The sequence below is a fragment of the Raphanus sativus genome, chromosome 6 (genome assembly GCF_000801105.2).
Source record: "Raphanus sativus cultivar WK10039 chromosome 6, ASM80110v3, whole genome shotgun sequence".
In the NCBI taxonomy this organism is placed as follows: domain Eukaryota; kingdom Viridiplantae; phylum Streptophyta; class Magnoliopsida; order Brassicales; family Brassicaceae; genus Raphanus; species Raphanus sativus.
This window is the reverse complement of record NC_079516.1, coordinates 5,816,987-5,940,504: the sequence shown is the minus strand read 5'-3', so window position 1 is coordinate 5,940,504 and position 123,518 is coordinate 5,816,987. Positions and strand designations below refer to the sequence as shown.

Below are 123,518 nucleotides of genomic sequence, written 5' to 3'. Positions count from 1 at the left end.
TGGAAGGGTGGGGATAATGTTCTCATTTCTTGTTGAATTAGATATCATGAATAAAAATTTACTGAGCGGAAATTTTCTACGTTAGTGTAGAAAATGTAATGGATTGTTAAGAGACTATTTCCGTTGAACAAATTGAAAATTTTGGAATGAATTAGCTGAGTCACGTTTTGGATAAGCGCTTTTGTTGTTGTTGTTGTTGGTTATCTTTGTTCGTTGTTTGAATGAATGTTAAATTGATTCAAAATAAAAATAAACTCTTTTGTACAAACATAGTTTGCAATCTTGGATTCTTGATGCTGTCATATTTGTACGGTTTTGAGAATCAAAGTGTCACTCACGTATTCAATATTTTGATTGTGATTTCTGAAACCTTTTTCATTAGATACCACGATCTTGTCATTGTTTTAAGTTTTTACTCATGCATGCTGCAAATTTTGATCTCTATAAGTTTATTTAAAAGGTGTAACCAATACCTTCAGTAAATTTTTTGAAAATATGAAACGGAAATTTTTCTAATGTTAATTAGAGAGTTTTCCGTCAACTTTTACTACTTTCACGTACAAATGTTTTGACATAATAACTATATGCTCCATATATGTGTTCATTTACGTATGTTTGAAAATGTTATATCTAGATATCAGTTGTTTGATTAGAGTTTGTACCTTTGTGCATCCATATGCATATCTGAGCGGAATAAGCATTTGTTGTTGTTTGTTTAATACCGACCAATGAATTTGGATTTTGAATTTTTGTGCAAATTGAAAAGCATTTATCTGTATACATGCATTCATATATTCTGATGCGAAATACTGGAGACCAAAAGTTTCAAAAAACAAATATTGGATATTAAGGCTATATATTGAATTAGATGTGTTTGTATGTTTAAAATGTGTGAAAGGCTAAACTTGAGTATCCAGTTTTGATTTGTGGCTTGATCATCGTATGCATGCATATCTGAATCCAAATTGACTTGTGACATCTAAACCGAGATTACATGTACTTGCAATTGTACTGAGAGTGAACCATATCACTTAAGTATCTGAAAGCTAATAGTCTTGCAGCCTAATCACGGAATCGATGATGATATATATCGTAATTACGATTTGTTGTTGTGGTAGGCACTAATATAAGTTATGTATTGTCATCGATGAATCAAGATTGTAAGTTTAAGTAATAGGATTACCAAGACAAAGTTTAGATTATCTGAAAAGAAAAATGATATAACAACAAGAAACCACGGATAGGATAACAATAAACAAAATCAAACAACCCCCCCCCCCCCCCCCCCAAATAATGAATAGTGAAGTTTACTAAGAATAGTGTTTCTAAAATTTGAAAACCGATTCCCCCGATCCAGTTGACTTGACTCAATCGTTATGTTTCTTTCTCTCAATTAACTCGAAACAATGTTTTTTACTTTGTGTTTATATAAGTAAGAACAATGGTTTTGGTTAGACTGACAAAACGTTTTCTCCAAGTCATAATCTTTATCAATTTTTTGAATCATGAAGGGTACTACTTTGGTTATGGTTTCTTGTGTTTTCATATGTTTCGTTCTGAGTCATGGTAAAGGTAATTACATTATTCATTTTAATTCATTGTTAACATCAACAAAAATGATGTTTGAAAGAAAAACGAAGCAAAGACGATCGAGTTCAACAATATATATGAGTTAATTGAAGATCTTTGAAATACTAATTTATTTTATATAAACTAACAATGTATTTTGGTTGATAAAATAGACGGGGACTGTTATGATCAAATCCCGTTCCCTGAAAAATGCAGCAAACATGGAGACAAGAAATGCTTCAAAGACATGCTTTCTGCGAACATAACACGGCGTTTTCTTAGTTGCAACTGTATAAACCAGGAACCATTCAAATCACGTAAGGAATGACATAATTTTAAAAAAAAGTTTTTCATATTAATTTTTTATTTACAAAAACACAGCTGAAAACCTACAAACCGATTTACACAAGAAGGAACACCCCGGACATATCTGCAATTGTCTCAGAGCTGTTCCCGGTAATTGTGTGCCAGATGCGTAACAGAGTTTATGGTGGTGACACATAGATAAGCAATGGTGGTAATCTAATGGTATTCTTCTTCTTAGTAAAGGCAATAATATTTGTTTCTAGTGTTCATGGTCAACACAGAGTGTGATGGTCACCAATTAGACCCTAGGCGTTATTAATTAAGGGAGAATTGGAAAAAAAAGACATATTATTTTTTTGTTTGTCACTTTAAGACTTTTCATACTTTTGGCAATTTTGGACTTATTTTACCCTTGGTTGATGAGAAAAATAGTAAACTTAAATAAAAAAATATACAAAAATATGAAAACTATTGGAAACATAAGTATGACAATTTATATATTTAAAGTTTTTTTAAAAAAAAATTGGAATCATATTTTATTTTACTTTCTAACCCAGGTTAGAATACACATTCTGGTGATCTATTTTACCTAGAAATCGAAATATAAGTTTTATACATCGATATATCCTTGGTATAAAACGTTATTTAGGTTTCCTTGTCATATATATCTTAGGTACATTTTGTGACGTTTCAATCTAGCAAGATCTCTTCACTATACCTAAGGTTATATAACGATAAATAACCACAACTCTATGATATACCTTACGTACTTTTTGTGAAATTAAGGTCATGTACCTTTTAACTTATGTGACGTCTTAGATAGAATAGGTCTCCCACATACTGTACAGTGTTAAGGCTTAGGTATGATATGTTTTCTAGGCAAATCCGAAAAATATGGAAACTTCCATATTCGGTTATAGATGTTTTCTAAATCTATCCCCAAATATCTTGGAGAATATTTTCTCCACGATATTCTCCTCCTCCCACGATCTCTTCATCGACTATCCCATATTCTATTCTTCTTCCTCCCTATTCCATTCTCTTCTCTCTTCTCTCTATCATTACAACATGGTTCTAATCTATGTTAAATCTGGTGAATGGATGTGTAGTTGCAGCGACCAGTGGAGTCGTTCTCCATATTTGTCGCCGCTGTATATTACTCTGTCGAATAAGAATGAGGAAGAAAATAGAGTAGGTCAAAAAATTAGACAAAATGGCGCCGTTTCATACACCTATAACGTGTACTATACCTAAGGTATATCAGAAAAAAAAACAAAATTTTCGAGTATATCACACTTCCAGATCGTTTGTAGTTTAACTTTGAATCCTCTAAACAAGTGTTAAAACATAGATCAAAGAAGGAGATAATTTTTGAAAATTATTGATAATTTTATATAATTAATTATTTAAGTGATCAATCTACATAATAAGTGAATAGATCAGGGTATGTTTAGGTTTTATTTTGGCTTTTGTTTGGTGTTTAGGGGTAATGTTTTCAAAACACTTAAGGGTCTGTTTAGGGATAATGGTTTCCAAATAACTTTAGGGTATGTTTAGGGTATTATAAGGGTTACTAAATTTAGGGTATGTTTAGGGATAATGGTTTCCAAATAACTTTAGGGTATGTTTAGGGTATTATAAGGGTTACTAAATTTAGGGTATGTTTAGGGATAATGGTTCCAAATAACTTTAGGGTATGTTTAGGGTATTATAAGGGTTACTAAATTTAGGGTATGTTTAGGGTAATGGTTTCCAAATAACTTTAGGATATGTTTAGGGTATGTTTAGGGTAATGGTTTCCAAATAACTTTAGGATATGTTTAGGGTATTATAAGGGTTACTAAATTTAGGGTATGTTTAGGGTAATGGTTTCCAAATAACTTTAGGGGTTTGTTTAGGGTATTTTAAGGGCTACCATATTTTTCCAAAAAAAAATACTTCATAGAAAAGCAAAGTTAGAGTTATCAAATGTTTCATAAAAGCATAAAAACCTAGAGTTTTGCCTCATAATTCAAAAAAAAAACAAAGCACTAGTTAGACACTATTAATCTTCTTCCAGATCGAAGACCTGAGACCTCTCCCATGGTGAAGGCACATAGGTTTTCATAACCTCAGCATAAACAGGATCGTGTGTAGCCTCCCATAATTCCACGCCAATCTTCTGTCTGCAACCTTGAATTATTTCGTCTTTCACTAAGTTGATGTCGAGACCAAGCAGATGGCATTCCAAGTATTTGAGTGCGTACGCACCGCAATCACAACAAGACTTGTTCAATCTCTTTTGCACAGGCACATCGACGATAGTGTATGGTGACAGGTGTACTTCTTAATTGTACACACCAGATCTTTCTTCACAACATCCAGCTCCTTTGGCATCCACGCTTTGAACTTCTTAATTATGTAGTCGATCCCTGCAGTTGTTATTGATTTGAGACACCTGAGGCTCCTCGCCCTCCTTAAAAAGCCTCTTTGGTAACTCCCCCGACATATATACAAGCCATGAGATCATCTTTAGTTCAATTTGTTAAATATCAATACCATTCACAAAATAATGACACAAACTAAAGCTATTTTTACTTTCATATTGTCCTGATCCTAGAATATGTATTCCAATAGTTTAAAATTTTAAAAGAACCAACAATTTAATAAGAGAAAAATCGATCTTGAATATTAACAACAAGCATGTCTAGATTGAAAGAGAAAATTGTGGGCTATGAGAGCATAAACAAAGGAAGAACATATTCTACAACCATTGTTTCAATCAGACAAGAACTAACTAAGAATGCAAACACAATAGAAGGAACAACTACTCTACATTTGAAGACCAATTTTTTCAACTACTCTACATCCAATCGGACACCATTGTTTCAATTGGACCAAATGTTCTCCCTTTCTATAACCTTAAACGATAACAAAAAAAGAAAATCAAAATTATCTACATGATGTGTACTTAATCGTGGTTTGTAAGATGATTAACCAACCCACAAAACAAATTTGCCTTAAGAAACATTATAAATCGGTTTACACAAAAACTAGGTTAAATGGAACAGCACATCGATTTCATGTTAGATGAGAGAATATAGAAGAAATTGATTACCTTGTGTGAAGAGATGTGACTGTCTCGTCGGCATTAATGAAAGAAGTCTTCGATTTCACCCATCCGACGGAGAGGAAGAACAGAGAGAAAGCTCAACGACGACGAGAAGGCTATGAGATCGTAAGAGGAAGATGACGAAACGAGAGTAGAGACTTCTAGATGAATCTCCGACGACGAACAAGGCTTCTCTCTGTCGATTTCTAGATCGCCATGGAAAGGGGAGAAAAGCTTACGGCGGAGAAGGAGAAGGAGAAAGAAGATCGTGAAAAGAGAGATTAGGGATTTCCCAATTTTATTTTACCTTTTAACTTTTTTATTCTTTTTTTTACTTTTCCAATTTTACTTTTTAGTTTATTAAATTAATTACGAAAATCTTAATAATATATTATAAATCTACTTAATCAATAATTAAAGGGCATTAGGGTATTTACAAGGTTTCAAAATCCTATTTTCCTAAACAATCTAACTAAAATCCTAATGTGACAAATGGGAGAAAAAAATGGATCTATTTTCCAATTTTCTCATTAATTAATTATGGACAATATATACGTATTTCACTCAATTTTTTCGCTTATTTTTGTTTACTTTCGATATTTCCAAATCTGTATTAATAAAAAATATCACACTCTATTTAATTCTATTTAGTGTTACCACATCATCTTTCCCCTTTTAAAGCTCTCGCATCAGTATTTTTCCCCAATTTTTTTATTTTTTTTGTATAAATAGTTACCAAATGGACATTTACATTATCGACTGGGCTATCCCTTATATATTAAAGTAAAAACATTTATAAGAAATAATCTTAGACTAGATGATAATTCGCGCCTTGCGCGGAGTAATTGTTTTTTTAAAATATGTTGTATCAATAAATTTTTTACATTTGATTAGAGATGGCATGCGGATACCATTTGGTTCAGTTAGGTTCGGTTCGGATCTTTGCAGATTTGGTTCGAATCTTTACATGTTAATATCAAAATTTGACCGTCTTGGCTATAGACAAAATTGGTAAATAATCCTTATCATACGCTCAATGAATATCTCCGTTTTAGTATATATAAAAATTGTATCTTGATATATTAATTTAGTTATATACAATGACTATTTAAAAATGCAACACACTTGGAACATAGAGTTAGCTTCAATATCTTTTGGAGATCACATAACTGTCATAGATATTATGGAGAAGTTAAAAATAAAGAGTTTATGATAAATATCCTACATATTAAAGTAATTATTAAATATTTTCATAAAATTCCTGCAAAAGCATGAATCATAATGTTACTTTTTATAAGAAAATAATATTATTGACCAATACAAAAGTGGAAAATGAAATATTTATCATAAAACTCAATATTTGACAGTTATGTTTCCAATAATTAATTAGAAGCCCTACACCATTTTCTTATAAATTTCATCATATTTCGTTACTTAATTTCATCGAGCAAGAATCAACTTACAACAAATCATATCTAGGATATCTAATCCGTTTCTTTGTCATATTTGAAAAAACACAAGTATATTCATCATGTCCATTAAGAATGTGTACTTTATTCTAGTGAGTATATGCATTGCATCCTCCGTTAATGCTCAGTTACCGCAGTTTCCATTTCCGCTTCCATTTCAACCAAGTCCTGACACACCAGGATTTCCGTTTCCGCTTCCATTTCAACCAACTCCCGGTGGTATGCCAGGAATTCCTGATATGAGCAAATGTTGGTCAACATTTATGGATATGCCTGGATGCTTTGCAGAGATCAGACAATCTATTACCACCGGAAAATTTGGTAGTATAGGTCCCGCTTGTTGTAAAGCTTTTTTAGATGCTGAAGCCAACTGCACACACCATCTTCCATTCAACCCGTTTTTCCCTCCTATGGTAAAGGAGCAATGCTCTCGAACTGCTGGTCCTCCAATAACATTGTAGGATTAAGGATTAGCTATGTGCTAATTCTTAAGTATTTCATATATTCTAATAATATATATTATTATATTTATAGAATCATACAAGTTAAGTAACATATATTGAAAAATTTGCTAATCTTAAAACATGTCACAATATTTGGTTGATGAATAAATCACTGGTCCTTTTATGATCTTATTTATCACACATTATACATTTCCTAAAGTTGGTTCTTTTTTATATCAGCTATCAATACTTGTTTTTTTATGTCAAATGAGTTTCAAATAGTGATGAATACAAAATTAATAATATTTATGCATATAAACATACACATCTATACTATTAAAACATAATCTATATTAGGATTCTTCCTTCAGTTTTTTTCAATTATTTACGATGAAATACCATTGCTATATTAATTAGTATTAATAAATAAATATTCTAAAATCTAGCTCAAAAAAGATTTAAACAACATATTTAAATGTCACCAACCTTAAATAAATCATTGATCATATATTTGGCCCTTACTGACCTGATTCGAACAAATCTATAGTTGCTACAATAAGCGAGGATTCCATAACAATATACTAGGTGATTTTCCTGTGTTCATGCACGGATATGAATATTTATAAAGTAAATTTACTGTAATAACTAATTGCTATTTAATTTTAATTTAAAATTAATTTATAATTTGCATGCATAATTTTTATTAATAATACTATATTACTTTAATTAGACATATTATTTTAGATATATTATATCTTGTCGGTTTTGTTATTTTTATAGTCAATTTAGTTATCATTTAAGTATATTGGGTTACATCTTTCAATCTGAATTCAACTATAATATTTTTTATTTTAAATATATTAACATTATGATTAATTTTTTATTTTCATTTATGTTGGTTGTTGTCTTAGATATGTAAATATATCCGAGGAAGATTATGTATAATTAAGATTTATATTGCTTAGAATGAAATAAAAACAAACTAAAGTACCTGATTCAAAATTAAATAAATTAATATAATGATAATACTCTACAATATCATGCATAAATAATTTATTTTACAAAAGCACTAAATTGTAGCAGTTGGTTAATATTTATTTTCATCTGTAAATATGTTTTGAGCATCATATAATTTACATTTACAAAAATAAATTATTATTATTATAAAATTATATATTCTTATTGTAGTTAATAATATGATTTTAGACATAAATTGGATTAGTCGAGTCACTCGTGTTGTGAGTATATTTAATTACATATATTCTTTCAAATTCATACCGAACTATAACTATTTTTATTATAATTAAGTGAAATCAAATTAATTTTATTTATCGTTTAAATGTGCATGTATTTTCATAATATTTATCACTGATTTAAAAAAAAAACTTTTAGAAGAAGAAGTGAAGAGCAGTAAAAAGTTACATATATAAGTAACTAATACATTTTGGAAGCTTATCAACACATATTAATCTTTCAAATAATTAAAATATTTTATAAATTATAAATAATTTTATGCTTTAGATTTATTAAATGATAAACTGAAATTTAATTTAAATAATCTTAAAAATGAAAATTTAGATTCTCTTTGGTATTTTGATTATGGTTATATTAAGTTCCACAAACATAAAAACATAAAATTTAAAAGCAAATTTAATATTAAAAAAAATTAATAATGATTAAATATAATATATCTACCTAGTTAAAATAAATAGTGTTATGTTATTTTAAAATGTTTTGTAATTATTTGGTCAATAGATGTTTATTCTTAATTTTTTTTTAATATCTCTTAACAATATGCAGTTTAAAAAAATTGTGTGACTATATTTTAGAAATCATATTATATAAACAAATATGATTTATAAAAACAATTTTTCTGTAATTTAAAGATATTATAGTCAAATAAATATATTAAAAATAAATAAAACATTTAAATAATACTAATTAATTATAAACTATTCTTAGTCAATCAAACATATATCCGTTTATGTTAGTTAATTATTTTATGTAATCATGTAAGAAAATAGTTAGATATATAAAAAATATTTCAATTACTTTGAAAATTATAAATTCTGTATTGTTTAAAATTATGTTTTAAAAGAATATATATTTTTCATCTAAGAAAATATAGATATAAAGAAATATTTTATTACTTCAAAAGTGTATTTTATGTTATTTAAAAATATTTCTAAATGGAAATTTTCTGTTTTGTGAACTTTCCTTTTCAATGAAATCATATTATATACATATATTTTCGTTTTAAAATTTGTTTCTTAAACTTTATAAATTTTTCCTTTTTATAATATATGTTATTTGGAAAATTTTAAAAAGAAAACTAAATAAAAATTCAATAACAGTATTTAAATATAATATTTTAATTTATTAAGGGTATCAGTGTAATCAACCATCGTGAGAAGTAACGTGAGCGTGACACATAGGAAACTGACTTCTCAAATAATATTATAGAGATAGCAATATCTTTAATGTTCATTATTAATCAATGAATATATTTGGACACGAACATCTAAATTATTTTATATTCTCATATTTTAATTTAAAAAAAAAATATTATAACACTACAAAACTTCAAATTATTTTAAACATGATTAAAACAAGATTGTATTATATAGTCCGTAAGCAAACCTGGTATATATAGATGTATATATATATATATATATGGTATTCATTTTTGTAAAAAACAGTTCACATATAAGCATAAATAAACATTTAATTATACTAGGAGAAAAGCTAAATACATAATCTTGTATTATTAAATAAATTAAACATATAATCTTATATATTTTAATTTGGATCTATTTGAATTTCAGATTTTTAGGCTTGGAGATTTAAACCATATTTCAGAAAGTTTTTTTTACAAAAAGTAGAATTTATTTTTCTTTCAGAATTAGCATTATATTTCCAATTTCATTTATTTTCATATTATTTTTTCAATTTAAAAAAAAAACTTAACCATAATAATAATAACTAATTTTATGTTTCCGTAATCTAAATTTTAATTTTCAGTTATTTAGTATTATATATAGATCCAGTTTTTATTTAAAAATAATTTAAATACAACAATTGAAAGTTTTAGTTTTCTATATAATTAGAAATTTAAAAAATAATTAGATAAATTTTTCTTTATTTATTGTTCTAACCAGATGATTTCCCATATTCATAACACATGTATAAATATTTACAAAATAAATACTTTATAGTAATATATATATATATTCAATAGTTGATATATGAGTTATTTATATATTTTAATAGTTTTGCTAAAAATAAATATTTATATAGAAAATTTTAGATAAATGATGATATAGGAGTTAAAAAGCCATACTTTCATGAATTTACACAAATTGGATTCAAGCAAAAACAAATGTAATAGTGGATGATGGAACTGTGATTGGAGGATATCAATCATCAATAGGGGTTGTTCCTGTGAGGAGTTTGAGGAGCAGAGCGAGGAGGATTGAGCAGAGGCTGAAGAGCCTTCACCACTATGCTCATGTTTGGCCTGAAGTCTGCCTCGAATTGCACACATAGCGCAGCTACTGCAGCCAGCTGAGATCCATAACGAGTCACAAGATAGACAAAACCATAATCAGACTCGTAAAAAAAAAACCACACATCAGTACTTAAGGTTCTATTGTCAGAAGAAGGGACTTGTATTACCATGATAGAGAAGCAGTTTCTAAGTCATGTCCTAACGTCAACCTTGTCTATTAAAAGGTTATGGGGGGAGAACTTACCTTGGCAACAGCTTTGGGAGGATATTCTCCGTTTAGTCTTGCATCAACGCACTGCTCCACCTTGTCTTCACTCAGTTTAGGGGTTGCCTGAGACCACACAAACACGTTTTTCATATAATAATGATTGGCTGTAGACACATTCCTCTTTTTTTTTTTTGGTCTTACTACAACATTCTCTAACCAATATGAGTAAAACAAAAAAGGAATTAAGCATTACCCATGTGACGAGACTCTGCTGTCCTCGTGGTAAGGTATGATCAACTGGTTTACGACCTGTGAGGAGCTCTAGCAGAACAACACCAAAACTATAGACATCACTCTTTGTGCTCAATGTTCCTGTCATTGCATACCTGTAATGCATAATTCAATAAGGAAGACTCAAGTTTGGTCAATTAGAAGATAAGAGGAAGCAAGAGCAAAGTGCTTACTCTGGAGCATGATAGCCAAAGGTTCCCAGGACACGAGTCGAGTGAAGGCGAGCAGCCATGTCAGGGGCTTGGTTAGACAGATCAAAATCAGCAATCTTAGCAACATCATCCTCAAACAGAAGCACATTGCTGGATTTGATGTCTCTGTGGATAACATGAGGGTTTGCCTTCTCGTGCAAGTACTCCAGCCCTCTAGCCGCACCAACAGCGATTTTAACTCTCTGGTTCCACGACAGAACAGGACCTGGCTGTGCTCCTTTCACACCTTTTCTACCTGTCACACCAACCAACAAAAGTCACTTCATAACCTTTAAACTCAAATTGTTTTTTTTTTTACATTAGTAACTTTTACCGTGAAGAATATCATGAAGAGATCCATTAGAGGCAAATTCATAAGCAAGAACATGATAGAACCATATTTTATAAACTACGGATTACTGAATATTGTAAATAATAAAAATGATAATACTATACCAAAGAGTAAGAAAATGATGATACAACTGCAGAGGCGAGATATTATCTCTTTCCTTAACTCAAAATACGTCCCGTAGTGCGACGGTTCGATAACGTAATGAGTCCCAGGATACAACTGCAAACAATCTTCTGAATTTGCGTCACTCTATCAGAAGCCTGGCGAAACTGGTTTTGTGTTGTACTCTCAGACACAAGAAATAAAAAATACTAACATGACTATTCAATATAGGAGATTGTGGTTTTTCTTTTGGTATTTGATGTGTCTTACTTTCTATCATGCTAACAAGCCATTTATATAGAAAAATAATGAGAAGCACAAGTTTCATTTTCAACATAAAAATGAAACATCCATGGTGCACTAATGGAGACTTTATTTCTTGTCATTATTATGTGAATTCATTTCACATTTTGACCAAGAAAATAAAGAGTATAATTATTATTATTTGACTCATTCAAACAAAATAATATACTTTAAATGGATTTCTTTTTTATATTTTATCAATATAAAAGATCACATATATTTGGTTTATAAGATTAAGTTAATGAACATGAAGTCCAACTAACAAATCAAAACCCAAATCCAAATATCTAATGTATATATTTGTAACTTTATACAAGTTTCTCAAATCACACACATTAGACCTCCATTTCTCATTCACACTAACTCTATTTTTAGCATATGAATACATTGCTAAAAAAATAGTTCCAACAATCCCCCACATGAATAGAAATGCTTCTAAACACTAGACGATTTGACAGACTTGACTTCCTAGACAAGACTCGACAAGACTCAACTAAGGACTTTTGAGAGTACAAACGAGAAATTCACTGCATGATGAGTTGGTAGCAATTTTTCAGCCTTGAACCAGTCATTGTTAATAGCTATCGGATTTACTCGGCCAGGAGGTGGCCATGATGTCTTGAACCTCCCGGGCTTTGGTGTAAACCTAGACAATAGCCAAAACACAGTTTCATTCTCTCACAAAACCAATTTCTCTATTGTGTTCATTTTGGCCGTGAACATTCCTGGTAATCATGAGTGAACTTTAGAGAATATAGCCATTTTATTCTCCTAGAAACGGCCCCATTTCACACCCACAAGGTGATTTGCCATTAGTTTTGTTTAGAGGAGTATCATGTACTACTCCATTCATATCTCAAAACAATTGGCACAAATCATTAAAAGCAAATGCTTATCCTCTATTCCTTACATGTAGCACTGTTTAATCATCCTAGGAACTGGGTATAGACCGAAGTCTTACAGTGCTTTGGGCAGATTTAGTTTGACTTAGTTGTCTCCTTGAACCTATTTCTTGGGATCTCCAATCTGATAAGTAGAGTTACCGCCAAACCTCATCTTAGTTCATAGGCTAAACCCATTCCTCTTGATGATATTACAATTTAATCTCATGACACACCTTTAATAACAGGATCCTAGGTTGTCATCACAGTGAACATAATCTCTTGAGATTAGTCGAGATCAATTGTGTAATGATTTTTGTCATCTTTTTTTTTCCAAGATACAATCAACCATTATACATAAAACTCAGTGCATAACACTAGTTTTTTTTAATCATATTTTGATAACTATCACAAAGTTCATTTGGCCTCTTGCCAACGACTTTATATGGTAAGCAAAGCTTCCCCCACATTTCTTGAGATAGCTCAAAATCATGCATATTTACATTTAACATCTCTTAAGAGCTTAGAAGGTTAATCTACAACTCCTTTAGATTTAAATGAATAATAAAAACAATTTTGAAAATGTATTTCATTCTTAGAAATTCACATTTTAGATACAACTATTTTCATAGTTTTCTCAAGTTGATTTATAAATCTAACTTGTATATGCTTTGAATTTTTCCAAAACATATTTTGCTTTTAGCAAATATACATATCATTATATGATATTGTTTCTACCATCAAGACCACCATTTCCTATGGTTATTCTCAAACATATTGACTTTAGAAACTACAATACAAATGTCAGTTTCAGTCATATTGGTTTGAAAATTCACATTGGTTTTGCATGGTCAACCTTTTTAAAATGTGCATTAAAGCATTCACGAAAAACAAATGTTTTGATCAATATAAACAAACATTTTATTTCTTATGGCAAATGATTTATATGTGGCAGACCTCTCCCAAATTTTATTTGGGGCATCGACTCACAAAATCTATTTCCATCTATACAATTTGATCTCAAAAGATCAAAAATGTTGTTCATAAATATGTTTTCACCATATTTTTTTAAACTTGACTCTTTTTTGTTTTCTCATGGTCATCCATGTGCTTAATAATTAAATTAAGTTACACCATAAAGAGAAAATCTGTCACAATGAAACAGAAAACGTTAGGCATTCTTGATAATTAAATCAAATAAATTTGTCTTTAACCAAGTCAAAGCATTAACATGCACTATGACTAAAAACGTTTTATTCTAGTCACATTTTTGACTAATATTAAAAAAATGATTGTAACCACTGGATCCATCAATTAATGATTTTAATCTCCATAGAAATCATCAACAAAAAATAATCTGATGGAATGAACAGATTCTTTATCACCATGAAATCTCCAATTCCTGTTTTCATGACAAAACACTTCACAAAATAATCAGTTTTGTTAGTATAATAATACAAACAAAAAATTTACTAGAAAGATTATTTTGAAATAGTCTTATTCCCAAAGATCAATCAACTTGTTCTTACAAAAAAAAAACACTTTTTACAATAATCAGTCCGGTTAGTGCAAAGCAATAAACGGATATTTTGAGTTAAGACTGATAGAACCGTATTTTATAAACTACGGATTACTGAATATTGTAAATAATAAAAATGATAATACTATACCAAAGAGTAAGAAAATGATGATACAACTGCAGAGGCGAGATATTATCTCTTTCCTTAACTCAAAATACGTCCCGTAGTGCGACGGTTCGATAACGTAATGAGTCCCAGGATACAACTGCAAACAATCTTCTGAATTTGCGTCACTCTATCAGAAGCCTGGCGAAACTGGTTTTGTGTTGTACTCTCAGACACAAGAAATAAAAAATACTAACATGACTATTCAATATAGGAGATTGTGGTTTTTCTTTTGGTATTTGATGTGTCTTACTTTCTATCATGCTAACAAGCCATTTATATAGAAAAATAATGAGAAGCACAAGTTTCATTTTCAACATAAAAATGAAACATCCATGGTGCACTAATGGAGACTTTATTTCTTGTCATTATTATGTGAATTCATTTCACATTTTGACCAAGAAAATAAAGAGTATAATTATTATTATTTGACTCATTCAAACAAAATAATATACTTTAAATGGATTTCTTTTTTATATTTTATCAATATAAAAGATCACATATATTTGGTTTATAAGATTAAGTTAATGAACATGAAGTCCAACTAACAAATCAAAACCCAAATCCAAATATCTAATGTATATATTTGTAACTTTATACAAGTTTCTCAAATCACACACATTAGACCTCCATTTCTCATTCACACTAACTCTATTTTTAGCATATGAATACATTGCTAAAAAAATAGTTCCAACAGAACACGGAGCGGGCCATCAACACAATATCCCAGAAGCGCAACAACATTGTCTTGTCTCAATCTCGAAACCATTGATACCTGTTTAAAGACCGTTTTAATGTCAGTAACAAAGTGATACTCCCTCCATTTTTACATATCCTAGATTTTTCACACATATTAATAAAACATATTAAATCTCATTTATATATGCATAATTTTTTTTGATTATTTTTTTCCTATAATTTTAAGCCAATAAAAATCCAATAAATGTAATTAAGTTTTTGAAAGTTTGAAATTAGTAAATAAAACATACATTGAAAATGTAAAAAATGAAAAAATAGATTGTTTTGAAACAAAAAAAAATCTCTAGAATATGTAACTATGAAACGGAGGGAGTAATACTGCAATGTTTCATCACTTAATAGCATATATACCTGGGCGAGAAACTCTTGATCAGGTTGTTTACTGGAATCAAGTTTCTTAATAGCAGCTGCCTTTCCGTTTTTAAGAACACCGTAAAACACTCTTCCATAAGAGCCTTCACCAATCAAGGACTTTGAACCATAGTTATCGGTTAGATCTTTCAGTTCATCAGCTGGAATGGCAGGCACAGAGATAGGCTGCATCTGAACGACTGGTGAGTTCTTGGGTGGATCTGTCTTTTGATGGTGACCATTGAGACCTTAGAAACAAACAGTTTAAAAAAAGGTTCATAAACTTAGCCGGTAGCTAAAAGGATGGACACTAAGAGAACTAAATGGGTAAAAGCTAAGATACCATCTCTGTTAAACACTGGCTTTGGTCCGGTTTCAGAAACTCTACGAAAATCCTCACCACCACCAAAACAGCCAAAGCAGCTCATTACGCTTTTCTCTTACCCAAACTTACAAGAACTGTTATAACACAACACGTCAGTAATGGTTTTACAGACAAAACAAGATCTGAGGTAGAATCGGTAAACGAAAAACAAAAAAAAAAGTTCGTCTTTTTTTTTTTACATACTAAAAATATTTCAAAGGAATATATAAATGTTCAGACACAGTCTCAGAGAAAAGATTTTCAGACAGTTTAGTATGGTTTAAACAGCAACATAAGACAGACTTATCGGAAAATCAAACGGAAACAGATTTTTCACAAAAACAGATAATAAAAAAAAAAAAAAAAAAGCACAATCATTTCTTCTCCATGAACAGAGTTTCATCATAAAACCCCCCAGACATTTGGTGAACCTAAGGTCAACGATCTGTAACCCGTGAAATGGATTTCAAACTGAAAAATAAACCCCTGTTTACAAATTTAACCTTAGGGAGAAATAATACGATCACGACCATAAAAGTAAATAAATACCCAGAAAGGGAAATTCACTAGAGTTGCTCAGAAGAAAGAAAGCATTTACCTTTTTTTCAAAAACAATATCACAGAAGACAAAAGAGACGAGAGGAGAAGAAGAAGAAGCTCTTGGAGGATGTTTGCTATCTTCTTGTTTGTAAAGCCTTACGCTTAAGAGGACAAAGACTTTTCTTCCCGGCGGAATTTTTTTTACAGTTGATGGATTTGTAATATGGTGCGCACGATAGCTTCTTCCCTCGCCTGCAAACTTCCATTATTTTACTTTTTCGTGTTTACAGGTGGTCTAAAGTCTTCTTCTTCTACTAATTAATTAGCCAATTTGGTTTTGTAATTTAATTGTTTCCACAGTTTCATATTATTACAAAACTTTCGATTTTTTCGGTTAAATGTATATATTTTACATAATTGTATAAAATTGTTTGTTTGAACTTTGTAATAAAAGCATAGAGAAATTCATTTTCTAATGTTTAAATAGTGGATCATATCATATAACATAATCACATAATTTTTAAGTTCGTTTTGGTACAATAGTAATTGTTTGTTTACCTACTAGGCTAAATTTGTGAGCGAAAACCCAAAAAGACGGCTTATATATACTATTATGGATAGTAGTACTATTATATTGTTATGGTGGAATATAATAAAGTTATAGGTTATACATAGGTCAAGATGTAAAGCAAATGGAGGGAAGAAGAAAAAGAGAGAGAAAGTGAGAAAGAGAGAGAAAGTGAATCTCAGATTGGGTCCGGCGAGCGGCCGGTGCGTGAGCGTCCGTGCCGTCGTCGGAGCCCCTTGTGTAACCATAAAAAAGTAGGGTCTCAGCTTCTTTCACGTCTCCTCCTCCTTCCGCCTTGCCTGAGCTCTGGAACAAGTCTCCGCTGGCGGTTCTAACCCTGGAGTCAAGGCGCGGTTGTGTTGAAGACTGGCGTGGTGAAGCTTCTCGTTAGCTAGTTTGCTTTTTTTTGTCTCCGAGAGGCGGAGGTTCCTAAAACTTCGTCGCCATCGGCTTTTATTTCCGGGAGATGGTGGATTCGTCAACCCCATCGTCGTCGGTCTTGTCACCGGAAGGTAGAGACTTCTTCAGTCTTGCGTTGCCGGTTGTAGTGGATCCGGTTCCTTGGATTGTGGTGGAGGTCTTCTTTGGCTCGTAGGTGGTTTCATTGGTTCTCGATTTCTTACGCTCTAGGGTTTGGATAGGTTCAGTCGGACAAGCTCTCGTTTGGATCGATGTAGCTCTTCGGGTAAGAAGATGAAGCGTTGAAGAAAAAGATTGGTTTCGTCGGAGGCTTGCCGGTCCTCTGAATTCCGACGGAACGAGATGTGCGATGGAGAAGCTCCGGTGACGGCTCCGGTTGGTGTCGGTTGAGTTGAGACGGAAGAGACGCGTGGTGCACCGACGATGAAGATCAATACACGTGTCCGATCTCCTCAACGTCTCGACATGCTGAAGTCGGCCTGGTTTCTTCGGGTTTGGGTAAACCGGGATTGGTTTAGTTGTGGTTTGTTGTTGGGTTCATGTTGCTTAGACCTGGATGTATGGGCTTGGAACATGTAACTGGGCTTGGTCCGTTTGATAATTAATATTAAAAACTTTGACGGAAAAAAAAAAGATGTAAAGCAAATGTCTTTTGACAATCAAAGCCAAAGGTGATTGTGTTCTTGTGTTATTTGGTCGTCGGTCTCCAAGTCAACAACCAATCTCTAAGCTTTCGCGTCTGTCTCACCTCAATTCACAGTTTCACACCATTTTTTCTTCTTTTTAGTTCAAAATCTTATGCACACGGCTTGTATATATTTATTTGTGATTTTCAGCATTTGTTTAATATTATTTCTACATGTAAATAAATGTGTGTAACAAAATACAAGCATAGTATTCTTTTGCGTAATGTTAAATTAAATCTAATAAAAGAGTGTGTGAGGAATTTTGGAATTCTTTCACCATTCAAACCAACGTCATTACACAAACTTAAAACTAAAACAGTATAGTTGATCAAAAAAAAAAAACTAAAACAGTATAGTAAACAACACAAAACCAAATCCAACAAGAATTGACGATAATCCGGCTAACCCGAGTTGTGTTTGTTTATAAGTTAATACCCATAGGGGCCGTAGGCCATGCAGTAGTAAAATTTTGGGTCCATTCAATAAACCCATTATTTCTGATTTTCTTTTTCCGTGAGTAAGCCCAGAGGTCAGGCTAGCAACTGTCAGCTAAATAGGCCCCTTATTAACTGATTTAGGGCCTTAATTGTTGGTCCGTTATGTCGATATTTGGGGACCAATCAATGCAATTGTTTTGAAAGATACAATACTACTTTCATAACAATTATCATTTTGATATTTTTCATACAAATAAAAAACAACTAAAATATATTTCTGTTCTTAATAATTTTATTTATTTAATCAATAATGTTTGAGATAAGTTAATATTTATACAATACACATTTTACAATTTTAATACTAAATTTAAAATAAATACAAATTGTATTAAAAATTTAAAGTGATTAGGAGTATGTTTTAGTAGTTAATTTTATATATATCGAAAGTATGGATCATGTAATCTCATTTTTAGACTATATATCTAACATGTACTCCCTCTATTACATAATAAGTGTTATTCTAGTTTTTTTTTTGTTACATAAAAATATTATTTTACAGTTTCAATGCAAATTATATTTACTTTTAGATGAAAATTAATTGTAAACTACATTGATTTTACAAATAATTTTATTTGTCTCAAATACTATTTGCCAGAAAGCTTTCATTAATAACAATTTACATATATTTCCGTCAATTTTTTTTAATTTGTGTGAAAAAAAAAATCAGAAACAGAAGGAGTACATGTTTGTGATTAAGTGTATCTATTTCCGAGCTCAACTAAAACAACTCACAAACGAAAAGCTAAAAATGTTCACAAATGAATACCAGTGTGCGATCTCACAGAACTGGAAAATAGACAAAGATTATTAGCAGGCGTAACTGTTCAATTTTTTTCCTTTTCGGAACGGAAAAGAACGACCAGTGGGTCTTATTCGACACCTTAGGCTTAGCCGAACACTAACAAAGAGATAAATGAAAAAAATGAAGAATTCTATGTTGTCTTTTGCCGGTGGCGAGTGGACCCATCACTAAAGAAACAGCCTGTGTGTGTAATGAAATGTATCTTTCACTCCCAACATGTCCCCTCCGGTTTCCCGGTGATTAATTACTTTCCCGTTCTCACTCACCGACACAACCCCCTTCTCTTAACTCCATGATTTACGATAGCATTTATTTCTAACTCATTTCATAATTTTCATCAAAATTCACATGCTTCAAAAGTATTATACCATAAGAGATATTTGTTTTATTTAAATACATTATATTTTTGTATTAGTATTATTCTATCCTTTCTTGTAAGATTAATGTTTAAGATTTTTTATTTATGTTTTCTGAAAAAATATTAGTTAATATAACAAATTGTAAATTTCAAAGTTTAATTTAAACTAATTGTATAGTTATTGATTTAATCACTCGAAATTATAGTCAAAAAAACAATATTTTAAATATATGTGAAAATATGAAAAGTTATTAATATCAAACCAACATAGATTTCGACTTTAACCATGATTCTAGATCTTCACTAGATGCTGTCTAACTGTACAAGTTGTACTTGGACGCGGTGGTCCAGTTAAGCAGATCCAACGGTTCTGATTAGCTTCTTTTCATGGATCTAACTTAAACCGTCAGATATCTAGATCTCATCTTCTCTGTGTGAATGAACGTAGCTGAAATTACGATCTTACACCACCTCACTCCTTGCTCTGCTCTCGTATATATAAACCTTCGACGCTCTTCCTTCACCTTCGTACTACTACCACCTCTCTCATTCTCCCTTCATTAGGTACGTTCTCACGTTCCTACTTCACTCTATCTCTCTCGAGTTCTTGATTTAGATTCCAAATAGTGATAATTTTTTTTGTATACTCTGTTTTTTTTTAATCAGACGTATAAAAAAAATGGAATCGTTTTTGTTCACCTCCGAGTCAGTCAACGAGGGACATCCCGACAAGCTCTGCGACCAGATCTCCGACGCTATCCTCGACGCATGTCTCGAGCAAGACCCAGAGAGTAAAGTCGCTTGCGAGACGTGCACAAAGACCAACATGGTCATGGTCTTCGGCGAGATCACCACCAAGGCTAACGTCGACTACGAAGCGATCGTCCGCAAAACATGCCGAGAGATCGGTTTCGTCTCCGACGACGTCGGCCTGGACGCCGACAACTGCAAGGTCCTCGTCAACATCGAGCAGCAGAGCCCCGACATCGCGCAAGGCGTCCACGGACACCTCACCAAGAAACCCGAGGAGGTCGGAGCTGGTGACCAAGGTCACATGTTCGGTTACGCGACCGACGAGACGCCCGAGCTTATGCCTCTCAGCCACGTCCTCGCGACCAAGCTCGGAGCGAAGCTTACCGAGGTTCGTAAGAACGGGACTTGCTCGTGGCTGAGACCTGACGGTAAGACTCAAGTCACGGTTGAGTACTTGAACGAGAACGGAGCTATGGTCCCCGTCCGCGTCCACACAGTTCTGATCTCGACGCAGCATGATGAGACCGTGACGAACGAGGAGATCGCGGCTGATCTCAAGGAGCATGTGATCAACCCGGTGATCCCGGAGAAGTACCTTGACGATAACACTATCTTCCATCTCAACCCTTCTGGTCGTTTCGTGATCGGTGGTCCTCACGGTGACGCTGGTCTCACGGGACGTAAGATCATCATCGATACTTACGGTGGTTGGGGTGCTCACGGAGGTGGTGCTTTCTCTGGGAAGGACCCGACCAAGGTTGACAGGAGTGGGGCCTACATCGTGAGGCAGGCTGCTAAGAGTATTGTGGCGAGTGGGCTCGCGAGGAGGTGCATTGTTCAGGTGTCTTACGCCATTGGTGTCCCTGAGCCTTTGTCTGTGTTTGTGGACAGCTATGGAACCGGGAAGATTCCAGACAAGGAGATTCTGGAGATTGTGAAGGAGAGTTTTGATTTCAGGCCGGGGATGATATCTATTAACTTGGATTTGAAGAGAGGTGGTAATGGTAGGTTCTTGAAGACTGCTGCTTATGGTCATTTTGGAAGGGATGATGCTGATTTCACCTGGGAGGTTGTGAAGCCACTCAAGTCTGATAAGGTCCAAGCTTGAAAACCTGAACCAGTCTCAGGTTTAGCTTCTGCTTCACGTCTCTCCGGATTCTGAGTTCTTCTTTGTACTTTAGTTTTCCATAATTTAAGTTGGGTTTACTATTCTTCTTTGAAGAAAAAAAAATCTGAGCTATTGGGAATTTATATTATTTATTATTATATTTTATTGTTGTGATAAGAAAAGTTATAAATTTATATTTTACTAGGAAAACCCCGCCCTACGGGCGGGCGAATAAATAAAAACTAATAAATCAAACTTTTTTCAACTCAGATTATATTATAGTGGATATATTGTATTTTCATCAAGTAATACATGGAAATTATTTGTTGGTTAGAATTGTGTTTCGATCTCATTATGCATGCATTAATTTTCTGAGTATTTTGTGTGTTTACCGACCTTTATTTCAAAGAAAATTAAAATACATATAAATTAGAAAAAAATATTATACTCAATTGTAACCTTTTTAGAACTTTTATTTTTGGCCAAAACAACTTTTAGAACTTAAATTGATTTTTATATCAAAAAGAATACTTGTTATGATAAGCAGTTAATTAAGGTTCAATTATTGGATTCAAAAGTTACATATTTTAGAGGTCATTCTATGCTGAACCTATTTGTTTTCTTTATTATTTCATTATGAAAGAAAACCAAGTTGAGAAGAAACAAAGAAAGTTAGAGTGAGAGTTGCAATCAAGACATGCTGAACCTATGTGCTTGACGACGGGTTTAATTGGAGATTGTATAGGAAGAATAGGTAGTGAAGAACAGTCCAAATGCCAGGTAAGCAACTAAAATTTCTCAACTTTGAATTACATCTATATTTTTTTTCATCTTCTAAAGTTCAACGTTGAAATTGAAATGCACCATACCACTGGCTAATTCGTTTTAAATAATTATATAGTTCGTGTATGACATTGTATTCAAGTCAGTTTGTTGTTCGAACAAAGAATGGTATGATCAGTATTGTTTAAGTGAACTTGAAAAAGCCTATTAACAATATGTTATGACTGATGCATGTGCTCTTTTAGGTTAGGATGTTTCACTTTGGTTACACTTTTAAAAGGGAAAATGATTGGAAACCACACAAATTCTTTATAGAGAAGAACAGAACCAAACATGTAGGTAGTTTAGGGATATCAATATGATTTCGAGCTGTACAAATCTTTAGTTTAAGCTGCCAAATACAATAAATTGCAGTGGTGTGCTAAAAAGTTAATTACTCAAATAAAAAAAATTTACTCCATATTTGACCCAAATAAAAAAAAACTTAATCCATGATAGAATCCTCATGCCTTTTCTTGCAGGGCCAAGTTCCTCTAGCCTTTTCTCCTAAATTTCTTTACACATTTTGAATCTAATACTCTCCTCAAGCTCTGCGGACTGTACGTACATATTTTAAAATGAAATCAATGAGAACAATAATCACGCAATCCATTGAGAGAATATAGCGTATAAAGTTGCAAGTTAGAGTGGAGTCTGATTTTAAGAAATCAAGTTTTGTGATCCCAGAAAAGAGTATGCTCGCACAACAGCTTAAACAATGAACTCAATTTTCAACATCATATCACATAATATCTCAATATACATTCAAGAAAAAAATCTCAATCATTGCATAACCTGAGATCAAAAGTGAAAACGGCAAAGCACCGCGTGAACGGTATTACTTTCCTAACCTCACACCAATCAGGAAACCCTGAAAAATGAGACTAATCGCAGAGTGCTTACTCGTATTAATCCATTTTATGGAGTTGACAACAGAACCGAGCGTGGGAGGTTGTAATCTCGATGAAACAAAGGTTCCCGTAACGTATCAGATCGGAGATGAATCTCAGACGAAACGATACTGACCGAGACTAACGGAGAGATTAATCATGAAGAGTCGTCTCACACACCTTTCAGAACCTTCATTGTTGGCTGACTTAATCAGAGATTGCAGTGGACATGAACCCTAGAAACCAAGGTCGACAAAAGTCTAAAGAACAATCAAAAAAAAAAGAACAAATTGTGAGGATGATGTTCAAGGGATGGAGGCTTACCTTTATATAGGTGGAGAGACACCGTCTATAAGAGGGATAATTAAGAAGCATTGAATGTGAAATCGCAAGAGTCAAAAAGTTGTATCTCTTCTTCTTATGTCGCCACAACTCAAACCGTTTCAGAGATTTCGAAGAAGCTCAGGCATCACAGAGTCGCCGTAGAAGGAAGAAGAGAGGAGAACCCACTTCTCTTTGTGTCTCCAGATTAGGATTAGGGATAATGGGTTATTGGACTGAACACCCCATCCGAAATTTAAGCCCACTAACATAAAATACACACATAACCATCAAAAGCCCATCCGATTTCCAAATAAATAAGGTGATGCGTTTTGGTTAACGGGACAGTTGTCGAATGCGCAGAAACCGACTTTATGACGTGGCGGGTGACGTGGCGCAACCTGGAGAGAGAGAACTGTACTTTATATAAATAGATATTTCTTGTTTCTTTTGAACAGATGATAATATAAAAAGAATATATTCAGTGTTATCTTCATTTGTTTGCATTATCAATTGTCAAAGATTTTGCCTTTACAATATTCTTTGAGGAGTCTTAACTAACACTTGTAGAATGCAATTTGGCTAAAAATGTGGAGATGAGAATAGCTATTTTTGTTTTGATCCAGCATATATAGACGGATAACAGTGAAAAATGTGAGTGATGCTTAGCAAGATAAGTTGACCCTCATAAGAGCTTTATTGAAAAAGAAAAATGGCACATAAAGCTTCATTTAAATGCAAAAAAAAAAGATTGAGATTGTCTGCAAGAACCAAAGATTTGATATTTCATAAAGAGAAAGATGTAATTACATTGATATCACAAAATTTATGAGAGAAATAATCTTGCTGAAAACCTTAGCATACATGGGTCTTGTGCTCCACGGTCCCACCCTGGTTGGCCCAATTGAGCTAGAGTGGGCCAGAGCCAAGTAAACAGAAACATGATCTTTCATATTCTTGTTCTTGTTTCCATTTACATACAGAACCAGTTTCCTGCAAGCAAAACCTTCTTTTTACACAGACATGCTAAAAGCAATACACAATGAATTGCTAAATTCAAGGTATATGAACCAGAAAATAGAAACATATATGGTCCCTTCGACCAAACAAAAAAAAATAAACATATATGGTCCCTAATTCACATGAAAAATCGAAAAAACATGAGTAGAGAGACTTTAGTCAGGTTCATTACGCAGATACGATGAAGAGTGGGATGTAAAGTTGTTCTTTGAATAAAGTTGTCCAAAACATAAATAATGACCACACCCTACCTCTATATAATAATAATATGTTGAATTGGATCCCAACAACCAAAAAGATGGGGAAAAATGAGGCATTTTAACAATAATCAAGGTTTTTAGTACCAGTCACATGTTATGTTGATAATCCTTAATGAAAAGGGTTCGTTAATAATTAAAGAGAATAAATAAAGCGGTGTAACAATGATGTCATTACCATTCCCATTTCCAATTGTAGCCTTCAGCCTCAAAGCTCTATGTTGGTCAGGCATCAGTATTTCTATTTCGGTTTATCCGTTTCTTTCGGTTTTATACGGTTTAGATATTAAATGACGGGGTTTAAATCAAACCGGGAAATCGGTATTGTAATTGTTTTACAATCCGACACTCATGGCCACGTGGCTCGACAAGGAATATCTCTCCGACCACCATGGTCCTCGTGTATCCGATTCTTACACTCCACTTTTTTTCTCTTTCCTCTTTTGGTTTGTTCAGAAAAAAAAACAAAAAGGAAAGAAGAGCAACGAGAAAGCAGTTAGTTATAGGCATAGCTAACGACGATGGCGAGAGAGACGTCGTCGACGCAATCATACAGCGAGAAATGGTACTGGGACGACCGTTACACGAACGAATCAGATCCCTTCGATTGGTACCAAAACTATTCTTCATTGTCCCCTCTCATCAATCTCTACCTCCCTCCTCACCCTACTCACCGTTCCCTCGTCATCGGCTGCGGCAACTCAGGTACACAATTTATAAAAAAAACAAAAAAAATGCTCTCTGTATTATTACACTTTTCGTTCTTGATCTGTTTTTTTTATTCTGAACTCCCTCCGCTGCAGCGTTCAGCGAGGGGATGGTGGATGCTGGGTACGAAGATGTAGTTAATATCGATATCTCCTCTGTTGTGATCGATGCCATGAACAAGAAACACTCCCACCGTCCTCAGCTCAAGTGTACGTCTCCTCTCTGTTACTAATGCAATTCGAGGAGAAAGTTGTCGTCTTTATGTGTGTTGACTGTTTGATCATGTGAAAGAAAATAAAAGACAGATTTGAAGATGGATGTGCGTGATATGAAGGCTTTTGTAGATGCTTCCTTTGATTCTGTGATTGATAAAGGTATCATCTTTTAGTAGATGTTTTGATTTAATGTTTTGATACAGTAATAACATGTTGGATGTTTTGTCTCTGTGTGTTTTCAGGAACCTTAGACTCCATTTTGGTGAGTGGTGCCTACTTATGCTATCTCTAGACTCTACATAGTGATTTTCTCAATGAAAGTCTGATCCTTTTTTCACGTTTAGTGTGGGAGCAACTCGAGGCAACACTCAACGCAAATGCTTGAGGAGGTTTGGAGGTAACTAACTATATATATATCCACAAATCTATGGCATTGAATCGTGTAATGAAACAGTTGATGAATAATTAAACTATAGGGTACTCAAGGATAAAGGAGTCTACATCCTGGTAAACATCTTCGTTATGATAATGTTTTGTTCTATTTGTTTATAATGCATCATATTTGATTTTATTAGAGATTTAAGTTATCTGCCAGATTACATATGGAGCTCCGAATTATCGGCTTCGGCTGCTTAAAGAATCATCACGCTATTGGACTACGAAACTCCATGTGATAGGTCAGCTTACTAATACATAAACCATCAGTTAATTCGTGTCTTGTGGATAAAAGTTCCATCTTCTTTTGCTGTTCTTGCAGACAAAAGTTTGACAGGTCAACAACCATTAGAAACGCCAAGATGGGAACTGACTAAACCAATTCCTCTAGATGATGAGGGAAGTTCAGTGGAATCTGCAATTGGCAAAAGCCCTGATGTTCACTACATCTATGTCTGTATCAAGGTGTGTGTGTGTCAAGATGATGTTTCTATGCTTTTTGGATAAAACCAAATTGCATCTGGTTTTATCTCATGATGAGTAACCCAACACTCTTTTCTTTCAAACTCGGTATGTCTGTTCATTTGAAAACTGTCTTAATCTTCAGGATGAGGCGTTGAAGACGGAGACAGAGGCAGTTTTGAAGTCATGAGAATCTTTTTTTTTGTTCTCTTTGCTTCGGAACATATAGGTCCTACATGGAACTTAGATTTTGTCTTTGTTGTACTTATGTGCAAGAGCAAGGAGACGATGATATCTTGGGCTCATGTTTACTCCATAATTAGAGGAGGAACAAAAGTTATATACTCCATATGTTTCATAATACTTGATGTTTTGCTTTAGTGCACAAAGATTAAGAAAACTAGATTTTTCTAAAAATATTATTTGAAAAAAATATTTTAGAATCAATTAACCAATAATAAAAAAGCTAGTAAAATCTAATTGGTTGAACAGTTTCCAATAAAGTTAAAGTTAACCTTAAAATCTCAAAATTTCATCTAATTTGAAACAAAATTATCCTTATAAAACATCTCAAAATTTCATCTAATTTGAAACAAAATTATCCTTATAAAACATCAACTATATTGAAACGGAGGGAGTATTATTTTAGCAATGAGAAATATGGTGGTTAAGTAAAAGATAGTTTTACTCAAATTGTTAATCATTTTCAAAGTGTCTAATAATACAGCGTATCTAAACAAGAGACAAAAAACAGTATGATTCAATTTGAAGTACATTGAACTGGAAACCAAGATCATCAATCTTATGAATGCATGGAAGCTACTCCCATTACAAAAGTTCTTTTATTAAAGCTAACCAAGCTTGCATTGTTTAGCATACAATGAACGAGAGAGCGTATAACGATGAAAGTCAGCAACAAGTCTCTGCATCAGGATCTCTGGCTAACCTTGCGTCCTGTTAGCTTCTCTGACTCGAACAACATGTGATTGATGAGTCCACGAGCAGCACTACCAAAAATACAAAACATAAAACTTTTCTTGAGTCGATGCAAACTTTCCAGATAGATAGACGTATATGTACATATGTGTGAGAAACATCAAACTTATGCCTCAATGAACAAAGACCAAACAAGTTATATAGCATTCACTAGAGGCTTAAAGAGAAAACGAAAAAACTCACTCATCCTTTAACTTCTGAATCTTCTCGGGGTCTGTCTCATTCATGTGTTTCTTAAATTGTTGCCTCACCATACCAACCACCAGCTCAGTGTTGTGTTGCTGTAAGACACAGGAACATCAATGGCACCACTAAACACAATCCTAATGAATGCAACACAGCAGTGTCTAAATCTGACAATAAGCAAAAGTTCAAAATTCAAAGAGGTAAGAGAATCTCATCTCTCACCTGCTTACCAATGAATGTAGCTCTACGAAGACATTCACGGTACAACTAGCCCCATAAGAAAGAGAACGAATACATTAGTAAAAAACAAAAAAGAAACAAGACACTGAGAGAGTAAATAGAATAAAGATGATACAGACCCTAACCACATTGTTAGCGAGCTCAGGAGGCAGAGAGCCTTGTAGAGTCGGCATTTCCACAAGGAGATTCAAACTACGGTTTTCTTTTCCTGTTACAGAAACATAAACCCATTTTCAAGAACTAACAATTCGTGTATTAAAAAAAAGAAAAATTCGAAACTTTGAACAGCAAAAAAGTTGGAAACTTTGAATCGCCGATTGAATCTCTGAATCGTTGTGTGAATGAAAAAAAAGGCAGCGAATGAAACATTCGAAAACGAGGAGTTGTTAGACGGAGAGGGAGAGAGACATACAGATAGATCGAGTTCTTTGCCGGCGAGATGACACGGAGCTTGAGATAGACGGAATGAGAAGAGCGGTGAGAGCTTCGGATTTTAAGATTTCCAATCTGGTCATAACGGGCCGCAAATATAGGCCCATTAAGCATTGTTTGACTGTGTTACCAACTGTTGTAGATAGATCCAGTACAATTCAGTTTCACTCCCGCCTAAATCATAATCTCAACCACCTTACGTATCTCTCTCTCCTCCGGTTTATGATATATTTTATATTTATTTTTAAAAATTTAATTTTTGATTTATGTTTTTAATCATATTTATATTTTTTATAATCATATTTGAGCTGAAATTTTAAGCTGGACACAACTTTTCTCAACTGGTGATCTTTTTTTAATAGTATTGGTAATTTAAAAGAAACAAATAAATTGATGAGAAGAAACAAATTTCTTTTTGGTCAATAAATCTTTAGTAAAATTTATTTCTTTCATTGTCTTGATAAATTGACGAGAAGAATTTAACTGTTTCACAAATAAATTATTCCTTACTTTATTCAGCATATTCATCTTGAAAATAGTCACATAAATCTACATTTCAAGAAAGATATCTTTTCTCAAAAAGAAAAATATAATTTAGATTTGAAATTTCCACAAAATATGCATTTCCCTGAAATACCTTTGACAATATTATCATACGATCAATAAAAATCCGATGAAAAACATTTTTGAGTTTTACCCCAGTGTTCAAATAAAATAAAAAAACAAAAGAGGTTTTCCATAGTTCATATCGATCGTTAGTCCTATATTCTTTCTACCTGGAGAGATATTGGGTCAGAAATCACTACTAGAAGATGGTGATGATGACCGACCTTCCATTTGATCTGGAAAACAAGATCCTCGCCCGTGTTCCGAAAAAGTCTCCATCACAATGGCAAACTGCGTGTAAACGATGGTACACTCTACGCCAAGATCTACTCGCCAAGAAGCACTTGGCTCAAGCAGGAAGAGAGTTCATCTTATTGTTGAATACTAGTGTTTATTCAACAATCATCAACCTCCAAGACATTCGTAACAACCTTGATGATCTGTCCATGGAGTTTGGAGGTAAACTTGGATCCTTACAAGATTCAGATGATTTAAAAATACATGATATTTTTTATTGCAAGGGTTTGATCTTGTGCACTATGGTGGGAAACCAAACGCTCGTGGTTTGCAACCCTTGTAACGGTGAAACTAGGTATGTAGAACCTAGGACATCTTATCACAAATCTGATTTTTATGCTCTTGGATACAAAGGCAGCAAGTCTTCTTGTGTTAATAGCTACAAGATCTTGAGGTATTGTCGTTATGACAACATGCAACTGGGGCGTAAGGTTTCCGAGTTTGAAATGTATGACTTTGTGTCTGACTCGTGGAGGGCGTTAGATGTTGATAAGGATGATTGGGACATAACCGCTCGTGGCGTGTCTGTGAAAGGAAACACTTACTGGGTTGCTACAAAAAAGGACGACCAGTTCATTCTCAGCTTCGATTTCACGAGAGAGAGATTTGGGTTTCTCCCTCTTCCGTACGAGAGTGCTGGTCCTGGTAATTTCTCGAGTTTTGAGAAGCATGAAGATACCGCTGTTCTGTCAGTTGTTAGAGACGAACAGCTCTCGGTGTTACATCAATATCTTCATATGGATTCATCTGAGATGAAGATATGGGTGAGCAATAAGATTGACACCAAAAAGGTGGCGTGGGCCGAGTTCTTGGTAGTGGACGTCGTGTTGTTAAATATTGTCTCCTTCTTGTTGGATGAGGAGCATAAAGTGGCAGTGTGTTGTAGTACAGAAAAGGATGATGAGGATGATGAGGATGAAGAGGATGATGAGGATGATGAGGATGATGAGGATGATGATAACGAAGAAGAGTATACCAGGATTTTCATTGTTGGAAAGAATATAGAAAGACATGTTTATAGTGAAGGGATTATAGATGGATCATGGCCACATATCATGAATTACGTCCCAAGCCAAATTCACATTGTGAAGAAGAGTACGCGCAAAAGCAAAAGGATACGAATTACAAGGAGGTTAGTCAAAAATATTAACTAATGTTTATTTTTTGCTTTTCTTTGTTCGAAAATGATCTTTTACTCAAATACTTTATAGTTGCATTGGATGCATATAGAAAAAGAGTAATTATCAAGAAACTAAATATCAGCATCTTAGCTTCATAGATTCATATACTTTGTTCTTAAAACGGAATGCTTAACTAATCTCACACAAAGATTGTTCTCTTTTAAGAAAATTGCATGTTTAAAAGACTGCTTAAGGTATATATATATTATTATGTTTGGAGTTAGGGTTCTATTTAACTGTGTGTGAGCTTTAATTAACAGGCATGAACCGGAGGAAGGCATTTCTGCAAGAAGCGTTGAGGAAACAAAAGTGACACCCAAAGCAAAACCTAAAGCATATCGACGTTTCTAGGGTTGCTTTCAATGTCCCAAAATGGTTTCGGAAATGAAAGTGACACCAGACCTAAAGCATATCGAAGTTCTCTTTGCTATTGCTTTGAATGTCCCAAAGATTTCTTTCTTTTCCTTTTTTTTTTTAATTATTGGAGAACCCCAAAGGTTGTAATACATTGAACTCATATTTAATTTTATAATCTTATTTTGACTCTCAAAATCAGAAAAAAATACACTGCTTTTGTAGTTTATTTTATTTAATGATGATCCTATTTATATCTATCAGATTAATGCGAAGGAGAACACAGACTCCCTTGAACTTGCTTCTTTGCTCCGTTGAGAGCTTAGTGGAATGGAGAAGTGTGGTCCAAGTCAAGGACCAAATGAACTTCATCTCATTGACATAATAGAATTGCTTCGTCAACACTGTAGCTGTCCAAAAAACAAGTCGAGAACCAACAAAAAGCTAGCGCGAATAGTAACCCTAATTTGATCATAGAGAAACAGAACCGGGTTAAACATTTCATTAAACCACAACATGATCCAACCAAATAGGAATCACATTTTTGCCATAAGCACTCCCCACATCTTAGAATACGCAAAACTATTCTTCCACATCCAAGAAATGGACTTTGCTTGCGTCAGAAGAAACATGTTTTCGATTTTACCTATCCCCGTTCTTCCCTCAGTAACACTCCTTTCATATTCATCTTTTTTCTCCCACTGACAAAGTCACAAAGGCGCTAGTCTACCAGCTCTGCTAAACTCTGACCCGATAACGTTCATCCTCGACTTAGACGGTCTTGTCCGTATGGTCATCCAAAATACGGTGTTGTTGGGGGTACAAGAACCTAGAGATCACGAAAGGCTGATCCAAACCTCAAGATTACGTGACAGGTTATAAATCCATTAATGCCCTCTAGAAACCTAAAGGGTTTGTGAGCTCTAAGGACTACCTGTTAGCAAGTAAGGTGGCTTTTGAAGCCTTTGATAGTATAACTGTGTGTGAAGATGAGCTTGAAGGACAGCCAATGCCAGGTGATGTGTATCCACGCAGTTTGATGTTTGAAAGAATGTAACATTGATAAGATTTTCTCCGACCTTCTGACGTTTTGATTCTATACATTTTATTGCAAAAACTATTAAATGTCATTGACTCTGGTGTTATAACCTAAAAAAGCCAATAGATGCATACGCTCATTGTCAAATTACAACGTCTTATATTAGAACTTGTGATCAGATATTTAATATTAATAGTCAAAATAATCATAGATAGCTTATCTCTGCACTATTTCTAAGAATAGCAAAGTTTTTGTCTATCTTATGTTAGAATTTGTGGTCTAACTAAGGGCATCATTATCGGTGATACGTTTGTTAGGTTTTTAATTTTCTTTTTCTTTTTTCTTTTTTTGTGTTTTTCTGATTAAAAAAAAAAAAATTTAATTGAACCAGTCGCGGGCCACCACGTATCAGTGGGACCCGCAAACAGGTTAACAAACACAGCACAAACGTCTCTTAATTAACCAACGTCTGTCATGGGTTTTGCAAAAAGTAAGTGGTCCCCCCCCTTAAGATACGTGATTTCGCTGCCGATAACGTTGCTCTAAGTATCAGAAACAGCAATAATCCTGTCCAAGAACATGTATTGATAGTTCTAGTGGAAGCAAACAATCGCAAGCATCTTACCGGGGAGATGACCAGAGCTTGAGATAGACGGAGAGAAGCTACTAAGTTCACTCAACGGTGAGAGCTTCGGATTTTCAAATCTCAAACTACGTACATTCAGGTCAGAAATAAACTGGCCGAAAATATAGGCCCATTAAGTCATTCAGTCCCATTCCCGCCTCAACCTTAATCTCAGCCGTTCACTATCTTGCCTCTAGTTCTCGTCTTTTTGTTCAAGTATATAAATAGATATCTGGACAATTGTTCGTTTATCCGGCTGCTTCCATCGGGAAGACGACAAAGCTATGTCAACTCCGTCATCAACCACTGATGATGACAAATCGCAGTCGTTGTGGCAATCCTCCGGTTTCTATTCCTCACTTTCGCCACAAAAGAAGAAGGCCAAGGTCCAATGGTGCTACTCGCCGGCCGACTAATAATCTCCTACTCTCTACCGTGTTACGAGCTTATTTTGGGGGGTGATTGGTATGAGCTGTAATTTATGTTTTGGACTGTAGAATTTAAGTGATAGGTCTTTTTGCTGTATTTTTTTTTTTGTAATTCCAAGCCCAGTTCACATTTTAAAGAAGAGTATGCCCAAAAGCAAACGGAAACGAATTACAAGGAGGTTTGTCAAATATATTAACTAAGTTTCTTTCTTGCTTTTCTTTGTTCTAATGATCGTAATCAAATACTTTATATTTTGATTGGATGCATATAGAAAAAAGTAGTTATTAAGAAAGTAAACATCAGCAATATCTTTGCAGTTTGCTTCATAGATTTATATATACTTTAGTCTTAAAACGGAATGCTTAAATCTCACACAAGGATTGTTCTCTTGTAAGAAAACTTTCATGTCTAAAAGACTGCTTAAGGTATATATATTATTATGTTTCGGGTAAGGGTTCTCTTTAACTGTGTGTGAGCTTTTAATTAACAGGTATGAACCGGAGGGCAGTTCTGCAAGAAGCGTTAAGGAAACGAAAGTGACACCAATAGCCAAAGCTAAACGAGTTCCTTGGGTTGCTTTGGATGTCCCAGAAGCGTTTAGGAAACGAAAGTGACAACCATACCTAAAGCATAACGAAGTACTCCTGCTGTTGCTTTAAATGACCCAAAGATTTAAGCTTTAAATTAAAGACAACGCATTTTAGTTCATTTTAACTTTTGAGAATCTTCAAAGAATTTTATTTATTGGTGAATTTACTATCAATCTAATCATATTAATGCGAAAGAAACACACACACACGATCTGTTGTTGAAGTACTTGCTTCTTCGATTAGATACTTATCTTAGCAGCTTCGTAGAGATGTGGAATGGGTAAGCTATATAGTTCAAGTCAAGGAACAATTGGAGTTTCTTCTTGTTGAGACAATATAATTGCTTTGTAAAGCGCATCGTCAACACCGAAGCTTTGTGGCTAATGCTTTGGTCTTCGCAATTGTTCATGAACTCTAAACCTCACTCTAATCTCGTATATTATACGTAGTTTAACGCACTATCGTAATATTCCCGTAATTAACCATTATGCACGCAATACTTATTTGTTTGTCCATGACTCTATGCCGATGGGAACATGTTTGATATATAATCTGCTAATTAACTATCAACTATTTGAGATGCATTAATTTTTAAAAAGGCTTTTTTTTTGTTCGAATAAATTTAACATTCTTCAAAAAAAAAAAAATTATTAAACCCTCTATATTTAGTACCAATTGCGAGTGTGTTAAATAATCAAAAACCCAATTTGCTCTTTTTGCAGTCCTGAGAACGCGTACCACACTTTTACCACAGCCCCTATGCATATAATACTAAGGAATAAGTAATTAAGTACTCCCCATATCTTAAAATACGCACAACTATTCTTTCTTTTTTTTTTTGTCACGGAAATTCTATTAAGAAATAGAAGCTAAAACCCAATGGGCCTTAGCCCAAGTTTGTTACATCCTGATGCAGAGTCGTTTTCGCTAATCGATCACAACGAGAGTTTTTTGATCTAGAAACATGAAAGAAGAGGATAGAGGCGAAAGCAGAGGAGATTGATCTGATGTCAGAGACAACACCAATAATTTCCTTTCGCTGCGATTTGCCGTTGATAGCTCCAAGGAGCGTTGTGCAATCGGTGTAGACTTTGAGATTGGAGATCCCTAGTTCTACTGCCCTTGCTACTGCTGTTCGAACCGCGAGGGCTTCAGCCAGTAGCGGTGATCCGACGAAGCCTGCGGTGGTTGTTTCTTCCACTGCGATAGACGAAGAGGGATCCGAGATAGTCCATGCCAGTCCCGCTTTCTTTTGCTCCTTATCCCAAGCCGCGTCTGTGTTGCATGTGGCTGCGATGATTGTTGTTGTCGACGTTGTTGGCTCTCTATCGGTGTGCGAATGGACGGTAGGCGCTTGGGTTTTGTATTGAGCCAAGTTCCATTCTTTAGCTGCTATTAACCCTTTTGTTGCTGTCTCTGCAGGATTGAAGGTTCTATTCTCAAAAACCAGGGTGTTTCTCGAGGTCCAAATCGCCCAACAGATCCAGGGTAGTATATTGCCACTGATTCCTGATGGGGGGAGACAAATCGCTTTGCGGAATTTGATGATAGCGTTTTCGAAGCTTTCATTATCAGCTATGTGAACTGCTCGAAACAGAGGAATGGATTCCCACACTTCCTTGGCGTAGGGGCAGGTAAAAAAAATGTGGGTTTTTGTTTCCTTTTCTTGGCATCTGATACATTTGACATCCGGTCCCATTCCTCGCTTTTGTAGGTTTTCCCCTAACGGCAGGGCGTCTCGTAGTATAGACCACACAAACATCTTCATCTTGGGTGAGAAAGAGCCGCTCCATACGTCCTTCACCCAGTCAAAGCCCCCTTGGGTTGCTTGTACTGCAGTAGATGTAGCTGGTGTTGCAACAGAGTTATATCCTGAGCGTGTGGAGTAAACCCCCGATGGCAGTGGGAGCCAGATGACTGAGTCTTCCGCTCTGCTCTTACTTGGGTGGATGCATTGGATTTGGGAAGCGAAGTCAGGTAAAAGCTCCTCCAATCTTGCTTTATTCCACTCTAGTTCTGAGGTTAATAGGTCTGCCACCATTAAGTCTTGCACTGTTTCTTGGATCGGTCCATAGGGTTTTAGGGATGTGTCGGTAGATATCCACGAGTCTCTCCAAACGTGTGTAGTATTTCCGTTCCCTATGGCCTTTCCTAAGTTGCCTTGTAGTAGATCTCTTCCTGCTAGTATCCCCCTCCAGCCGTGAGAGCAGGACCCAGTTGGTGATACCTTTAGGAAACTTTGCTTATGGCAGTATTTCCCCAGTAGAACTCGTGCGAGTAAACAATTAGGGGCCGTTAGGATTCTCCATGAGATTTTTGCAAGGAGTGCTAGATTGAAGAGTTGTATATCTCTGAACCCTAAACCTCCATTACCTTTAGGTTGAGTTAGCTTATCCCAAGACACCCAACACATCTTTCTTTGCCCTTGCGGTCCATCCCACCAGAATCTAGTTAGTACTGACTGTATTCTCTTGCACAGGCTGACGGGAAGCAAGAAGCAAGACATAGGATAAGTTGGTATTGCAGTGAGGACGGATTTTAGCATTGTCAGTTTCCCAGCCTTCGACAGAAACCTTGTTGAGAGGCTTAGGGCTCTCTGGCGGATTCTATCCACTATAGACGTGAAGAGGTCTCGCTTTCTTCTCCCAAAATGTTCAGGTAAGCCTAAGTACTTCCCCACTCCTCCTTCTTTACTTATTCCCAGAATTGATTTTGCTTCCTCTTTGATTATCGCAGGTGTTTTGGATGAGAAGGTGATGGATGATTTAGCTCTATTAATTTGTTGCCCTGACGCTTCCCCGTATCTGGAGAGAATCTTCACTAATGTATTGCAGCTCGTTGCAGATGCTTGGGTGAAGAACATAGTATCATCTGCAAAGAGCAGATGATTGATGCGTGGACATCCTCTTGCTACTCTTATGCCTTGGAGAGAGCCATCAGCTGCCGCTTTCTTGCAGAGTCCCGACAGCACCTCTCCGCAGAGGATAAAAAGGTAAGGGGACAGTGGGTCTCCCTGCCTAATCCCTCTCTCTGGTTGAACTTCTCCATAGCTTTCCTCGTTTACTAGGTAGGCATAGGTTACAGTAGTAACACACTGCATTATCCAATTCGTCCAAATATCATGGAAACCGAGTCTTTTTAGGACATTAGCTAGGAAACTCCACTCCACTCTATCGTAGGCCTTTGACATGTCAGTTTTGACTGCCATTGTGCACCTCTTCTCTGCCTTAGATGCTTTTAGGAAATGTAGTACCTCGTGGGTGATCAAAACGTTGTCTGAGATTGCCCTATCTGGGATAAACGCTGATTGATGTTCAGAGATGATCGAGCTTAGGACTGGTTTAAGTCGTAGAGACAGCAGCTTTGATATGATCTTGAAATAGACGTTGCACAGAGCTATAGGTCGATATTCCTCTATCTTTGCAGCTGTAGTTGTCTTCGGGATCAGTCTAACAAAAGTTTTGTTCATTGATGGATTTAGGTACCCGGTGATGAAGAACAGTTGGATTTCCTTTGCCACTGCATCTCCCACTATCTCCCAATTGGATTGAAAGAAAGAAGCAGAGAAGCCATCCGGGCCTGGGGCCTTGTCAGGATGGATAGCAAAGGTAGCCTCTCTTATCTCATTAAAGGAGGGGATTTCTATAAGCTTCTCATTTTGGTCTTGTGTGATGCAGGGTTGGAGAGCATCATCTACCGTGTCTTTGCCATCCAAATTGTTTGATTTGAAGAGATCAGTATAGAAGTGGCAGATCACTTTCGCTATCTGTGTTTCTTCGTAAACAGGTAATCCATTCCCATCTTCCACTACTGTCATTCTGTTTCGTGCTTTTCTCCCTTTAGTGACAGAGTGAAAATACCCAGTGTTTGAATCTCCCAAAGTTAACCACATTTGTCTGCTTCTTTGTTTCCAAAAATCTTCTTCAGACTTGTAAGCGAGGAGGAGTTTCTTGTTGATTTCATGGATTAGTACCTCATCTGCTATTGGGTTTGCCATAGCGTTCTCCAGTTGTGCCTTAAGAAGATCCATTGCCTTTCTGCTACTCTCCTGGTGGGCTTTACTCCATTTCACAATTGCTCTTCGACACAAGATAAGTCTTTCTTCAACTTGGAGTGACTGTGACTGCAACCAAACTTCATTGATTATTTGTTTCACCTCCATGTTTTCTCTGAGTCTCCTATCGTATCTGAAAAGTTTGCTGCCTTTTTTCTTTGTCGCATCCAGGTAGGAGATTAGAGGACGATGGTCTGACCCCTCGTACTTCAGATAGTTGCTTCTGCAGGAAGGGAAGAGTTCTATCCACTCACTGTTGCTGATTGCCCTGTCGAGTCTACACTGAACCAGGTGTGTATGTCTTTGACCTCTCCACGATAGGAAGCTGCCTGAGTGTTTTAGGTCAAATAGGTCATTGTGAGATAGAAATGATCGAAATGCACAGAACGTGCCTTCGGCTCTTTCTGGTCCGCCACATTTTTCGCTATTATCTATGATTTCGTTGAAATCGCCTGTCAGTAGCCATGGCTCTCCTTGAGTAACTTGTAGATTAGTTATCTCATTCCATACTGCGTGACGTTTTGTCTGATCAGGCTCACCATACACGAAAGTAGCATGGAAACTGACTCCCTTATAGATGATTTTTGTATCTATGAAGTTCTTTGTTGCGTTTAACACTGTGAGCTTGATGTCAGGTTTCCATGTCAAGAAGAGACCTCCACTTCCTGGCGTCTCTGGTGGGACCACGTAGTGTTGGTCAGGGTGTAGCCAATCCATTTTTTCCAAGACTACATCAGTGGGATTTTTGGTTTCCATGAGGAAGAAGATATCAGGAGCATTACGCCGGTTAATCTCCTTCAAGCGCTGGATTGTAATGGGATTCCCCAACCCATTACAATTCCAGCTAGCTACGACTAAGGAGCCGGGTGTGGAGAGGCCCGAAAATCCGAGCTTCTCTTAGTCCTTGCTGGAATGAGATTAATTGGTGGGTTTGAATCCTGATTTCTTTGGCTTCTCGATGCTCCTGCTGTTGTCTTACTTTTGGTTGCTCTTGCTTGTGTTGTAGGTGATGTACCTTTAGAGGAGTCTACTCTTCTAGCTGGTGAGTTTTGGATCTGTGAGATCTTCCTTTTCTTTGAGCTAGCTCCCCTTAAGATGTTAGGACTGTTCCCCGGTACTCTCGTTTGTATTGGTCTTCTTCCTTTCTTTTTTATTTTGCTTTGGACTTCTTTAAGAGTTTCCTCTTCCATTGGCTGTTCAGAGAGCTCATAGGGACTCCCTGGTGCAATCTCTGGTTCGAAGACAGGGCTAATGACAATCGATTTCAACTTCGCGGGTCCTCCCGAAGCTCTCTTTGGTGTCACGTCCATTTCTCTGGTGACAGGATGCACACCATGGTCTCTTTCTTCCACGTTGATTACTACAGTGTCCTGTAGGTCGTTAGCACTTGAGAATCCTGGGAGAGGAAGACCGTTAATAGAGGGTGCTTGAATTGGTGGTGGAGTATTAGGATTGCTTGCAGATCCTCCCCCTTGGGAGAAGAAGTAGTGCCTACGAGTCTCTGCAGCAATGATAGAAGCTGCCACTTCTTCCGTCTGTCCCAAGGCATCTCCTTGTAGGACCCTTTGTCTCCTTGCTGCTGCTTCGACTGGGTCAGGGCAATTCAGGTATTGTCTCGTTGTTTCATGTAGCTCCTCTAGTACTTCATCCATTGTTCTAATGCCTGGTTCAGCTACGATTGTCTGGGGGTTTGCAGGTAGGAGGCTTTCTCTAGGTGGAGGGTTAGCTGGTTCTGTATCTCTTGTGTGCTCCTCTTCTGGGCCTGTCAGCTGTTTAGCCCTCCACTGCCCTTGGCTTCGTTGGGGGAAGAGGTTGCGTCCTCTCGACGTCTCTCTGTAGCTGCTCTGTCTATGATGAGTGAAGGGTGGGGAGAGTAGGTGTTGAGATCTTTCTTGCATAGATTTCTGGTTCCCCAAAGGCTGAGAGGGATTGTCAGATCTCTTGCTGGGTGGTGGTGGGGGTGCTCGAGTCTGCTTCGTGCTCACTCTCTCCCCATATGGGTTCCCGTGTCTGTCTACCCTTGCTCTGAAAGCGTGGAGGACAGGTTCTGTCCTTTCCTTGCTCTGTTCTCTTTCCTTTTCAACTACTTGTAGAGGCCTTACTCTTGAGGTGTTTGGGTTTTCGATAAAGCCTTCTGAAGTTGTCTTATGGATTTGGTTCCAGGCTGAGTCTTCTTCTAGTCTCTGTGGGCAGTCTCTCCTCGCGTGTGATAGCGAGTAGCAGTGAGTGCAGTGATATTCCAGCCTCTCATACTCTAGGGTAATGGAGGTCTCTTCCCCCGAGTCAAATTCGATTATTAGCTCTTTTATCAAAGGCTTTAGACCATCCACTGACACTTGTACTCTTGCTGTTGTCTTTGTTAACTCGTGGTTCATCAGGATGCCCACTTCTTTCCCCACTCTGCATACCATGTCGTCTTGCCAGTAGTGAAGAGGAATCCCTTTGATTCTGATCCAGAAGGGAATCATTGAAGGAAATGAGTTAGATATCACTGGTTCCCACCTCTGAAGGATGACCATCCAGTATGCGAAGTGATACGGTCTGTTGTCGAGGACCCTCCTCAAGTCTTCTTCTCTTTCAAAGCGAAATTGGAAACAGTTATTCCCCAAGTCTGAACCAACTGCTTTTCCTTGAAGGTCCCATTTGCGTGGTAGACCTGGGATTAGGGCCCAGATCTTCTGTTCTTGCGGGTTAGTGATCCTCCCTATGAGTGTGAGAGCATTGTCTTTTATTAGAGCAGAGGTATCGATGCTCGGAGCCTTGATTCTGGGGACCTTGTTTTTGTTTCCATCTCTCAGTTGTTGCTTGCCTTTCTCTTTCTCAGTGTATCTGAACGCCATGGAGTTGTAGTAGTAATCGCTGCTGGAGGAGTTTTTGTCGACTCCTAACACACGCTTACTATGGTAAGACACTCTGGCTTGTTGGATTGAAAGTAGGTGGGACCTGAGATCTTTGTAGTGTGGGAGAGATTGATGGTTGAGGGCCGTTTCTGTTGCAGATCTTGAGAAAACAGATTGCAGACGAAGGAGTTGCTTTGGAATCGAGATTTTGCGAATGTTGTGGAGTTAGATCGAGTTCTTGGAGGATGCTAGTTCGGGTTAAAAACTAGGGTTTTCTTGCGAGAGGTTTGGAAGTATCCAGTGAATTCTTGCCTTCTGAGGAAAGAAAGTGAGTAGTCACTTTCAAGCTAATATCCGTTGGTCTTCAAAGAGCTCCTCGCCTTGGAAGTAGTGCCTGGGAGAGAAATCTCGACCAGCGTCCCTTTTCATCTATGTATCCAAACCCCTAATTGCACAACTATTCTTTCTACATCCAAGAAAGTGGACTTTTCTTCCACCACAAGAAATATGTTTTCGATTTTACCTCCCCTATCTGTCACTCCTTTTCATATTTTTTTCTCCGACCAACGAAGTCACAAAGGCACTAGTTTACCAACTCTGCTCAACACGTGAATTTACAACACCATCGACTCTGTATCCTTGAGACTAAAGGTAGGGTAAAGAAGGTTGTTAAATTTCAATCAGCATCCAGATTTATTTTCAAAGTGTTGAAATGATATTCTTTTATCTGAACATTATCATATTATAAACACCAATATACCAAATCTGACAAGGCAAGCTCATATTCAGCACAGAGAATCTCTCACCTGCTCCAAAAAAAAAACAAAAAAATATCTCACCTGCTTACCAATGAATGTAGCTCAAAAAACATAGCATCGACTAAACAAAGAAGAAACAAAAGTTAATAATCTAGACACTGTGAGTAAATAGAATAGATGATGCAGACCCTAACGACATTGTTAGCGAGCTCAGGAGGCAAAGAACCTTGTAGAGAGTCGGCATTCCCACAAGAGATTCAACTATGTTTTCTTTTCCTGTTACAGAAACACACAAAACTCGCGTTATCAATCAAAAACATAAACTCTATAACTGTACTCAATGATCGAGTCTTACGGGCATAGTGACCGGAGATTGAGATAGACGGAGCCATGGAGAGAAGAAGCAGAGTGGCGGATGAAGAATCGAATTTAGTGGGGGGCACAAATAAAGTTTTCATTATATTTTGTTTTCAGGTTGGGGGCACTTCTATATTCTTATAGTAATTGTTAAAGAAAATTAAAAATTAGTTGGGGGCACGTGCCCCCGTACGTTATACTGTGCGTCCGCCAGGGTGGTGAGAACTTCGGATTTTCAGATTTCAAACTCAGTTCCATTAAGAAAAGGGGCGAAAATATAGGCCCACTAAATGATTGTTTATGTTACCAACATTTGGCCCAGTATATTTAGTCTCGTTCCCGCCTACATCATAAATCTTAACCGTTAACTTATCTCACCACCAGTTCTCATCTTTTTGTAGAATAAAAATATTTTAAAAGAACAAATAAATTTAAAAAAGATCTTTTTCTCGACAGATCATTTGTAAAAAAAAATTATTTCTTTCCTTTCCTAAATATGCAAATTGATGAGAAGAATTCAGTGTTCCACAAATAATTATTCCTTACTTTATTCAGTATATTTTGTTTTGAAAAATAGTCACCCATAAATCTACATTTCAAGAAAGATATCTTACCTCCAAAGGGAGAAATTCTCGGAAGATAATTTCCCTATAATATACTTTTAACAATTATAACACAACTATGATACAACAAAAGCCTAATGAAAAAACAGTTCTAGTTTACTCTAGTTTTGGTGTTCAAAGAAAAAAACAAAAGAGGTTTTCCATAGTTCATATCGATCGTTAGTCCTATATTCTTGCTGCCTGGAGAGATATTGGGCCAGAAATCACTACTAGAAGATGGTGATGACGACCGACCTTCCATTTGATCTGGAAAACAAGATCCTCGCCCGTGTTCCGAAGAAGTCTCCATCACAATGGCAAACTGTGTGTAAACGATGGTATACTCTACGCCAAGATCTCCTCGCCCAGAAGCACTTGGCTCAAGCAGGAAGAGAGTTCATCTTATTGTTGAATACTAGTGTTTTTTCAACAGTCATCAACCTCCAAGAGATTCATCACAGCCTTGATGATCCGTCCATGGAGTTTGGAGGTAAACTTGGATCTTTACAAGATTCAGATGATTTAAAAATACATGATATTTTTTATTGCAAGGGTTTGATCTTGTGCACTATGGTGGGAAACCAAACGCTCGTGGTTTGCAACCCTTGTAACGGTGAAACTAGGTATGTAGAACCTAGGACATCTTATCACCAAAATGATTTATATGCTCTTGGATACAAAGGCGGCAAGTCTTCTTGTATTAATAGCTACAAGATCCTGAGGTATTGTCGTTATTGCAACATGCAACTGAGGCGTACGGTTTCCGAGTTTGAACTGTATGATTTTATTTCTGACTCGTGGAGGGTTTTAGATGTTGATAAGCATGATTCGGACATATCTGCTCGTGGGGTGTCTGTGAAAGGAAACACTTACTGGGTTGCTAAAAAAAAGGACGACCAGTTCATTCTCAGTTTCGATTTCACAAGAGAGAGGTTTGGGTTTCTCCCTCTCCCATATGAGAGTGCTGATCCTGGTGATTTCGTGAATTATGAGCATGAAGATACCGCTGTTCTGTCAGTTGTTAGAGACGAACAACTCTCGGTGTTACATCAATATCTTCATATAGATTCATTCGAGATGAAGATATGGGTGAGCAATCAGATTAACACCAAAAAGGTGTCCTGGAGCGAGTTCTTGGTAGTGGACGTTGTGTTGCTAAATGTTGTCAGCTTCGTCTTGGACGAGGAGCATAAAGTGGCAGTGTGTTGTAGTACAGACAAGGATGATAGTGAAGAAGAGTGTACCAACATTTCCATCATTGGAGAGAATATACAAAGACATGTCTATGGTGAAGGGATTATAGATGGATCATATTCATGGCCACATCTCATGAATTACGTTCCGAGCGCTGTTCACGTTGTGAAGAAGAGTACGCGCAAAAGCAAAAGGAAACGAATTACAAGGAGGTTAGTCAAATATATAAACTAATCTTTCTTTTTTGCTATTCTTTGTTCTAATGATCTTACTCAAATACATTATAGTTGCATTGGATGCATATGGTGAAGAGTAGTTATTAAGAAACTAAATATCAGCATTTTAGCTTCATAGATTCATATACTTTGTTCTTAAAACGGAATGCTTAAATCTCACATAAAGATTGTTCGCATGTAAGAAAAACTGCATGTTCAAAACACTGCTTAGGTATACATATATTATGTTTCGTGTTAGGGTTCTCTTTAACTGTGTGTGAAAATTAACAGGGATGAACCGAAGGAGGGCATTTCTGGAAGAAGCGTTGAGGAAACAAAAGTCACACCCAGAGAAAAACCTATAGCATATCGAAGTTTCTATCCCAAAAAGGTTTAGGAGATGAAAGTGACACCAGACCTTAAGAATATTGAAGTTCTCTTGCTGTTGCTTTCAATGTCCCAAAGATTTCTTTCTTTTCCTTTTTTTTTTTTAATTATTGGAGAACCCCAAAGGTTGTAATACATTGAACGCATTTTAAGTTTATATCTTATTTTGACTCTCAAAATCAGAAAAAAAAATAGACTGCTTTTGTAGTTTATTTTATTTACTGGTGCTACATTGATACCATCTAATATATCTATCAGATTAATGCGAAGGAGAACACAGACTCCCTTGAACTTGTTTCTTTGCTCCGTTGAGAGCGTAGTGGAATGTAGAATTGTGGTTCAAGTCAAGGATGAAGGACCAAATGAACTTCATCTCGTTGACACAATCGAATTGCTTTGCTGTAAGCCTTGGACAAGATACTTTCTAATGCTTGGTCTTTACGATTATCCACAGTAGATATGCAGCCGATTCAGACTTTGTAGCGAATAACCAGTGACAAAAGCAAAACTACGAGAGAGGAAAAGGGTACTTTGATCACTATACTTGAGCTGATCAGGGATTTTCAGAGAAAATGGGCTTTTCTTGCATTACAAGAAAACTTATCTTAACATTATTTCTAAAAATAGCAAAAAAAAAATCTCTATCATTTATTAGAACTAGTGGTATAACTAAGAAACAGAAACAGCAACAATCCTGTCCAGTAACTTCTATTGATAGTTCTAGTGGAAGCAATCAATCGCAACCATCTATAAATATATAACCTCATGGACAATAACTCTACCAAAAAAGAACAAAAGATGGCGACAGCATACATGATGAACAACCTTCTTGTGTCTTGTCTGATGTTTTTTGTAATGATTGGTTCCTTAAACGCAAAACCTCCAGACATAAAAGCAATTTGCGGTAAAGCAAAAAACACATTCTTCTGCACAAACTACACGAAATCAATCACAAAGACTTCAGCTGCTGATATTAAAACGTTTGCAACGACCATTCTCGGCTCTGCACAAATAACCGCGATAACAGGTGTTACGAGGTATGAGAATCTTGCCAAGAGACCATACCCTGCTTTGGAGAAAGAAGCCACCGCGTGCGCGAGGCTGTACAAGAATACCATCACAAGTCTCGGTGAAGCTACGAAGAGCTCTAGATCAGGAGATGGTCCAGGTTTGAAAAACAAGGTTTCAGCAGCTATGCTAGGTCCTACAAGATGTCAAGATCGCGTGGCGAAGTTCAAAGCTGATCCGTCAATTCCCAAGCTTTTTAAACCTACTATCTATTACAAAGATGATTTTGAGGATTTTTGTGACATTGTTCTTGTCATCTCCGACATGATGTGATTAAAGAAAGGGCTTGCGATTCAGACAACTACATCAAACAGTTATACATGTATGTTTACATAGACACAATAGAGAACCTAGTTTCTAATTCCCTATTTTTTGTTCTATTACTTTTTTTTTTGTGCACCTTTGTTCTATTACCATTATTGATAAAAAAAAAATACAAGAGATTAAGAGACGACAAAGTACTCAAACCATAAAAGAAAACAAGCAAAACACTAATGATCTTTTACACACATTGTCTGATACAAAGAAAAATAAAGAGATTGACAGAAACATTGTAAGAAGGCAGACAAATTAACCAATGTCAAATACATCAAAAGGAACATACTTTATTACAAACAAAGATCACACAAAGAAGACGAATTTAAACAGAGGTAGGCTTGTAGTCTATGACCAACACTTTATCCAAGCTGCCAAGGAACATGGTGGCGAACTCAACGTGAATAGGATGAGCAACGTACTCAGCTACAGCTTCTTTGCTCTCAAACGTGGATTCAAAGATGTGTGTGAAACCTTGATGCAGATTCTCTATGCTCACATCTTTTCCCCTACAAAATTATTTATATCTTTTTTTTCTATTACATGAATTTTATTTTTTAGGACAGAACCAATGAGAATCAGTAAAACACATGAGAAAGCATATTCTAACAAAGATTCAATCAAGTTTGGTTTTAGCATTTATCCAAAATCATATTTGGTAGATGGTAAGATTAAGCCCTAACGATTTTAATTAAGATCTTACGTTTTGGGGATAAATCGTTTGCTCATAACAACAGTAATTCAATAACAAATCAGATCAAAGGAAAAAAAAAGCAGAGAAGTTACCAGTGGAAAGCTTTCATAGGTTCGATGAGATTGACGAGATTAGCGTAACCTTTGATAAGTTCATCGATCTTCTCTGGAGTGACGTCATCTTTGAACTTAGCAAGCAGAACGTGCTTCACAGGTCCCTTTGCTTCCTCCATTTTCTCCCTGCGATTGCTCACTGCTCTCTCTCTCATCTATCTACATATGTTGCAGTTTATATAAATGGACGGTCTGGATCTGATCTACGTAAGACTTTATAAATAAAACATGTTAAGCACTAAGCGTCGCATTATTACTTTCCGTATCAAAAAGATATTAAAGCAACAAATTATACATATGCACAGCTGTTGACAAAAAAAAAAAATACATATGCACAGCACAGCTATTTCAGTTTCGCTAACCAATTTCGATTTGGTTTAGATAATAATGTTTAGAACCGACAAATACCTGAGAAAATTTCAAGTTCAATTCGGTTTCAATTTGATTACGATTGTTTTGGATAATTTTCTGTTAATTTGAATATTTTCGGATAAGTTCATAGTCAAATTATGGTGTCTTCCAAATGTCATTGGTACGAGATTTCAACAGTATGTTTTGAGTCCGGTTATCTGAGTTCGGTTTGCTTTCAAAATTTGATGACTTGGTTCGCTTATTCTCCAGCCAAAATGTTAACTTTTTTTGTATTATTATGCAGTCGAGATATATTTACCAAACATCCCTACCATATTACAAAAAAGAAAGAAGACAAACACGGTTTCGATTCTTCTCTTCTAGTTGTCTTCAATCTTTTTCTCCGAGTGATAAAACTCACAAAAGCTATTCAGCTCAGATCAAAGCCTGCTTCTGCGCTTATGGCGTACATCAATTTGGTCTCCAGTTGCTCTTTGCTGCATCATTCGACAAAAAAAAAATAAAAAGGAAGTTTAATCTCTTTCTCCAATGTGATTTTATTTGAGACATGATGCAGTTTTCTTGAGATGATGTGTTATGAGCGAGGACAAACCAACCTTTGATAGGGTGGAAGCTTAAGAAGGTTCATACAAGTGGCTGATGTCGGTAGTCTATCAACTGCTTCATTACTCACGCTACCACCAGCCCTGAACCGCACAATGTTGGGGATCTTTTCATACACACTCTGTTACTAGCCCAAAAGCACGATTTTGAGAGTCTGTGTAAGGTTTGGTTACCTCTGTATACAGAATGCAGGTTCCAAGTACTTGAAACCTAGCAGTGGTCCTCTTGAACAGCCCGTCACAAATCTGAAATTAAAGATGATAGATGTTAGTTTTACCTCTCATTAAAAAAGACACTCCTATGGTATATAATTGGGTGAACTTGGCTTTACTTCAAGAATTTCTTCTGGTTTTCGGTTGAGAAGCTTTTCATTACTTCCCAGAACATATCAATCACATAATGTCCCTGTCAAGAACACAACAACGATGTAATCATATATTATAACAATAACGTTCCAAATGTCATCTTGGCTGACAAGGAAAAAGAACAACTCACAGCGTTGTACCCTCCAGAATAATTGGCGTTCTCTCGCAAGTCGTCAATATCCAAACTATCAGCTGAACCAGATATGAGAACCTGCAAACCAAACCCCACAAACGGTAAAAATCCATCTCTTCATATCCTCTTTGAGGAAACAATTAACAAAGCTGGCATAATAACAATTTTTATTTTTAACCATGTAAAGCATAGTTATCGATGGCCACCTGGAGCTCATGTTCATTGAACATGTCTATCCATTCTCTCGGAATGAGTCGCTGAAACCCCCTCAAGAAATGAGAACTCTGCTGGCGTATCTACAGTACAAAAAAAAAATGGAATGTATAAAAAGCTATTATTTTTACAGGATACCCTTGAAGTATGCGTAAGATAGACGAGGGGAAAGTGGTTCCCGGGTACCTGAAAGTTTAACCTATGATTGGAAACCAGATGAATGAAAGTTATAACATTTTTATTTATGACTCGCATGTCTTTTCCTCCTGGAAGTAGCTCTTCCTCTGTTCTCTCTCCATATTCATTGTTCAGAATAACAAAGTAAAGCTCCAAGTCTGATATGTCACCCTTATAACGCTGCAAGTATCATATTATAACTGTAATTCATAAACATGGTGGACGGAGAGCTCAAAAGAACATTTTAGAAAAACAACCAGGAACATGAATATGCAAATAGCTATTTCTCGGTTCCACAAAGAAACAGGAAAATAGAATGGTGAGTAAAACCAACCTTCAGAAATATAAGATGCCTATACAACTCAGGATCCAGAGAGGGCAAATCGTTCAAATAGTTGTACCTAGCCACAGAAAAATAGAAGGTTTACGACATATTCACAAGGTCTACACGGGATAACAAACAAATGAATTGACAGGAAGTTGAAGGTAGAAATCAAATTTATAGTACTTTTGCTTCAATTTACTGAGGAAAAACGTTGCAAATGGTATATCAACTAGAATCCCTTCAAACATAGCCTGCAACAAGATAGAGGTAAAAACATTTCATGAGTCCTATAGAACAGTTGCAATTCAACTTCAATAGAGAGAAAAGAAAAGGCCAAACTGTTAAGATACCAAACCAATTCCTCCTTGTATTACTCGTAAACGTATCTGAAGGTTACAGCCTCTCACGAGCTAACCGTAAACCTCCGAGTCTCTCTCTCTCACTTTTACAATGATCAATTACGTGATACTTCTCCCCTATCCCAATACAATGTATTTATACTCTTTATTAAACGTAACTGCTAAACTTCTTTTTCACTCAGAGTCTTTCCTTCCTTCTTTCTTGTTTCTCCTATAATAAGCTCTCCAGGGCATATCAATACCCCCTTTCCCAAGATTCAGCTTGCCCTCAAGCTGGAAAGAGGGAAACTGATGCTTCACTTCTCGTACCAGCAACCACGAACTCTCATGTGTCGGTAAACCCTTCCACGTGATCAACACCTCCAAATGGCCATCTTCAGTATAGCGAGTATCCACAATCTCGTCTGGTTCCACAACAAACTCATCATCTCTCGATAGAGCCGAAGGAAGTTCTTGAACCTCCACCGAGCTGCCTCGCACCTGCTTCAACTGAGAAATGTGGAATACCGGATGAATACGAGAACCCTCTGGAAGCTTAAGGCGATAAGCCACCGCGCCTATCCGCTCCAGAACTTCAAACGGACCATAGAAACGAGCTGATAACTTCTGACAAAGGCGCTTCGACACTGATGATTGACGATAAGGCCTGAGCTTGAGAAAAACCATCTGACCCACTTCAAACGACAGATCACGACGACTCTTATCAGCAACAATCTTCATACTATCCTTCGCCCTCAACAAATGATACTTAGCAGATAATAACATCGAATCCCTTTCCTTCAACAGCGCTTCAAGATCAGCATTCACTGTTGTTCCCTTTTCAAACTTCAACAGTGAAGGAGGAGAACGCCCATACACTAACTCAAACGGTGTTGTCTTGATAGCAGTGTGATAAGAGGTGTTGTAGGACAGCTCTGCCCAACTCAAGAAGCTGAACCAGCGACGCGGATGAGTAGAGGTGAAGCAGCGAAGGTAGGTTTCCAAACATCGGTTGAGCACTTCAGTCTGCCCATCTGTTTGAGGGTGATAGGCAGTGCTGAACTTAAGCTTAGTACCCGAAAGTTTGAACAACTCCTTCCAAAAAGAACTCTGAAAAACTTTATCTCGGTCTGAAACGATGCTTCTCGGAAAGCCATGCAATTTGACTACTTCTGCCATGAATTTCGAAGCTACATCAACTGCAGAAAAAGGGTGTTTCAGTGCCAGAAAATGCCCATACTTCGATAAACGGTCCACCACTACCAAAATAACGTTCACACCATGAGAAGTAGGGAGTCCTTCGATGAAATCCATGGAGATATCATCCCACACATTCTCTGGTATAGGTAAGGGTTGGAGTAAGCCAGCAGGAGATAGAGTCGAATATTTGCAGGTCTGACATGTCTGACATTCCGCAACATACTGTTGAATGACCTGTTTCATCCCTGGCCAATAAAAGTAAGCTTGAATGCGCTTGATCGTCTTTAACATGCCTGTGTGACCTCCCCATTTACTGCCATGGAACTCCTCCAGTATTAATGATATGTGCTTCGAATCTGCCGGTATCACCAAACGCTGCTTGTACAACAGCCGACCATCAACCACAGAATAGCCCACTTTCACAGGCTTCTCCTCATGCAAGTTCTGCAACAATCGCTGAATAAACTCACAGTTGTCCACTTCCTTCAAGATATCTTCCATCTGTAGTGGTTTAGGAACTGTAAGACGCATCAAAGAATCAAAAGTCGCATGAGAAATCCGAGACAACCCATCAGCCGCCTTGTTTTCAACTCCTGGTTTATAGACAATGTCGAATTCGTAACCAAGAAGCTTATGTAGCCATTTCTGATACTCCAAGTTAACTTCTCTCTGCTCCAACAGAAATTTCAAGCTCTTTTGATCAGTTCGAACAATGAATTTCTTCCCCAAAAGATAATGTCTCCAACGTCGTATAGCTAGCACGATAGCCATTAACTCTCGCTCATAGATTGGTTTGAGCTGCTCTTTCTCTGTTAGCCCGTGACTGAAGTAGGCTATGGGGTTCTTCTTCTGCATCAATACTGCCCCCAAGCCTGTTCCAGAAGCATCTGACTCAATGATGAACGTCTCATTAAAGTCTGGCAAAGAAAGAACCGGTGCATGAACCATAGCTTGAACCAATTTATCAAATGCAAGCTGAGCTGAATGAGACCAAGCGAATTGATCCTTCTTCAAGAGGGACGTCAACGGACGAGCAATGGTACCATAGTCTTTAACAAAGTTACGGTAATAGCCCGTGAGTCCCAGAAATCCTCGCAACCCCTTAACGTTCTTCGGTACTGGCCAACTAGTCATCGCAGCTGTCTTTGCCGTATCAGTTGCGACGCCTTCCTGAGAAATGACATGGCCGAGATACTCAATCCTCTTTAGTCCAAAAGAACACTTCTTCTCATTTGCATAGAGTACATGTTGCCTGAAAATCTCCAAGACAATCTTCAAATGCTGCGCATGTAACTCCACCGTAGGACTGTAAATCAACAGATCATCAAAGAAGATGAGTACAAATTTCCGAAGATATGGTCTGAAAAGCTCGTTCATCAACGCCTGAAATGTGGCAGGAGCATTGGAGAGACCAAATGGCATTACAAGGAACTCATAATGCCCATCATGCGTCCTAAAGGCGGTCTTCTCAATATCTTTGTCAACCATTCGAATCTGATGATAACCCGAACGGAGATCCAGCTTTGAAAATACCACAGCGCCATGGAGCTCATCCAGTAGCTGGTCAATGACAGGTATCGGAAAACGATCAGCAACTGTTGCTCTGTTTACGGCTCTGTAATCTACGCAAAATCTCCATGCGCCATCTTTCTTTTTAACCAATAGAACCGGGCTCGAGTAAGGACTTTTACTTGGCCTAATGATCCCATCGGTTAACATCTTCTGCACTTGTCTCTCCATCTCTTCTTTCTGCGCATGAGGATACCGGTAAGGTCGAACATTGATAGGACCAGTACCCGGCATGAGCGTGATTGAGTGTTCTCTGTTCCTAATCGGAGGTAGTTGCGTTGGTATAGCAAAAACATCCTGAAACTGATCCAAAACTGAAGTAATGATCTCAGGAACAGGCTGTTTAGCTTCTTCGATAACTGGAGAGGACACTGGCGTTGGAGTTAGAGTTTCCAGAGACAACTTCGTGGATTGCAACGAAGAATCTCCACAGAACGTAATTCGGCGTCCTTGATAGTTGAATGACAGTTCATGAGTCTCCCAGTTCATTGCACATGTACCCAAAGTGCGCAACCAGTGCACTCCTAGGATCACATCTGCATTTCCCAACTCCAACTCTATGAAGTCTGTCGTGAACTCCACACCAGCCACAGCGAAAGAGACTTGAGGACACACACCAAGACCAGCAACTCTTACTCCGGTGCCCAAACGAATCTCCAAATTCTGATGTTCTATCCTCCTCAAGCGAGCACGTTTCACCACATCAGGAGAAATAAAGTTATGAGTAGCTCCACTATCCAACATCACTATCACTGTTGTTCTTCCCAATTCACCTCGCAGCTTAGTGGTAGTGAGTGAAGGCATACCCAAAAACGCATTAAGAGATAATGCCATCAGCTCCGTCACACGACCATTCTCATCTTGAAACGTATCAACCAGCTCCTCTTCTACTAACTCCACATCACAACCATCCACTACTGTTAAGACTTGTAAATGTTTATTGGGACACGTCTGTCCAAATGTATGGCGCTCATCACATTTATAACAAAGTCTATTCTTCCTCCTATACTCATACTCTGCTGGTGATAATTGGCGTCTCAAGGTTCCCACAGTAGACGTGTTGGTTACCGATTGTGTCTTCTCAGTGGAACTCGGTGTCTTCTCCGAAGGCAAAGAGACCGGTCTAGTTCGCCAAGTACTGTTACCTGTCGAGTGTGTAACAGAACGAGACGAATTATACGGCGTAGACTTTTGATTTTTCTGCTCTGCACCCCGAATTGGCACCATCGCTTGACACAACAGTCCATCTTCCATCTCAAGAACTGTCGCGATCATGTGAGAAAGATCACGAGGTTCTTTCATTCGAAGGATCTCCTGAAGCTCTGGTTTAAGACCTCCCTTAAAGATTGCTTCCAACATCTCATCATCAACTCCCGTCACTTGAGAAGCCAGTTCTTCAAATTGTTGAACATACTCGATCACCGGACCAGTCTGAGTCAGTGCTGCTAGGTTCTCTTTTGGAGAACGCATGCGTGGATTACCGAATCGCGTCAATATACGTTTCTTGAAATTAGTCCAGTTGAGCATCGGCGTATGCTGCTCCTCCCACAAGAACCAACTCAGAACCACTCCATCAAGACTCATCGATATCAACTGCATCTTTTGCGTCTCTGTATACTGACCATGACGGAAGAAACGTTCGACTCGTGCGATCCACCCGTGCGGATTCTTCCCATCAAAGATCGGCATCTCCAACTTTTTGAATTGACTGTTCTCTGTTGGCATCAACGCATCCAAACCAGACGAATCGCGCAACGGAATAGTAAGGCCAGGTTCCGAGGTCGAAGCGTTTACCTGAACCGGTTGTTTCTCCGGATTTCGGATCGGCGTCATGATATCGTCGAACGACGGAAGACGATCGCGAACAATGGACATCAACGCTGTTATCGTTGATTGAAGCGTTTGCATCGTCCGATCATTCGTTTGAAGCTGCATCTCTGATTTCGATTGTCGTTCCACCATCATCTCCACCGCCCTCGTTAGCTTGTCAACGCGTTCCGACGAATCGGCGACGGCGTCGTTGAGCTCGTCGACTCGCTGTAACTTCTCCTCCAAGCTTGATGACATCGCGATGAAACTCCGATCCCAACGTCAACACGCACCAATTTGTTAAGATACCAAACCAATTCCTCCTTGTATTACTCGTAAACGTATCTGAAGGTTACAGCCTCTCACGAGCTAACCGTAAACCTCCGAGTCTCTCTCTCTCACTTTTACAATGATCAATTACGTGATACTTCTCCCCTATCCCAATACAATGTATTTATACTCTTTATTAAACGTAACTGCTAAACTTCTTTTTCACTCAGAGTCTTTCCTTCCTTCTTTCTTGTTTCTCCTATAATAAGCTCTCCAGGGCATATCACAAACTAAATAAAATCTATATGAAAGCATCAAAACAGTTATACCCCAACTATTCTATTTACATGATGAATACTTAGGCGAGAAGAACTAGTAAAAGAAAGATTGGTGACTTATACGACTTTCACATTAAGGCCAGCAATCAAATACCATACTTTTGCGAGAAGACTGCCGAGAAAATGAAAGAACTGGAGATGCTGCTTATGTATCATTCCTGATCCAGGATTAGGATAAAGCATGTGATCAGCGGTTTCCTGAAAGAAAGTATGTTGGAGATTTTTATAAAGAATTACAGATAGATTACATGCAAACATGATGAAGTGTGGTAAATTATGAAATCCACAAAAACTTGAGTGAGCAGAGCTAGAAATACGACCTTAAACAACCCATATTGCACATCAAAGGCTGCTCGGGTAATTTTCTCCATAAAGTCTTTGAAAATGCCACCACCATCAATACCGGCTTCCTCAACTCCGAGTTCATTGACAAATGTCACACGAATCTAAAGCGACACAGGAAAGAAAATGTGCATTTTGCATTGTGAATAGGCAATTGCTTGAAGACAAATATCTGGCAAGAGAGAGAACTTACTGGTCCTCGGAGCTCATCCTCTGACAATGCACTCATTTGATTGTAAGCATCATCCAAGATGTGATCTCTTCGTATTCTGAACCGATTTCGAGTAAAAATTTCTTCAGGTCCATGAGTCTGCCTCGCCGTTGCTAATTGTGTCTACAAATAATATTCAGCAAATAAATGCAGCCGCAGCAAAGCAATCAGCGACAAGTAAAAAATATTTTCTCCCATTAAACGAGATTACGCACGCAAGTATACGTTAATTAGCACACCTAGGTTCCTCAATCCAACAAATGACAATCCATCACCAGATATACACGCCCTAACAACCACTCACTGTGAATATTTTGACTCTGCTTGTAAACGGAATCAGGAAAGGAGCTTGCATCAGTATGTAGTTGGCTCTTGAACCTTCCGTTATGGCCTGGAGAAAGGAAAACAATATCAGAATGGTAGGGAAAAATTAAGACCAAACCATTCAAGATAAGTAAGACCACACAATTAACAAAGTCGAAGTGAAGTAGTCGTCACCTGAGTGATAAAATATTCATTCACAGTATCAGCTTGAAAGTCGCTCGAGGAAGTGAATTGTTGCCGGTTGTTCCAATCTTGAAACTGCGGAAAGATTTCATCAACAAAGAGATGAGCAATTACCTTCCCCAAGTTATACTGACTGAGAAAAATATCTATAAAGTGAACACTGACCTGTGAAAGTAACTCAGCAACTACAACCCCAACCCTGTTCTGAATCAAGCCAACAGAGTTCTTCTTTAAGAGGTCGTTGGAGACAGATTTCCCAGAGTTATGTTGCGTAAGTGGATTCACCCATAGTAACTGCCATAAAGCCTGGAATAAACGAGCATACACAAAAACAATTGGAAAAATTAAATGCATAGCATATCAGATGCTATTTTTCTGGTGAGATCAGTAGAAACTATTATTAAAAGATTGGCAGAAAAAACGAACAACCACCGCCACCTAAGGCCATATGTAATTGCGTCTTAAACTTTTATAGCGTGTTTAAATTTTATGCAAGTGTCTTCGTATCTCCTAAAACTCATAGCATCAAAGTTACACGACTACTTAATGGATCCGTCTAAGGAAAACTTACTTGCTTGAGAATGATGATGAGCAACCTGATATCTTGTAGCGATAGTGGCTTTCCTCGTTCGTAAAACTCCTCATTGTCGACTATCGTAAGCATATGCCTGATCAGTGACAACAATGTTAAAACAAATTTAAGTATTTAACCACCCTCATTTATTTAATATTCGTACGAGCGAGTGACCTTCAAGTAAATACTACAGAAAATTTGATATTAAATCAAGCAAACCTTACTTATAAACAGGACAAAAGACGACCAGAGGTAATAGCCAACCCGGAGAATCCGTTGGAAGATAAGCTAAGACACTAGGCATGGATGACCACTTCTGGTTTTCATGGCATCGTTTCATATAATTCCACAACACAGCTACAAGCTCGGTTCTATAAGCCAAAACTGTCATTATTCGCTCAAGAGGGAGAGTGTTGAATGCTGCATACAGAAAAGAACTGCCTGTGCCAATAGCTAGTGCTTCTTTATCTTCGTCATATGACTGCGTACCAACCGAACCCTGATGGAACAAAACATTTGTCTGCATAGTTGGCAAAAAAATAAATTAGGTTATAATTAAAGCTATCACTTGATCCAAAGGAAGAATAACATTCTATTTGGTTTCATATGACAGGGAATGGGTACATACTAACTGAAGAAGAAAACGTGAGTCTAGAGCATTGGTGGTTATCTGCTGCTCCAGAGTCCTATTCAAGACTAATTCTTGTACATCGTCAATCAACATATCATCCACTTCAGAAGAGCCTGAACCAAGAAAAAGTGCATGTCCATTTCAGAATAAGATCAAATTCATGAAGAAATACTACGAGCAGATTGGAAAAGGAACTTAAGAATAAGAAAACACTGCCATGCAAAAGAATAAAAATGCCATACTCTGTCTGCTTTCTCTTTCTGATGACTTAACAGCAGGAAGTGTCTCCAATAAGAAAGTTGCAACTGATGCAATGTCAATTGCCTGATCAAAATAAAGAACGAAGACAAAGCTTGCGTTAGACTCAAACAGACGTGGGAGTACAATGTTTTTATAAAGAAATAAACTGCATTTATACCTACCATGTCCAATGAACATTCAGGCTTTGACAAGACCACGTTTGCAATTTCCAATGTATTACCAAGAAGACAAGCATAACCAGGGAATTCTGTGTTTGTATCTATTGGGAGAACATGGGTATCCTTTTGGATACAGAAAGCCATCTGGTGAATGTAGTATTGACTTAGACTTGGGTTGGCAAAGACCTGGACCATGAAACTATGAGTTTACCAAAGTTTGAATAATAGATGCTGACAGGCAAGATGATATTTAGCTCAGTGTTAAACATAAACTAGGTAAAAAAAGACAAGCTATCATTTTAGCCTAAGATGATAGTGAATATGTTACGTTTAGTGTTTATCCCTGACTAAAAACATGAGTTCAGGAACTAACCACTTTCAAGTTTGGGAAGAGCTTCCATATAAAGGGTATGGTAAGGATCATAGATGAGAAACTCCAACGTGGATCAACAACAGGGCAGCAACATGGCTCACGGCCAACATGTGGTACTACCAGAACCAATACTCTTTCTAGTGAAAGGATGCTGCCGTTAATAGTCAGACCTCTTCCGCCTTCCTGCAACAAACAATTATTGCTTCAAAAGGAGAGGTTGCAAACTAAGTAACACCAATCCGAAAATGTGCGGTAAATAAGAAGAACAAGGTGGTGGTGGATAATCGTGGGGAGCCATTGGAGATTACCTTAGCCGTAGTCACAATTTCTCGGACCAGTTTGAATATGTTTCTTTTCTGTAGATGACTAACTATTTTGCAGACCCAAGGCAGCTTAGGATCTAGCAACAACGACATTGCATCCATCAAGATAGCTGTTGAAATGTTAGCTTCTTCGGGAGTAACTAAGAGCTGATCCCTTAAAAGGTCCCTGCCCAAATCATAAGGATGCAAAACTAAAAATTCAATAACAGAACTGAAATGCCATGAGATAACAACAGATGATCATAGTTTGACACCAGAAGGGCCCTTGCGTGGATATGCTGTAAAAATGAGAGATGGCCAAAATAAATTATTACCTATTTTGATGTATAGCATCGATGCAGGTAAATGCAAGTTTCTTTACTCTAAAATCCACCATATTATGCTCAGTAGAGTAGTCCAAGCCAGAGAAAAGGCTTAGAATGTCACCTGTAATACGATGAGAAGTTCTTATACCATTAAGCAAGAACCAGACATTATTAGGAAGAAACTAGAGGAAAGATTGTTCTTAAGGGAACAGCAAACGGGATAATTTAAGTTAAGGTAAAGGGGACATTCATCACACAAGGTTCTAATTTTACAGCTCATAAAACATATTCAACAAGAGTACAAAAGCCATTAATAACTAATTAGGGAAAATGAAGACTCAGGCCATGCTTCCTCTTACATAAAGAGTTGCCTAGAGCGTTAAAGCACACTGATCAACGAACTGACCGAACATGTATGAACAAAAGAAACATGCATATTGCATAGATACTGAAAAATACCAGTGCTGTGTGCAAAACTCCGCAGTAGACGACACGTCTCCACAAGTATCACAAAATCCCCCGAGTTTTGTGCCTTGAAGAAAAACAGAAACTGACGGAGGAAACTTGAACCCGGCTCAAAGCAATGCCTGAATGCCGAGAAAGAAAAAAAAAAAGTAGTAGAAAGAGTCAAAAGACAATAAGTAAACAATTTTAAGACCAAAAAAAAAAAGATAAAAAAAGTATCAAAAATACCTATCAACAACATTCGGGCAAATATCCCCATAGGTCTCACAGAAGTCACGCCTCACCTTGGACCGCTCAATGGCCATTGTTCTTCTACCTCTAAAGAATCTCTATAGCCCCAAAAAAAAGCTTTGATCTTTAGCATGAAACGTTGAAAAAGCTTTAATCTTTAGACACACACACATGTCTCTATGTGTGTGTGTGTCTACATAAAAGAACAAGTCACTTCAAAGCTAATTAAAAAGTAGTTAAAATTTAAGCTCAGACATTCATCCTAAAGGCATATGCTTGGTTTGGTTCTACATTGCTCATACAGAGGCTCAATTGAAGAATTTTGGACCTGAATTTTGAGGGCGGCGGAGTTGTGCTGCTTCTGTAGGAGACGACGGCTGCGCTCAACCTTGGTCTGCTCAAGAACCTTGCGAGCATCTCCCTCCTTGGTGCTACGGCCACCTAAATCGACTCGCTTTCGAGTCGAATGATCGCCCGAGAAGAACATGGTATGTTTTGGAGCTAAACCCTAGGATTAACTAACAGTTACGGGATTCAAGCTCCGATAACCTAAATTTTTCAAGTGTAAGCTTTGATTGAGCCGAGGGATGTGATCGGTGGAGTTACAACAGAGAGAGATAGATGAGATGAGATGAGATGGATTCTTTGCAGGTAATCTCGAATTTGGATGATTGCGTGCAAATAGGAATCTAGCAGAGAAATTGACTGGACGAAGCAATCCGCTTTTGCTGAACAAAAAAAGAAAAAAAAAAACTCTGTGAAGAAGACGGAAGCTTCTTGATTGATACGACGGCGTTCTTATCTCTTGAGAGGATGTATAAAATTTGGGCTGGGCTGGGTTGGGTTGGGTTGGGTTGGGTTGGGTTGGGAAAAGCCTTTTTGATAGAAAAATTTAGATTGCTTTCTATTGAAATTGAATTGAAAGATTTAAATGGCTATGAATTTAAGGACCAGAGAGTTCACAGAAGTAGTTTTTTTTTTTTCTCAACATCAACTTTGATTATACCATAAAAGGTGTCATACACAAGGTTTTTCAGTCTCCACAGTAGTTTTAGATAGAGAGATGTGCGTGCATTCAGATATTGGCTTTTGAGGATATATGTTACGGAGCCTGTAATAGTTGATTCAATTTCATTCTGTATACATTACATATTTTAACTTGTTTATGATCTTCAGTTTTTCCGTAATAAGACTTATAACAACTAAAAGCAGTAGAAGGTAACTCGGGTTGTCACTGGTCATGCTTGGGCTATACCAAATTTGGGTCGTTGAAACTTTTGATAAAACGAGCCGAGATGCATGCTTCATCAGAAAGATGGAAGTACAAACAAATAACACAGAAAATGATTTCATTTATACCTTTCTGCCTCTGGTGGTTAAGCATAGACACTCTCCCAAACAAATATTTAGTGTAAATATATATACGAGATGAGTAGTAACTAAATGTTAGTAGGCATCATTATTGCTAGTTTCAATTAGTTAGCGTATTAACAAACAAAAGTGGGAATATCAGTACATCACATGCAAAGGATTTGGAGAAAAAACACTAAAGCAAAAAAAAGTGGAGAAAATAAATAATGACAAGAAAGAATGGATGAGTGAGCCATGTTAAGATGGTAGGTAATCCATTCTTGTATAAAAGTTTGACCATCTTGCCCCATCCTTCCTCTTCGTGTCCGTTCCATTTATATACACGTTTATGTATATGTATGTTTGTGCATATCTATAATGGTGGTACAATGATCATCATGATTCATGAGAACAAATAAACCCAAAAAAGAAACACATGCAGTATAGTATATGAAATCATTATGATTATTGGATTATTAGGTATCGTGTGGATTCACATTAAACTCGAAGAGATGATTAGTTGGGTCATAGTTAACTAGTTAACTTACTAATGAAGAGTTTGCATTTTGGCAAAAAAAAAAAAATCGATCACCTAATAGGGATATAATAAGGCATATACTTGATTTTGGTTAAGAAAGAGTCTATCATCTAAAGAAAATTAATTTAATATGGTACATATTTCGTTTTAGGGACATGTACAAATTTCGGCTCAAAAATTTTCTAGTCGTTCAAAAAATAATTAATTAAGTTACAAATTTTCGGCTCCAAATGTTTTTAGTCGTTCAAAAATAATTTATTAGTTAAATCAACGATAATGGATTGTATATATGTAAGATTAGGGTATGGTTAACTAGTTGAGAGTGGGAAGTATGGAAATCAATAACATGCTACTATTTTTCTACAAATTTATTACAATTTTACGTTTAATGATTTCTACTTCAACTGATGTTTGTAGGAAAACTATATAAGTTTATTTATTAAAAAAAAATCATTCTAATAGGAAACATATAGTATTTTGTTATTTGGAAATTCGGCCAAAAAAAACCTGAACTTTTTACGAATTGCCAAAAAAAATTTGGACATATTAGCTGGTCAATAAAATACTGAATATTCATTGACTTTTTTAGTTTATTAAAAAACTTAGCATTGATTAACCAAAATAATACACCGTTAACAGAGTTAACAGATAATTAAAACGGCATTAAGTCGACGTTAAAATATACGACGTCGTTTCACGATGCTTTTGTCGTAAAAAATTTGTGATCTCCGCGATTTGAACACGTGGCACTTGTGATTAAATGTAGGGGTTTTGCCACTGAGCTAGTGAGCTTTTCAATGAATTGACTAACATAACTACATTTAATGTCTTCAAATCCAAGTTAAATGAAAAAAAAATGATCACGGGGTTGGGAAATCTGTTGCTTGAATTGTTTCTTGGAGGAGGAGGAGTGGGATTGTTCTCCGTCGTGGTCATAGTGGTTGACCCCAGATTCCTCCCTCCCTCTAAATGGGTGCCGTCGCCACCAATCGAAAGCGCACAGAAGATTCCTTGAACTTCAACCAACAATCTCCATCCCAATCTTCGAAGAAGAAACGACGATTCTCCTTCGGAATCGTCTCTCCAGATTCAAACAAGCCGTCTTCATCCACAGTCTCGAGGATCTCGAGGTATCCCGACGCCAATCGTCTTCCTCTGAACGGCCTATCTAATGGTCCCCAACGAAAAAATGAAAATCCCAAAACCTAAACCAAACCAAAACTAAGATCTGAGGGAAAACATGATTGAAAAGGGAATAAGAACAATCTGGGAGAGAGTTTTTGATTGTTGACATTACGGAGAGGAAGAAGAGGAAGAGGAGAGAGAGAGAGACGAAGAAGAGGGAAAAGGACGGTCGTGGTTTGTCTTTACCATCTCCTCACACAACATCTTTTTGATCAATAAAAATAAATATATATGGTAATCTTCTGAAAAGTCCACTAGCTCAGTGGCATGATGTCCCTATAGATCTCGAGTTTGAGTCCAACTAAAAACAATTTTAATTCCAAAACGACTAGCTCAGTGGCATGATGTCCCTATAGACCTCGAGTTTGAGTCCAACTAAAAACAATTTTAATTCAACAAAACGACGTCGTTTTGGAATTTTGTCTTAACAAACAACTAAATGAAACGACGTCGTTTCAATAAACGGCAGAATTTAACGGTGATTTAACATTGTTTTAACTGTCGATTAACGGTGTGTTAATCCGATCAATCAATGGTAAGTTTTTTATTTTTCTAAAAAAGTCAATAAAAGATGAGGGTTATATTAGCTAAGCTCGAATACAAGTTTTTTTTGGCAATTCCTACAAAGTTCAATGTTTTTTTTGGCCGATTTCCCTTTGTTATTTTGTGAAAAGTCAATCTTGAAACATAGAGGGCACATAACAAGCTTGCACCCAAATAAAAATTCTAAGAAAAATATCATCTAAACTTTTTTTCCAAAACTTTCAATGCTATGTTTGTACCGTTGCGAATAAAGGAGGTAAACATGATGCAAACCCTTATTTACATTTCATTGTCCACTTGCAGACACAATCATTTCGTGATAGAACGTACCTCCACCATAACATTCAATTATTTGAATATTATCAACCTTTTATAAAATCAAAATAAAAACTCCCCAAATTCTGTTCTGTAAAGTCTCTTTAGGGTATCTAACCTATTAAAATAGAGTCCTATTTAAAACTTACCATGGCATCATTTAAATTTGGACCTATTAAAACATGTTGTGGCTAAATAAATGCCCTTGATATACAAATCTAATAATATAAGTTAATCCATCATTTACGTTTTCTTTCTTATCTTTTATTCTCATCATCGTTGTGTTCTCACCTTCCCCATCTTCTTCCTCTCTTTCTCATTTTTGGTGTTGTTCTCATGATTTGTTGTTAAAATAAGATTTTTTTTTTGTATAGATTGATCTAAAGATTGTTAACGATTCAAATAGAGATGAATATGCACGTGATTTGTGTTTTTGTGATTCTAAGTTAGGTTTACCAATTATTTTTATTGAGATTATGGGTGCTGGTTTGCAATGAGTGCATGTCGATCTAAATATGAAAACTGGTGATAATGGTTGTTCTTAGAAGTGTTTTAGGTTGATGCTCTACTGTCGATTAACCAAAGCTATTTCTGGGTATATGATAAGTTTGACCCCACAACTAACAAAAAGTAAGCTCTTTTGGGTTTTGGTTTATTGTACATTTTTGTACATGTTTGTTTTCATTTTGTTTAGCTAGATCGATGTATTTTTACTTTCCTCTGTTTGTATTTATAATTGATTGACTAATGGTAAAACAAAGTTTAATCGACAGTGATGGAAACAAAACTATATTTGAAAGATACTAAAATAAATCTGGAATAATAAAATCTATTCCTAATCATATATCACATTTAAATTTGAAAGATTCTATAACATCTGCAAAATAACTAATAAGCTAGGTTTGTGGAACTAATACTAAAGTAAGATATTCTTCTTAGTTAAATTTCCTAAATATTAAATCATAGATATTCCTATATAGGAGTAAAACTCTCCCAAAAAAATTATTTATATTTCCGATCATATATTTTAAGAAATAAAATTGTAGCAATTAAAACCAATGTTAACTTTAAGAAATATAAGTACTTACAAACATAGTTCAAATAATGTTATGTTAATTAATTATAAATAGTCAAGTATTTACAACATAATTCAAAAATATTATAAACTATCTAATAATTAAAGTTAAAAATGTTTTATAAATAAACAAATAAAAACACTAACGTTAAATTCCATAAGTCAAATTTGTTTTCAACAAAGCATATAATATTACAGCATAAATTCGAATAACCTAACATTTTATTTAGTAGATTCGATGAATCATATATTTTTATTTTGTTTATTTTAAAATAAAACAAAATAAATGAAACATATATCTTTGTTTCAGCTGGTCATATCATACTATTAAAGCAAATAGATGACTGTTTATGAATATGTCTTTGAAATTTTTTTAAGTAATTATAGAAATTGTCTGTATTTTTTTCCCAACATTATTTGCAACAAATCAAAAGTCATTATTTTGTAATTATATTAAAGAATATTTAATATAATTCAGTTTTTAGTCTTTTTGAAAATTTTGTTTCCTAAATGTTTACTCCATATCTTTCCAAAAAATCTTTCACATTATTAATTACATTTTTAAATAAAACCTCAAAATAAAATCAAGTTGAAATAACAAATGATTAAATCAACAAAATCATAATATGGTTCTCAATTATCTCAACTCCTTAAAATAATTTCATTTAAAATAAAAACTAAATCACATAAATTAATTTAATAAAATATATAGAAAATGTTTTGAAATGCACAAATGAATTTTTCAATACAAGAGTGTTGAAAATATAAATATTTTATTTAAATTAAAAAATCAGTGTAAAATAAGTTTAAATTCGGTTTAAATAAATAAATCATATTACGGGTTAGAATTATTTAGAGTCTTCTAAAATTTAGTCATATTCAAAATAACAAAATAAGTCATATAAGTAATTTAAGATAAATCATAAAAAAGTTAAATATATATTTATCAAAAATCATATTTTTATTACGTAAAATAATTTTTCCAACAAAAATATTTTCCGCCCTTTTAAGGGCGGGTCAAAAATCTAGTGAATGTTTAACCGCGAGAAGGCGGGTGGCATTGCGGTGCGGGATAGTGTTACCATTCACGCATAATTCTTTATCTGTTTTATCTAGTAATTAAATATTATATTAATTACATAACCATAAATGGTAAAGAATATATTGGAACGCACATGCATAATTATACTATTGTTTTTTTATTTCAAATAATTGCTACCTACAATATTTTATGTTACACTACTAATTTTTTGTTCACTTAATTTTTTTAAAATTAATGTATTTTCTGTTTTTTTGTACTTTACAATTGCATCCTACACCATATATTCAAGGCCATTATAAAAAAATGCATTTTATTTTTATTTCATTTTTTGGTGTAAAAAGATAAAAAAAACCTATATTCAACCATTAGTATTTGTATATATAATATGCAAAAATATATTTTAGATCTGTATTGTCTAGTTAACAAAATAAAAATGTAGTTAAGGTACATTATTATATAAATTTGTTCTTTATTATTTTTAATTGCTATGAGTTAAAACACATATTCAACCATTAATATTTATATAATATTCAAAAATATTATTTCAAACATGTATTATTTAGCTAATTAGCTTCTCAGTTTGGTTTCTGTTTGGTTCGCTTCGATTATTTATGTTTCAATTCAGTTCATGTAATAAAGAGGAAACCGGCTTATATCCAAGCATACAAATTCCTTTTGTTCCCATTCAATTCTAGTTTTTTGGTTAATTTATATTAAAGAGTAAACGGACAGTTTTTTGGGGTTGATAATAATTCAAATATTTTTAATATTTTGGATAAAAAGTATTCTACTAATTCAAAATTTTAGTATTTCGACTTATAAAAATTTTTAATTTTTTATTATTTTAAAACTAAATATAGTTATATTTATAAATATATAAACTATATTATTAATCTTAGTAACAGCATATGAAGTTTTATATTTGAAACTTTATAAAATATTTTTAAAGTAAAATTTATATTTTAAAAATTATATTAGTATCACTGATTTTTTAGTTTGTAAAATATAATATATATATTATATTATATGTATCCCGCAGTTATACTATTTATCCTTGGGCTATTATTATAGATGTTATCATTCATACTTGTCTTGAACCGCTTTTTAACATGAACCACGGTTGTTTTCGCACCATGCATCTTTCTTATACAAACTGCCAGTTAAACTGTACCATGCTATCTAATCTGTTTGTCCCGTACCGCTCAATCCGATATTACCATTCGGAACCTTAATTATTGAACATAATAATAAAGAAAGTTGTATCGAAATTTTCTTAAAGTCGAATATGGCAATGTTAAAAACAAAAATTGGCATTGATGTGTGGAAACTGATTTTGACCAGACTTTTGGTATAATTAATCTCTCCACCGTCCCACTACCATAATAACTAAAGGGGCCGCTGACAAAGTGAAACCAATTTATTTAGATGAAGAATAATTGGTTTACTGTCTACGTACAGTTACTCAATAATCAAATAGTAGAGCATTAATGATTTGTAAGCTTTCGATTTCCTTAATACATATTCAATCAAGCTTATCAAATTTCCGTAAAAATTACATGTTAACTGACCTGTTTTAGTTATATCAATATCATGCATGTGCTACTACCATTTTCCTTTTGTGCTACCAACATTACACACTAATTATATTCGCTGATGTCATTATAGTGTTTATTGAATAAAAACAATGATGATTTTGACATTTTTCTAATGTGATGTCTGCTCATGCCCAACTTCCAGCAAATTTAGATAACCCTAACCGTAAAATTCTAATGATCGTGGTAAATAAAAACACGGTGAATAGGTTGGGCAAATGCAGCCATCATGTGACCCTTACCTAATGTCCTTGTTGTTATACCTCTCTATCATTAAACCCCCAATTTTTTTAAAGAAATCTACAAGAAGAATATTATGTTGTTGTTGTCCTACATAGCTTAATAAGTTATATATATATATATATATATATATAATATATGTGTGTGTGTGTGTGATAATGATAATAGTCAAATATCAATTGTTTATAATTCATCTTAGATACATTCTTTGAAAGTTATGTTATAAGTATTACATCGGAGTTTTTATAATTCATATACAAAATCTAAGACTAGTATCTCAAATTGTCTCAAAATCGATTATAAGTACATATATATGGATAGTTGATTTGAAATGAAAGCTATCAACAAACCAACTCTATATTTTGTATCTTGTTTCTTGAAAACGAGATATAAATATGTACAATTATGATATGAGACTGATCATAAGTCTTCACATGATATGTATTTATGAGGAATGGCAAAAAGATAAGAGAAAAAAGCAACATTTATACTCTTATACAACGCACAAAGGTGATTCAGCTTTTCCTCTATTCTCAGTTAAACCTGCCCCTTTCTATCTATTTGACTCTTCTAAAGATCATCAAACTAATCATTATGGGTGGTTTTTTTTGCCAATTAAAGTGTAGTCTTTTTCATACAGAATCAGATCTTTACATATCAAAAAGGTTTTATGGATTTTTGTGGCCGTTCTATTGGTTAAAAGAAGTATTAACTTGGCGTTATTTATATTCATATGATGACTACTTAATTGGAGAGGAAGTAATAGCATAATCTAACAACTAGGTAAACCGGTAAATGGAGCAATGGAGCATAGCATTAAACATCTGTCAAACCTTAAATTTAAGGTGTACTCATATTTAGCAACGCGTACTCGTTGCTACAAACATTTGTTATCATATCTTGATCATCTCCATGGATTATGAAAAAACTTATTAACCTATACATACCCATCCGTCAACCGGTTTAACCACCACTAGGAAAGATTATTTGTCAAAACACAAGTAGATACTAAGTTTAGCTAGGTAGGATTTTTCTAAAAGAGATATTAGTACAGAAAGTGAGAGCCCAACATAGTCACGAGTGAGAGAGAAACAGGCAATAAATGATTCTGATGAATTATTTAATAAGAGGGATCTTTGGTTCGGCTTTGGCCTTTGGGGTCAGTCAGACCCAAACAAACACAACATATAAAACAAAAGTAAATTCCTGTCCAAAGCCTTAAAGATAGAGAGTAAAGGCATAATTCCTTTTGCCAGTTTCCTTATTCATTACTTTTTGCCAGTATCCATGATAGCGAGACATTTTTCACCTCCTGTAATTTTATTACAACAATGTAACCAACACCAACAAAAGTTAAATAAGAAAAGGTTAAGTTGTTCATTTGGAATTTATATCAACCTTACATCAATGACCAACAAGAATATGTAAACTTTAGCTCAGAAGGGATAGACAAGGTAGAAAAACTGACTCAAATGAACTAGGAGTAGAGATACATACACATTCTACACCAAAAAGAGATAGTAGAGAGACTTTAAAAGGATAGAAGGTTGAGATACTTAAAAGGGGGTGGGGTCTTACAAGGTCAAGAAAAGGTCTTACAAGGTCAAGAAAATAGAATAATTCAATAGAACAAAAGAGTTGAAAAAAAAAAAAAAGAAAAAAAAAGCTCAGGTAGGGATAACACCGGGGTATATCAATAAAGGAGTTTTGAAGAGAAACTGGTAGTCTCCTCACAATAGATGGTAATGTTAATGTTTTTGATGTTGCCTGCAGACACACACACAAAAACAGAACTTATTACGTTTTACAATATTAGCTGTAAAAGTCCAAACCATGTATATCTGTTTATCCAATTACATACACACATATATATAAGAAAGCGAGTATGTATAGCATGTCTTTTACCTCTGAAACATATGTGCAATCAAATAACTAAGAACTTATCTTCACAAACCGAAGGTAGCACTTAGCAAAAAGAAAAAAAAAACGAAGGTAGCGAAAGTGTGTATGGATAAATACATATGTCTGATATACATCTATACATAGATAATGTCTATGTATATAATACACTACATATATATACATCTATGTATTATATAATTTAGTTCGTACAAGATCTTTAAGATGTAAACAATGGCCAAACAGGACATCGAACTGACGAAACCCTAATTCCTTTTTTTTGCTAAAAAAAAAACCTAATTCTTCACATGATGACATATATCACACATATATACATATATAGTTATATGATATGCATATCACCTTGAAGAAACTCCTGCCTCATTTTTTCATCCATAATAGATATTCTCTCTGTTCTTTTCAGAGAGAGAAGTAGAAACAGAGAGATATAGAGACTTGAGAAACGGTGAGGTATTTGGAGGAGAAGGTAGGGAAGGAGTTTAGCAAAAGAGAGGAAGATAAATAAATAAATAGTAACGTTCGTGGGCCGGGCCCAACTGGACCTTTGTGAGGGATCGTGGCGTTGTCATTGCCCGGAATGAGCTATTTTAGTGAACTTGATAACGTCATTTGTTGCAGTATTCGGGAGATAAGCATGCCCGAATACCTGACCGTTATGCCCGGAGCTGGTCCTCTTCTCTTTGACTCTGAGCTACCAGTTTCTTTGGTTTTAAAACCATCAATATCGATTAAATTAGTAACATATTTTTGTTTCAAAACAATTAATCCTTTTTAATAGGAAAAATGATACTAATTTAGGGAATCTTATATATTAAAAAGAAAAATCATGACTTTTTATTTATGTGTGATTCTTTTAAAAGATGACCTATCTACTAAAATTGGTCACATTACATTTGATATTAAATAAAACACATTATTAAATATATAAATCAAACTCACATATTTATTGTTGCTTTAACCTTCTCAAATGGTTTTTTATATTTTCGAAATTGATATCGCCTTAAATACTATTATTTTCCATAATATCATAAATAATATCATCTAATTAATATACTTGATAGCAGATTTGGATTGAATATATATCAATAATTTAATGTTGTAATAGTATATCTCCATATGTTAGTTAGTTACATATTTTCGATGTTAACTTTTTAATTTAAAAAAAAATCAACACTATCTAACAATGATTAATCTATACTACTTTTAACCAATGAAAACAAATTTACAACTATATAGTTTGTTTTAAAAATTAAACAAAAACTAAATGTTTAATTATTTTCTCGATATTAGCTAAAAGTTTATTTTTTAAAAAACTTTCTAATTTTGTGAAATGTTACAATATCTTCAACAATATTTTACCAATCTTTATATATATTTATGATTTCAAAAATAAAATAATAAACCAAAATATATATAGAAAATATACAAATACATGTGAAAGGTAGAATATACAATGAAAAACAAATATACCGTAAAATTATTATGTTTTAAAATTGATAGACACACCTCATATATATAATAATATATACCAGTATAAAATTGAAAACAAAATGGTTATATAAAAATAAATGAAAACAAATATGTGTGCGGTTGAACGGATCGAGATCTAGTTTATATTTAAAATTAAATCTTCAAAAGTTGATTTTGATTTTCTATAGCATCTCTTTTCTTTTCTTCCCTTTTCTAGTATTTTTTAATCATGGAAAACTTATGAAGATATTACTAATGTTAATACCAAAAAAAAAAGCAAAACTCAATAGATCAAATAAAAACTCCAAACTCTATTCATTTTACATGTCATTTATTTTTTAACAGTTTCTACTTTTTCTTTTAATCGGCGTTATCAGTTTTTCATAGATTAAATTAGATCTAGATATTTTATCCTAAACCCGAAGTACCTACCTAAATCCGAACATAAAAAAATAATCTAGATCCGAACAGTTATACAAAAATATCCGGACGAGACTTAAGAGCTTACTACTTTAGAGTTTAGTTATAACCGAACCGAATCCGAACTATGATCCAAAGATATCAGAAATTAGTTAAATGTGTTAATGTTTTTATATATGTTAAAGTGACTTAGATATTTTAGAGTATTCAAATTATTTTTGTAGTTTGTTTTATTTGTTGTTTTGAATACTTTTAGTTAATTTAGATAGTTTTACTAAATATTTTATTTAGATTTGTAAATAATTTATATAATTTGAAAAATTGTCAATTTTGTGCCTTAAAATATATTTTGGACGATTTCAAAGATTGGTTATAATTCGATCCGAACCAAAACACAGAATGAACCAAACTGAATCTGACTCGATAATTAGTAAAATACATGAACATAACATCAAAAATCCGAAAATGCGAATCAATTGAACCGAAATCGACGGGACCCAAACACGCGGACATAAACAAAATTACATAATTGATTAATTTTGTAATTTAGCACAGCTGAACTAGGCTTCCTAGCTAAACATTTGAGCAAATTAAGAGAATCTTGGTAAATGGAATTCCTCAATTCTATGGGAAAACACATTAGTTCAAATTCCAAAATGAATCATGCTTACACACAAAAGTACTACAACACTAGTTGCAAGTTGTAAAATGTGACGTACCCATGTGCTTTGATTTTTCTTCTCAAGTTAACATGCTACTAAACAAATTATTTTATAAAAATTCGTATATGTTGTGTTTTGAATATATTTATTATTGCAAAAGATTTTCCATCTGGATTTCGTTTTGAAATAATTATTTCAAAATGGGTAAAATGGTTAATGAAACAAACAGAAAAAATCAAAAAGTTCTTTCAGAGTTAAGGAATCAAAAGTCTGATTGTGGGGAATTGAAACTTTGTGGGCGTGCGGAAGAATCACAGTCTTCTCAGCCATAAAATGGTCAAAATATTGCAATAAATTAGTAACATCAATACGTTTATTAATATGCGAGTCAGCGAGTGTTTATTTATACCAGTATCCTATTCGTATCTTTATATATAAAAGAAGCTTTTCATCTCTCTTGGGTGTCTACGTCGACGTCCACGTCAGAAATTCAGTCTTTTAGAGCGTGACACGTCAGAAACACTCCGTTTCACTAAATGAAGTCTTTTTGGCGCGACATCTGTCCCTTCTTCTTTAAACTCTGCGTTTCATTAAAGAAAATTCTAAATCGTTTTCTTCGATGAGCTTTTCATCTTCTCTCATAAACGAGTTTCTCCGTTGAAGTCTCAGGGGTTTCTCCATCTTGAGTTATGCTTCTCACGCTGTCTGACCTCTTTCGATGCCACTGCGTCTCTGACTCCGCCACTGCGCCGGCGTCTCCGCCACTGCATCTCCGCTACTCTGCGTTGTAACCTCACGAGATCTCCGCCCCACTGCCGTCTCTATCAATTGTAACGAATCCCCTCCTGCTTTTTAGATCTACAAATTATTTACTTTCTTATCATCTGTGTACTGTGTGGCTTTGATTTGGGTGCAGTTTGAATAATCAAAGGGTGAAGACGAACCAGAAAAACGATGCGGTGTGGAGGAGCAGAGAGGAGTGCGGAGGAAGAGAGAAGAGGCTGTACAGAGGATTACCACCGCTGAGCCAGACTAATTAATCTGGGTTTTGTTTGAGTTTTACTAGATTTTGCTCTTATTTGAAATTACCATTTTTGCAGGTTTGTGATTTGAGGATGATGGGTTATATATAGTTTATGCTGGAAAAAGACGATGGTAAGGATTTGCCTTGAATTCTGATTCTGATTTTGTCTCTGTTTTTGTTACAGGAAGTTGATGGAAAGGATTTGCCATGAAAGTTGAATCTTATTCTGTTTACTTAATAGTTTTCTTTCGGAGACAAACTTCACTTTAGATTGTAAAGTTTCCTGTTTTATCTAATGTTTCTGACTTAGGCTGTGTAGAGAAGCAGTGATCTTTCGATGTGTTTTAAAATTTCAGCTTTTTAATGTTTTTCAGGTTGAGTGACATTTTTTGTGGTTCATGGCAAGAGACAGTGATATACAGAAAAAGGAAAATGGAAAGTGTAGCCATACCAGAGCATTCGATCAAACTCCTCCCTGTTGCACAGCCTGGAGTATTTGATCTGGTGGGTTATGTCATCTCCGCCGGGGAAGGGAAACCATACCAGAGCGTCTTCTACAACGGAATCATTGAGGTAGTTAAGCAAGGCAAAATTGTGGAGAGGCATGGACGTCTTGATTTTCAACTGTTGGCATTAGTGGACCCATATCGATCACATCCAGACGTACATTTTCTTTGGCTTTTTGTTTTCTTTGTTTTTAAGTTTTGACTCATTTGATGACGTCTACATGTGTTTGTGTGGCCCAGATACATGGAAGATGGGACAGATTGTACAAAGACATGAACAGACTGGTCGCTTATTACAAAGGGATGACCACTTGGCTCGATGGGTTAATGCATTTGTCAATCCATCTAAGACCAAGGTTTTTTTCAATGGCGTTTCTCCTGTTCACCGAGTAAGTAAACAAACAAAGAAATCTGTTTCAATGGGTAGTTGATGTTACTGGTTAAGCATTTTCTAGGCATATCATAGCTATTAGGGAATCATAAACATTTTAATTTTAATCTTTATACAAGAAATTGATAATTTAAAGACCATTTGATCTATGTATAATAGCTCTTTAAAATTTATGCACTGAGACGAATATTTTATCCTGGTGTGCTCAAAACCTGCCATGACTATTATTTTGATACTGTACGTTATTGTCTAGGTGATTATGGTTATCTCATTCTCTAACATTATCTAGACGATCTTTTGTTGGCAGTGGAAGGGATTGGGGAGAGCCAATGAAGTCATGTAAGAGTCGCACACAGCCATTCTACGGGAGAAAATATTCAGGAGGGTCACCTGTTGCTTGGGTGATTTTAAACAAAGTGATGAGGAGATTGAAGAAACCGGTCTATCTCAGCGCCGTAAAGATACTCATCCTTGTGCTTACATTGGAACCATCCTGGTTATGATTGTAGCCACTGGTATCTTCCTGGTCTACCTGATTCCTGGAATGTACTCTTTTACTCTGCTCTTTTCTCTTGAAGTCTCTTTTGTCCTATCATCAATGTATAGGTTACTGAATAACAGTCTATTTCTGTAGTTACCTTTGAATTGTTGTCGCTTTATTCTTGACTGAAATAACGTTTTAGATACCCATGTGACTCTAAACATAAGAAAAACATCTCAAGAATACAATATACACAACCGTGAAAGGATTCAGTAGTCAGGTATGGATAAGTTTCTATACGTTTGTTTTTATGTATAAATTGATATGTACTCCAAATAAATACCTAAACAGAATTTATATGTTATAAAACATTAAAATTGGTTTGAAAATAGTAGACGCTAAAGATCAACAAAAGTATAGCCTTTGTGGTTTCGTTTATGCATTAACAAACAATCGATGCAATAGCAAACCCAAAGCACTTCCTCTACTCTCAGGATCACTTGCAAAACACGTTTCTAGAAAATCCCTTGCATCTGACGGCACACACTCTGGAATCTCAGGCGCTTCTCCACTCAACAAAACAGACACAAGATCACGTGACTCAACCTCTTACCATGGCTCACCCGCATACATCTCCAAAACTACGCACATATAAAAAATGAAAAACGAACCACAAAAAAGGAACCAGAAAAAAGAACATATACAAAATGAAAAAAACCAACCAGAAAAAGAACCAAAACATTAAAAAAGGTTTGGAAGCAAAGACATGAAAGATACGAGTGGATGGCTAATGTCAGCATATTTTTCGATGAATCCAATCTGATAGACTAATATAACACACGAGAATCACGTGTGGATGGCTAATTGTCTGCATTGTTTTTCTCCTTTTTATTAAATATTTATTTGGTCCTCATCCCATAATATTTTCCATAATGTTTTGCACTAGTTTGTTTCAAGATTATTATTTTCTACATTATATTTTGCATTAGTTTGTTTCAAGATTATTATTTTCTACATTTCATGTAATTTTGTGGCAGTTATTTTAAATTTCAAGAGATGTTGTAAATACCAAAATAGCTCAATGCGTATTTTTTATTATTGGATTATATAATTTCATAACCTATAACCATTTGAAGCTTTTTAAAATATTAAGATACAAATTTTTTTTTCTCTCTTAAAAATTCATCACAATTGAAAACAATTATCAATTATCTGACCATTTTAATTTTATTGAAATATTTTTCTCGCTTTTGATTGAATCCGATTGATTTATGTGTGTTTATAGTGTTTTAAAACTAAAAAGATTATAAAAGTTTACAATTTAGGATTAAAATAGCCAATATATTTAGAATCCGGTCATTTTTAGTTATATAATTGAAATTTGGTGTAAACAACATAATTATATTTACCCCCAATTTAACATACAAAAAATTTTACACAAAAATATATCTTTTACAAATATCGATCCATTAAATCCTGCCTGTAGGGCGGGCCTATCCTAGTTGGTTTATACTTTATAGTCTTCACTCCTCAAACCATTTTGTGGCAAATGCAAAACTATGACAAGGCTCAAAAGGGGTCCCCCTAAATTTATGACTAGTAAGAACGATAGTTTGTCCATATCAAATATCAATCGGTCCGTTCCTCTTCTGTCCTTTCTCTTTGTACTATGTTTCAGAGATCATTCGTTTCATGACCAACATTTTTGTTAATTCTAGTTTTCTCCACATAAAATAACTATACTTAACCACGCGTTAGTGACCGGGATGTCTTTGTGTTCCTTAGGAACACAATTCGAATCCGTTGTTACTCTAATCCGTGAGTTTCTAGGCACACCATGCTCCATTACACTTGGCGTGTACTCGGATCCAAGGTTTTGGGGAATTAATCTTCGAACCACGGTTTGGGGATCCCTACAGATATCAAAAAGAAAATAATAATAATAACAATACTTATGGATTTGATATCTTTTAGTTTTGTTATGAAAACACAAACAATAGTACTAAACTTAGTTTTAAAAATACGCATAGGCTTTTGAATAGTACATAATGTATAACAACCATTTAGAAGATCTACGGAATAAGACATACGTTATCAGCCCATTTTAAAGTAAACGTGTTGGTATATTAAACTTTCTGTTTATGTTAGCGAATCCGGCCTTTTTCGGCCCCGTTCAATGACACCAACATTCAACATAAACCTTGTTTATGCAGGATTAAAGTGTCCACTTCAAGTTGTATATAATAGTTCACTTAAACATGGGGCTAAGCCTCGTTGCAAGTTGTAAAATGTGGAATCTCATTATTGACTTTGGTTCTTAGTTAGTGAGCTAATGCTAATCACATGATAATTAGTGGAGCTAAACACTCAGCACATAACAACCATCTCAAACCTTCTAGAGAACCGATTTCAAAATAAAGATTAATTAAACATTAATATTACACTACAAATTTACATGCACTGCATAGTATTTTCCAATTAATTCAATTATTTAAAATTTGGTTAAAATTATAAACTAATTATTTTGTGAAATAATTAGTTAAAAGTGAATTTGACACTAATAGCTGTAATGAAGTACACAAATATAAAGATTTTTAATAGCATAAATCGCACATATGGATACGATTTATTTCATATATGTCTTTAAATCAGTAGATTTATTTCTATAATGTTTAAAAATATGGATGAACTTGGAAATTGTTAGTTTAATATGTAATCAGACAAAGTAGAAATAAATATAACCGAAGATTTTGATGACATTTCTGTTATCTCTTCTTGTGATACCAGTGTGTTATCAAATGGATTGTTCACAACTCAGAAGCACACATTCAACTTCCATCCATTACAATCCTGACAAAAATTAAAATAACAATTGTGAAGACTTATCCTACATTTGTGGCCACATACTCTACTTTCCACAATCAACCAACATTCCCAATAAATCACCATTCACCACTTATGTACACACCATGTTAGACAAAGGGAAAAAAAACAGCTAGACAACAAAAATCTGAGATGGATTTGACTCATCCTAGGAAAAAACTAAGATTTCTGCTGATCATCTCATTATTATTACTATCATTACGTCGTCAAGATTATAACGTTGAAGCACAAAATTCAGACAAAGTAGTGAATCTTCCTGAACAACCATCGAATCCAAAGATCTCTCACTTCTCAGGTTATGTCAACGTGAATCAAGAAAATACACGAGCACTCTTCTTCTGGTTCTTTGAAGCCTTGTCTGAAGCCCCAACAAGACCTCTAGTTCTCTGGCTCAATGGAGGTATAGTTACGTCACTTAATACAATATTTTCATTTTTCGTTTCTATGTTTTTGTGAATTATGAGTATGTCCCGCGTGCAGGTCCTGGATGTTCATCTGTTGGATATGGAGCAGCATCTGAATTAGGACCTTTTCGTGTGGCTGAAAATGGTACAAGCCTTAGATTCAATCAATACACTTGGATCCAAGGTTTATTTTTTGTTCACTTCTTTTTTTCTTAAATATGAAATGTTAACACTATAAAATAAAAATGGTGACGGTTTTAAATATATAAATCAATAATTATGAAACTTTTTAATAGAAATTAACGAAAAAATCAATGAATTTGCAGAAGCGAATATGTTGTTTTTAGAATCACCGGTTGGAGTAGGGTTTTCGTACACCAACACATCTTCCGATTTGGACAACCTCAACGACAGTTTCGTTGGTAAGTACTCCATAACTAGAAGCCCATGCAAAAGAACCATTGAGTAAGGTGGTCAGATTTTCAGAAACTGAATTTTTTTTTAACTACTGGAAAAGCATACTCTATAAAGGGAACTATCTTATAAAAAATAATGTGATATAATGTTTTGCAACAGCGGAAGATGCATACAACTTTATGGTTGCTTGGTTTGCAAGGTATCCCCAATATAAGTCTCGTGATTTCTTCATCGCTGGTGAAAGCTATGCCGGTGAGCTTAATTATTTACTCTCACATGTTTCTTCTCGGTATTTGGATTGGTAACTGGATATAGAATCAACTAATAAAAGGCGAAAAAGATATAGGACTAGACAAGTACATACAAAACTGAAGCATGAACAAATGGATTTTAACTAATTATTTAGGAAATTATAAAATATGATGTCGTATGGGCTTATACTCTTTACAGGTCACTACGCACCTCAGCTAGCCGAGCAAATATACGATCGAAACAAAGTTAAACCAAATGAGTCCTTCATTAACCTCAAAGGCTTCATTGTACGTATATATTTTAATATTTACTAGTTGCAACTATTAACTACTTGCACGAGGAAAGCGTAACTTTGATCCAATCTGACCGATGTTTCTTGTTGAAAAGAAACTTTTAATCAACACAATTAATGTTAGATTATAATAGAAAATGAATTTACTATAGTAGCACAAACTTTTCTTTTTCTTTTTTTGTTGCTTTAAATAAAATAACACAAACTTATTTGCTGGATATTTTTCAAATTTAGTTATGATGTTTTTTTTGTTCTAATGATAATTTTATTAAATGTAATGAAATTTTATAAGTAATTAACTTTAAAATCAAGTTGAATCTGCATGTTTTTGTATACTGTAACATTTTTGCATTTCGTTTATTTTTAACAATGCTGCAATAGAATTAATTTAACCACTGTATTTCGTCACACGTAGGTAGGCAATCCACTGACGGACGACGAGTACGATAATAGGGGGATTCTAGAATACGCATGGAGTCATGCAGTAATCTCAGACAGTCTCTATGACACCGCAAAACGTAATTGTGACTTTAAGTCATCGAATTGGACGGAACCTTGCAACGTTGCCATGAATACAATGTTCCAAAAATACAAAGAGATTGATATTTATAATATATATGCTCCCAAGTGCACCACCAGTAACTCAACAGCAGCTTCCTTCTTAGGAGTTTTCAATAAGTCTCCGGCGATGAAAGACTGGTTCAAGCGGGTGAGATGGTTTGAAGGTTATGATCCTTGTTACTCTGACTATGCTGAAAAATATTTCAACAGAGTCGATGTTCGAACGTCTCTTCATGCTGTTACACGAGATATATCAAGGTGGAAGGTTTGCAAGTAAGTTTTAAATACGATCGGTCTGAGTTTTAATTCTTTTTACAACTAATTATGAAGTATATATTAAAATTAACAAGGTTGACATATTATAATACACTCGGTCTGATACAGTGATTCGATATTGCAAACGTACCAATTCACGGTCTCATCAATGTTGTCTACCTATCGTAAGCTCATTAAAGCTGGTCTCAAGATATGGGTTTATAGGTAAGATCTACATCCATCTTCTTCTTCTTCTTCTTCTTCTTCTATATAGCTCGTGTTTTTTCCATTCAATATTGGTTTAAAATTTATATGTCAAATAGTGGTGGCCATACTACGCCCTGAAGTATTCTTGCTAGTGGTTCTTAGACATTCAAAATGAGTTCTTCATTTGTGGGAAAGTATTCATTTTACAAACCCTCTTGAGAAAGTTGTGATATTTTCGTTTTAAATTGATATTTACAAAAATAAATTATGATAGCTTTTGAAAAACAAAGAAAAATTTCGGTATAAAAATTTTCCTAATAATTATTGATGATTCATAGGAGAATGTATGCATAGACTGTTAAAGGTTTTCCAGAAAAAAAGCATAGACTGTTAAATATTTGCTAGTGTCTAACAGTGGAGACGCCGACGGGAGGGTGCCGGTGATCGGGAGTCGGTATTGTGTTGAAGCTTTGGGTCTTCCCGTCAAATCTGAATGGCGCTCTTGGTTCCACAACCATCAGGTTAGATTTTATTTATGTAAATTTATTGTTTACTGTGGATATATACATATAAAATATTTCATCTTATTTTTAGTCAGCCTATATATCACAGTAGGTTCTACATTTGAGTTTATGTATTCAAGTCTATTTTGCTATGTGATTGTTGTGAAGGTTGGAGGGAGGATAACGGAGTACGAGGGAGGGTTAACGTTCGTAACGGTGAGAGGAGCAGGACACTTGGTTCCACTCAATAAACCTGAAGAAGCTCTCGCGCTTTTCAGTTCCTTTCTTAATGGTCAAGAACTTCCATCACGCCCCTAGATACATCATCACATTATCATTTAGTAATGATAATGATATAAAATAAAACATGGATCGATAAATAATAAATCGAACCACATGTAACATATTACTGTTTTGTTTCCACTATCCAACCATCTTATGATAATAATAATGAGTTTGGACACAAGAAGTATCACATGAATGTACGAACTTGGTGAAAACATAAATATATACCCATCTAATTAAATTCATCACACTAAGTTTTTTTTTTTATCATCACACTAAGTTATTTCTTTCTTCTGTGAGTAATTTGTCTTTGCCAAGTCGTGGAGCAAATCATTTACATTGGATTCACCCTCTCAGACATGTTCTTGTTACGCCTTCTCTTAGTTTCATCGTCTACCAAGAGAAGAAAGTAGTTGTGCGTTATGGCCAAAATTTGGAAGCAGATTAATCGAAGCCAAAATTTTAACTATATGAAACTTTTTTTTGTCACAGTAACTATATGAAACTAAATAGGGCGAATTTAGCCTTTTTCAAAAAAAAAGAAAGAAAAGGGGCGAATTGAGTTTAGTAAAAAATAATGGGTCGAATTTCAAAATTATGGATAACATAAGGGGTCAAAGTGTAAAACTCAACTGAGAACATTTCTTATCCAAAACCAAACCCCAACTCTTCTTCGGCTAAAGCCCTTCTTCGTCTTCTCCATCTCACTCCTCGTGCTTTCCTCCAATGGAGTCACTCCTGCACGCGTCTTCCTCTCTACTATCTCTCAGGCCCAGAATAGACGGCCGAGATTCGTTCATCAACTCTCCCCGCGTGTACCTCATACCTAGTCTCGCCCGCAGAGGATCAAAGTCTCTTCCTTTGCTCGTCGCCGCCGCTAAGAAGAAGAAAAGCAAGAAAGATGACAGCCACAGCTTCTCCGCTAGACCTGACGAAGCCACCGGCCCGTTTCCTGAATCCATTCTTCTCAAAGAGGTTCCCTTTCTCTCTTACTTAGCTCACGAGAATAACGGTTACTGTTGTGCTCTGTTTTTGGTTACTGATGTGCTCTGTTTCTGGTTACTGTTGTGCTCTGTTTCTGGTCCGACCATTGATGCTGAAAGTTTTGTACTTTTTGTGTTTATATGAATTGGGTTTTTCAGAAGAAGATTGATGAGGAAGGTGATCTTCTTCCTGAGTTCGCTGATGATGAAGAAAGTAAGTGACTTTCTTGGACTCTGTTAACATACCTACATGAGCTCTGTTTCTTACTTGTTTGTTTGAAACAGAGGAGCTATACGAGTTTCTTGATCTTCAGCTTCAGAGTGACTTGAATGAAGAAAGGAGTAAGTTCTTCTTCTTTGAAACCCGGTTTAATCTGACTTTTTAATTGTTTCAACCGGTTTGATGATGTGTAACCTAATGTTCTTGTAGTGAGGCACTATGAGGTGGTTTACTTGATTCATGAGAAACATGCAGAGGAGGTTGAAAGCGTCAATGAGAAAGTTCAAGGTGAACAAAAAGTTTTCTCCTTTGAGTTACAGCGGTGATTTGTGTGTTTGACTGTTTGATGATGGTATTCAGAGTTCTTGAAGGAGAAGAAGGGGAAAGTGTGGAGGTTTAGTGACTGGGGGATGCGTAGACTGGCGTATAAGATACAGAAGGCAGAGAACGCACACTATATACTGATGAACTTTGAGATGGAAGCGAAACACTTGAACGAGTTCAAAGGAATGTTGGATAGTGATGAGAGGGTGATTAGGCATCTCGTGATGAAACGTGATGAGGCCATTACGGAAGACTGCCCTCCCCCTCCCGAGTTTCACTCTGTTCGTGCAAGTATGGACGGGGATGATGACTTTTATGATGATGATGAGGAGGAGGAAGAAGAGTTTGATGAAGAGGAAGAAGGTGATGATGTAGAGTATGAAGTAGATGATGATGGTAATGTTGTTATGGTGGTGTATGAAGAAGATGAAGAAGAACAAGGACAGGACCAGTCAAATAAAGGCATAAGAGAAAAAAAACGAACAACAGTTAACGTTTGATGAGGTTTAGAGAGCTGTTTTGTAGAGATCTTCAGTGTTTTGGGACATGGAATTTGTATAACAAATATCACATCATCAAAAGTACTTTTCTTTTTATTTAATTATCATATCATATTCATTTTCCCTTTTATTATCTACTAGACAAAAGTTTTGATGATGTCAGTAGTCATATCGGCAATATCATGAACAGCTTTGTTATGTTGGGTCACCGGTAATGGACAACTTCCGGCGAACTGGTTCTCACAATCAGTCGATGCCCCCACAACGTCTTGCAAATTAGCTATGGCAGCAGAGTAGTTCTTAGCCTTTAGATTAGCCATAGCCCCCGGCAAATACCTATCAACAGACGAGCCGTAGTCTTGATCAATGCAAGTTCCGTACTTCTCAAAATCAGCGCGAACTCCTCCGCTCGGCATAACGGAGATGAGATAAGTTAACGTATCGTTCGTTTTCTTTGTGGTCGCATCGATAGAGATCGACGCCAGCCCTAATGCATGAAAAGTAAATAAAAAATTAAAACATATAAGTAATAAGTACACTCTTGCAATATGCGCGAGGGAATAGCAGATGATGACAGTCTTTTTTTTTGGGGGGTAAGATGTTAAATGATGACAAAGTTTACGTGAATTATAAGTCAATTACTAGCTTTTGACCCGCGCGCCCGCGCGGATGTATATTCGAAGTAATTATATGTTTTTCATAGTTTTAAAAACATTCATGTTATTATTTTATATGTTATTGATTTTTTAGAAAATTGTGTCTCTTGTTTATTTAGTTTAGTGTACCTTTTTAAACAAATAGGTTTTATTCTTCTTACAATGTTTTTTTTTTGTTTTTTGCTTGGTAAACTAAACATAGAGTGTATAATATACGAACTTGTTGTTTATGTTTAAATAAGAAAACATATAATTTTGTGATTTATATATTATTTAATTTCTTTTATATTGTGTTAAAAAGGAAAAAAGTCATCTCTAAAACCAATTTACAAAGTCACTCCAAATATATATTTCAAATACATATTTGTAGTAATTAGATTAAGAAATCGTAATTATATAAATATATTTGGGCCATTTGTGGACCTTAAAGTGTCAAATTGAAACCGATCTACCATTTTGTTAATATATAAGCCCATTTTGTTAATATATAAGCCCATTTTACTGACTTTTCAGTTTCCCGTATATCATCGGTTGGAGAAACCGATCTCTTCATCTGTGATGTTTGTTGTTCATCTGTTTGTTAGTTGTTAATCGAAAAAGGTTAATTAGTATAAGATTTTTTACGTGATTTGCAAGCAATGAGAACAAATAAGGAATCTTGTGGTTGTTGACTGATATCAAAAAATATTGTATTGCTTAAATATAGGAATATATGATGGAAGGTAATTATTTTGAGATTAGCAATAAATGTGTAACGTGATTTGGAAGAATAGAAATCAAAAAAATTATTTTGTTAGTTATTGATATTGTATTTGCTTAAATATAAGAATATATATTGTAATATAATTTTTTTTTTTGGAAACTAATAACTGCGTAGTCATGATTTTCAATTGTGTTGGTTTAGTAATGATTTTAATTCTGCATATGATAATAATAGTATTAATATAAAGTACGATCTTATTTTATGACATAAAAATTTGTCTATATAATGCAATGATATAAACTATGATCTTATTTGATATCGAGACATTATTTGCATTCCTCAGGATCAATTATGTTTTGATTATATGGTTTTTGATAATTCGATGTTTTTGTTTTCTATTGTTATGCAGGTATTGAAATATTGATAGAAAGGTCCATTATTGTAATGAAGGTTTTCTAAATTTCTGTACCCAAAAACATGTATTATTAAATGGATAGAAAGAAATTAAGGCAAGTGGTTGAATGTGAGGACATATTTATTAATAGGTCTAATTTCGGTTTAAGGTAGAGAAAATAAACGTGAATCTCGGTTAGTTATAATGATCAAAACTCAGAGTTTAAGATCAATGGCATTCTATTGTAATTATTGTGCAAAACTAAGGGTTAAGTACTTTTTGTACTTCAGTTTTAATAGTTTAGATTATAACCATCTAGTCATATGTTTTCAGAAAATATTATTTATAATCTTACCTTGGAGATTTGCGGTTTTGCTTCTAGGATCAAGATTGAGAGTAGAGACGCATAGGGGTTGATAACGGTTTCTTTTGCAGAGCTGCTGTATAAGATTTGATTGAGACAAGGCTATTTGGATTTGGATGAACAAGAAAACTGCGAATAACTTCGTTAAGTTACTCATTTTGTTTATACTGAGAGCTACAGAAAGAAACGAAAGTTAGTGAATCGTTTATGATTTCGAAGTTGTCCTTTTATTGATGTCAGAAAACAAGAGTATCATAAAGTTTTTCTGTATTTATCTTTAGTTCCAAGACTTTCTCTTTATACAAAGATTTCATTCCTAAACTAGATATACAAGAAATATGCAAAGATCAAAGTATTGGTGAGAATATATTCTAATAGATATGACTACATATGTCCATATTTGAATACCCTCCCTCAAGTTGGAGAGTAGATTTCGAACTCTCAAGCTGACAAGAAAAGCTCCACTCTTTTTTTCTAAATGTTTTTGTCAGTATATTAGCTAGTTGCATTTTTGTGGAAAGTCCTATGAAATGATATATAGTTTTTTTTTTCGAACTTAAAAAGGGTTAAATCCGAGTCAATGATGACACAAACCTAACCCCCGGGTGGAAGTATAATCCACGGATAGACCCTCTCCTGGGCATTCAAACGAGCCTAAAGCAATAGCTCATATCCGTGTGGCCGGTGGGGTTTGAACCCGGGTTCGCCTTATTAGGTTTTTTAAATCCCTCAAGCGCCACTACGCCACCACCACCGGTTGAAATTATATATAGTTGACTTCAATATCTTTAGTCTTCTCATAAAATACCGGATTAGCCACCACATAAACCGCTGATACTATCATAATGAACCGGTATTGGTGCATCAGATCGGATGTAAAGTGTAGATTCCTCAACCAGAGCAACTCTTGCACTGTGTCGGACATGGCTCTATACTCAGTTTTGTTCCGTCGATATCTTGACAATGTCTTATTTAATACCATACCATTTTCATTTTCCCTTTAATTTTTTGCAACATTTATAGCAAAAAAAAAAGATAAATTATAAATTTATTATCTACTAGACAAAAGTTTTGATGATGTCAGTAGTCATATCGGCAATATCATGAACGGCTTTGTTACATTGGCTCACCGGTAATGGACAACTTCCGGCGAACTGGTTTTCACAATCACTCGACGCCCCCACAACGTCTTGCAAGTTAGCTATCGCAGCAGAGTAGTTCTTAGCCTTTAGATTAGCCATAGCCCCCGGCAAATACCTATCAACAGATGAGCCGTAATCCTGATCAATGCAAGTTCCATACTTCTCAAAATCAGCGCGACCTCCTCCATCCGGCATAACAAAGATGAGATAAGTTAACGTATCGTTCGTTTTCTTTGTTGTCGCATGGAGAGAGATCAACGCAAGCCCTAATGCATGAAAAGTAAATCAAAAATTAAAACATAAAAGTATATGTCAAATATCAGAACCATCTAGTCATATGTTTACTGAAGATATTATTGTTAATCAATTTGTTATGTCACAATGATTTATGATCTTACCTCGGAGATTTGAGGTTTTGCTTCTAGGATCAAGATTGAGAGTAGAGACGCATAGGGGTTGATAACGATTTCTTTTGCAGAGCTGATGTATAAGATTTCGTTGAGACATGGCTACTTGGATTTGGATGAACAAGAAAATTGAGAATAATTTCATAAAGTTATTCATTTTGTTTTACTGAAAGCTACAAAGAAAGAAGTTAGTGAATCGTTTATGATTTCAAGGTTTCTTTTTTATTGAGTGAAAAGTTTTTAGGTTGTCGAACAAATAAAAAGTTTATTTAGACCATCTCCAGTGATTGCATAATAGAGTTGGAGTTTATTCCAATAGTACTCTATTTTAAAGTAAAAATAGAATGATTAACAAAAAAAAACAACTTACTATATATTTGGAGTAAACCTATTTTTACTCTGTTATAGAGTGAGAAATAGAGTACTATTAGAGCATTTTTTTTTCTAAATTCTATTTTAGAGTGAAAAATAGAATGAAGTTGATAATGCTCTTAGAAGAACATCTCCAATGCCGTAAATATCTCTATCTATTTTTTTAGTAATGAAAATTTAACAATAATTTATTTTTTATTTAACTTTTGTATTTTATAAAAAGATGGTTCGATTGAGGATAGACATATGTAATAAAAAGTATAAAAACGGTTCTTCAATTGACTCATGCAAGAACTTCTTCTGACACATATTTAACTTTTCATTATATTGATTTTTTTAAATGGTTAAAAACCTATCAAAAAACCCAACAGTTAGAGTTGACCTTAAATTTTTAAAAGAGAAATTCTTTTAGATAATATTTTTAGTTTATTTTCATAAAACAAGAAGGAAAATGACTAAAAATAATTTTATTTAAAAGTAAAAATGTATTTATAACAACTAATCTAAGACTTTGAGTTTATAGTTAAAAAGTAAGTTTGGGGTGGAGTTTCAAATTTTAAAAAATAAAAAATAAATATTAAAAATTTCAAAATAAAAAAAGTTATTTTTATTATTTTATTTTTGAATACTTTTTTGTGACAAAAACTTAAAAAAATTATTTGAGAGAATCATCATTTTCAAAATGCTTATAAAATAGACATGAACATCACGTTAATAAGAGTTACTAAGACAAAGACTAACATATAATTTTTTTTTTAACGTCAAACGGCTAAGTGCTAACATATATGTTTAATTTTCTGATTTATTGTGATTTCATTTCCAATAAATCATCAATTAATTTCTATACTTCTTTCGGTCAAATATCAGTAGAAGACAATTACCCTCTTTCGATCAATACCAGAATAAGGCAATTGACCTCTTATTTGACCGAAAAAGATGATGACCCCGTAGAAGGAAGTGCTCCCCCTCCTACTGCAGCCCATATGATGGGTTCCAACGGAGACAAAGCCCATGACCACCAAGGTGGATGTCTTTAATTTGATCCGTATCAAAGATACGGTGATGAAAAAGATTTTTTCGTATACCAGCCAGCCTTTATATCGTCTTTGACTCTTTCTTGTGGTTTTTGGATGTGTTTGACTAGATAAACATATGATTTATGGTAATTGGTTAACTCTATCTTTTCAATAATGAGAATATTACAGAGACGATTTTACAGCCGATAATTCTACCACCATGTGAGAATACACGTCTGATTGTACCACTCTGAGTCGTCCTATAAGATTCATATTCGATGGTACGCTATGCACTAAGCTGAAGATCTCATGTAACCTGTTTCTTCATAATCTGCATAATTTGGTATTTTCTGGGGTTTGAACCCCAGACCTCCGAGTGTAAAAGCAATTGAACCCTTAATCAAACTACTGGACCAAAGGGGCTTCCACTCTATCTTTTCCTTTTGTTATTGGTTAATTATGCTATAATAAACTATGAAAAATACTATGACAATACTCCTTGCACTATACCGGTAATCTATCGTAAACATTTTCTCTAATATTTTTTATAAGTTTTTTTTCTTAATATTCTAGATAATTTGCCATTTCCAAGAATTAAAAACTCAGATCTTTTGGTGTAAAAATATTAATGAATAATTCGTTAAACCACTGCACCAAAAAAACTTCCAATGATTAAACTTTATCTTATTTATTTAATTTTATTTATTTTTAAATTGATGTATATTTATTTCAAAATTAAAACTTACATCAAAATTATTCTAATATTTATCAATCATGATTTAATTCTATTTCTAAAAGTACATTAAAAATAAAGAAACTTTTTTTCTTCTGTGTATTAGACAAAAAATTTATGTCTTTATTATTTATAAGATATAATCTGTAAAATGAAAAAAATCATTTATAATATCAAATAAATTAGATATTTCTAAATAAAATTTATTACCATATTCATTTTCTCTTTAATTTTTGCAACATTTAGAGCAAAAAAGAAAAAGATACAATATAAATTTATTATCTACTAGACAAAAGTTTTGATGATGTCAGTAGTCATATCGGTAATATCATGAACAGCTTTGTTACGTTGGCTCACCGGTAATGGACAACTTCCGGCGAACTGGTTCTCACAATCACCCGACGCCGTCATAACGTCTTGCAAGTTAGCTATTGCAGCAGAGTACTTCTTAGCCTTTAGATTAGCCATCGCCCCCGGCAAATACCTCTTAACAGATGCGCCGTAATCCTGATCAACGCAAGTTCCGTACTTCTCAAAAGCTGCGCGATCTCCTCCAGTTCGCCGTAAAACGGAGATGAGATAAGTTAACGCATCGTTCGTTTTCTTTGTCGTCGCCTCGATAGAGATCGACGCAAGCCCTAATTAATGCATGAAAAGTAAATCAAAATTAAATCATTAAAGTATATTTGTTAGCAACATAAATTTGCAATGTGTACGAGGGAATAGCAGATGATGACAAAGTTTACGTGAATCATATATGTCAAATATCATAACCATCTAGTCATATGTTTACAGAAAATATTATTGTTAATCAAGTTGTTATGTCACAATGATTCATGATCTTACCTTGGAGATTTGAGGTTTTGCTTCTAGGATCAAGATTGAGAGTAGAGACGCATAGGGGTTGATAACGGTTTCTTTTGCAGAGTTGTTGTATAAGATTTGGTTGAGACAAGGCTATTTGGATTTGGATGAACAAGAAAATTGCGAATAATTTCATAAAGTTATTCATTTTGTCTTACTGAGAGCTACAAAGAGAAAAGTTAGTGAATCGTTTATGATTTCAAGGTTGCCCTTTTATTGAGTGAAAAGTTTTTAGGTTGTTGAACAAATTAAAAGGTTTCCTTAGTTTTCAAAATGCGTATAAAATAGATATGGACATCAATTTAATAAGAGTTACTAAGACAAAGACTAACAGATTATCTTGTTTAATTTACTGATTTATTGTAATTTAATTTCCAATAAATAAGTCAATTAACCTCTACAAGGTGGATGCCCGCAATTTTCCGAGTTTGAATATTTTGTAACAATATATTTATTATAATTTGGAAAATTAAATAGGTTTTTATCATCAAAAAAATTGAATATGTGTTTTTGTTAAATACTTTTCTAAGAAAATTTTTTTTTGAAAAAAATGAATCTGACTATTTTAAATATCTGTTGATATTTGTATTTAAAATTTTGTAAAATTAATTATATATAATATTCATAATTCAGTTTTTAATAAAATTACTTAAGTTTTGAAAATATATAGTTTGCAGCTAAATTTTTTATGTCTCTAATAAGATTAAAAGTTAAAACAATATAATTGTTACACATTCTCTACATATTCATATCCAATTACATAAAAATATAAAACTACTATATAAATTCTATAAATTACTTATGAAATATATTATATAGTTTATAAATACTTTATTACTAAAAGTGATTTTTGAGCATTTTAATATAAATCTCATATTTAATTGCTATAAATTATTTTATGATATATATTTAGATCGTTTGGATATTGATAAAATTGATTCTAGAACTGATTTTCTTACTCATAAAATAAATAAAAATAGAAAATCCATTAACAAATCAAATTATAATAATTTTTCTTAAACTCAAAGACACCTAAGCAAAATTAAGTGAGTTCTCATTTAATATAATTCAATTTCAAAATAGATTTTATAAATTAATATATAAGCTTGTATAAGTGACTTATAACCTCTTATAATAATTTAAAACAAATGATAAGCCAAGATAAATAATTTTTAAAATGTATTTATAATTTTATAAATGATTTATAAAACATGTATGAACTATATTATACATTAATAGTTTTTGTAATACTTTATATACAAATATAAGGCTTTATATATGAAAATAAAAGCATAATATAAATTCTAATAAACATTTTTTGTTTATTATTTTATGTAGTATATAGGGGATATAAAAAATTGATCACACTATTACTATTTCTATAGTTTCAGTAATTAGCTACCATAACAATAATTATTTGTAATGTTATGAATATTATTTTGCAAGTGATATTTATTGATTATTGACCTATCTTTTATTTTTAGATCTAATAAAAATAAATAAAAATTAAAAATCATCGACCAATAAAAATATAACAATTTTTAAGAATTCACTTATGATCGACACGCAAACAAAAATCACTTAAATGACTTTTCAATTAATATATAGTGGATAGTGGATAGTGGTATAGTAGGATGAGGTTTCAAAATAGATTTTATAAATTAATTTATAAGCTTATATAAATGACTTACAACCTCTTATAATAATTTAAAATATATGATAAGCCAAGATAAACAATTTATAAATGATTTGTAAAGCATATATGAACTTATAAGATGGTAATATTTATTATAATAATTAATATACAAATATAGTGTTTTAAATAAGAATATAAAATCATTATATCGATTTATATAAAATTGTCTGTCGTTTGTTATTTTATGTATTTATAAATATAATAATTGATCAACATTAATACTCTTTCTATAATTTGAAAACTTAGTTACCATAAAACATTAATAGTAATATTATGTAGATTATTTGACAAATGATATTAATTGGTTATAGACTTAATTTTTTTAGAGCTAATTAAAATAAATAAAAATTAAAAATCCCAATCTTATATCAATTTTTAAGAGTTCACCTCCGATCAACATATAAGCAAAAATAAATTAAATAACTTCTCAATTAATATATAGTTGGATAGTAGGATGATGTTTCAAAATATATTTTATAAAATAATTTATAAGCTTATATAAATGACTCACAACTTCTTATAATAATTTTAAATATATGATAAGCCAAGATAAACAATTTTATAAATGTATTTATAATTTTTATAAATGATTTGTAAAGAATATATGAAATTAAAAGACATTAATAGTTATTATAATAATTTATATACAAATATAATGTTTTAAATAAGAATATAAAATCATTATATCGATTTATATAAATTATTTTTCATTTATTATTTTATGTATTTTATAAATATAAAAATTGATCAACATTAATACTCTTTCTACAATTTCAAAAATTAATTACCATAAATAATTATTTGTAATATTATGTAGATTATTTGGCAAGTAATATTAATTGGTTATAGATTTATTTTTTCTTTTGAGATCTAATTAAAATAAATAAAAATTAAAAATCATCGACCAATCAAATTATAACAATTTTTTAAGAGTTCATCTATGATCGACACATAAAAAAAATCATTTAATATATAGTACGATACTTCTTTCGGTCAAATATCAGTAGAAGGCAACTAACCTCTTTCGGAAAAAGACCCGTATAAGGCAATCCTCTTACTTGACGTAGAAAAAGACAACGACGCCTTGTTAGGGCCCACAGAAGGAAGTGCTCCCCCTCATATGGGTTCCAACAGGGGTAAAGCCTGATCACCCCCAGTAGGTAGATGTCCTTGATCCGTATCAAAGATATTACCACGGCGATGAAAAAGATTTTTTCGTATGCTAGCTAGCCTTTATTGTCTTTGACTCTTTCTTAGTGTTGTTGGATGTGTTTGACTAGATAAACATATGATTATATGGTGATTGATTAAACTCTATCTTTCTTTTCATTGGTTAATTATGCTATAACAAATTATGAAAAACATTATAAAAACGATATTACAACCGGTAATTTTGTCTTCTTATGAAGATTCATGTTTCACTGCATCATCATGGTCATCCATTCTATAAGTTTCATTCCTGGCAGTACTCTTATCTTTAATATTTTAGATGATTCGTCTTTTCTAATAATTGAAAACTTAGACTTCTTGGTGTAGAAATTTTAATGAATCATTGGTTAAACCATTGGACTAAGGAGACTTCCATTGATTAAACTCTATCTTATTTATTTAATTTTATATATTTTTAAATCGATAAATCTTTTCAATCATAATGTATATTTATTATAAAATTAAAACTTACATCAAAATTATACTAATATTTATCAATCATGGTTTAATAATTTATTTCTAAAACTACAGCAAACAATAACGAAACATCTTTTCTTATAGGTATTAAACAAAAAAAGTTATGTCTTTATTATTTATATGAAAAAATCTGTAAAATGAAAAATAATTTTTATATCAAATAAATTAGATAATTCTAAAAAGAATTACTACTGTTTAGATATTAAATTTTACTACAATTTTAATAACTTATAGATAGTTTTTATTCACTTTTAAATAATTTTGTAAACTATTAATTTTATTAAATAACATACATTTATATATTACACTAAATAATAATAAAATTTTGATATTTGATATTTTTTTTATTAGTATAGTATTTTAATTTGATATAAAATTATTATTTATGTAAAATAATTATTATATATATATTCCAGATATTTTATTTTAAAACATACATAAAAACTAACCGATACAATCAAATAACTTCAGCAAAAATATCCGCAAAACTATATCAATAAATTTACATCTACGATAAAAATGTAGAATATGAGATGATGATAGTAATGTTGTTATGACGGTATATGAAGAAGAAGAAGAAGAAGATGGGGATGATGAACCGGAACAAAGACCTGACCAGTCAAATAAAGCCATAAGAAATTGAACAGCAGTTAACGTTTGATAAGGTTAGCGAGCTGTTTGTAGATCCTCAGTGTTTTGCGACAAGGAAGTTGTATGACAATTAGTATTGTTTTGTAAACACGAAATATTTTACAGTAAAAATTTCACGATTAACTTAACAAATATTTCGTTAATTTGAAAGAGTTTATGTATTTAGAATATTTTTGCATTTAAATCAGTGCTTTTTAATTCAACCCAAATCCGTTATTATACTAGTTTATCCGTTGATCCAATATAAAAATATTCATATTTTAAAAATCACTAAAAACCCGAGACTAACTGATTGAACCGATAGATGACCGATATATAATCTAATTTGTTTAAATTGTTGTGATTTCATAATTTGTCACCTTTTAATCCAAATTTTAAAATTCTTTATTTTATAATTTATGAAATTATGATGTTTTTACAAAATTTTGATAGAAAAATGGTAGATAGAAAATAAATAAGTATAATGTTGTTTGGAAACATGGATAGTAGTATAAATAAAGAAATATATTTATTGGAAACATGAATAGTAAAATAAAAAATGAATCTTAATAATTTAATGTAGGTTTAACTATAAAGTATAAATGTGTATTTAATTTAAAAAACTTACAAAATAAAAGTTATGTCCAATACAATGTTTCTGTTTTAATAAGATAGATATTCATTTAATTAGATTATCTTTTTAAATCAAAAATCTTTAATCTAATTTGTTTTAAATTGTGATGATTTCATAATTTGTCACCTTTTAATCCAAGTTTTCAAGTTCATTGTTTTGCCATTTATGAAATTATAATGTTTTTACAAAATTTTGATAGAGAAAATGGTAGATAGAAAATAATTAAGTATAATGTTTTTTGGAAACATGGATAGTAGTATAAATAAAGAAGTATATTGTTTGGAAACATGAATACCGAATAGTAAAATAATGAAATGAATCTTAATAATTTAATGTAGGTTTAACTATAAACATGAATACTGAATAGTAAAATAAAGAAATGAATCTTAATAATTTAATGTAGGTTTAACTATAAAGTAAAAATGTGTATTTAATTTAAAAAACTTACTAAATAAAAGTTACGTCCAACACAATGTTTCTGTTTTAATAAGATAGATATTCATTTAATTAGATTAACTTTTTAAAATCAAAAATCTGTAATCTAATTTAATTTAAATTGTTATGATTTCATAATTTGTGACTTTTTAATCTAAATTTTAAAGTTTATTTTTTGCAATTTATGAAATTATGATGTTTTTACAAAATTTTGATAGAAATAATGGTAGATTGAAAATAACTAAGGGCAAGATTATCGCAAAGACGATTTTGGGTCCTTAAAATCAGAAAAGCAAAGGACGCAGGAAGGACAAGAAGGACAAGAAGGACGACACAGCAAAGACGACGAAGGATGTCCCTTATTTAAAAACTTTTTCCCCTTGGTCTCTCTCGGTCCCTGTGATTTGTGGTCCCTCTCCTGACGAATGACGCATGAAAGACCTTGCGATAACCTTGCCCTAAGTATAATATTTTTTAGAAACATAGATAGTAGTATAAATAAAGAAGTATATTGTTTAGAAAGATGAATATTGAATAGTAAAATAAAGAAATGAATCTTAATAATTTAATGTAGGTTTAACTATAAAGTAGAAATGTGTTTAATTTAGAAATTTACAAAATAAAAGTTATGTCCAACGTATTGTTTCTAATTTAATAAGATAGATCATCTTCTCTCTTTTTTTTTGACAACAATATCACATCATCTAAAAGTACAAAATCAAGAATGAGAAACTAAACACTTAAACTTGTTTGTCTCAAGGAACATACAAGAAAGAAATAACAATCCACTAGAACGCCTATCGTCATTGGCGGTAACAGATCTTTGCTCACTATGGTCCTTAACAACCCTCTCCCTCTTGGACACAGGCCCAGCAATATAGCATTTATATTCACCAAACGTTTAATCAAATCAAAAACTCTGGTGAATAAAAAAGGGAAACTACATATATTATTCGTTTTTATTTAACACCTTATTAATTTTTATTTTTATTTTTTGCAACATTTTTTTGCAAAAAATAGATACAATATAAATTTATTATCTAGACAAAAGTTTTGATGATGTCAGTAGTCATATCGGCAATATCATGAACGGCTTTGTTACGTTGGCTCACTAGTAATGGACCACGTCCGGGGAACTGGTTCTGACAATCACCCGTCGCCCCCACAACGCTTTGCAAGTTAGCTATCGCAGCAGAGTACTTCTTAGCCTTTAGATTAGCCAAAGCCGCCGGCAAATACCTATCAACAGACGCGCCATAATCCTGATCAATGCAAGTTCCGTACTTCTCATAATCTTCGCGACCTCCTCCAATGCCCCGGTAAACGGAGATAAGATAAGTTAACGTTTCGTTCGTTTTCTTTGTCGTCGCATCTATAGAGATCGACGCAAGCCCTAATGCATGAAAAGTAAAACATATAAGTATATTTGTTTGCTATATAACTTTGCAATATGCATGAGGGAATAGAAGATGATGACAATGATTACATGAATCATTGTCAAGTATTATAACCATCTAGTCATATATGTTTACAGAAAATATTATTATTAATCAAGTTGTTATGTTACAATGATTTATAATCTTACCTTGGGGATTTGAGGTTTTGCTTCTAGGATCAAGATTGAGAGTAGAGACGCATAGGGGTTGATAACGGTTTCTTTTGCAGAGTTGTTGTATAATATTTGGTTGAGACAAGGCTATTTGGATTTGGATGAACAAGAAAATCGCGAATAATTTCATAAACTTGTTCATTTTGTTATACAGAGAGCTAGGAAAGAAAAGAAAGCTAGTGAATTGTTTCTGATTTGTGAGATTGCCCTTTTATTGAGTAAAAAGTTCTTTGGTTGTTGAACAAATAAAAAACGTTTCCTTAGTTTTCAAAATGCGTAAAAAATAGATATGGACATAAAGTGCGTAAAAAACGAACCAGACGTTAAATTAGCTTAATTTACCTCTTTACTTCTCACTTGACCGAAGTGCGTAAAATGCGTAAAAAATATAATCAGGGTTACTAAGACAAAGACCAACAGATTCTCCTTGCTTAGTTTACTGATTTGTTGTGATTTTGTTTCAAATGAATTAGGCAATACCCTATAGAAAACGAACCAGACGTTAAATTAGCTTAATTTACCTCTTTACTTCTCACTTGACCGAAGAAGACGACGACCGTTTTCATATACTAGCTACACCCTTTATTGTCTTTCTTACTGTTCTTGAATGTGTTTGACTAGATAAGCATATGATATGTCCCTTCAACAAACAATTTAAGCTTAATGAATTATGGAAAAAATTACTGCTTATCAAATTTAAAAAGTAATATAAGTAATAAACTAAAGAAATTTTTATATAGCTAACGTAAAATGTGATTCCTTTATGTTTAATGAATTATAGAAAAAGATATTATTTATGAAATTTTAAAAGTACAATAAGTAATAAATTTTATATATATCTTATTAAAATAGGAACACAATTTGGATCTAAAATTTAGTCATATGTTATATTACATAAGATATCATTAGTAATTAATGAAAATACTATAATTTCACTAAAAAAATTATGGAAAACAATATTATGCTACTATATATGTTTCCAAACAATACAATAATTAATCTTGTGTCCAAAATATTAGATCTCATCTTTTAATAACTTTGTATTTCTCTTCTTTCAAATTACTAATAAATCAAATAATTGATTAAAACACTTAAATGATTTATGAAAACTAGAAAATAAGTAATCTATTTTTTTCAGGTTTAGTATTACAAAATAATGTAGTTTCATTTAGTATAATATCAATTAAACTAATGATTTTGTTTTACATAAACACAGTTGACATTCATTTAAACTTAAAAAATATTTCATATTCAAGTAAATATTTTATATAAATAAAATGTTAAGAGTCAATTAACTGACATCAAATAAGTTTTATAAAAATTATCAAAACAAATCTCACAAGATTACTCAAATAAATTACAAAGATTTATTAAAAATTGATAACAAAAGGGTTAATTAAAAATAAAATAAAATATTTAATAATTTTCATATTAATATAAATACAAAATGTAGTTATATATTTTTCAAATACACTAAATAAAAATGGTTAAATATTTTGATTCATAATTAGATTTTATTAAAAAATATTTTCGCGCTTCGAATTATTTTCCTCTTCGTTTCTATTATTTTTTACCGGTTATGAAAATGGAAAACATATCTCAATCATTTTTATTGTATAGATTATTCGTTTTCTTTTGGATTTTGCACCATTGCTCGCAAAAAAATATATCTAAATTTACCATCTAATTGAGAACAGTTTTGAGGATGTCAACAGTCATATCGGCGATATCATGAATAGCCTTGTTACGTCCGGGGCAACGGACAATATCCGGCGAACAGGTCCTTACAGTTACCTGGCACAGACACAACTTATTTCATGTGAGAGATCACCAGAGAATACTTCTTAGCCTTTAGATCACCCAAAGCTGCCGGCCGGTAAAAAACTATCAATATTCAATAGCCGCGCCGTACTCCTCCAAGGTTCTTATAAACGGAGATGAGGTAATTTAACATCTGGTTCGTTTTCTTTGTCGTCGCATCGATAGAGATCGACCCAACATATTTTCATGAAAAGTAAATCCAAAATTAAAACATATAAGTATATTGTTAGCTACATAACTTGCAATATGTATGAGGGAATAGCAGACGATGACAAAGTTTAGTGAATTATGTCACATATAATAATCATATGGTCATTTAAACAGAAAATGTTTATCAAATCGTTCTTTCACAATTATCTATTATCTCACCTTGGAGATTGGAGGTTTTGCTTCTAGGATCAAGATTGAGAGTAGAGACGCATAGGGGTTGATAATGGTTTCTTTTGCAGAGTTGCTGTATAAGATTAGGCCCCGGAGGAGACAGATTTGGTTGAGACAAGGCTATCTGGATTTGGATAAACAAAGTAACGAATAATTTCATTAAGTTATTCATTTTGTTATTTGGTACTGGGGTATAGGGTTAGTGAATCGTTTCTGATTTGAAGGTTTGCTCTTATAGTCAATAGTTCTTTGGGTTGTTGACCAGGTTAAAAAATTTCTCAAGTTTTCAAACTGCGTGTAAAATAGATATGAACATCAAGTTAATAAGAGTTAATAAACAAACCACAGATTATCGTTGTTTAATTTACTGATTTGCCGTGATTAAGTTTCAAATACAAGGTAACATATTTCTTGTCAATGTTGAATACACATGGACTCCTTCTATGTGTGAAAGATGTGGAAATTTTGGCCACAAAGCCAAGCGGTGCCTTTTGACTTCTAAGCCGGCTAAAGATACCACACAACATACAGAAACAACAGAAGACGGCGGTGATATTCCTGTTGTGAATATTGATGTTATCCTAAATGGAAATGCATCGACAACGCCATCACCACCTGTACACCCGCAGGTCAATGCTAATCTCGAAATCTCTAATACAGAAACTGATATTCTTGTGGCGCAGAATCTAAGCATCGACTTGGAGAACCAATCGTCACTTGTCCAACCAAGTGTGACGGACTTTTCAAGACAATACTTTTGTTCTCTCAGATCATTTAACAGAAAAGACATCATCAGGGATTTTATCACCTTCTACTTCTCACTCTCAACAAGTGAAACATGCTACTCCATCTCACTCTCAACATGAGAAGCCCTCTCCTCCGCCTATTTCGGTAATCACTTTCTCCATATTAGTAGATTCACAATCTACTCCCAGTGATACATAAATTATGGAATCATTTCCATCAACTATTATCAACAACGAGGTTACAATAACTTTGGAGGTTGGTCCTTTAAACACAACACCTACCAATTGTGCATTTGAGAGTCCTTCTCAGTTTGCAATTCTAGGAGATGTGGATGAAGTTGGAATTGAGCCTTCAAGCTCGTTTAACTTCATAAGAGGTGGAAGAGAAACAAAGCCTCCTATCAAATACCACAGTATGGAATGGAAAACGGTTCGTGGGAGAGGCAAGCGTGGTCGTCACGGCCGAGGCGCCTCTCATTAGAAATTGTATTCATACCATCGATGGTCTATCTTATCTTTTCCATATCTTTGTTTTCACTGGTTTGGGATTAAATTCTCTCGTGAAGTTTGTTTCATGAAAACTTTTCCCGACTATAAGCCTTTCGGGTCTTATCATGTAATCGTTTTATTTTAAATTTGAAAGCCCTTTGTCAAAAAGAAAAAAGAAAGTTTCAAATACAATTCACTAACCTTTTCGGTCAAATCATGTCTTTTTGAGGAGACTAAAAGAGAGTGAAGAGAGAGAAGAGAGAACTCCGTCGTCATTACTGCTTCCGGCCGACGGCGTGGGTTTCCACAGCCACCGTCGGTCCGGATTTCTTGCCTGATTCCATCTTCCGCTTTTAAAGCTCCGTCCTTTTCTGTTTTTTCGGTTGGATATTTTGCTCCCATCGTCGCATCGCCCTCTCGGTGGACGGTCGGCTTTGGCACACCGATGTTGCTCCTTTCCGTCAAAGGAGAACATGCGGCTTCAGTTTGTGTGTTCAGTGGGAGGCTTTCTATGCTCCGGTTTCTCTTGGTTTGATAGCGTATTTGTGGCTTTCGACGTCGGATCTGGTGGAGCTCTCGAGTCGTCGAGTGAGGCTCTCTGGCGTTTTGATGTGGTGATGAAGTAGAGGCGAGCGGTGTTGTTTTGGGTGGAGATCTCGGGTTAAGTCCGGTGAAGCTCTCCGGTGGTCTTAAGTTGGTATCGGATCCGAAGATTCGCGACGACGAGTGGGTCTCGGTCGTGGTCTCCGGAGTAGACAAGCAACGGCGAAGCTCGGTGGTTGAAGATGATCGTGTAACACGTGTGCCCGTCTGGTCGTGGATCGTGACACGTGAGTGTGTTCACCGAGGTGTCGGTGGAGGTTGGTTTTTGTGTGGGTTTGGGCCTTGGCCCACTTTCCTTCGGTTTAGGCTGCCCAATTCTCGTTTGGGTTTTGGTTTAGTTGGTTTGTATGGGATTTGGGCTTCGACCTTGTATATTTTGGGCCTTGGACCTTTAATATATTTCAATTTGTGAAAAACAAAAAAAACCTTTTCGGTCAAAGACCCGTATAAGGCAATATAACCTCTTCGTGGACGAAAAGAGACCATGACCAGCCTTTCATGTCACCATAACTCCATATATTGATCCCATGATCAGCTTTTATTGTCTTCATTTATGTACTTGATTATGTTTGACTTGATAAACATGACTAGCTGTCCCTTAAACAAAAAAAAAAACATATGACTAGATGTCCCTCAAGCAAAAAAAACATATACTACATTTCACATAAATATTCATACATGTTGTTACATGCACATATGACCAGATGTCCATAGCAATCTCGTAAAATCAATATAATATGGACCAACTTAATATAGGTAGAATATTTTTCAAAACTAAATCTTATACAATTTTACCTAACATATAATATTATTAACTATATACCCTTAAATATAGCTTAAATAAGATAAAATTTAAAGAAGAAAAAATCTAAATAAATATCTCGGTCAATTATGTATTAGTTAAGATCTTCTATAATAATTATAATTGAAATATTTCTGACATCTTTAAATTTATTCCTGAAAAATATAAATAACAAAAATAAACTAATATTTTCATATAAATAAAATTTGGTTCTTCTAATATCATTTTTCAAATAATAAAAATTCATAAAATTACAAAAGTTACAGATCTAATAGCTTTTTCAATATTATGTACAATCTAAAAGTATATAAAAATTGCAAGCCATTGTTAGATCACAGGTTAATGACAATATTTTTGATTTTATCGGATTTTTAAAAAAAAAAAATTAACAAAATTTCAATTATTTTAAACCGGATTATATATCGATCATTGAGTTTACCGGTTCAACCATAGATCCGGATCAGATATGAAAACACTGAATATCTATTTTTAACATAAATCTCTAAATCAACATTTAAAAATAGTATTTAATACCAATTAATATTTTTACTCAAAACCAAATTCGGATCAAATCTAGTTGATCATAAAATGAAGGATTTTTCCGCATAATGAAAACTAAAAATAATAATTAATTGCAGGTTGAAACGTCATGAATGTACATTAAATTAATAGATTAAGTGTATCTAAGTCCATCAAAATTAAAAAAAAAAAACTGTTTTGGCATAATCATAACTTGTCACGCCTAGAAACATATAAATATGGACACGCCTAGGAATATATCCTGAGTAATACATCTTGTTTTCAACGTTTTAAGAGAAGAAAATGACGAAGACAATGATGATGATGGTAATGATGGCTACATTGATGGGAGTTGCGATGTGCGATATTGTAGATAAGACGTGCAAACAGACACCTGACTACACTCTTTGTCTCTCTCTCCTTCGCTCCGATCCAAGTAGTGCCTCCGCCGACACCGTTGGCCTTGGTCTCATCCTCGTCAACAAGATCAAGGTGTCTCTCTCTAAAATTAACTTATTTGTGATATCAGATCTCTTTTTCGAAACATGGGGTTGATTTTGTAACAATTTAAAGTTAAAGGTGACTATTACAAAAAGGGTAAAGTTTGGGGTTCATAATGTAAAGACTTCATCTGTTCAATGTAGGCGCTAGGAACTCAGACTCTCGGGCAGATCAACGTGGCGTACAAAACAAAACCGATGCTGAAACGTCAACTGGATGAATGCAAATTGAGATACAAAACGATCGTAGACGCTGACGTCCATACAGCCATTATAGCTATCAAAGGAAACCCTAAGTTCGCCGAGAGTGCAGTTGTCGACGCCGGCGTTGAAGCTTCCGTCTGCGAAGGAGGCTTTCCCAAAGGCCAATCTCCGTTAACCGGTTTGACCCAGAAAATGAACAAGATCTGCGATGTAACAAGAGCCATCGTCCGGATGTTGCTCTGAGTAATAATAGTTCTTGTAACTGTGACCTTATTGAAATTAATCATGTTATAAAAATGATGATTAAACTGATATAACTATCGATATACCTATTTAAACCGGATGAGTAGAGTTAATTTTACGTTCTAGTAAGCCGATATTGCCTTTGGTAATGATTGAACCGGTTCTCAAAATCGGACAAAATTGGGCACGAAGTTTCTGGAACTTAATCACGGGATATACCAATATTCACGAGCCAGATAACGACTGACGAGATAAAGCCCCACAATATATATTTTTCTCTCTTATATGGTGACAAATGTATTTTGAAGTTATATGGTCGACGTCGGGATAAAGTAAATTATGTATAATGGCAATTTTTTCCCATCTGAACCGACTCACATACGAGCTATTCACCAATACCACACATAGCATCTTTCCCTTGTTTTTGTGCCAACAACCACCTAAATAGCCAAAAAGGATAAAGTGTTACAAACAAAAAGTAAAGAGCAGACACAAATCCATGTCTACGGATTAGACAATTAGGTAGTGGTTTCAAGGTCGTTGATGGTCAACTCGTCACCGGACTCAAGTTCGTTCATCACCGGATTGAAAAGCGCCGCCGGTCTCATCAAAAGCTCGACCTTTTTATTATATTTATTATATTTTTTTTTTGTTAAAACTCATTTTGTTATGTTTCTATTTATTGTATTCTGAGTTGATTGTATTGTATTTGATGATTAATTAATTTTGGGGGTAATATAATTAATATTTTGTATTAATCCAAAATACATTAACTATAAATAGAAATTAACGTATTAGTTTTTGTATTGTATATTATATTAATTAGAAAACATAAAATTAAATAGAATTTAATGTATTTTCATGAATTAGGGACATACCATGTACGTTGCTAACTAGCGACTTTAAAATACATCGTTAAAAGGCGGCAAAATAGACGTTGTTAATTGCCATCGACTTATAGACATTTAAGAAAACGTCGCTATTTAGCTACATTAAAACGAAAATTTTTAATAGCGACACGCGATTAACAATGGCTTCAATTGGTGACTACACTTTAGGAAAAAAATAATGGTGAAATTCTTATTCCTCAAATTTTATACCATTTATGTTGAATTTTTGGTCAAATTATAGACATATGAGTCCCACTCCATTCCTCTAATTTTCTTATGAATGAAAAAATTTATGAAGAAAAAATTCCTTCTCCAATTTAGATGAGGAACGGATTGAACAATAATTCATATATTTCTGTTTATTCATTTCATTAATTGAATTTTTGTTCATTATTTTTTTCATTTTCTGTTCAATAAAAGTGTCACCAATTCAAGCCAATGTTTTCTGTGAGAGTCGTAAATACATCGTTAAACATGATTAACAAGGAATTAGCGACATTTACGGGCGTCTTTATCTATCTATTTTCTTGTAGTGAATTAGTTGTAATTATTGATGTTTTTAGACAAACTAGAAAGATTTAATTAAAAATCTGTAATTCCTACAAAAGTCTTAAAATCTTTTATTGTGATACATAGGGAGAGGGAGCACTACATTTGAAATAAATCTGTAATTCCTACAAAAATCTTAAAATCTTTTATTGTGATACAGAGGGAGTACTAAATTTGACATAAATGTTCATACATGTTGTTACATGCACATATGGCCAGATGTCCACAGCAATCTCGTAAAATTGATCATTAAAATGAGGGATTTTTTTCCTCATACTGAAAACTAAAAAATAAATTAACATCATGAATGTACACTAAACTAATAGATTAAATGTATCGAAGTCCCCCAAAATTAGAAACGTTTTGGCATAATCATAACTTGTCACACCTAAAAACATATAAATATGGACACGCCTAGGAATATATCCTAGGTATAGATCTTGTTTTCAACGTTTTAAGAGAAGAAAATGATGAAGACGATGATGATGATGGTAATGATGGCTACGATGATGGGAGTTGCGATGTGTGATATTGTAGATAAGACATGCAAACAGACACCTGACTACACTCTTTGTCTCTCTCTCCTCCGCTCCAATCCAAGTAGTGCCTCCGCCGACACCGTTGGCCTTGGTCTCATCCTCATCGACAAGATCAAGGTCTCTCTCTCTCTCTCTCCACATTAACTTATTTGTGATATCAGATCGCTTTTTCGAAACATGGGGTTGATTTTGTAACAATTTAAAGTTAAAGGTGACTATTACAAATAGGTAAACTTTGGGGTTCATACAATGTAAAGACTTCATCCGTTCAATGTAGGCGCTAGGAACTCAGACTGTCGGGCAGATCAACGTGGCGTACAAAACAAAACCGATGCTGAAACGTCAACTAGATGTATGTAGACTGAGATACAAAACGATAGCAGACGTTGACATCCACACAGCCATTACAGCTATCAAAGGAAACCCTGAGTTCGCCGAGAATGCAATTGTCGACGCCGGCAATGAAGCCTCCTTCTGCGAAGAAGGCTTTCCCAAAGGCCAATCTCCGTTAACCGGTTTGACCCAGAAAATGAACAAGATCTGCGACGTAACCAAAGCCATTGTCCGAATGTTGCTCTGAATAATAATAGTTCTTGTAACTGTGACCTTATTGAAATTAATCATCTTATAAAAATGATGATTGAGCTGATATAACTATCGATTCATACCTATTTAAACCGGATGAGTAGAGTTAATTTTACATTCTAGTAAGCCGGTATTGCCTTTGGTAAATGATTGAACCGGTTATCAAACTCGGGCAAAATTGGGCACGAAGTTTCTGGAACTTAATCACGGGATATACCAATCAATATTCACGAGCCAGATAACGACTGACGAGATAAAGCCCCATAATATATTTTCTCTCTCTCTTATATGGTGACAAATGTATTTTGAAGTTATATGGTCGACGTCGGGATAAAGTAAATTATGTATAATGGCAATTTTTTCCCATCTGAACCGACTCACATACGAGCTATTCACCAATACCACACATAGCATCTTTCCCTTGTTTTTGTGCCAACAACCACATAAATAGCCAAAAAGGATAAAGTGTTACAAACAAAAAGTAAAGAGCAGAAACATATCCATGTCTACAGATTAGACAATTAGGTAATTAGGTAGTGATCATCAATCAATACACATACACACTAAAACTCAATATGAAATACTCTAAAATAGCCGGAGCTGCTTACGTTTATAGTATATGATATTTCTATAAGAAATAGTTGTTAATCTACGAAGCTTCGTCACAGGTACAATTATAACTATGTATACCTAATAATCATTAGTCTTTATATAAGAAAATCATTAATCTATCTAAGTTAAAACATTTCTTGGTGAATAAGAGAACACAAGTTTAGTAACATGTAACAAAATTAGATAGCAAGTATATAAGTCCACAAACATAGCTAGTTAGTAGCACTCACAACAAGCAACACACGTCTTAACCTATTTGCACATCAGCCTTATTCTTGCTTTCTTCGAGTTTCAACTATCTCAGACGATGAAGAAATCCTCCGCCGTCACATCAACACTGTCTCTCTCCTTCTTCCTCCTCTTGCTCCTACCGTTTCTAGCTCGATCCTCCGATGACCTGATCGACACAATCTGCAAAGCGACACCGTTCTTTGACCTCTGTGAAGCTTCTCTCCGCCCGCTCTCTCCCTCACCTTCTGATACCAAGTCTATAGCCTCCGCAATGGCCAACGTCGTGCTCGGAAACATGACCGATACCTTAGGATATATCCAATCACTCATCAGACAGTCTCACGATCCGGCGGCGGAGCGAGCGCTGGCTCAGTGCGCCGAAGTGTACCGGCCGGTGGTTCGGTTCAACATTCCTCAGGCTATCGAGGCAATGCGGCGAGGAGAGTTCGGATTCGCGACGTATGTGCTCGGAGACGCTGAGAAACAGACTGATTCTTGCCAGAAATGGATCAACAGTGCCGGCGCCGACGATGAAAGCTTGGTGCCTCTTACGGCTAGAATAACAACGGTTAAGAATCTTTGTGACGTGGCCATATCTGTGATTAAGTCTCTAGTGAATGGTCGTTGAGAATCTTTGTGTGGGTTTAAAATAATAATCATATATGTTCATATATTTGTAATCATTGACACGAACTAATAAATTAATAAACCCGGAAGAAATCTTGCTGGAAAATTGATAATCTAGTAATTAACTTCTTGAAAGAAAAAATAAGAGAAGTAATCATCTGCAAAAGGATACATACAGTACATGGATTGATAGCAACCAATTTAGTCCAATGTGTTTAATTAGTCTGAATATGGTTTTCAATCCAGTTATTTTTTTTTTTGATAAATCCAGTTAAATTTTTGTTCCATTTGTTTGATTTTTAACAACATACAACATAAACAAAATAAACAAGACTTGTAAGACAGTCGAATATCTTTTCTGATGAAGTCTTTTGAGTATTTCGTGGTAGATTGTTTCGCATGCAGAACGAGCTTCACCGCAAAATCGTAGGAAAAAAAAATTATATTGTTGTTAATTCCATTAGTATAATACAGTAGTATGTTTATATTTCCTGCATTTTTGCTATTATTTGTGTTGTTGAGTTGAGATATGACAATTCAAAACTTAAGAGCATATGAAAAAGTTGACAAAAAAAAAGAGCATATGAAAACTTAATGGGCCTTATAATGGCCCCACGAAACATCCGGAGACAGCAATGAAACAGACATAATGGACCTTTGAAAATACACACACGTGGAATCACATGTTCATTTAGTTTTGCGCAGCATTAAAAGCGGTCGTTAAACTCAGTGGGAGTGTTTTAGATACATCCACATGGATTCTGTTTCCAAATATACAATGCTATGTAAATAAGGAAAAAAAATTTAAATTTCAACTGCAAACATCGTTAGCATGTGATTTCAAATATAAAAAAAGTATACCAATAATGCTGGTTTCATATATCTTTTTACGTTTTGGTTTCGTCAAAATCTGGATGTTTCTTTGCATTTTGTCAAAAGCACCACAATCATCTACTAATATAACCCCAATTCTATTATAGTAGTACATATAAAAAAAGATGTATAACACTAATTTTATTTTATTTTATTTTTGTAACTTCTCTCATATTATTTCTAGGAAAAAAACATTACAAAACAATTCTTACCCACATCGGATAGTTTATTGTTTTTGCCCCCAAAAATTTATCTGTGTACGAGTAGAGTACATGATCCACCGAAGCACCGACAATCTAAACCGACAAATGGTTCGATAACCAGTGATGAAATTGTCCAATTCCAGCTCTTTGGTTTACGCTTCATTGTGAAACTCTATTCATCTTCTTTTCAAACCGGAAACTGGTTTTGGTAAACTGCGCGTACATAAATAACAGGATTAGAAGTTATCCTTTTCTTTGGTCAACGGATAAGAAAGAAGTTATTCAGACAGTGAAAAGATAACTGCTGTACTTACTTCGGCAATCTCTGTGCTAAACCCGAACCGGTATAACCACCATCCGGTTCACTCGCAGACGGATTTCCCGCGTATTGAACCGAAACAAAACCACCATTAGCTTTTCCGGTGTCTACTAACGGAGATCTCCCGGAGCTAGCGGCTGCTCTCGGTGGAAATCCTGAAATTTTCAGAAAAGAGACAATTTAGATTAATCAAAATTGAAAATAGCAAAACGCAAACGCAAACTCAATCGCAAATAATCAAATCAAACCTTGCAAAACGAGGACGAAGAAGAATATAACGGTGAGAAGCGTGGCCAATACATTGCCGAGAGATGAAGCCGCAGACGCAGCTTTAGCCGCTCTCGATTTCTTCAGAGCTCTCATACGTTCGACCCTCGCGCGTTTCAGTATCGCCAACTCAGCGATCTCTCTTATCAGTTTCCGATCAGCTGCGTCTAGCGACGGTCCACGCGGCGGCCGGGGAGGCTTCGACGCCGATTTCTTGCGGTTCTCCTTCCTATCGCTCCTTCCCCATCCCGGTTTCGCAGACTGAACCGGAGCCGCACTGTTTTCTAACGAACCAACGGTTTCTTCTCCGGTAACCGGTTTGTTATCTGTAGACATCGGTATCATTGGCTCCTCCGAAGATTGTGCATCGACGATTCCTTTCTCAAGATCGACATCAAAATCGAGACTCATTCCCATTATCCACTCAAGACAAAGATACCAAAACCGAAAAAGAACACAGCCCTCACACTTCAGACAAGAATCGAAGTTCTTTTAGGTCTTGAATCTCTAATCAAGATCTATCACCGATAGAGATGAAATGATACGCATGTGCAAACTAGATGTCTCTCTGTGTGAGTTTGTCTTATATTGACGCTTGTGACGCGTTTAATAGCCAGTAAATTATTGAATTACAGCTAACGCGTCGTCTCCAGGAAAAAAAAACTAATAATCAGCAAAAAAATAAAATCACAAACTTTAAATTTTTTATCAATCAATAAAAGAAAATACTTTAGTGCAGAATATGGATAATTATCGAATCGAAAATCACGTGGTGGGTGTATACATAGATAAAAATAAAAGTAGAGAGTTTGAATTGAAGTTTAGTTGTTGCTTTTATTCAAGATACTGTCAAAAGTAGGTAACTAATCTCGGACATGAAGCAAGGAACAGCTGTGTTATTGCTTTTTTCGGTGCCGTGACTTAGGGGAAAACATATAAATTAATTATTTTTCAACGTATCAAATACGAAAAGAAAAAAAAACTGAACGGAAATGTTGTGAATAAAATTAGAAAAGTATTTGAAACTTGTTGTTGTACCTTGAAAAGAAAGAGAAGGAGACACAGATCCGATACTGAAGAGAAGAGTAGAGAGACCGAGGAGAAAATGCCGGATTAGTTGTCCGAGTTCAGACCGATTCAAAAAAGAAAACTAAATCAGGACAAAGAAAAAGAAGGACTTTTATACACACATTCGTCGAAATATAGATGGTTTTATTCTGAGATATTGACAACGAAATAAATTAAATTATTTGATGAGAAAAGACAGCAGAGTTGATTTCGAAACAGATATAGAAGTGTGTTGTGTTCGGACATGTGTTGCTGTCCTAAATATATAACGGAGATTACGCATGTGAGCTTTTCTCCAGCAGGGAAGCTTCACGTCACCGACGCAGAGAGAAGCGGGCCAAATATTCTTTTATTCCATTTAGATCCTCTTTTTCATTTTCTCACGCTTTGGCACCACCCGTAAAATATGAATGCGGCATTTACTATTGATCACAAGATATAGAAGGTCACAAACATTTGAAATTAATATTAAACAAAAGTGCATCTATCTTATTAAAGGTGAAGTACAAATTCGGTGCGTTTGGATACTTGGATAAGATTAATAAAAAAATTTGGTGTGTTTGGTTATAGCTATAAAAAATGGAGTGTTTGGAAACTTGAATAGTAGTATCTATTAATTGTGTTTCCATATTTCACTTAGTTTAACAATTTAATTAATTATATTACCTTAATAATAAATTACATCATTAATTATATTACCATAATAATAATAGTGCATATTTTTATTTATTAGTTAATCAATATTAACTTTGTGCCAATTATAAAATCAAAAATGCTAAATAATTAGGTTTTACATATGATTAAACATTTGGTTTATTTTATTTTACTAAAATATTTTTATTTTAGTTACAATCGGTGGAAAATTACGTACCCAAAAACATAGTTCAAAAATATGTTTTGTGAATAAAATAATAACTTAAATCAAAATACTTAAAATGTCCTACATTTATTGTCACTTAATTTTCCACTCCATATAATTATTTTACTTGATAAAAAAACTCTTTCTATTTCACTTAATTTAGCAAAACACATAAAACAGTTTTTTATTAATTTATATAATCATTTAGACATGAACATTATCTGTCTATTTAGGTACATGTTGTTCTTTTCGGGTATCCTTTTTTTTGGTAACAAAGTCCCGCTTGAATATTATAAATTTATGTGTGGATTTTGAGTTGGATCATTCTAGATCTGGATGAATTCGGTTCTGATGTATAGGAACCTAAAAATATCTAAATAACCAATGTATCTAAAACGGGTTCGGATATTTGTAACAAAAATAACCATATAACCTGATTCAGTCCAGATCTTTTGAGTATCGTTAGTTACCAGATCTTTTGAATATCGATGTATAAAAATATATTTCACAGGCCAATTTAACAAAATATTAATTGGTTCAGTTGAAATAAATATATTTTAAAAAATTATATGAACTGAAAAAATCACTATAAGAGTACTTACATTTGGATTCAAATCATTTTTTTAATAACAAACTACACAAATATGTTGATTTGTATACAAATTTAAATTACAATGTAAATATTTAATTGAACACAATTAATACAGAAATATGTCACATTGTTTAAACAAAATATCAAAGTAAGCAGTTGCGTTCTAAAATCATTTATTTTAACAACAAGCCAAATAAATATGTTGATTGGAGAGGGAATAAAATAAAGCGAGAGAAATACATAGTTTACCAGAGACACTCTATATGTCAAATTTATTATAAAGAATTTTTTACTAAGATAAATACATTCAATAATTATAAACAAATAATATATTTCATAAAAGTAAAAAATAATATCCGCGCTTCGATATGTTGATTGGAGAGGGAATAAAACAAAGTCAGAGAAACACATAGTTTACCAGAGACACTATGTGTGTCAAATTTATTATAAAGAAAGTTTTACTAAAATAAATATATTCAATAATTACAAACAAATAATATATTTCATAAAAGTAAAAAATAATACTCGCGCTTTCGAAGCGCGGGTCAAAATCTAGTTTCTATTATTTTAAAACATGTAAGTCTTTAAAATTTGGAAACAAACTATTTGTCTATAAGTTTATAACTGATGCTTCTAAAATTGTTCGTATAATAGTTTTCTTTCTATAGATATTTTTTCTTTCTTCTAATATATTAAAAGTTAAAATTTGTACTTTTTACGGACTATATGTTATGTGTTTACGGACGCAGCGTGGAATCCCTCAACCATCGAAGTAGGATTCAGATGGATCATCGATGATCGGACATCGACATCTCAATATGCAGCGACTTCGACTTCTGTCTCCTCGTCCCGCAAAAACTTTGACTTTGCTCACAGTCATGAACTTTGCCATCTTTCATGGTATTGATTCGATATCAATTCTCTCTTACTCTTAAATTTTCATCAATTCAATCAAGAAGGAGATGAAACTTGAGATCTTTGGAGTATTGCTGATATTTACCGTCTTTTAACCTCATTTAAGTCTATTTCGTTTAACTTTATCCTTAGATCAGAAAATATTAGGGCTGATTCTATAGCAAAATAGGTCTTTTGAACCATGAGCCCATTTAAATATTTTGAACGAAATCAGAGTTTGAACAAAAAAAATTGTATTTTTTTTTTTGAGCAACAAAAAAAAAATGTATTTTTTTGTATAGTGACAAGAAAAATCAAGACCAGGTCAGAATCATGTAGACAAAGACAAATATAGCGACATGTATTGTCACAGACTCGTACACTGAAGAGATTTGGACCCAGTTTTATCAGTACAAATCTATCGGGCCCAGTTTACAAATATCTAAAACTAACTATCTCAACGAGAAAACGCTCTCGCAACGCAGTGAAATATAGGGCATATGTCCCCTGACTAATAAAAAATTCGGATTTTAACTCATAAGTATCTGATTATAATGAACCTAAACCTCGTGCTTAAAGAGAAAGTTCGTCAACGTTTTTTGGTCGCAACGCGTAAAGTTGGCAACAACCTCGTTTAGCATTCTTTTTTTTTCTGAAGCTATCGTTTAGCATTCTTTCTCATATAAAATTCAGTCTAATCAAATCCCCCAACATTATAGTTTCTTGGTCAACATTTTCACATTATGCTATATGTTGAATAAGGGTCTTGATATCATCCTCTGTAATTTACGCGATGCTTTTATTTTCTTACTGTTCATACCAAGTATGAAACAGTAATGTTACAAAATCACAGTTACTGAGGTTCAGTAACCAATAAGTGAATGAACTTCAGTTTCGACTTTCACTCCAAAGAAATCAATAATTTAGGAAAATCATACGGCATGGAGTGTCTGATTGGCAAGGAAGTTTTTTCATATTATTTTATCACATGTCGTTACAGCATTACAAATGCAAATTAAACGTGGGTAAAAGGAAGTTACAACAACAATACTTTGAAAGATAAAGACATACGCCTTAATTATTATGTAGACCTTATTCATGCGCATAGGCAAGCAAACATTATTGGTCATGACACAAAACGTAAAACAAACAGAAGGGAAACACACCGTACGTGATCAAACATAAAGCATACTTAACCGACGAGGCCAAAGGGATTTGGGACGACGCTAAAGAGACCTGGGACGAGGTCGAGGATGCTGAGACCGTTGCTGGAAGTGGCTCCGAGTAGAGCTAAAGGTGCCATGAGTAATCCACCGGCAGGAAGGCTGGCGTTGCAGCTGGTGAGAGGGGTCGTGACGATGATCCTACAACCGGAGTTGAGGAGTGTTGAAGGAGAAAAGATAGTGCCCATAGTAGGAAGCGAGAATACTCCATTAGCGTTCGTAGTCGTACTTGAAACATTTTGCCCAGCGCACTGGAGCACAATTCCCGCATCTGTTTGTTTATTTGCAGCATTAGATAATTAGCAAATGTGTATAGAACCAAATTTACAGTTAAATATTATCTCATGAACATGTATCCTTGTCCTTGTGTCCGTACATGTAGATGTTTTCGAGTCTTTTTTTTGTCAGCTATACATTTGAGTGTACAAAGATTTAGTACGGAAGATATATGAACAGTTACTAGATTCAATAGAATTCTCCTTATACATTTAATATTCATGGTTTTACATATATAAGTCTAGTTTTACAATTTACAAACATGTAATGCCATATTTTCTAATATACGTTTAAATGATGGTAAACTTTAAAAAAAAAAAATTAAAATGATGGTAACTTATTCGTGAATATTATTTAACTCATGAATTATGAATAAAAGAAAAAACTGTTGAGTGTGTGTGTGATATATAAGTGTTACATAGTCAACATCAAATCCCGCTTTGATCGAAAGAAAAAGTATGAGAACAGAGAATTTACTAGGGAAAGGAGGAGGAACGGAAGTGACGTTATTGGTAGAGACGGTGCCAGTGACAGAGCACCTAAGAAGACCTTGGATATTAAAGATACTAGTAATACTGCCAAGAAGCCCGCCAAGAAGTCCGCCAAGACCACCAAGACCACCAAGCTGAGCATTAGCAATTGGAGACACCACAATGAGACACATCAAGATCAATGAGAAAGTTATGTTTTTGTTCCTGAGGATTGCCATGTTTTTAGGATTACAAAAGACAAATGTATTTCAAACTATAGAGCAGAGATGAGTAATTTATTTTCTTTGTTGTAACTGGTACTGGATGTGATGAAGTGAGGTCTTTCCCTTGCAGCTCTATTTATAGAACAAGAATCATAGATCTCGCCCTTCTTACTTAATTACTTTGCTTTCATGTATTTAAAGTTGAATAATGCTTTCATTATGAACCGAATCCCAATGTGTAATTTCAACGGTGTCGTAGGACAATATTTTGTTTTAATTATTATTTTCTAGTTACAATTTATCCAAAGAATATCTATTCGTAATTTGATTTGAAGGAATATCCGTTTTCCCCTTTTTGAACAGACAAGGAATATTGTAAGACTAGTCGGGGGTATAACAAATTTCGAACCCATGCACGATGGTGTGATAACTTCGAGAACTCAACCCGTATGTATTGATATATTCACAAATCACAATGCATGTAGTGTAAACACACAAAAGGTAACGAGATGTAATCAATAAAATTTATATTGAGCTTCCTCCCACATTTGATAAAAGTAGCCACGCCGGATCTCCAAGTGCAACTGCCTCAGCTTAACATTATTGGCTTTACCTTGTTTTATTCTTTTCCCAAGGTCAATCCTATTCGGGTTTAAATCTTTTGTAACAAATTACAAACTCTTTCCTATTAAATGGTAATTCATATTTTGGCAAAAAAATAGTGCAACTGCCATATATGATTGAAACCGTACTTCTCTAGTTACACTCTTTGCAATCGCTCGGCCAATAGTATTCACCAAAGTTCATACCGAGTGAAAATCACACACCTCGAAACCAATTTTGTCGGATAAATTTTCATATCTTGGCCGAGATCTAGGCTGTAGAAGCTTTGTCATCGCCATAACACAGTCGGACACCAGCTCCACCTTTCAATAATGCGAGCCTCGGAAACCTTCCAATGCCCATAAAATGCACATATCTTCATTCCGCAACAAGCCGGTGATTCGTTGCGCCATAGGCATCCTATATGAAGTAATGCGTTGCCAACTTACCATAGATATCTTGTAAGATTATGCTCCTCCACTTAGTACCTTAGTACTGACGCATTCACACATGACAGAGACACATTGCACTTAACTACACCACACCTTATCTCGGTTTGATCCACTAGCTTCAAAAAAAATTATATGGTTACAGTTTTCTTGTCCCAAAGTCGCATCCATGTTCAGAGAAATATTGACTTCGTATACAAAATAAAATTAATAATCTTAAAAAAACTGGAAAATACAAATGATCATAAAACCATGCAAATAGGAAAATTTTATTTAATAAATAGGCATATTAAAAAAATATAAACAATATAAAAAATATCATTTAAATTTAATTATAAACAATATAAAAAATAAAATTTATTATATCGATTTATTTACTATGAAATAATTGTAAATAACAATTATTATTTTATTTATATGTCAGCACCAATTTAATTATATATGTAATAGTCATCGATATCTCACTAATTTAATATAAGTAAAAGACACAAATAAATAACAATACATAAAATTATATGTATATATAACATTCAAGGCATGGATCTTAATCTAATTATTAATTATAATTCTGCCTGACCAGATATACTTCAACATTTAGTCCAAATATTATGTGCTAAGAAACACTAAATTTTCAAAATCTTGTTTTGTAATTACTTGGTTCTATAGATATACTTCAGTGTAGGATTCTGTGAAATCTGTCAAGCACTTACTGAGCGAGAACTCAACGCTAACAAGTGGACAACTTGATCGGTGCAGGAATTTTTTTTTCTGGTCTCGTGGAGTTTCACTCACATTTACATATGAATAGGTTCATGGACCAATCTATAACACAAGTTGGGTAGTGGATTTGCGACTGTCTCCTTATATCAATAGTCTGCTTTGTGTAAGTTTGATTTGTTTATATACAACAAAAATATTTAAGCAGCCATATTGAAATCTAAGAGTCCCCCCCACTTCTCAACCCCTACGATTTGGGGTTTGAGAGTTACGACCACTTGACTTCTTGTTGTTGAAGTTGGACTTTGGCAAAATATGAGTGGATTCACCGTGTCCTTTTTTCTCGGCCCAAACTTTTAGTCCGAATATTTTTATTTCATGATCTCTTGAACAATCCCTTTTGAAAATCAACATTTTATAGATTTTGCACAATAATGTTATTTTCTTTTAGCACTAACGCTAAACACAGAAATATGTACTCAACTAGTTCTTTTATCCTTTTTATTTATTTATTATAAACTAGAAAGTTTTTACTGCTATGATTGTGTTAATCATCAAATTAGTATTGTGATAGTCCACTTATATAGTTATGTTTTTCTTTCACTATTTTTAGACTATTTTGGTTATCGTTGCAAGTTGATATACTATTTTGAGACTATTTTGGTAGTCCACTTATAGTTATATTAATTTTTTTCTTCTCTCAAAACTAACACAAAACCAAAACTCAGTAAAAAATATCATTTCACTTGATACCTAAGTTTTCTTAAGATTATTAATTTTATTTTGTATACGAAGTCAATATTTCTCGGAACATGGATGCGACTTTGGGACAAGAAAACTGTAACCATATAATTGTTTTTGAAGCTAAGTGGATCAAACCGAGATAAGGTGTGGTGTAGTTAAGTGCAATGTGTCTCTGTCATGTGCGAGTGCGTCAGTACTAAGGTACTAAGTGGAGGAGCATAATCTTACAAGATATCTATGGTAAGTTGGCAACGCATTACTTCATATAGGATGCCTATGGGGCAACGAATCACCGGCTTGTTGCGGAATGAAGATATGTGCATTTTATGGGCATTGGAAGGTTTCCGAGGCTCGCATTATTGAAAGGTGGAGCTGGTGTCCGACTGTGTTATGGCGATGACAAAGCTTCTACAGCCTAGATCTCGGCCAAGATATGAAAATTTAATCCGACAAAATTGGTTTCGAGGTGTGTGATTTTCACTCGGTATGAACTTTGGTGAATACTATTGGCCGAGCGATTGCAAAGAGTGTAACTAGAGAAGTACGGTTTCAATCATATATGGCAGTTGCACTATTTTTTTGCCAAAATATGAATTACCATTTAATAGGAAAGAGTTTGTAATTTGTTACAAAAGATTTAAACCCGAATAGGATTGACCTTGGGAAAAGAATAAAACAAGGTAAAGCCAATAATGTTAAGCTGAGGCAGTTGCACTTGGAGATCCGGCGTGGCTACTTTTATCAAATGTGGGAGGAAGCTCAATATAAATTTTATTGATTACATCTCGTTACCTTTTGTGTGTTTACACTACCATTGTGATTTGTGAATATATCAATACATACGGGTTGAGTTCTCGAAGTTATCACACCATCGTGCATGGGTTCGAAATTTGTTATACCCCCGACTAGTCTTACAATATTCCTTGTCTGTTCAAAAAGGGAAAACGGATATTCCTTCAAATCAAATTACGAATAGATATTCTTTGGATAAATTGTAACTAGAAAATAATAATTAAAACAAAATATTGTCCTATGTAAAGTAGAATAGAATAAATATATTATTGTGTTGTGATCAATATGAGAATACAAGATCCATATATATAGTGCTAACATTAGCATAATGTTGATACTAGATAATGTTAACTTTCCTAAACACGTAATGGAAATATGCTAAGAATATATTGAAGTTGACTTGCTCTTCAAGTCTTTCCTTTTAGTCTTCAAGGTCTTCATGGGTTTCACGGACTTCATAATCTTGGTCCGTAAGATACACATCTTCCGGCCCGACATATCTCTAATACTCCCCCGCACGACAAACGTGGGATGCAACACGCAAATCTGCAACCACAAAGTAGACCACGTATGTCGTGGACATTATATCGAGGAAAACAAATCAGTAGATTCCTTCGGGAATGAACTTCAATTTAGACAAGGAAGATGAAAACTTCAGCTCTTTTTTGGTCTTGACAATGGGAATACATCCCGTGGGCGCAACTGCAGCTCCAAAAAACAATCGTCCATGACTTGGACAGTCCATACACCGGACTAAAAAAAACTTGACCTAAGAATTTGAGCGTTCAACTAGAACTCCCCCGTAATGGTTAAACTATAACCAATAAATCCCAAACTATGGGAAAACAACTAACTCTGAGAAATTCTAAACTATAGAAAATCTCTAACAAAAATAACCCATGTGAAACCACAACCTTTTAACATTACTGAAAACCTCGTATTCTCTTGCACTCACAAAAAACAAACCAATATAGGAAAAAAAAACCAGAAAAAAATCTTTGACTTGAAGCCAATCTAACGTACTAGACAAACCCTAATAATATTATTAACTAAAAAGAAAAACCAAACCTAGCTGCTCATGATCACGTCACAACGTCTTCATCGTCACTATTCTCACCATCTTCTTCAGCATCGCCAACACCAACGATGTCTACCATTATCAACGCAAAAACTTTAGTTTTGCTCCACAAAAATCGACTGCTCTGATACCATGTAAAGTAGAATAGAATAAATATATTATTGTGTTGTGATCAATATGAGAATACAAGATCCATATATATAGTGCTAACATTAACATAATGTTGATACTAGATAATGTTAACTTTCCTAAACACGTAATGGAAATATGCTAAGAATATATTGAGGTTGACTTGCTCTTCAAGTCTTTCCTTTTAGTCTTCAAGGTCTTCATGGGTTTCACGGACTTCATAATCTTGGTCCGTAAGATACACATCTTCCGGCCCAACATATCTCTAATATCCTACGACACCGTTGAAATTACACATTGGGATTCGGTTCATAATGAAAGCATTATTCAACTTTAAATACATGAAAGCAAAGTAAGTAGGAAGGGCGAGATCTATGATTCTTGTTCTATAAATAGAGCTGCAAGGGAAAGACCTCACTTCATCACATCCAGTACCAGTTACAACAAAGAAAATAAATTACTCATCTCTGCTCTATAGTTTGAAATACATTTGTCTTTTGTAATCCTAAAAACATGGCAATCCTCAGGAACAAAAACATAACTTTCTCATTGATCTTGATGTGTCTCATTGTGGTGTCTCCAATTGCTAATGCTCAGCTTGGTGGTCTTGGTGGTCTTGGCGGACTTCTTGGCGGGCTTCTTGGCAGTATTACTAGTATCTTTAATATCCAAGGTCTTCTTAGGTGCTCTGTCACTGGCACCGTCTCTACCAATAACGTCACTTCCGTTCCTCCTCCTTTCCCTAGTAAATTCTCTGTTCTCATACTTTTTCTTTCGATCAAAGCGGGATTTGATGTTGACTATGTAACACTTATATATCACACACACACTCAACAGTTTTTTCTTTTATTCATAATTCATGAGTTAAATAATATTCACGAATAAGTTACCATCATTTTAATTTTTTTTTTTTTAAAAGTTTACCATCATTTAAACGTATATTAGAAAATATGGCATTACATGTTTGTAAAACTAGACTTATATATGTAAAACCATGAATATTAAATGTATAAGGAGAATTCTATTGAATCTAGTAACTGTTCATATATCTTCCGTACTAAATCTTTGTACACTCAAATGTATAGCTGACAAAAAAAAGACTCGAAAACATCTACATGTACGGACACAAGGACAAGGATACATGTTCATGAGATAATATTTAACTGTAAATTTGGTTCTATACACATTTGCTAATTATCTAATGCTGCAAATAAACAAACAGATGCGGGAATTGTGCTCCAGTGCGCTGGGCAAAATGTTTCAAGTACGACTACGAACGCTAATGGAGTATTCTCGCTTCCTACTATGGGCACTATCTTTTCTCCTTCAACACTCCTCAACTCCGGTTGTAGGATCATCGTCACGACCCCTCTCACCAGCTGCAACGCCAGCCTTCCTGCCGGTGGATTACTCATGGCACCTTTAGCTCTACTCGGAGCCACTTCCAGCAACGGTCTCAGCATCCTCGACCTCGTCCCAGGTCTCTTTAGCGTCGTCCCAAATCCCTTTGGCCTCGTCGGTTAAGTATGCTTTATGTTTGATCACGTACGGTGTGTTTCCCTTCTGTTTGTTTTACGTTTTGTGTCATGACCAATAATGTTTGCTTGCCTATGCGCATGAATAAGGTCTACATAATAATTAAGGCGTATGTCTTTATCTTTCAAAGTATTGTTGTTGTAACTTCCTTTTACCCACGTTTAATTTGCATTTGTAATGCTGTAACGACATGTGATAAAATAATATGAAAAAAACTTCCTTTATTGAAGTATAGAGAGAGCCGCTTTCCATGACCTGACCCGTATTAGAACCCTAAACCATGCGTAGCCACTCCCTGAACATTATTCTTAAAAATGTTTGCAAAAAAAAAAACATTATTCTTACGTTTATGAATTTGTAAAGAACGATAACATTGGAGTCGTAAGAGTCACCTAGGTTAACAAATACTCCCTCGATTTCAAACTGAGTGTTGTTTTTTTCTTTTTTACAAAATAGAGTAACGCAGTTTCTATATTAATTTACTCTTTATTCTTAATTAAATTAATAAATATTGCTTAACACATGCAAGTCGAACATTGTTTCTTGGGAGCTAGTCAGAAAAATGGAGGCTCTCCTGTAGACTCTTTGTTTTTCTCATCCTCTTCGTCAGCTGATCGGGATACTATCACCTAGATTCTTAAACTTATTATAGAAGTTTTTTTTTTTTTGAAAAATCTTATTATAGAATTTTTTTTTTATAGAAGTTCAGTAGTTAACTAAAGATAAATCAAAACATTTAACTGTTTTCTTAAATTATATGAAAAGTAAGTGATCACGTGACTCTAGTGATTCTTTGCAGAAGATACAGGAGGTGTTGAAATTTTGATTCCACTTGTCCATTCTACCTCCGGCGGATAGGCGATTGTGAATCGCAATCCATGTTATGAATGCACACTTTGGTGTAGCATGAGGAAGCCATACTCCTCCGGTGGATAGGCGATTGTGACATATAGGTTTCTCTGCAGGACCGTTTTTTAGCACGTGCAACTAGAACGGTTGAATAGGGCCAAAATTTTAGAGGATCCATAATGTTTTATTTTTATTTTAGTAATATTTATAAATTTAAAATCCTATATTTATAAAAAGTAGAATAACTATATTTTAAATTTAATTCTCGTTTTTATTAACCAACAAATATAAATTACACTTTTTATTTTTTATACATAACCAACTAAAATGCAATAAATTAAGTAGTAATTAGCATTTATATCAGCTCTATATTATGGAAAGTAAAAAATAGTTGTTGCTGTGTCTTTTAATATTCAATGGTAGTATAGAAAGTTAATATTCTAATTTGATTGTGTTTAGGAAAATATTATTATTAAGTGAATTATAAATAGAAAAGTAAGATATATTTTTTCACTAGTTTGTTTTACAAAATAGATTGCAAACACAGAGAAAAGAAAACTAGCTTACATTTTCTGTCGATAAGAAAAAAAAGAGTCTGCATCTTTTTTTTTTTTTAAAAAGAGGCCAGAGTCTACTACTTTTGTCCGCTGTTCTAAAACGCGGCCGCCTAGCCGCGTAATCGGCCGCGTTTACGTGATACGTGAGGTGACCGTGGCGTATAAGGCCAATCCGGTGGCATTCTACGGCAGTGCGATTTTATGCCGAGTAGAACGTAAAATTACATAACGCGCCCGAGTTACGTCTAAATGTGAATTCCTAAAAACGTGATTCTACGTGATATACCAAGTTGGCCCAACTTTTGTGGCCCATTCTCTCGCAGAGTTATTTGAAAAAAGTGTCTTTCTCTTCCAACAGAACATAATTGGTATCTGTCATAACCTATAAACTCTGTTCTGTGATTTTTTTTATCAATCGAAAGTAATCAAGAGCAAATAAATGGTTCCAAGCTTCTTTAGGTTGTTTGCGAAGCTTCATGAGGTTGTTAGCGAAGCTTCTTATATGCGTAGAGAATTTCTTAGTTAATTAGTGAAGGTTGGTATTAGTTTAGGTGTTTAGCGAATTTGTTTAGAGAAAAATGTGTTGAATTATACAAAGTTTTCTTTAAGTGTTGAAGTGCTGTATTTGTAGATCTTGTTTTCTGAATATATTTATACGTGTCATTTGCTGAGTATATTTAGGTGTCTATTGCGGAGAATGCAAATAAAAATATTTTTGCCTCTTATAAAATCTGATACCTAAAGTTTATAATAATAATATGTAGTTTACACCTTTAATGTTCCAACGATTTGAGAACGTTATATTCTTCTCTTTTTAAATCAAACAATAATGCTTTACCATCATATCTAGAAGCGAGTGTAAATTGATATATTGATGTTTCAGGTTATGATAGAATGGATAGTAATCCAGAGTGATTATATATTTTGCAGATCACTAAAGAAGAATATGATTAGAAGATACAAGCCTAGCTATTGTTTGTTCTTTCTCATGATTAAAAGCATGTATTTTGTGATTTTTGTGAGTAAATTAGTTTTTGTGTGTTTGTATTAGATGTAAAATAAGAAACAGCAATTATAATAAATGATCTAACTTGTATTTGGTGAATCTTTTGAATGTTCTAGATTTAAATTTACTAAAAATTACTCCCCGCGTATACTCCGAGTTTATCCCGATTTTTAAGCAACTCGCTAGGCTTCGGGTTGCCGCACGGATAACGCCTAGCGCGATTCCGAACAGGGCTTTTGTCTAACCATTATCCATATTTTATACTATTTATATTTATAGATTATAACTTCTGATTGTGGATATAATAAACATCAGAAAAACTGAAAAAGCTAGAAAAAATGGCTAAAATATCAAACTTGGTGATTTAGTCGATGATTTTACATTAAAATTTTTAAATGATCAAGTTGATTCGATTGATAATTTTGCATCAAAAATTCGAAAAATATCATTATTTAGAATATTTAAGAAAATTAAACAACTAAATTTTTGTATTTATTTTATACAGTAATGATATGTAAAGAGGCATATAAATTATTTCTAATTATTAAAATGTATTAAAAATATTTGAACAGGGTCCGAATAAAGTTTGAGACGGCTCTGTTTCTCTGTACGGATAAGAATAAGACTCCATGTCTTTGCCGTATTAAAACGATGTTTAAAACCTTTTCTGCATTTTGATATTGTGATATCTAGCCTGATCTGATCAGCACTTGCTCTGCAGCTTTCTATTACCTCCTCAAATTGGTTTACTATATCAACTCCATTTCTTGTCCTTCAGTGAATTCTAAACACTTCAGCTACAATTTCACTATTCCCAATCCCCAAATCAATGTGTCCCCTTCTGCCCAATAAATCATGTTGGCGACCAAGATCATTCCAGACATTGTACCAAAATGATGGGCCTTTTCCATCTTTTACTTTCATTCTGTGAAAAGTCTTAGCTACATCTCTGAGTTTTAGGATTTTTCTCCATATCCATGAATCTCTATTTGCACCTTCTTTCACTTCCCATAAAGAAAGATTTATTGTTTGAGATTTGAATGAACCCATTTTCCCCATACTGATGATTTCTCAAGGATCCTCCATATGAGCTCTTGTCCACATACCATATTTTCCCTTTAAAGGGTCTCAACCCAAGGCCTCCTTTTTTTTTGGGTTTACAAACCAGAGATTTATTTGAAGGCATAGTAAAGAGAACCTTTGTGATTTCTGAGTATCATTGCAATAGAAATCCAGTAGATTTTCAATCTCTTCCACAGACAGAGCAACCTTCAAAACCATCTACATTTGATGCTAAAAAGCTAGAGTATCATTCAGCCTCATTTTTTCCCTCTTGGGTCACCACTACTTCACCATTGTCGCATTTGATTTCATGGATATTGTTTCTTGCTTCTCTGGCTATAACTCCATTGTGAAACGCTTTGTTATTTTGATTTTATGGATACTATAAATATTTATTTTTAAAAATGTTAAAGAACCTCAACATGAGTTTTAACCAATGGAGTTGCTATGACTATATAGTCAAAGTCGTTTTGTAACTTTGTTTCTTCGCTCTTTTGTAGTTTCCTCCATCTCAGACCCTAAGGGCATCTCAGACTCTAAGTGATTGGAATAGTGGACAAATAAAGGTGATTGGAATAAGACCAATAACTATAAGTATCTTTATTGACTTTTAAAGTAAAGAGGCTAACCAAAAGCAGCTTAAAGCTAAGAGTCTACGATGGGCTTAATCCATGTGCCCTCCTCTTTCTTGCTATTTTCTTTATTTTTATGGGAAATCGATTTTATTTCGACGAACAGATGGCTATCCATACCCTCGTATAACCATCAATTTAAGATTTCAATCCAAACTTAGTTATTATTTGCAAGTTTATCTCGAGCTATGCAATAGTTAAGGCTAATACACACAGATTCCAACTATTCTTTACAATAATGACTAGGGATATTCCGGCGCTACGCGCCGGATTCGGATGTTCTATTATTTCATTGAATTCAACTTGTTTATTTGTTCTACTTGTTAGTTGTTCATCCTCTATTATGATATGTTTTATCGTTTGATTCAATAAAAATAGGATAGGTTGATGATAAAATGGCACCAAAGTAATTATACTTAACTACTTGATGTTCCGAAGGTTAAATAATGTAAATATATGTGTTTGTTTTGAGAGTTTCTTGTTTAAAGAGAGTTTTCAAATTATTCTTTGGTTTTGTGTGGTAGTTCAAAGTTCTAAGGTGGCTAAGGGTGATAGAGTTAGCTTTTGTCGATGTTGAATTCTAGTAATTGATTCTAAGGATTATTTCTTACATTTGTTATAAGGACCATTAGTAGAGGAGGCTTTGTGTTTTGAGTAAAATGTGTGTGATTAATTGTCTTTTTTTTTGGGTAGATTGTTAATATTTATGTAGAGTATATGTAATATTTTATATTGTGTATGGATTAGTGACTTAGCATACCAATTTTCGTTATTTATATTGATGTTGCATTGTATTTAATTTAATGATTTTTTTCATTTAATATTGTTTTTCTTATAATTAAGGAAAAGTATTTGTGTCTATTTTTATAGTTTTCTGGGTGCACAGTTTTTAAACAATCGACATATCGCGCATGGTATTTGTTATTTGTTAAGCTTAATGTTTTGTATTTGTTATAAGATATAAGTATACGTGTGATCTCACTACTTGAGTTCAAGTACTGTTAGTCATGGTGGCTGATGACCCACATTTTCCTCAACTGTAGATGCTCCAGGTCCTGCTTACGAACCAAATGAATTGTAACTTAAATCCATCACTTTTTAATATGTCTAAATGGATGTGTAATATGCTATTTTCCACTGAGTTTTTTTTTTTCATTTCTATAGTCGCCTCTCA

The 123,518-nt window shown here is 34.3% G+C and overlaps 23 protein-coding genes, 2 long non-coding RNA genes and 1 pseudogene across 32 annotated transcripts; 13 read left to right on the top strand and 13 right to left on the bottom strand.

Annotated features, from left to right (window-relative positions):
- Window positions 1–6,497: 6,497 nt before the first annotated feature.
- LOC108807683 (uncharacterized) lies at window positions 6,498–6,896 on the top strand. Its single transcript, XM_018579941.1, has one exon. The coding sequence runs from the start codon at window positions 6,498–6,500 to the stop codon at window positions 6,894–6,896; it is 399 nt and encodes a 132-aa protein (XP_018435443.1).
- Window positions 6,897–10,148: 3,252 nt separating this feature from the next.
- On the bottom strand, window positions 10,149–16,714 carry LOC130495465 (receptor-like cytoplasmic kinase 1). Of its 3 annotated transcripts, none has more exons than XM_056986858.1 (9): window positions 16,574–16,714; window positions 15,853–15,968; window positions 15,510–15,757; window positions 15,101–15,174; window positions 11,411–11,463; window positions 11,059–11,332; window positions 10,848–10,980; window positions 10,631–10,717; window positions 10,149–10,442 (listed from the first exon to the last, which is right to left on the bottom strand). In XM_056986858.1, the coding sequence occupies exons 2-9, from the start codon at window positions 15,935–15,937 to the stop codon at window positions 10,302–10,304; spliced, it is 1,095 nt and encodes a 364-aa protein (XP_056842838.1). In that variant the 5' UTR covers window positions 15,938–15,968; window positions 16,574–16,714; the 3' UTR covers window positions 10,149–10,301. The 3 variants fall into 3 exon arrangements, with proteins under 3 accessions (XP_056842838.1, XP_056842837.1, XP_056842836.1); XM_056986857.1 differs by having other exon boundaries at window positions 16,423–16,671; XM_056986856.1 differs by having other exon boundaries at window positions 16,472–16,671.
- A 3,473-nt stretch (window positions 16,715–20,187) lies between these two features.
- LOC108808970 (S-adenosylmethionine synthase 2) lies at window positions 20,188–22,494 on the top strand. 2 transcript variants are annotated; one of them, XM_018581079.2, is made up of 2 exons: window positions 20,188–20,308; window positions 20,411–21,884. In XM_018581079.2, exon 2 carries the CDS (start codon window positions 20,424–20,426, stop codon window positions 21,603–21,605), a length of 1,182 nt encoding a protein of 393 aa, XP_018436581.1. In that variant the 5' UTR covers window positions 20,188–20,308; window positions 20,411–20,423; the 3' UTR covers window positions 21,606–21,884. The 2 variants fall into 2 exon arrangements, with proteins under 2 accessions (XP_018436581.1, XP_056843548.1); XM_056987568.1 differs by adding an exon at window positions 22,249–22,494 and having other exon boundaries at window positions 20,265–21,624.
- Window positions 22,495–22,722: 228 nt separating this feature from the next.
- Window positions 22,723–24,049, bottom strand: LOC130495931 (uncharacterized). Of its 2 annotated transcripts, XR_008934954.1 has the most exons (3): window positions 23,642–23,933; window positions 23,331–23,553; window positions 22,723–22,985 (listed from the first exon to the last, which is right to left on the bottom strand). It is a non-coding gene; the product is annotated as an uncharacterized LOC130495931 (long non-coding RNA). The 2 variants fall into 2 exon arrangements; XR_008934953.1 differs by having other exon boundaries at window positions 22,723–23,553; window positions 23,642–24,049.
- Window positions 24,050–25,377: 1,328 nt separating this feature from the next.
- On the top strand, window positions 25,378–27,070 carry LOC108807046 (uncharacterized). The gene is made up of 9 exons (XM_018579283.2): window positions 25,378–25,620; window positions 25,719–25,832; window positions 25,929–25,997; window positions 26,081–26,100; window positions 26,183–26,235; window positions 26,315–26,345; window positions 26,434–26,515; window positions 26,596–26,738; window positions 26,881–27,070. The coding sequence occupies exons 1-9, from the start codon at window positions 25,437–25,439 to the stop codon at window positions 26,923–26,925; spliced, it is 741 nt and encodes a 246-aa protein (XP_018434785.2). The 5' UTR covers window positions 25,378–25,436; the 3' UTR covers window positions 26,926–27,070.
- Window positions 27,071–27,419: 349 nt separating this feature from the next.
- Window positions 27,420–28,635, bottom strand: LOC108810596 (uncharacterized). Its single transcript, XM_018582701.2, has 5 exons — window positions 28,570–28,635; window positions 28,277–28,365; window positions 28,140–28,184; window positions 27,915–28,012; window positions 27,420–27,742 (listed from the first exon to the last, which is right to left on the bottom strand). The coding sequence occupies exons 2-5, from the start codon at window positions 28,328–28,330 to the stop codon at window positions 27,664–27,666; spliced, it is 276 nt and encodes a 91-aa protein (XP_018438203.1). The 5' UTR covers window positions 28,331–28,365; window positions 28,570–28,635; the 3' UTR covers window positions 27,420–27,663.
- Window positions 28,636–29,285: 650 nt separating this feature from the next.
- LOC130496278 (F-box/kelch-repeat protein At3g17530-like) lies at window positions 29,286–31,159 on the top strand. Its single transcript, XM_056988238.1, has 2 exons — window positions 29,286–30,624; window positions 30,934–31,159. The coding sequence occupies exons 1-2, from the start codon at window positions 29,402–29,404 to the stop codon at window positions 31,022–31,024; spliced, it is 1,314 nt and encodes a 437-aa protein (XP_056844218.1). The 5' UTR covers window positions 29,286–29,401; the 3' UTR covers window positions 31,025–31,159.
- An 11,374-nt stretch (window positions 31,160–42,533) lies between these two features.
- On the top strand, window positions 42,534–44,188 carry LOC108807681 (F-box/kelch-repeat protein At3g17530-like). The gene is made up of 2 exons (XM_018579939.2): window positions 42,534–43,727; window positions 44,022–44,188. Exons 1-2 carry the CDS (start codon window positions 42,559–42,561, stop codon window positions 44,125–44,127), a joined length of 1,275 nt encoding a protein of 424 aa, XP_018435441.1. The 5' UTR covers window positions 42,534–42,558; the 3' UTR covers window positions 44,128–44,188.
- A 727-nt stretch (window positions 44,189–44,915) lies between these two features.
- LOC108807365 (pectinesterase inhibitor 2-like) lies at window positions 44,916–45,532 on the top strand. The gene has a single exon (XM_018579641.2). The coding sequence runs from the start codon at window positions 44,916–44,918 to the stop codon at window positions 45,456–45,458; it is 543 nt and encodes a 180-aa protein (XP_018435143.1). The 3' UTR covers window positions 45,459–45,532.
- A 123-nt stretch (window positions 45,533–45,655) lies between these two features.
- Window positions 45,656–46,491, bottom strand: LOC108807366 (stress-response A/B barrel domain-containing protein HS1). Its single transcript, XM_018579643.2, has 2 exons — window positions 46,287–46,491; window positions 45,656–46,009 (listed from the first exon to the last, which is right to left on the bottom strand). The coding sequence occupies exons 1-2, from the start codon at window positions 46,460–46,462 to the stop codon at window positions 45,826–45,828; spliced, it is 360 nt and encodes a 119-aa protein (XP_018435145.1). The 5' UTR covers window positions 46,463–46,491; the 3' UTR covers window positions 45,656–45,825.
- Window positions 46,492–46,934: 443 nt separating this feature from the next.
- On the bottom strand, window positions 46,935–59,149 carry LOC108812210 (E3 ubiquitin-protein ligase UPL6). Its single transcript, XM_018584400.2, has 26 exons — window positions 58,729–59,149; window positions 58,398–58,498; window positions 58,164–58,291; window positions 57,714–57,825; window positions 57,385–57,565; window positions 57,077–57,259; window positions 56,707–56,889; window positions 56,527–56,608; window positions 56,282–56,397; window positions 55,878–56,173; window positions 55,651–55,747; window positions 55,245–55,385; window positions 55,071–55,154; window positions 54,877–54,963; window positions 54,555–54,695; window positions 54,340–54,465; window positions 54,119–54,217; window positions 48,679–48,746; window positions 48,505–48,571; window positions 48,180–48,350; window positions 47,987–48,076; window positions 47,778–47,858; window positions 47,614–47,687; window positions 47,456–47,527; window positions 47,276–47,365; window positions 46,935–47,155 (listed from the first exon to the last, which is right to left on the bottom strand). Exons 1-26 carry the CDS (start codon window positions 58,885–58,887, stop codon window positions 47,089–47,091), a joined length of 3,096 nt encoding a protein of 1,031 aa, XP_018439902.1. The 5' UTR covers window positions 58,888–59,149; the 3' UTR covers window positions 46,935–47,088.
- Window positions 59,150–67,374: 8,225 nt separating this feature from the next.
- On the bottom strand, window positions 67,375–68,863 carry LOC108838950 (uncharacterized). Of its 2 annotated transcripts, XR_008934934.1 has the most exons (3): window positions 68,543–68,698; window positions 67,679–68,047; window positions 67,375–67,592 (listed from the first exon to the last, which is right to left on the bottom strand). It is a non-coding gene; the product is annotated as an uncharacterized LOC108838950 (long non-coding RNA). The 2 variants fall into 2 exon arrangements; XR_001947609.2 differs by lacking the exon at window positions 67,375–67,592 and having other exon boundaries at window positions 67,639–68,047; window positions 68,543–68,863.
- Window positions 68,864–71,346: 2,483 nt separating this feature from the next.
- Window positions 71,347–73,429, top strand: LOC108811206 (uncharacterized). Its single transcript, XM_018583249.2, has 5 exons — window positions 71,347–71,582; window positions 71,669–71,907; window positions 72,151–72,439; window positions 72,523–72,671; window positions 72,981–73,429. Exons 3-5 carry the CDS (start codon window positions 72,209–72,211, stop codon window positions 73,174–73,176), a joined length of 576 nt encoding a protein of 191 aa, XP_018438751.1. The 5' UTR covers window positions 71,347–71,582; window positions 71,669–71,907; window positions 72,151–72,208; the 3' UTR covers window positions 73,177–73,429.
- A 2,709-nt stretch (window positions 73,430–76,138) lies between these two features.
- LOC108812022 (serine carboxypeptidase-like 33) lies at window positions 76,139–79,434 on the top strand. Its single transcript, XM_056987782.1, has 9 exons — window positions 76,139–76,437; window positions 76,518–76,625; window positions 76,768–76,863; window positions 77,018–77,110; window positions 77,309–77,397; window positions 77,818–78,236; window positions 78,348–78,443; window positions 78,841–78,946; window positions 79,097–79,434. The coding sequence occupies exons 1-9, from the start codon at window positions 76,170–76,172 to the stop codon at window positions 79,244–79,246; spliced, it is 1,425 nt and encodes a 474-aa protein (XP_056843762.1). The 5' UTR covers window positions 76,139–76,169; the 3' UTR covers window positions 79,247–79,434.
- Window positions 79,435–79,893: 459 nt separating this feature from the next.
- Window positions 79,894–81,363, top strand: LOC108812023 (protein REGULATOR OF FATTY ACID COMPOSITION 3, chloroplastic-like). Its single transcript, XM_018584159.2, has 5 exons — window positions 79,894–80,188; window positions 80,356–80,410; window positions 80,482–80,538; window positions 80,627–80,704; window positions 80,777–81,363. Exons 1-5 carry the CDS (start codon window positions 79,940–79,942, stop codon window positions 81,238–81,240), a joined length of 903 nt encoding a protein of 300 aa, XP_018439661.1. The 5' UTR covers window positions 79,894–79,939; the 3' UTR covers window positions 81,241–81,363.
- Window positions 81,045–83,533, bottom strand: LOC108812030 (pectinesterase inhibitor-like). Its single transcript, XM_056987912.1, has 2 exons — window positions 83,349–83,533; window positions 81,045–81,727 (listed from the first exon to the last, which is right to left on the bottom strand). Exons 1-2 carry the CDS (start codon window positions 83,512–83,514, stop codon window positions 81,378–81,380), a joined length of 516 nt encoding a protein of 171 aa, XP_056843892.1. The 5' UTR covers window positions 83,515–83,533; the 3' UTR covers window positions 81,045–81,377.
- An 857-nt stretch (window positions 83,534–84,390) lies between these two features.
- LOC108812027 (cell wall / vacuolar inhibitor of fructosidase 1-like) lies at window positions 84,391–85,092 on the bottom strand. The gene is made up of 2 exons (XM_056988509.1): window positions 84,898–85,092; window positions 84,391–84,765 (listed from the first exon to the last, which is right to left on the bottom strand). The coding sequence occupies exons 1-2, from the start codon at window positions 85,061–85,063 to the stop codon at window positions 84,416–84,418; spliced, it is 516 nt and encodes a 171-aa protein (XP_056844489.1). The 5' UTR covers window positions 85,064–85,092; the 3' UTR covers window positions 84,391–84,415.
- A 2,220-nt stretch (window positions 85,093–87,312) lies between these two features.
- On the bottom strand, window positions 87,313–88,048 carry LOC108812029 (pectinesterase inhibitor-like). The gene is made up of 2 exons (XM_056988811.1): window positions 87,874–88,048; window positions 87,313–87,665 (listed from the first exon to the last, which is right to left on the bottom strand). Exons 1-2 carry the CDS (start codon window positions 88,037–88,039, stop codon window positions 87,313–87,315), a joined length of 519 nt encoding a protein of 172 aa, XP_056844791.1. The 5' UTR covers window positions 88,040–88,048.
- Window positions 88,049–94,012: 5,964 nt separating this feature from the next.
- On the bottom strand, window positions 94,013–94,789 carry LOC108812028 (cell wall / vacuolar inhibitor of fructosidase 1-like). The gene is made up of 2 exons (XM_056988806.1): window positions 94,558–94,789; window positions 94,013–94,365 (listed from the first exon to the last, which is right to left on the bottom strand). Exons 1-2 carry the CDS (start codon window positions 94,721–94,723, stop codon window positions 94,013–94,015), a joined length of 519 nt encoding a protein of 172 aa, XP_056844786.1. The 5' UTR covers window positions 94,724–94,789.
- A 1,475-nt stretch (window positions 94,790–96,264) lies between these two features.
- LOC108807680 (pectinesterase inhibitor-like) lies at window positions 96,265–97,075 on the bottom strand (annotated as a pseudogene).
- Window positions 97,076–100,125: 3,050 nt separating this feature from the next.
- Window positions 100,126–100,963, top strand: LOC108812031 (cell wall / vacuolar inhibitor of fructosidase 1-like). Its single transcript, XM_018584169.2, has 2 exons — window positions 100,126–100,434; window positions 100,587–100,963. The coding sequence occupies exons 1-2, from the start codon at window positions 100,246–100,248 to the stop codon at window positions 100,887–100,889; spliced, it is 492 nt and encodes a 163-aa protein (XP_018439671.1). The 5' UTR covers window positions 100,126–100,245; the 3' UTR covers window positions 100,890–100,963.
- Window positions 100,964–102,529: 1,566 nt separating this feature from the next.
- LOC108812032 (cell wall / vacuolar inhibitor of fructosidase 1-like) lies at window positions 102,530–103,528 on the top strand. The gene is made up of 2 exons (XM_018584170.2): window positions 102,530–102,984; window positions 103,145–103,528. The coding sequence occupies exons 1-2, from the start codon at window positions 102,796–102,798 to the stop codon at window positions 103,445–103,447; spliced, it is 492 nt and encodes a 163-aa protein (XP_018439672.1). The 5' UTR covers window positions 102,530–102,795; the 3' UTR covers window positions 103,448–103,528.
- Window positions 103,529–104,231: 703 nt separating this feature from the next.
- Window positions 104,232–105,011, top strand: LOC108812026 (cell wall / vacuolar inhibitor of fructosidase 1-like). The gene has a single exon (XM_018584163.2). The coding sequence runs from the start codon at window positions 104,372–104,374 to the stop codon at window positions 104,921–104,923; it is 552 nt and encodes a 183-aa protein (XP_018439665.1). The 5' UTR covers window positions 104,232–104,371; the 3' UTR covers window positions 104,924–105,011.
- A 908-nt stretch (window positions 105,012–105,919) lies between these two features.
- On the bottom strand, window positions 105,920–107,878 carry LOC108812024 (uncharacterized). Of its 3 annotated transcripts, none has more exons than XM_018584161.2 (4): window positions 107,623–107,878; window positions 106,566–107,247; window positions 106,313–106,472; window positions 105,920–106,211 (listed from the first exon to the last, which is right to left on the bottom strand). In XM_018584161.2, the coding sequence occupies exons 2-4, from the start codon at window positions 106,999–107,001 to the stop codon at window positions 106,175–106,177; spliced, it is 633 nt and encodes a 210-aa protein (XP_018439663.2). In that variant the 5' UTR covers window positions 107,002–107,247; window positions 107,623–107,878; the 3' UTR covers window positions 105,920–106,174. The 3 variants fall into 3 exon arrangements, with proteins under 3 accessions (XP_018439663.2, XP_018439664.2, XP_056846106.1); XM_018584162.2 differs by having other exon boundaries at window positions 106,566–107,231; XM_056990126.1 differs by having other exon boundaries at window positions 106,566–107,878.
- A 3,070-nt stretch (window positions 107,879–110,948) lies between these two features.
- On the bottom strand, window positions 110,949–112,297 carry LOC130496519 (phylloplanin-like). Its single transcript, XM_056988631.1, has 2 exons — window positions 111,974–112,297; window positions 110,949–111,491 (listed from the first exon to the last, which is right to left on the bottom strand). The coding sequence occupies exons 1-2, from the start codon at window positions 112,203–112,205 to the stop codon at window positions 111,190–111,192; spliced, it is 534 nt and encodes a 177-aa protein (XP_056844611.1). The 5' UTR covers window positions 112,206–112,297; the 3' UTR covers window positions 110,949–111,189.
- Window positions 112,298–117,125: 4,828 nt separating this feature from the next.
- Window positions 117,126–118,427, top strand: LOC130496528 (phylloplanin-like). The gene is made up of 2 exons (XM_056988643.1): window positions 117,126–117,447; window positions 117,925–118,427. The coding sequence occupies exons 1-2, from the start codon at window positions 117,216–117,218 to the stop codon at window positions 118,224–118,226; spliced, it is 534 nt and encodes a 177-aa protein (XP_056844623.1). The 5' UTR covers window positions 117,126–117,215; the 3' UTR covers window positions 118,227–118,427.
- Window positions 118,428–123,518: the final 5,091 nt, after the last annotated feature.

What these genes read in the sequence shown, in the direction of transcription:
- LOC130496528 (XM_056988643.1), top strand. Translation starts at nt 117,216, where the DNA reads ATGGCAATCCTCAGGAACAAAAACATAACTTTCTCATTGATCTTGATG. An exon ending in CGTTCCTCCTCCTTTCCCTA is followed by an intron (nt 117,448 to 117,924) that starts GTAAATTCTCTG and finishes ATAAACAAACAG; the next exon opens with ATGCGGGAATTGTGCTCCAG.
- LOC108812032 (XM_018584170.2), top strand. Translation starts at nt 102,796, where the DNA reads ATGATGAAGACGATGATGATGATGGTAATGATGGCTACGATGATGGGA. An exon ending in TCCTCATCGACAAGATCAAG is followed by an intron (nt 102,985 to 103,144) that starts GTCTCTCTCTCT and finishes CGTTCAATGTAG; the next exon opens with GCGCTAGGAACTCAGACTGT.
- LOC108812023 (XM_018584159.2), top strand. Translation starts at nt 79,940, where the DNA reads ATGGAGTCACTCCTGCACGCGTCTTCCTCTCTACTATCTCTCAGGCCC. An exon ending in AATCCATTCTTCTCAAAGAG is followed by an intron (nt 80,189 to 80,355) that starts GTTCCCTTTCTC and finishes TGGGTTTTTCAG; the next exon opens with AAGAAGATTGATGAGGAAGG. An exon ending in TGACTTGAATGAAGAAAGGA is followed by an intron (nt 80,539 to 80,626) that starts GTAAGTTCTTCT and finishes ATGTTCTTGTAG; the next exon opens with TGAGGCACTATGAGGTGGTT.
- LOC108807046 (XM_018579283.2), top strand. Translation starts at nt 25,437, where the DNA reads ATGGCGAGAGAGACGTCGTCGACGCAATCATACAGCGAGAAATGGTAC. An exon ending in CCACCGTCCTCAGCTCAAGT is followed by an intron (nt 25,833 to 25,928) that starts GTACGTCTCCTC and finishes AATAAAAGACAG; the next exon opens with ATTTGAAGATGGATGTGCGT. An exon ending in ACATCTATGTCTGTATCAAG is followed by an intron (nt 26,739 to 26,880) that starts GTGTGTGTGTGT and finishes CTTAATCTTCAG; the next exon opens with GATGAGGCGTTGAAGACGGA.
- LOC130496519 (XM_056988631.1), bottom strand. Translation starts at nt 112,205, where the DNA reads ATGGCAATCCTCAGGAACAAAAACATAACTTTCTCATTGATCTTGATG. An exon ending in CGTTCCTCCTCCTTTCCCTA is followed by an intron (nt 111,492 to 111,973) that starts GTAAATTCTCTG and finishes ATAAACAAACAG; the next exon opens with ATGCGGGAATTGTGCTCCAG.
- LOC108812031 (XM_018584169.2), top strand. Translation starts at nt 100,246, where the DNA reads ATGACGAAGACAATGATGATGATGGTAATGATGGCTACATTGATGGGA. An exon ending in TCCTCGTCAACAAGATCAAG is followed by an intron (nt 100,435 to 100,586) that starts GTGTCTCTCTCT and finishes TGTTCAATGTAG; the next exon opens with GCGCTAGGAACTCAGACTCT.
- LOC108812029 (XM_056988811.1), bottom strand. Translation starts at nt 88,039, where the DNA reads ATGAATAACTTTATGAAATTATTCGCAATTTTCTTGTTCATCCAAATC. An exon ending in CAAAACCTCAAATCTCCAAG is followed by an intron (nt 87,666 to 87,873) that starts GTAAGATCATGA and finishes TGCATTAATTAG; the next exon opens with GGCTTGCGTCGATCTCTATC.
- LOC108812210 (XM_018584400.2), bottom strand. Translation starts at nt 58,887, where the DNA reads ATGTTCTTCTCGGGCGATCATTCGACTCGAAAGCGAGTCGATTTAGGT. An exon ending in AAATTGTGACTACGGCTAAG is followed by an intron (nt 57,260 to 57,384) that starts GTAATCTCCAAT and finishes TGTTTGTTGCAG; the next exon opens with GAAGGCGGAAGAGGTCTGAC. An exon ending in TCAATGAACATGAGCTCCAG is followed by an intron (nt 47,859 to 47,986) that starts GTGGCCATCGAT and finishes TTTGGTTTGCAG; the next exon opens with GTTCTCATATCTGGTTCAGC.
- LOC108812022 (XM_056987782.1), top strand. Translation starts at nt 76,170, where the DNA reads ATGGATTTGACTCATCCTAGGAAAAAACTAAGATTTCTGCTGATCATC. An exon ending in AGTTCTCTGGCTCAATGGAG is followed by an intron (nt 76,438 to 76,517) that starts GTATAGTTACGT and finishes TCCCGCGTGCAG; the next exon opens with GTCCTGGATGTTCATCTGTT. An exon ending in CCTCAACGACAGTTTCGTTG is followed by an intron (nt 76,864 to 77,017) that starts GTAAGTACTCCA and finishes GTTTTGCAACAG; the next exon opens with CGGAAGATGCATACAACTTT.
- LOC108811206 (XM_018583249.2), top strand. Translation starts at nt 72,209, where the DNA reads ATGGAAAGTGTAGCCATACCAGAGCATTCGATCAAACTCCTCCCTGTT. An exon ending in CATATCGATCACATCCAGAC is followed by an intron (nt 72,440 to 72,522) that starts GTACATTTTCTT and finishes TGTGTGGCCCAG; the next exon opens with ATACATGGAAGATGGGACAG. An exon ending in GCGTTTCTCCTGTTCACCGA is followed by an intron (nt 72,672 to 72,980) that starts GTAAGTAAACAA and finishes TTTTGTTGGCAG; the next exon opens with TGGAAGGGATTGGGGAGAGC.
- LOC130495465 (XM_056986858.1), bottom strand. Translation starts at nt 15,937, where the DNA reads ATGAGCTGCTTTGGCTGTTTTGGTGGTGGTGAGGATTTTCGTAGAGTT. An exon ending in TCTTCATGATATTCTTCACG is followed by an intron (nt 11,333 to 11,410) that starts GTAAAAGTTACT and finishes TTGGTGTGACAG; the next exon opens with GTAGAAAAGGTGTGAAAGGA. An exon ending in AGCAGAGTCTCGTCACATGG is followed by an intron (nt 10,718 to 10,847) that starts GTAATGCTTAAT and finishes GTGTGGTCTCAG; the next exon opens with GCAACCCCTAAACTGAGTGA.
- LOC108812030 (XM_056987912.1), bottom strand. Translation starts at nt 83,514, where the DNA reads ATGAGTAACTTAACGAAGTTATTCGCAGTTTTCTTGTTCATCCAAATC. An exon ending in CAAAACCGCAAATCTCCAAG is followed by an intron (nt 81,728 to 83,348) that starts GTAAGATTATAA and finishes TTCATGCATTAG; the next exon opens with GGCTGGCGTCGATCTCTATC.
- LOC108810596 (XM_018582701.2), bottom strand. Translation starts at nt 28,330, where the DNA reads ATGCCGACTCTACAAGGCTCTCTGCCTCCTGAGCTCGCTAACAATGTG. An exon ending in CTACATTCATTGGTAAGCAG is followed by an intron (nt 28,013 to 28,139) that starts GTGAGAGATGAG and finishes TGTGTCTTACAG; the next exon opens with CAACACAACACTGAGCTGGT. An exon ending in ATTCAGAAGTTAAAGGATGA is followed by an intron (nt 27,743 to 27,914) that starts GTGAGTTTTTTC and finishes TATTTTTGGTAG; the next exon opens with TGCTGCTCGTGGACTCATCA.
- LOC108807365 (XM_018579641.2), top strand. Translation starts at nt 44,916, where the DNA reads ATGGCGACAGCATACATGATGAACAACCTTCTTGTGTCTTGTCTGATG.
- LOC130496278 (XM_056988238.1), top strand. Translation starts at nt 29,402, where the DNA reads ATGGTGATGATGACCGACCTTCCATTTGATCTGGAAAACAAGATCCTC. An exon ending in AGGATACGAATTACAAGGAG is followed by an intron (nt 30,625 to 30,933) that starts GTTAGTCAAAAA and finishes TTTAATTAACAG; the next exon opens with GCATGAACCGGAGGAAGGCA.
- LOC108812027 (XM_056988509.1), bottom strand. Translation starts at nt 85,063, where the DNA reads ATGAATAACTTTATGAAATTATTCTCAATTTTCTTGTTCATCCAAATC. An exon ending in CAAAACCTCAAATCTCCGAG is followed by an intron (nt 84,766 to 84,897) that starts GTAAGATCATAA and finishes TTCATGCATTAG; the next exon opens with GGCTTGCGTTGATCTCTCTC.
- LOC108807366 (XM_018579643.2), bottom strand. Translation starts at nt 46,462, where the DNA reads ATGAGAGAGAGAGCAGTGAGCAATCGCAGGGAGAAAATGGAGGAAGCA. An exon ending in CCTATGAAAGCTTTCCACTG is followed by an intron (nt 46,010 to 46,286) that starts GTAACTTCTCTG and finishes ATAATTTTGTAG; the next exon opens with GGGAAAAGATGTGAGCATAG.
- LOC108812028 (XM_056988806.1), bottom strand. Translation starts at nt 94,723, where the DNA reads ATGAACAAGTTTATGAAATTATTCGCGATTTTCTTGTTCATCCAAATC. An exon ending in CAAAACCTCAAATCCCCAAG is followed by an intron (nt 94,366 to 94,557) that starts GTAAGATTATAA and finishes TTCATGCATTAG; the next exon opens with GGCTTGCGTCGATCTCTATA.
- LOC108808970 (XM_056987568.1), top strand. Translation starts at nt 20,424, where the DNA reads ATGGAATCGTTTTTGTTCACCTCCGAGTCAGTCAACGAGGGACATCCC.
- LOC108807683 (XM_018579941.1), top strand. Translation starts at nt 6,498, where the DNA reads ATGTCCATTAAGAATGTGTACTTTATTCTAGTGAGTATATGCATTGCA.
- LOC108812026 (XM_018584163.2), top strand. Translation starts at nt 104,372, where the DNA reads ATGAAGAAATCCTCCGCCGTCACATCAACACTGTCTCTCTCCTTCTTC.
- LOC108812024 (XM_056990126.1), bottom strand. Translation starts at nt 107,001, where the DNA reads ATGGGAATGAGTCTCGATTTTGATGTCGATCTTGAGAAAGGAATCGTC. An exon ending in CTTCGTCCTCGTTTTGCAAG is followed by an intron (nt 106,473 to 106,565) that starts GTTTGATTTGAT and finishes TGAAAATTTCAG; the next exon opens with GATTTCCACCGAGAGCAGCC. An exon ending in TTAGCACAGAGATTGCCGAA is followed by an intron (nt 106,212 to 106,312) that starts GTAAGTACAGCA and finishes ATGTACGCGCAG; the next exon opens with TTTACCAAAACCAGTTTCCG.
- LOC108807681 (XM_018579939.2), top strand. Translation starts at nt 42,559, where the DNA reads ATGGTGATGACGACCGACCTTCCATTTGATCTGGAAAACAAGATCCTC. An exon ending in AGGAAACGAATTACAAGGAG is followed by an intron (nt 43,728 to 44,021) that starts GTTAGTCAAATA and finishes GAAAATTAACAG; the next exon opens with GGATGAACCGAAGGAGGGCA.